We start from the raw sequence: 130589 nt of genomic DNA on the forward strand, positions 1-130589 counted from the left end.
TCTTACCTGAGAACATTGGAAACTTGGGGCAGGGGGCAGCTTTGAGAGCTGGGGGCATGGTGTCCATTAGCATATTCCATCACACTGGTGAAATACCTGCCAAGTACAATCTACTTTATGGAAAGTTGGACTAAGCAGTTGGAAAATAAAAAAAAAAAGACTTAAAGCTCAGCCACTTCTGATTCTAGAGAAGAATATCAATTAATATTCCTTAATTTAGGAGGTTTGGGCCACCTGGGGCCCCCAAAGAAAGCATGGTGCCATTCAAACACTTCCTATTTCTCTAGCAATGCTACTTGCCAAGTTTGGTGAAAAGCCATTATGTTGATTTCAGCAAGAAGATGAAAATATACAATTTAGGTTAGCATTTGGATTCCTTCCTCCCCCCCCCCCAAAAAAAAAAAAAAAAAAACCCGGCTCCAAGGGGGGGGGGGGGGGGCAGCCTTGGATCTGCAATGAACAAACTTGGAACTACAGTCATCAATGTACAAACTCTTGGTCTTAACTTTGCTTTATCACATCTGGTTCTACAGAAGATTTTTAATATTCCTTAATGTTGGGGGGGGGGATTGGGGCCCTAGGGACCCCCATGGGGAGCATGGTGCCCAGTTGAACAAATAGAGATCTTATCCCCCCTAGGGATGCTATCTGCCAAGTTTGGTAAAAATGGGTCTTGGGGTTCTCAAGAAGAAGATTAAAATGTAGAAAAGTTTATGCATGACGCACGCCAGACGAAGAGCGATTGCAATAGCTCACTTGAGCCTTCGTCTCAGGTGAGGTAAAAATCAAAAATCCAACTTTAAGTAAAGAATTGCTTTCTTTCATCATGATCATTTTAACATGACCCAATCTCAAAGAGAAACATAGCTTGAAAATGAATATCATATCAACAAATGACAGTTTTAATCACAAGGCAAGTGCCATAATGTGTCTCGCCCATTCGCGTACAAGAAATTGTACGCGAATGGGATATAACAGCTAAAAAAAGAGAGATAAAACATAAAAAGAGATATAAAAGGGTAAAAATTTATGGCAAAAAGGAAACGTGCCATAAAAACTTAACATTGGGCCCTTAGAGTTCGTTGACCCCTGCCTGTGACCTTTGACCTTGTGGTGACCATCCACTCCCCAGGGGACATCTACCATTCAAGTTTGGTCACAAATGGAGTTATGGATCAAAAGTTATGACCCATATTAGAAACGCGCCATAAAAACAACATTGGGCTCTAAAAGTTCGTTGACCCTTGCTTGTGACCATTGACCTTGTGGTGACCATCCACTCCCCAAGGGACATCTACCATCCAAGTTTGGTCACAAATGGAGTTATGGATCAAAAGTTATGACCCATAATAGAAACGCGCCATAAAAACTTAACATTGGGCTCTAAAAGTTCATTGACCCCTACCTGTGAGCTTTGACCTTGAGGTGACCCTCATATATGGAAAAATGTGAAACTTTGTATGACCCCTCATCCCTCGAAGTTTGATTGCAATTGAAGCCCAGAGTAAAGAGTTATTGAAGTTTTTGTAGCGTTACGGACAGACGACGGACGGACGGACGAACGGACGGACGACGGACGGACGGACGACGGACGGAGAGACGCCGCAGGCGATCCCATAGTCTCCCCTCACCTCCGTTGGGCTCGACAAAAACCAGGGATGATATTGATTTGTTGAAAAATCGGAAATCAAAATTTTCAGGTGATTTTGATACATGGAAAAAGCAAAAATGTGTATAGACTTAAGAAAAAAAAAACTGAAATCAGATTTAAATCTATATCATGCCTGCAAAACATATAGTTGAGACAAGGCTCATATCTACCAACAAACATTTTTACATGTAGTTTGTACCTGTATTCATTAATGTAATGACCCTTTAAACATTCAGAATCAGCCACAACTTATACAGCTTACTGTAGTGCTCCATTCTGTGCATCCGTGACAGAGTGTAAATTAGAAATTGAAGGCTTGATTAAACTCTGACTTTGGTATTTTGAAGGTCGATGCTTCCTCAGATTTTCCTCAGCCCAAGATGAGCTTGAAAGCACACAAGCTAGTAAACGGAGTCACGATAATCGAGACCTTTCATTACAGCACATGTATTTGACCTTTGACCTTCTGGCTGGAAATTTCCCAGAGAATCTCCATTAGGTAATGCATGTATCAATTTTTTAAACTAATAATGCAAGCATTGCATATACTAGTATATGAGGGAAATAGTAAAATTTTGAGGAGATGACCTTGACCTTTGACCCCCTGACTATTGACCCATGACCCCTAAATTCCCTAGATAATCCCTGCCAGTCAGTACATGTGTATGTACCAAGTTCCACGAAGATACATTGAATCATTTGCGAGAAAAGTGATATTGCAACATTTTCACCTAACCTTTGACCTTTTGACCTTTGACCTTATGACATGAAACTCTCTCTGGAGAATCTCTACGCAGTAGTACATGTCCACACCAAGTTTCAAGAAAATACCTTTGGGCATTGCATAAATATGGGGGAAATTGCAACATTTGTAGCATTTGACCTTGACCGTTTGACCTTTGACCTCTTGCCAATGTCACTAAAATCTACTCAACTAATTGTCCTATCATACATCATCCTTGGACCAAGTTTGGTGAAAGCTGCTTCATCCAGTTTTGAGTTATCACGTAAACAGATAAATTTTAGGATTTGACCTTGATCTTTGACCTTCGACCTCTGTCCGATTTCACTGAAAAACTTATCAAGTAATTGTCCCATTATACATCATCCTCCAACAAAGTTTGGTGAAATTTGCTCTATCCAGTCTTGAGTTATAGCGTAAACGGATACAATTTCATGATTTGACCTTGACCTTTGACCTTTAGCATATTTCACCCAAAATCTAATCAAATAATTGCCCCATCATACTTCATACTTGGACCAAGTTTGGTAAAATTCCAGTAAATATTACTCAAGTTATCGCGTAAACGAAAGCGGACGGACGGACGGACGTACAGACATACGGACGTACGGACAACCCGAAAACATAATGCCTCCGGCACCACTTCGTGGCGGAGGCATAAAAAAAAACCAAAAAACTGGAGACGAACTTTAGCAATAGACTGTTCTAATGAGAGTAAAAACCGATAGTTTGCCATGGGATTTCTTTCAATTATTGTTGAACGAATCCGCAGGCGAAAAAAAAAAATGTAAATGTTTGATGCCTTTCAAACTTAGCTGTTGCTCCGAAGTCAGATTCCATTATGTTTAACGTAGTAGATTTATCAACATGGTGTGTTGCTAAAGATTGGTAGATTCAGCCTCCGAAAATGACGTTGTTCCCTCGTTATACAACAACAGTAAGAAAACTTCACTAAAAAGTAATACGAATCATTCAGTTGAAATTACAAAAGGGGAGTAACAAAAATATACAGGCTCAAAATTCGTTAATATTTGTGTCAAACCAAGATTTTACCATTCTGATCGTTAAAAACATTTCATTAGATTTACAAACATATATTTTTTTTTTCGGGAGGGGGGGGGGGTTGACAGGAGTGTAGGAACATTTGGGGCTCGTGATTGACTTCCAGATTTTGAATTATAATGTATGTATTCAAAAACTGTTAACAAATTTTGATAATCTACGTGATTATACATATTGCACCATGTCAGTTTAAAGGTGAGAACTAATGCTACTCATTTTCATGGGAAGTCACTAAATTTGGCAGAGTTTGTACTATAGGGCCATTTACACTTGCTTGGAAAAGACCAATTGCTACGAAAACTTTGGCACTTTGATGATTACGTAGATGCAAATAGATAAACGCCAATATTACGGTGAGCTTACACTATACAGGGTGGCCCAAAAAATGGAACAGCAGGTTTAGGACTTTGCTGGGATAAACTGCGATAGTATTTTAGCTTGTTGGGTGGAGCATCCATTCTTCATTGAAAGAACACCAGAATCAATATGGTGGAGAACTCTTTATTTTATTAGCAGTTCAGTTTGAATAGTCATTTCCGGGGTTTGCTCGTGTAGCAAATTCAGAGCTCTGTCCTGCATTGATATATGAGATCGATTACAACACTTCTGCTGCATGAGAAGTAATCATGGAAAATGAAGTAAAGCTATTTTTTTCATCATTGATTAAAATTAGGCTCCATACAAATTACAAATTTCTCACAAAAAGGATATCCTTTGATACACGTGGGTCACAGAAAATAACATAAAATAACCATGTAAGAAAACCTGTTTACAGGCAGTTCGCTGTCACTATGTTAGTCTAAAGTTTTCATTGGATGGGGTAATTACCTCTCCCTCATTCGGGAGGGTGTGAAAGTTAGAATTAACATGGGTATTACGATCTGGCGTTGTGCATGAATTTTTTTATTTCGAAGACTTTGGAGTCATGCTAAATTTAATGTAGTAATAACACAGTGTAAGGAAGCCAACAGTTAAACAATTCAACTCCCGGGTGCATGACAAATATAAGTATACGCCTACTTTCTTTTCTGCATGAACCAACGCCATATTTATCATGCAAACACGCACACTGTCTATGAATGAGAATAAATTCTTTTTTTTTTTTGTGCTGCCTTGATAAAGATCGATTGTAATCATTCTGCTGCTTGTGAAGCTACAATTGAATCAACAGTTGTTTTTATCATTGATGAATAAGAGGCTCCCTAAATATGAATGACAATTCTCTCACAAAATGGATATCATTTATGGTATTAAAGCTATCTTAGAGATCATTCAAGAAAACAAAAAGTTGAAAACTGCGCACAAACGTGTGGAACTTCAATACACGTAAAACACAGAAAAATAACACACGGAAAGCATATGCACCTGTAGAAAACCATTTACAGGTAGTTTGGTTGTCATTGTTAGTCTTAATTCTTCCTCGGTTTCAACATCATTAAGTTCGGGCATTGGCCCCTCCATTACCATTCTGGAGGATGTAAAAGTTTTAATTAGTGCTGTTAACATCACTAGTAATGTCCGCAATTATTACATTTGTAGACTTTCAGTCATGCTTGAACAAAATTACTGAAGTGAAAAGGAAGCCTACAGTTAAATCCTTCAAACTCCCATATACACGACATTTTTACCTCTGCCATTTTTACCTCTGCCATTATTACCTCTGCCATTTTTACCTCTGCCATTTTTACCCCTGCCATTTTTACCTCTGCCATTTTTACCTCTGCCATTTTTACACCTGCCATTTTTATACCGAACCTGCTCCGCTGTATCATGATATGGCTATGCAACACTTAATGGCCAAAGAAAATGAGAAAATTATCTTGTTTGTTAACGAAGTTGCCAAGTGTGGAAGGATGCGATGCTCTGCGCCTCTTAAACAGACGCCTGTTGCTGGACTTTATTCCAGGCCGCATTAATTCCTGGTGATAAGTATGATACATGTTGGGGAATTGACTTTTCAGTAGAAACGAAGTTGCAAACGACAATATAAGACGTAAATTTCTGTGGATTGGCTAAAAAAAAAAAGGAATAAGGAAAAGTTAATGGCTGGAGAGCTCATGGCTTTCCCCTTTGCCGGCAGCTGGTGATCTACCCCCCCCCCCCCCTCCCCCCCCCCACACACACACACACTCTCTCTCTCTCTCTCCCCACACCTCATGCCTTTTCTTCCTGGCATCCTTCTCCCGTCAGTGGCCGTCTTTCCTCGAACCCTCGCTCCCTTCACCTTTTCTTGTTGTTCCGCTACTTCAGCCATATTTTCTTATCTTTGGCATGATCCACTTGTATTTGACTGCCATCATCATAATGTTTTTATGTAGATGAATTAGTACAATGACCTCTTGGTTATGTTACCATGTACAATGTATATAGACATGTAGGTTTGTCGTTTGGCACAGTAAACGTTATTTTGTTGGGTGATGTTAATACATAAAGTGTGTGTGTGTGTGTGTGTGTGTGTGTGTGTGTGTGTGTGTGTGTGTGTGTGTGTGTTGTGGGCGTGGCCTATTTTGGAGTACTGAACTCCACTATCTGATTGGCTAAGTGTCCAACCATTCAGGGCGAGAAGAAAATGAATGTCTTGCAATTTGTTATGATGTTGGACTATGGGTCTGGTTCTGGCTGTCGGGGATAGGGACATAAATTTTCCTCCCACCATGGAACGGTAGCTCCGCGTGTCGATGTCTGATCCTATTCTTCCTAACTCTAGCCTTTCTATTTCTTCCTTCAAGCACACTCGTATGCCACTCATTCTTTTACTGGGAACAATGTCTGATATAGTGATTTAATATTCAAGGTGATCTTGGGACATGCCCATATTATGCAATTCAATCTCACGAGTTCTCTCGAGTGTGTGGTGGTACTGTATGAGATATGTCCCGACAGTTGCATTTCGCACTTCATCTCTAAAAATGTACCAACAATTTTTCTTCCTTGGCTGTACATGTTTTTTTTTTCCCTCTCCTGTCTTTCTTACTATAGTCTCTCTAAAGTTGTCAGCCTTTGATAAATGCGTGTCTACATTGGTCATCACTTCATGATAATGTTATACTTTGTTCTTATTTTCACTGATGTATTATGCTGTATAGTCATGTTTAGTTACACTTGATAGGTACGTATTCCAGTAGCTGTGATTACTATGTTTTCATTTCTAAAAACGTTTGAATCAGTACCTGCTTATACTCATGATTCTGAGTTGATTTGTATTCTCAACATACCTTGAGTTTACCATAATGATGTCTTATTCTGTAGGATCGCTTACGATTTTTTTTTTTTTTTTTTGGACAGGATACTTTGACTAAAAGTATAGAGTGTATCCATGCATACAAGCATATATGAAGTTATAATGCAATTGCAATTACACTCCTGGTCACGTGAAATTACCCATAACTTGTGCTATGGAGTAGTTTGTTATGTTTTGATGTTCGATTGGATTTTGATTCCTATTGGGACACATGTTGATATATAGGTTTACATTTCGCATAGAGAATTTTAATGCGTAGTTTAGTCTGGGGATTTGCCCAGGGCCCTTCCAGTTTCCTTTCACCTATTTCTCACTGTCTCTCACTTTCCTCGATCCCCTCCTTTTTATGCCTCCGCCACGAAGTGGTGCCGGAGGCATTATGTTTTCGGGTTGTCCGTCCGTCCGTCCGTACGTACGTACGTCCGTCCGCTTTTGTTTACGCGATAACTTGAGTAATATTTACTGGAATTTTACCAAACTTGGTCCAAGTATGAAGTATGATGGGGCAATTATTTGATTAGATTTGGGGTGAAATCGGCTAAAGGTCAATGGTCAATGGTCGAGGTCAAATCATGAAATTGTATCCGTTTACGCGATAACTCAAGACTGGATGGAGCAAATTTCACCCAACTTTGTTGGAGGATGATGTATGATAGGACAATTACTTGTTTAGTTTTTCAGTGAAACCAGACAGAGGTCAAAGGTCAAAGATCAAGGTCAAATCCTAAAATTTATCTGTTTATGTGATAACTGAAAACTGGATGAAGCAGCTTCATCCAGTGAGCTTAATTAGCCTAGAGGGCTTGAACGTCCATTTGTATGGCAAGCACTTTGGCTTTTCTTTTGTATTTGCGTTCTACTCATGAATAGCATCTACCTCTCTACTAAAGCCTATAATCCAATTGTTACAATGTTTTAGCCTGCTTACAATGGGCCCTAATGACCGGCGTGTTGTAGTATGCCTTGACCAGCTTATGCAATCGTGGGCTGCTTTATCTCTTCTTGGCATCTTTTGGTAGATCTTGACCTGCTTGTAGTTCCAATGTTCTATTATGTCTTGACCTGTGTAGAGCCATTTTCCTGCTTTCTCCTGTTTTTACCAGTGTTACAGCCATCGTTCAGTGCTACTTCGTAGTCTTTCTCAAGTTTTCATGTTATATGCTGCGTCAAATAACTTGTGATATATTGGGTTGTTTTATATAATGGCCGCAGTTTAAGATGCATGCATTCACCAGTTATGCGGCTATATTATTTTGATGTATTGCTTATATGAGTCAGATAATTTCATTCATATATCATATCGACACTTCACGGAACGTGTGATTTTCAAGTTTGTATCACGCACATTATTTAAAGCATTGATTTGTGCAATTTTTATGTCAATTAAGTAGTTTCTTTGATATTTCTTTTCTTCTTTTTTTTTTTTTTTTTTTTTTTTTTTAAATCCACATTCGTCTTGAATTTGAACTGGCAAATATGGTAACACAATATCCTTGTGTCTTATGTAATCTTGCTGTCAAAGCAAATCAAAAAGGTCTTCTATGCACATCATGTGATCAATGGGTTCATATTTCTTGTAGTAATGTACCAATAAATTTGTACAATGATATATCTCATCAGTTTATTGGCTGGGAATGTCCGCGGTGTATTATGCAACATCTACCATTTTTTGATACAGACATTTGTAATGACAGCCAAATTGATCAATTATGTAGCCCCAAATTGTTAGACACCGATGTTCAAACCCCCCCCCCCCCTAAACCAAATCTGGTATATTCAAATTTTTCAGGCAAAGGCTTGAAGTTTGTTCAATTGAACGTTGTAAGTCTTGTCAAACATATTGATGAAATACGTTCAATTTTGTGCTGTAATGATATACACGTTTTTGCTTTAAATGAAACAAGACTTGATGAGTCAATATATGATCGTGAAATAGAAATTCCTCATTACAATATAGTTAGAAAAGATCGTAACAGATCTGGAGGTGGGGTATCATTTTACATCCATGAGAGTTTAGAATTCGAAATCATAGAAGACTCTCCTATGTCAGGACTGGAAGCAATTGTTTTGATTATTCGTCCTAAAAAGTCAAAACCTATTGTGATTGTCAACTGGTATCGGCCTCCAAACTCTAAAAGTGATCTTCTTGACCAATATGAACATTTTTTGGAATTTACAGAAAGTCTTGAGTGTCACCTCATTATCATGGGCGATATAAATCTTGACATTCAAAAGGAGGTTAGTGATTGTACTACTAAACGATATATACGGATAAATGATATATACTCTCTGAATTTTGTTAACACTACTGAATGCACCCGAATCACTCATGAATCTGCATCGCTTATCGATCATATGTTAACGAACAGTATTGAAATGATAAAGTCTTCTGGTGTTATACACAATGGTGTAAGCGACCACTCAATGAGCTACCTGTATGGAAAGCCCATCAGACTCAATCAGGCGTGAATTATATCACTTACAGAAAATCGAAAGGTGTTGACATTGAAATGTTCTTGTCTGATCTATCTCAGATGAATTGGATGGAGGTTGAGGAGGAGAATGACATCGATCAAGCTACTGCAAATTTCGAAAAGCTTTTGTTTCACGTTGTTAACAAGCATATGCCTCTTAAAACTAAGAGAGTGCGTGCAAATAAATCCCCATGGCTTAATGATTCGATTTTTGATCTTATGAAAAAAAGAGACTTAGCCAAAAGAAAAGCTATTAAGTCCCAAAACGAAACTGAATGGAAAATGTACCGTGTTCTGAAAAACAAAGTAACCTCCTTGATTAAAAAATCGAAAAGAAGCTATTATACTGAACACTTAACCAAGAAACAAAACGCCAGCAAGTCTTGGAAAATACTGGCTTCATTATTACCAAAGGAAGGTTCCAATTCCCAGCCTCCACCCAGTCAGTGCCAGAGCATGGCAAATCAGTTTAATCACCATTTCGCTAATGTTGCGACTGGACTGATCCCTGATTCATCTGAGAATGAGCCTGAAAATTGTAATTCAATTACTGATACCTGTGTCAATCATCCTTTCAAACTGTGTACTGTTAGTAAAGAAGATATTCTAAAAGAAATACAATTATTAAAAAATAAGAAATCTGTGGGTTTAGATGGTATATCTGTACATATTTTGAAAATTTCTCAGAATGAAATTGTTAAACCTATAACATTTTTGATTAATAAATCCATAACCCTTGGTATCGTTCCCAAGAAATGGAAGATTGGTAAAATTATTCCTGTACATAAAAAGGGTGACAGATCGATTCCAAATAATTACCGACCAATTTCTATATTGTCATGTTTATCCAAAATCCTTGAGAGAGTCATACAAAAACAGTTGATTAAGCATTTGAATCAGAATGATGTACTCACAATAGAACAATCGGGTTTTCGTCCTAATCATTCTACTTCCACAGCACTGATTAAGGACACGGATACGTGGTTAAAAGCCATGGATGAAGGAATGTATACAGGTGCCGTATTTGTCGATCTTCAAAAGGCTTTCGACCTGGTCAATGTAAAATGCCTTCTCAATAAAATGCGTAAAATAGGGATCAGTAGCACCTCGCTTAAATGGTTTGAAAGCTATCTCTCGGATCGGAGGATTGTTACTAGTATAGGAAATTGTTTTTCTGAAGAATTACCCATTGAGCTGGGGGTGCCTCAAGGATCTATCTTAGGTCCCTTGCTATTCATTATATTTATCAACGATTTACCTTCTGTATTCGACTTATGTAGCGTACATTTGTATGCGGACGACACAGTTTTATATGTTTCTCATAAAGACCCGCGTACAGTTCAATCAATTTTGCGATATGAGCTTCTGAAACTCGACAAGTGGATTTCCAAAAATAAACTTAAAATCAATTATGAAAAAACTGTGAGTATGCTCATTGGGAACCGTCATATGATTAAAAGGTATAATAGATTGGATCTTAGCATAAAAGGCCATGTGATAAATCAAGTACAGAGTGTGAAATATTTGGGCCTTTATATTGATGCTGAACTTAAATGGGATGTTCATATTGATCATTTGTGTCAAAAGGTTGGTCGCATGATTTCATTTCTTCGTCGTTTACGACAATTTATCAGTAGAAAATATTTAAATTTGATATATCGAACGGTTATTTTACCTCATCTAGATTATGCAGATGTTATATTTCAATCATCACGTGGGCAACTTCTTGATCAAATACAAAAACTTCAAAATAGAGCAGGAAGAATCATTTTAAAGATTAAGCCACAATCTCATTTTTCCGTATCATCCATGCATGAAATATTACAGTGGGAAATTTTGAAAACTCGTCAAATTCGTCACGTTCAAATTATGATGTTTAAAGTTTTGAAAAATTTAACACCCAGTTATTTGCAAGAAAATATATCATATGTTGAAAAACCCTATCATTTTCGATACAACAATCTTCCTTTACCAAAACCTCGAACAAATAGTTGTAAACGCACATTTTTTTATAGAGGTATAAAGTTGCATAATAGTCTTCCCATTTGTATTAGTAACTGCCCAACAATTGTAACATTTAAGCGATTATTGTTAAACAATTAGACTGAATAAGACTCAATGGTGTCTATTTTATGAACAATTCAAAGATTTTGTCATGTATGATGTTTGTATAATTAATGATTATTTTGATTTGTATATCGATTTTTAATTTGAATGAGAAGATAATATTGAATATCATTATTGTTATTACAAGACGATATTACCCCCTTTCCTCCCACTTTTTTTTTTCTATATATATTTTTTTTTCTTCTTCTTTTTCTTCTTCTTCTTCTTCTTCTGGTCCCCATGGAAGACCAGTGTCGCTGAATATGGGTTTTCCAGCCGTTTTTCCACTATCTCATCTATCACTTTGTCTTTGTTATTATTGTTTCGGTTCGCTGTTTGTAAACTCATACTCGTACCGTTTAATGATATTAATTTTCTCTTGTTTGTATAGTTTGTATAACATTGCATTTCTGTAAACTCTGTATATTTGTAAAGATATTTCATTTGTATGCTTTTTATGACGGGAAATAAAACCAAACCAAACCACCAAACTTGGTCCAAGGGTGATGTATGATGGGACAATTAGTTGAGTAGATTTTAGTGACATTGGCAAGAGGTCAAAGGTCAAAAGGTCATGGTCAAATACTACAAATGTTGCAATTTCCCCAATATCTATGCAATGCCCAAAGGTATTTTCTTGAAACTTGGTGTGGACATGTACTACTGCGTAAAGATTCTCCAGAGAGAGTTTCATGTCATAAGGTCAAAGGTCAAAACGTCAAAGGTTAGATGAAAATGTTGCAATATCACTTTTCTCGCAAATGGTTCAATGTATCTTCGTGGAACTTGGTACATATACGCATGTACTAACTAGCAGGGATTATCTAGGGAATTTAGGGGTCATGGGTCAATAGTCAGGGGTCAAAGGTCACGGTCAACTCCTCAAAATGTTACTATTTCCCTCATATACTAGTATATGCAATGCTTGCATTATTAGTTTCAAAACTTGATACATGCATTACCTAATGGAGATTCTCCGGGATATTTCGAGCCAGAAGGTCAAAGGTTTAAGGGTCAAAGGCCAGGTTTCAATGCCCCTCCCCCCCCCCCCCCCCCAAAAAAAAAAAAAATCTATTTTGTACCGTCATTTACACTCTTTCTTCATACCTTGGAAATTACCCAATGCATAAACTTACAAAAAGGGTCCGTCAGAATTCAAGTAAAAATTCTCAATTCCCCAAATATGTGTACCTGCACTCTTTATAGAAAATTATAACAAACCCACAAGACATTTCTGATAAACCTGTCATTTCAATATTTTGCCAGTTATGTGAAACTGTCATGGATCACACATTGTGAAGACATTGTACTATACGCCTATTGGGAGAATCATGCATTATGGCGGAGGCATCAGTCGCCATAGCGACATTTCTAGTTTTTTGTTTTTTTTTTCCTCTCTCCCCCTTCTTCTAATCGCTTGTCCTTCCCTTTCTCACTCATCAACTCTCTTTTGTCTACGGTGTAGTGGTCGGTCTACCAGCTTCATGTAGATGTACAAACGAGTATTTTGATTTGCAATCTTATTCATGTTAAGTTAACTTCATTTAAAATGACATTGCCTTATTTCCCAGGTGTATTGATGTGTATGCATATGTTTAGTGTAAATAGCATGATTGCATGGTATACACTGTAGTTGGTGAGTTTCAGCATTTACTAGATTATTTTTATTTTGTTAAACTGTCATGCAGCTGTTGGGTCTTATTACGTTGTTACAGCATAATTGCCCCTCTCTCCCTCCCCCCCCCCCCTCTCTCTCTCTCTTCCTTTTCCAATGTCTACCTTTCAGATTACTCTGTATTGAGGGCAATACACTTTTTCTGAGAGGGGAATAGTGTTGTGCCCAGAATTAGGCAGAAAGCCTACCCAAGACTTTAACATACTTGAGTAGGGCAACTTCTCACTCGACCTGTTAGGAGGTCCACTGACCCTGGCTGTCCCCTACCTAGATTAGTTTTATAGCACATTTATTCATGTAAAGCTCCCTGTCTGAGCCATGTGTCTGGCCTGGCTGACCATGTGGCAGTTACTGGCAAATTCATGCCAGGTAAGCAAGACAGGAAGAAATACATGAGAAAGAGATATAAACTAGGTTTGAGAGAGTCTGTGGAACAGTTCGCTCGGATAGAGTCTGTAAGCAGAGAAGTGCTGCATGAAGTTAATAAAGTAATTTCTTCCTAAACTGAGACATGTGTGGACATTCGCCTGATCATCTCGAGGTCTCTGACTAACCATGGACTAACCCGGGTTGTAACACGCCACAATATGCTATTATGGGGTAGAACCTTTCATTAAAGGCTTTGTTTACCATTGGGAGCAGTGATTTTATAAAAGTATTGTAATTATTATATGATGCATATGTGTAGGTCAGTTGCATCACCAAACATCCTACCATAGAAAAATTTTGGAATAAAGCCTAAAATAGTGTATAAGGAGGTATCACTATTTTTCTCAAACCGTTACTGTAGATGGCTTAGTATAGAATCAATTCTATTATAGCTATTGTTCACATTTTGTATATCATAAATACTTAACATTAATTATACAGATTAACATTTTGACATTGGTTGTTTCCATCCCTTACTCACATTTTAAAACTACCTTGAAGCAAAAAGCTGGGTTTTTGTTTCATCTGCAAGTGGTAAACTAGACTCGGAATTTGTCAAGACTGACAAATTAGGTGATCCGATATTTTTTTTTTAAATCAATGATTCGAGTCCTGATCGCAATAGGCATGACCATATAGGTTTCATCTGTGTTTAGAGACATTGGCCGTGTGATATTTGGGTTCTCATTTAGAAAAGAGAGTCAGGTCTGCCATCTTTGGTACCAAATTCGGTATACACTATAACGAAGATACAGAATGAAGTATATTTGACCATTGGCCCAACTTTGCACAGCCAAGATAGCATCTGAGCAAAAAGTGGTTATTTTGTGAAATGATTCTTGTAACATGGTCTTTGCGTGTGCAAAATATGGGAAAGATAGGACATGTATTCACCAAGATACAGGTTGAAACATTTATGACCTTTGACCCTAATTTACATACCCAAGATGGCGTCTGATTAAGTAGTTGTTATTTTATGAAATAATGTACGTGACATGAACTAAACGTGTGCAAAATATGGGGATGATAGGGGCTGTTTTTCTTGAGTTATTGCAAAGAAAGTTGCAGAAAGAAAGAAATATCTCAATACATCGATGATAAGTTTGATTTCAACCAAGTTTTTTGACGTGATCTCGGCGTCGTATGAAACGATGGAGCGAATAGCGACGATAGCCCAAAGTCTCAGCTACAACATATTAAAATCTGGGAGAAATTCACCGAAGATTAAATGAGCTAGTGCTAGATAAAGACCGTCATGTCAATTTTCATTTCCAGAAAAATTCCCTCCCTAGAGATAACACGTAAACTGGTTAAATTTGACAAGGTTACATTATATCCATTTCCACGAGGTGAAGACATCATCCGATTAAAACTTTGACAGAACAAAACTTAAGGAGTATTAAATTGGCTACAACATACTAAAATCTGGAAGAAATTCACTGAAGGGTAAGTGAGCTTGTCGTCGATAAAGACAATCATGTCAATTTTCACATCTAGAAAAATTCCCTCCCATAGAGATAACACGTCATAACGAAGATACAGGAAGAAGTACATATCACCTTTGACCCCACTTTGCACAGATAAGATGGCATCTGAGCAAAAAGTGGTTATTTTGTGAAATGATCCTTGTAACATGGTCTTTACGTGTGCAAAATATGGTAAAGATAGGACATGTATTCACCAAGATACCGGATAAAACATTTATGACCTTTGACCCTAATTTACATACCCAAGATGGAGTCTGATCAAGTAGTTGTTATTTTGTGAAATAATGTACGTGACGTGAACTAAACATGTGCAAAATATGGTGGTGATAGCGTATGTTTTTCTTGAGTTATTGCAAAGAAAGTTGCAGAAACAAAGACATATTTCAATACATCGAAATTAAGCTTTAATTTCAACCAAGTTTTTGGACGTGATGCCGACTCCGTATGAAAAAACGAAGGGCACATTATGATAGCCCAAAGTCTCAGCTACAATATACTAAAATATGGGAGAAATTCACCGAAGCATAAGTGAGCTAGTGCTCGATAAAGATAGTCATGTCAGTTTTCATTTCCAAAAAACTGCACTCCCATAGAGATAACACGTAAACTGGTCAAATTTGACAATGTTACTTTTAATCCCTTTTTACGAGGTGATGCCGTCATCCAATCAAAATGTTGTTATTATATGACTGAAAGACCATTTAATAAGCTACAACATATTGAAATTTGGATGAAAATCAACAAAGAATAAGTGAGATATGCTTGAGTGAACTTAAAATTCGATGACGTCATTTTGAAAATTTACTTTTTTTACTTTATTAAGAAATTTGATATCTTTTTATCATTTTTCCAGCATCGCCAACCCATGAAATGACATGTACAACTCATCAGCTTTCAGAATATGTAAAGAAAATGGGGGGTCACCGTCCATCCTGACGAGTAAAATCAGATTTAAAATTGGCGTTTTTTTTTTGCATTGTTGCACTGTATATCGCCATTGACGCGCGCGCGGAATTTCAACTTTGACGGGCCCGTGTGACGTCATATTGAGTCGGATTGACTTGAAACTTAGTAGAAATATTCCTTGACATTTCAGACATCCGATAAGTGTGAAAAAACTGGAAATTACAGTTGCATATTAGCTGTGCGTGCGTATATGTGCGCGCGCGTACGCGCCCGCCCAATTTTTTTGAATTTTTCAAAAAATGCTCCAATTGGTCTGAAACGTGTGCAAAAAAAAATTTGAGCTCGATTTGAGCATACAAATATTTCAACGCGCGCGTACGCGCACGTTTTAAGAGAAAATATGAACTTTGATTATATGAGTAGAATGCGCTTGACTTGAAATATATGTGACGTAAATTTCTTTGAAAATTTTCATTCCATTAAAGAGATATGATTGAGAATGTGTTTTCATATAATGACGTCATAGTGACATCACGGTCGACTAATCACTATGATTTTATTAGAAGGATCGTCTTTGGGACATGATACATGTATGGTATAATTTTGACATTGATAGGAAGATTACTCGCCGAGATTAGCGATACACAATTTTTGCGGAGAAAGAAGAAAAAGAAGAAGAACAAAGAATCAGTACAGATACAGAAGGTGATCCGAGAGGATACTCGGATCACCTAATAATGTCTAACCCATCAAGGACGGACTAATTTTGCTTCAACACGCATTTCCCATAGACATCTGCCCAGGTAAACTCGGGACTCGTCCTCAATGGGTTAAAAGGGAAAAGTTGCAATCGTGCTAACTGTAACAGCACCACCTTGTGTCCAATGATGGACTGAAACTATGTTGAAAGATTGACTGGTACACAATAAAGGTCTTGCTGAAAGTCTACAGCAGTACATGTTCATGTGCTGTGTCGTGATGCGAGTCCACACAAAGATATCGGTGTTAAAGTTATGTCAGCAAACCTAAGCACTTCATTATGCCTGAAAACCTTTCAATGTTTGATGAAATGCTAGTTTACTATATTACAGTTTAATCAAACAATACCTAATAAAGGTTCTTGCTATCCGATTGATTGACTGTTAGTCACATGACATGTGGTAAATACTGTATACCATTGCTGTTGGGTGTGCAAGTTTTGTCGACAAGTTTTGGATATTGCACTCTGACATCATCAATTATGTAAATCCATATCAGGTTTATAGCAACATCACAGTTTTGCACCATCGCAGTCCTCTGACATCACAATACACATACTTTTGCAGCACATACTCATTCACTTTTATATTTAATCCACGTAGCAACAATATTGCAACAGATTGCTTTTTTGTAAGACTGTGTTATAATGATATGATATGGACTGGCCATGAAGGGGATACAACATTTATTGCTTGAAGTAGAATCATATATTGCCCCTGCAAAAGACGAGGACAATACAATTCCAGTGTCCAGCTAGGCATGTAGTCTAGCCATGCTTATCTATCTCTACATATACATGTACTGTCTTGTAAACTGCACTGTTATGCATGAGTGTGTGTGACGTGAGACTGGACATGTTGTTAGCTGTGAATTTTATGCTCTCCTGGAAGCCTGAACGTGAAGGTGAGTGTGACATTTTGAGGGGGTTGCTCAGTTGGAGAGGGATGTCTTCGATGCGGGTGGCATGCAATGACTGGGCATGTAACGTTTCTATGTCTAAATGTACTGTAGCGCATGCACTGCCTTGTGTGTGATGCAAGCTCTATAGCATCACTCTATTATCAGGCATTAAGATTCATCTATATCTCTGTCTACATGGACTTTACTACTGCACTAGCCCCACTGTGTGTGATATGAGACATGGACACTGGATGATCGCAAGTTTGGTGCTAGCATGAAAAGTACATTAACTCTACTTGTCACTGACACGTTATAGAGTAATATTATTATAAAAGGTACTTTTAAGAAGAACTTAACTTTACTTGATGCTACATCGTTTCATATTGCAGGAGTTTCCAGTCAGAATATGCTCATCCATATCATGTAAAGACATACACACCATGTGAAAACATACACAGATAATGCATTTTGTACATATTTTTAAGCAATTCACAAGATAGTAGTACCGTAATATAATTAGTTCAATAATCAGTGAAACTGAAATTATCTTCCTGACATATGCATTAACGTAATAAAACCTTGAATCAAATTCTTTTCATCAGTATTACCATTTTATCCGTATCTAAGACAACAAAATGTGTCTTTCAGTTCAGTCCTTGGGGTGAGCAAAGATTATAAACATGAATAAGAACGCAATAGCAATTTCTGGACTCTCACTCTACAATGACTGTACTGTGGCACACATAAGGAATATCAATGCAAAAAGCTTTGTAGAGCAAAGATACTCAGTAGGAGGGATCCTGTGGCTTGCCATAGACAGTACTCATGACACTGATGAAGGCACAATGACTGCAGAGACACCTATGTGGTCTGACGCTGCCTGGTGTCCTCTCTTCCCATCATCCACCAGTGAGACGTCCTGAAGTTTGGTGTCGTCAGTCAACCGCACATAGATGTAATCAATCTGGAAAATGTAAGCACTCCCATCTGTACTTAACAGACCTTTTTTTTTTTCTTTTTTTTCTTTTTTTTTTTTACTATCAACACAACATACAATTTTACCTCATCAGCTGGACTGAGTTACGTTGTATAAAGATGCACTCGTATAAAGCTGACTAAACAAATGTACATACACTGTACATGAAAGTATGAATGCATACTACAGTAACATGTGTACATTGATTTACACATTTTTTTTTTTTTTTTTGTGTGTGTGTGTGTGTACCTAAATGCCAAAATTATAGAATAACAGAAATTGGTTTATTAATACAAGTTCTGAAATTTTACACTGTCACCTTGCACAATGGCCTAAGAACAATGATTGTCTTTTGTATGCCTATTAGCAACAGTTTGACAAGAGAGGAAACATGGAGGAAAGGGCAGGGATGTGATATATTTACTTTTCTTTTCTACTTCCTTTATGTTTTGAGCATAAAAATTTATTGCAGAGTGTCATGACAAAAAAGGTCATTGTTTCATGAAGTAAAATTGACTTTTTAATAAGTCAGAAATACTGAAAAAGGACACCATTTATACATTCTGTGAATATGTTATAAAATGGATAACTCTCGACTTGCAAGTAAGCATAGTAAGGCCTAAGCGAGCTCTTAATCATATTCATTTCTTTTGTGCATGGACTGCAGAAGATATTCAGTCCCTCATTTGCCTTTTTGAGAGACAGTGAGATTGTAGGCCTATACTGAACAAGTGAGCATTTTGATATCTCCCTGCAGTAAAGATGTGGTGAAAGCTAATCAGCTTCTCTTACTACTTGTTGCACTGGTCTGTGATATCATTGTTGTCATTATTGTTACATGACAAATATGCTGTCCCATCAAAAGGAGTCACAAATAAGATTTTCATGTGGTTTTTCCTCAGATGAGTAGTTAGTACAGTATATGAACTTTAATTTCATGTCCAATTAATCACACGAAATGTCCTACATCCAAACATATTTATTGATCAAAGAACTGTGATAATACACATCAGATTGCAGTTAGATAATACAAAGGTAGTAAGTTACATTACTTATTCATTTTACTCCTTTAATCTCAAAATACTGCAAACCAAATTATTATCCTGGCAAATTGCACCAACCAGACAAATTTCTTGATAGACCCTTTTGATGTATTGCAAGAAAATTCCAGACAGTAGCTAGGGAGAAGAGCTTATGAACTTGCTGCATGAAGCTTTGCCACTCACCCTGTGATAACCATATTGAACAAGCCCCCCTCCCCCCAAATGCCCTTTAAAATTTCACGCTCTTCTGGCAAATGTCGGGTCTTGAAATTGATACCTATTTCTTGGTACCTCCACTAAAAAATGGACCTTTCAGGCCATGGTGCTAGCAACCTGTGGCTCCTTTGTGTGATTAGTCAAATATACTTGAACATTAATTTATTTGTCTGTTGGGGCCCCAGGAGAGAAAAACAAAAATGTACTCATCACAAGCAAATCACACAGACTTGGAAAAGAGACTTACTCTCTTTCTGAGGTGCTTGTCTATGGCACTGAAGGTCAAACCAATGTCCCGGGGTTCATCCTCCCTGTATGTGTAAGGAGCATCAGGCCTGTGGGCCAACAAGAATACAGACATGATTGTCTACCATGCTCAACAATTGTGAAGACTGACAGACACAAGTCTATATCAGTATGAGTAGTGTTAAAATACTACAGCATTTCAGCTGTTGTGCACAGTCAACCCAGGAGGTCCAAATAACTCCTTGAGTCAGCCAGGGTGCTTCTGTTTCTCACTCCATTATGATAGCTACATTCAAACAGAAGTTATCAGTTTCGCATCGCTAATTTTATTTGCCAGCATTCACCATGCAAAAAAGAAAAAAAAACAAAACAAGAAGACAGTAATGTCACTATGGCAGATATGCCTCTGCCATATCGCATTATTCTCCCCATAAGTTAACAGTACACCATATATTGCCAATGTGAGACAACACTTTCACATGATTGGCAAAAAAATAATTACCTGGTAATTATATGACAATTTTCATGACAATACTTTGAGCCATTTTCAAAATATAGAAAACAGGTGAAATTTTAGCATATTCACTAGAACTTTGACTCCAAGGCCCAACACTCTCCCTTCATAATTACTGTGTGGCAATGCATGTACATGTATATACCAAGTTCAATTCCAGGTACAGTCCAACCTCTCCTATCCGGCCTCCCTTAAATCCGGATCTCTCTATTATCCCGATGCGATCTCACCGTAATTTTAATGCCTCTGCCCAAAGGGTGCCAAAGGCATTATGTTTTCGGGTTGTCCGTCTGTCCACACGCGGACGTCCGTCCCCATTTGATTACGCGATAACTTCAGTAATATTGAGTGGAATTTTACCAAATTTGGTCCAAGTATATATATAGAATGATGGGGCAATTACTTGGTTAGATTTTGGGTGAAATCCGCAAGAGGTCAAAAGTCATGGTCAAATCATGAAATTGTATCTGTTTATGTGAACTCAAGATTGGAATAAGCAAATTTCACCAAATTTTGTCCAAGGATGATGTATGATGGGGCAATTACTTGATTAGTTTTTGAGTAAAATCGGCCAGAGTTCAAAGGTCAAGGTCAAATCCTAGAATTTATCCATTTATGCAATAACTCAAGACTGGATGAAGCAAATTTCACCAAACTTGGTCTAAGGATGATGTATGATGGGGCAATCAAAGTAGTTTTTGACTGAAGTCGGCAAGAGGTAAAAGGTCAAAGGTCAAGGTCAAATGCTCAAAGTTTCACTCTTTCCCCCATATCTACGCAATGCCTGAAGATATAATTTTCTTGAAATTTAATGTATACATGTACTGCCAAATAAAGATTCTCCAGAGAGTTTCAGGTCATGAGGTCAAAGGTCAAAGGCCAGCTGAAAATTGTCACTTTTTTCTCTATCTCACAAATGGTTTAAGTATCTTCACAGAACTTAACGTATGCATGTACTGACTGGCAGTGATTATCTAGTGAATTTAGCGGTCATGGGTCAAAGGTGAGGGTCAATGGTCAAGGTCAACTCCTCAAAATTTCACATTTCCCTCATATTCATGCAATACTTGGATTTTTCTCAAAACTTAATATATACAATAACCTGTATTACCAAATGGAGATTCTCTGGGAAATTTCCTGCCAAAAGGTCAAAGGTCAAAAGTCAAAACTCAAATGAAAGTGCTATATTTCATTTTTTCCTCCGTATCTTGAAAGTGACTTCAGGTATCATGAAACTTAGTACAGTCAAACCTGCCTTAGTGGCCACCTGTCTATAACGGCCACTGAAAAATCCCCCCCGGGACAGAAGCCCTGTTTAAAGACCCTGTGTATATTAATATAGCGGCCACCTGTCTAACGCAGCCAGCGGCCACAAATTTAGTTTCCCACAGTAGATTGTAACCTGTCTATAGCGGCCACAGACCCGATGGAGCCGTAGCCAAGCCAGTAATTCAGTATGTTTTTTTTTTTGTCTCCCTTGGGTGGCCGCAATAGACAGGTTTGACTGATATATTTATGCGTGTTCTACCTGAAAGTGATTCTATTGGGCATGTTAGGGTCATAGGGTCAAAGACCAGGCTAAAATGCACAAATTTTTCTATTCAATACTGAAATTACACTTTTTCTTCATACCTTGAAAATTATGCGATGCATAAACTTATAAAAGGGTCAAAAGTCAAGTAAAAATCCTCAAATCCCCAAATACATGTAGGCCTACCTGCACTCTTAGACAATATAGCAAACCTAGTTCAAGGAAAGTGAACATTCAACACATTTGTGACAAAACTGTCATTTCAGTATTTTGCCAGTTATGTGAAACTGTCATCACACATTTTCAAGACATTGTACTATAGACCTACTAGAGGAACCATGCATTTTGGCAGAGGCATACCAGTAGCCACAGCGACATTTCTATTTCTTTATTCTAAATTTCAATCTAATAATTACGGGGAAAGGGGGATTCTAACCTAAAATTCCTGTACAAACTCATATGAATTACATATATACATGAATACATTCACATCACATTTCCATCAATACATAACATGCATTCAGACATTCACTACCCCCAAATCACAGCATGAACATGGACAGAAAACTTTTCATTAAATCGGGGCATGGTACAGGCAAACGTTCACTGAGCAGATCATCAGAAAATTCTGAATGCAGACAAGCTGACGAGGATGTGATACGTTCATGCAAAATTGATACATATTTACATGTATGTATAGCTACCATTGGGTAGGCAGCCACTTGTACTGAAGGTACAGTTTACCACTGGGAGCAGTGATTTTAAAAATGTTCGAGTTATCACATTTGATGCATATGTGTAGGTCAGTTGTAACCCAAAACATCCTACAATATAAAAATTTTGCAATAAAACCTAAAATATAAGGAGATATCACTACTTTTCTCATTAAACCATAAATGTAGATGGTTTAGTCTAGAAACACTTTTATTATAACTATTGTTTACATTTTGTATATTTAACAATACTTAACATTGACTATACTGATTCATATTTTTACATGGTTGTTTCTACCCCTAAATCACATTATAGAACAATTTTGAAGCACTTTAAGCTGGGTTTTTGTTTCATTTGCAAATGGTAAGTAATGCCTTTAAACATCAAGTCTCCCATATCCGGCCATCTCCATGAGCGCCAGTCCTGACATGACCAAATTGTCACGGTCAGACTGTACATACAATCTTTTTCGAAGTTTAAAGGGACTGGTGAGGAGTGTTTGGTTGTGCAAAACATGCAAAAGAGAAGGTGTTTTGGGTATAAAATGAAAGCTAGATATGTAAATTAACATATGTCAAAATATCTTGGAAATCAGAGTCTTCTCAAATGCTTTAAAAAGCGAAAAACAAAACATACTTTTCTGGAAAAAAATCCTTCGATACGATGGCGATACGTATTTGAATTGCGAAATACTGCTTGTTGACTGCGGACATCAAGCCAACTTACAGCGAACACAAGCCAACATGCCGACTGAGCTGTGGAACTACTAGTAGTTATATACGTAGCTAGCTACAGTATACGCAGCTAGCTAGCTCTACGGCTGGCTGTGCCTGTGGGCGCGGCGAACGCTGGCCGCACTTCACTTGCTATAACTCGCATCAAATACACAGTGCGCAGTGCTTCAGCTCGAGCTGCTGTACGATCTTCCTGGGCCTTGTATGCTGTAAGGACCTAGCTACTACGCGTTGTGTTTACATTTGATGAGAGCGCGAACCTAAAATCAAAGGACTCCTCTAATTCTGATTCATATGTCCTTCATGAGAGCTAGTTCTATCGTCGGAAGACTCGGTAGGCTACGTATCCTAAAAGCCATCAAACGCCATTACAAGATTCTTCATTGAGTTTACCGACAGCGGGATAGGTGAACGCGGTACAGTACTACGTAGCCCGACCAGACGCCGGGCTACTTAAGTATTATACAGCGACTGGGCTGTGTACGTAGAAACTTCTCCAGGTACATGTATACACAGCCCAATAGCTGCCGTGCTTTGCACGGCGTCTGGTCGGGCTAAGTAGAAAAAAAAAATCAACGAAATCTCAATTATTGATTACAACTACATGAATCACAAACGAGTTGTGTTATTACATGTACATGTAATTTAATACATACAAGTATCTTAAACTTTTCATGCACATTGTCAAGAAATGCAATCTTCATTGCAAACCCAAAGTTTTTTTTGTTTTTTGTTTTTTGTTTTTTGTTTTTGTTTTTTAAAAGATCTTCAAAGATTTGTAACACAAGTAGAGAAGTACCATACCATGTTATATCTAAACTTACATTGGATCTAACCAATAGTTCATTTTTATTACCGGTACAACTTGTCATATCATACTATAATTCGAGCAACCTTTGTCTGTTTGTCTGTTTGTCTGTTTGTTCTTCTACTCCTCCCAGGTCCTTGGTCCAATCTCCATCAAACTTAGTGGGTGGATGCAGGTTGACCACAAAATTGCCCTTGAGGGATTCATTTTTGGAAAGGTCAAGGTCACTGGGGTCAAAGGTCAAATAACTTCTAATCTTCGTCAGCTGCAATAATCAAACACCCGATAGAGGGTGCTATGTAGGCCTACTTATACGGGGATTCCCCAGAAATATAATCAGACACCCGATAGAGGGCGCTATGTAGTCCTACTCATCAGTGCCGTATATAAAGAGAGTCTGGCCAACTGCTAATTTGGACGCCATGTCGCTACCGTGCGTATTACGCGTTACAGGGTTAGCTTTTACACTCAGACGTAACAAAATAACCAAGCCAAATAAGGCGTAGTTAACAATGGGCACTGCGTATGAGCGCACTTCAGTAACGACATATCGCCTGTAGATCACGGGACCAGCTTTTGACCAATCACAGGCTTCAAAACACATAAGCCAAAATCCAAGTTGGCCAGACTCTCTTTATATACGGCACTGCTACTCATATGGGGATTCCCAGGTGTACGCCTACTTAATAGCTTCGAGCTCCAGCAAGTTTGGCCAAGATCGGACCAAGGAGTAGCGCAAAACAGTTATTTGACCTCCATTGACCCAGTGACCTTGACCATTTGTGGGGGAATCCCCATAGAGGATTTCTAGCACTCCACGGGTACATTGACTAGTTATTTCAAATGTGACTTAGTTGTAACATTTCTTGTGGATGATTTTCTTCACAACTGACGCATGCACTGAATAGGTTAGAAAGTTGGTCATTGGTATGGCTTAGGCCTACATATTATATGAATAGGGTTAACTGGAATTATTTCACAGATACACACAAAAATGTTGGGAATCAGATCACTTCCAGTCTTCTAGACTGAATTGAATAATGTGACACCTGTAGTAGTCTAATAACTGATTCCAACAATTTCTGAGGCTATCTTATATATTTTTTTTATTTTAGTAATACCGTATACAATGCAACCATGCATGATGCAATGTCTTGTTCATCTACAGGGAGAAAAGACACAAGAAATCATCTGTTCAAGTCAATTATTTCCACATAGGCCAACAACATTCACTCTTTCAGTTTTATCTAGAACCCTAATTGGGTTTCTATCATCAGAACACATTTTTTTCTCAGTGGTAAATTGATACTTATTAATTAGGCCTACACAGGTAATATCTGTTCACATCATTAACTATAACATGCCTTGTTCTGATATTTCAGTGAATAAAATTCTAACACATTACTTATGTAGGGCTTGGGTTTGCTTTAGCTCTCTAGCACTCATCACACTAAAAGCAGACTAGGGCAGCACACATGTGTTACTTGGAAGGAGTCCCCTGGCTAACTAACTTGTAGCCAGTTTATTCTTCACATTATTTGGCATGGGTTTACATGTAAATCTGGGCTGTAACATAAATATTCATATACAAAATCAACGTAACAAAACATGCAAATAAGGAAACAAAGGTTAAAACTAAATATTCATAATATGTAAATGATGTGTAGGCTGGGTGATTTGGGCATGTTTTAAATATTACAGGGACCAATGGGTGAGAAGTGAAGAAGCGGGAAAATGTCATGTGATATGTGGTGTGTCTGTGATAGGTGGGGTGCGTGGATGCATGTGGATGTGAATACTACTGTATGTGTGGGTTGGCGTATTTATGTGTAGAGGGGTGGTACCTGTTATAACAGAAGGGGGGATACACATATTAAATGGTTCAAATTAAATCTCTACACTTACGTTAATATATTACCATGCACAGGCCTACATACAAATTTCTTGTGTACATATAAATTGCATAATATTATGTACATGGGACCTACATTAAAAGTTGTGTGTACCAGGGTACATTGACCTTACATTTTCTTTTATCTTTGCATTTATACTTGCATTTGGTGTTGCACCATGAGCACAGGTTCTAATTGTAAATGTGCTGCATGTATTTAGAAACTGCTCTCACAGTAATGCGATATGATATACAATGTGGAGATAACAAATCTGTGCTGGCGACTTGCATGTAGGCCTATATCTTTTAAATATGAAATGTCATAATAGAAATAGTTGTATAGCAAAGATTGTCAATTTACACAAGTAAGGTAACCATTTGCAAAAAAAAAAAAAAAAAGGAAACTGCTCAGCATTCTGTCATTAGTCAATTTTGGCATCTACACATTACACTCCTATCATATTGAACAATTATAATAATACTATGACATGTAAATGAAAAAATTTGACAAATGCAACCATTTTCAAATAACTTGCACATTTGCAAGGAAAAAAAATATTGAAGTGAAAGTCCAAGAATCAATGTCACATAGTTAGAGACTTCAAGTACAAAGAACACTATACTATTTCAGTGTGGAGACCTTCCACATATTGCATTGTCAACACACATTCGGTTTAGGGTTTTAGCGTATACAATTACATCAGTAGAACATCATGTAGGTACCTACCAAAATGTATATTACTTTTATATCTATGTGAATGAAATCTGAACATCTAGTTTGAAGTACTTCCAACACATTTGTTTATCAAAATTCATACCTTTTTTTTTTCTTCTTCTCTTTTTTTTTTTTTTTTTTTTGGGGGGGGGCTATAAAATAAAGATGGAATGAATATTACAAGGGCACAAACTCCAGTTACCACAAAAATACTGTCCCCATAATAATGTAATGTGATAGAGTTATCACAAAATCATGTGCTGAAAAAGTGTCTTCCAAAATGCTGATGGACAATGCTACTGTGTAGGACCTGCTGTGCCACTTGAATGTAACACATGGCATGATATCAGTGATCACATAAATGATGAGGATAATAATCATTATGAAGATGATGATAGTAATAAAAACAACAGCAACAACAATAGTAATAATAGCAACAACAACAACAATAATAATAATAATAATAATAATAACAATTAGAGCAGTAATGAAATGTGTGAAAGGCCCTTTCAGTGATGTACACTGCTGTGCATGAGAGCCCTGCTTAAGTTCACTTTAAAACACTGATGCAATATTTCATCATAACAGAGTAATGTAGCTTTTCACCACTGAGACACCTGGGAAACACAGGTGGAAAAAAGACCAAATGACAAAAAAAAAAAAAGGCCAAAACACTTTGTGCCTGGATATTGCAGCCCTTTCAGTTTCCAGTAACAGTTTAACCCTAACTTACCTGGGAGGGGCATAATGGCCCCCCCCCCCCCTCGATGAATTCCGCGACCATTCCGGCGCGCAAAATTTTTTGACCGCGCCGTTTGCTGACTTTTCAATTACCTGGGGGGGCATAATGGCCCCCCCCCCCCCCTCGATGAATTCCGCGACCATTCCGGCGCGCAAAATTTTTTGACCGCGCCGTTCGCCGACTTTTCAATTTCAAGTCTCGCGCAACTTTTGAGACCAAATTTGTCGCGCCTGGGCATACCGTTCCGAAGCCACGCCCCTTCAAAAAACTTTTGTCAAACCCAAAATTGCTCAAAAACGTGATTTTGTGTACAAAGTCAATACAAACTGTGTTTTTTCAATTAATTAATATAAAGATTCATATTTTTAATTTTAATGGCTGAAATCAATTTAATCTTAGTATAATTACGCTTCAAAAAATGTGTGTGACAAATTCTACTGATAAAACAACAAAACAAAAGTTCAAAAAAACAAGGAAATACATAAACATATACATCTATAATTGATAAAACAATAAAAAACATAAGAAATTAATTTTGATACAGAAATTTTGTTTACGCACAAATGTTTGGAATGTCACTAGGAATATTTACACCAAAAATCAGCATTCCATATAAAGCTTTTATAAGCCAATTACAGACGAAAATGAGTTTGTTTGCATATAATTGCATAATTAATTGATATAAAGTAGAAAATGTAAATTTTTTGAAAATTTAACTTAACAGTCTTGTAGATTACATCCGGCTTTATGTTCATGCAAAATTTTGCGGCGGATCAACGGCCGAGATCTGAAGGGGGGCCATAATGCCCCCCCCCCCCCGGAATTCAAGCTCGCTAAATAGCCCAGGTAAGTTAGGGTTAAGGACATCCAGTTGAGGAGTTTACCGGATTTATATTCCCTACTTGCCACATGTGGCAAGAACAAATTTTCTAGGCAATCAATTCACTGTTTCATTCTGATTCACACATTTGAGTACTAACATGTTTGTTGTTACCTCACAGAAAAGACAGAAATAGAGAGTTCATATAAATGTAGTGTCAAATCAGTTATCATTGCCATCACATGAATGTACTCTATGATTGGAATTGACGTTATTCATGTTCTATGTGCATTTATCAGAATCCCCAACAATCCTGGTACAAAGGTGCAGCTTTTTCATTACTAAAATGTCTTTTGCTATTATACACAATGAAGGCATAAATTGACAGTAGGCCTACAGAAAGAGCTGGTGTCAGAGCTATCATCATTGTCATCACGTGGATGCACTCAACATAATTATGATATTGAAGTCATCCAAGTTCAGTTTTCAAACATTTGCCCGCCACAAAGAAGAACATGAGAGGGGATGTCACTGGCTTCATGGAGCTAAGTAGCTGGGAGGGCTGGTTCTAAATAATGAGAGGGGATGTCACTGGGTTCACTGAGCTTGGTGGCAGAGAGGACTGGTCTCCACTGGCGAGATGGATGTCACAGGTTTCACCGAGCTGCGTAGCCTAGAAGAGGCAGTCTTATTTGGCGAGAGGGGATGTCACTGGCTTCAACAACCTGGATATCTGGGATGGCACTTGGATGTGATGCTAGCTGTTCCACTGTAGTAGAGGCCAACAAGCACATTCTACTGATCTCTCATCTAATGACTGATTGTAGGCAATATAGTGACTACTACACATTTACAATGAAAAATAATTTTACTACTCATATAGACTCAATCAACTATTCAGTATTACACATAGTAAATATTCTCTTTAAAGACTATCATTCAAGCAATGACAAGTTTAGTACTGATGAAAGTAATTATGTTAGATGCTAAAAGTCCTATGAAAATAGCCCACTTTATTTATGATATTTACATAAAAATTCCCAAATATGCATGCCAAAGGGACATCTTCATCATCTAACCTGTTATCTTCTTACATCAGCCCAGGCTCTGATAAAATCAATATCTGTCAGCACTCTCACCAGGTTTTGATCCACTTCAATTTGACCCAAGTCCTTTCCTTGGAGTAGCATTTCCCTCTACAACTAATTGGAGAAGGCAACGGCATTCACGAACTTGTCCTTTTTCCACTTCACAGGGGCATCTGGACTGGAATTCATCTGTATATCAGACACAATGAAAGGTATTAACACTTACAATTACGATAGTCTCATTAGTTCTTCACCAATCTGTAACTTTAGTCACAGAACTTGCTATCCCATTTATTTCAGTGTAGAGTCTACCAGGTGGTTATATCTTGTAGTGCTCACATATATGCAACAGAGAAAACTCCATGAAATATGTTAGAAATAGACTGTCTACTGTAGAAGTAAAATAGCAGAAAGGAAAATAAGACCTACAGACCCTAGTCAAATTTTTTGATGAGTTGACACTGCACATGACGTCGGGATGACCTCAGCCTTTCATTGTGCATCTACAACGTAGACCCTATTTATTTATAGGTTGTGTATACAACCTCACATATGTCTTTAAATCCAGCCACATGCAGGGATTTGGGGGTCTGTAATTCCATAACAATGATATAGTAGGCCTATATGTGGCTGCAATGTACAAACTATGTAACTTGTAACCCTAAAAGTAGTGATCAAGACAAGCATAATCTTATTAACCACTACCACAGGGGTTAAAAAAAAAAATGTTATCAGTTATAACAGCAAGAATAATAACAGCGTCGTCTGAGAACACAGTTAAATCGAACGATTTATTTATGTTTTGTTTACTAAAAATCAACATTAATTTTTCATTGGGAGGGCTGGTCTCGACTGATGAGAGGGGACGTCACTGGTTTCATCAAGCTGGGTATAGCTGGGAAGGCTGGTCTCAATTGATGAGAGGGGATGTCACTGGCTTCATCAAGCTGGGTAGCTGGGAGGGCTGGTCTCAATTGACGAGAGGGGATGTCACTTGCTTTACCGAGCTGCCTAGTCAGGATGGTCCTTGAATGCGATGCTGGCTGTTGCCCTACAAAAGATACCCAAAATAATATCTGACAGACCTTTCTCAACAACTAGTGCCTACTGTGCTACAAAGCATACACCATTAACCACTACACTAGGGACTGAGTGAACTGCGCTACAATGCATACGCCACTAGCCACGTATGTATACGTACAATACACTTCAATCAACATTTTAATATTGCAATGCCATGTGTGCCTTACCATGCAAACATGTGAATTCACGTTTTTGGTCCGATCATATGATGACAACATATACACGGTTGACTCTCCACAAACTATTTGTGAAAACCGAGAGTGACCAGATGATCACTCTTCGCTGACACTTTCGGTGTCGTTTCTTAAAATTGGATTTCTCGCCTATGGCCGATTTGTAACAAACGTCAGTTCTGATGAGTGTCGTAACCTTTTGATTATGGGTCTCAAAATTTCGACATTTTGAGACCCATAATTTTACATGAAGGTAGAAATATAGAATAGGGCAACATAATCCAGAATAAGGTAAAATAGGAATTCGCATATTTACATGCAAAACGCTTCAGCGTGCCATTTCTTTAATGTGAACAGCGATTTATGTGCAATTGCCAAAAGCACATTTCAAAAAGGAGAAATTCTGAGCCAAATTTTGGATGTCATTATGAATAAGATTTTCCAGTTATCTAAAATTAGTAATAGAAACCCATATTGACAGAGAAAAAGGGCATAGGACTAGGAGTGGTAGAACATAGGTCTAGGATACCTACTATACCTCAATCGCATTCTGAATACACCTTTGTGAATCTACATCAACATATAGGCCCTAGCCTTTCTTCACATGTGAGTAAAATCTCAGGCAAATTGTGATATATCTTTTAGTTTAATAGAAAAATGTTAGGCTACAGTCTTAGGGTGTGGGTTTATAGGACACCTAACAAAACTGTACTAATCTAGGCCTACTAATAATAGCATAGTGTGTGTAGATCCTCTATTAGGCTCTAATTAGTCTCAGTGACATCTCTAGCTATCAGCAATGTTACACTAACAGTTACACTGTAACAGTAACGTTAGGCCCTACTCACGTCACTGAACTTAGGTGCCCTATAAACCCATACCCTAAGACTATAGCCTAACATTTTTCTATTAAACTATAAACCCATACCCTAAGACTATAGCCTAACATTTTTCTATTAAACTAAAAGATATAAAGAAGCTTCTTCTTTTTCTCTAGACGCCTTCCGGCTTGTCTTGAGTGGGAAGAAGAAATAGTTTTGTCTCCAGAGTACACAAATTTTTACTTACACGTTGTATATGCGCACTTGCACAAAAGCTACAATATCCTCTCACACACTCACACACATTTCACAGTGCGATAATCTTCAAAACTTGAAGCTGCACTCTACCTGGAAGAAGAAGAAGAAGAAGAGAACTGAATGAAGTCTTCCTAGTTTCACAAATTTATTACCGATCCAGCAGAAGTTACATCATTATCGCGCTGTCGTTCGGCCCCTTATTTCTTCTAGTGTCTTGAGGGGAATTGGGACTGACTTCATTTTATTTTTCTGTCGCCATCTCCATACTCTGTCACTGGTTTTCATGGTCTTCCTCTTCTTGGAGACAGATCTCTCGCTCTCCTCCTGCGGCTCTATTGTTGTGTGGATGGAGTGGTACGGTAAGTAGGCCTACGTAGCCAGCAGATAGTTCGAGCGGACATACCCGTGCTAGCTAGCTGCCGGGCGGATCCTGCGAAATGCACCGATAACGCTCGCTAGCCAGTGAACAGGCACCCACCCGGGTTTCGCGTTGTGATCGCGGCGATATCTTGTGCTTGTTTTTCGCCGAGGAGAAGGCAATACATCAACGCTGTGCCAAAATCGGACAAAAGAGGGAGGCAAAAACAACACTTGAACGGAGAGCCTCTAAGCTGACCCCCTGTTGATTTTGGCAAGCGTTACAGTAATGCTCTTCAACAAAATCATAGATATCTTCATAATGCCGTATTTTTCATTGATTCCTTTTCATTGCCTAGTCCTTTCATAGGCATTGGTCCTTGTATTTACCTGTTTCACTTCATGAAATAGCACTTTTACATTTTAGGTTCCAACACTCCTCACCAGTCCCTTTAAAGAAAATAGTGTAATTTTAGCATAAAATGGTGCCATTCTAGCATTTTCAATAGACTTTTTACCCTTGATCTTTGAGCTAATGACCCAAAACTTCCAAAGAGAATCAATGTCAGGCAATAAATGTATATGTACTAAGTTTCACGAAGATATTTTGAGCAATTTTCAAGATATGGATGAAAATAAAGAACAAGGGACTTTTTGCATTTTCACTTGACCTTTGACCTTTGATGAAATGGCCCTAAAGTTTTCCTAGGGAATCTCGATCTGGAAATACATTTATACACAATGTTTCGTAAAAATACATTCACGCATTACAGAGATATAGGAGGAAGAAGTGAAAATTTAGCATTTGATGTTGACCTATGAACTTGAGCACGTGTGCCCAAAATTTGACAGGCACAATTTTGTCCACTCATACATTCATACCAAGTTTTAGGTGGATACTTCTGACAGTTTATATGTTGGGTCATCCACAAAATTGATTATGAACTGAGGTACATATGGAAGGACAACCTGAAAACATAATAGCTCTGGCGACACTAGTTTGCGGTGAGGCATAAAAGAAGTCACTTAACTGCAAACAAAGCACTTTGAATTGCCCGACTGCTCATGTCTACACAATGACCAGGGGATGAGCCAGAACACCTAGGCATGCTGACCTAGTGCACAGGTTGCATTATGAGATTTTAAAAAATCAATGGTTTCTTCATGTGTAGTTCACACCAAGCCTGCCATGAAATTTACATGTGTTCCAAATGATAATCAAACTGGACCAATCTTCGCATTGCAATGCAAAATGTGAAAGTGAGCATTTTTTTCTTGACCACACATTAGTCTAGACTTTATGTCTTTCACATCGTGATGCAAAGATACAATTTCAAAACCCTTGATGAGTGTGAGTGTGAGCTCTATATCCGCCATAAGAGCATGGCCCTTCACTATGAAGCTCACTGATCTTGATCATGGACCAAAATCTGACCAGTAACAACGAAAATAGTTTCAATTTATTTCTATCCATTATTAAAGCCCAATGCCCACTGTGCGACCCCGGCCTGCGATCTGGCACGAGTTGATAGCAACCTCGAGGTTGCACCAAATCGCCGTGAGTTAGCGCGATCACACTGCAGACACGACCACTTCAATGCCCACTGAGCGACCTCTTGGCAATCTGATGGCGAATTCCCAGGGAAATGCCTTTTGTCCCATTTCTGTGCATGCGTGCATGGTCGAGGAATATGCAAATTGAGTGTTCTTTCGCATGCCAAACTTGTAGCATGTCTAAAGCCCAATGCCCACCCTGCCACCTGAGCCTGCGATCTGGCATGAGCTGGAGTGATATCCTACAAGATGCAGTGAGGTTGCACAGTGGGCGCCAAAAGGTCGCAACAGACCACAGCAGCTCACCGCCACAAAGGTGAGGTCACTTGAGGTTGCAAGGTTTTGGACAAAAATGTTGCGACCTGCAAACTATATAGGTTGCACCAGCTTGCAATCAGCTTGGACAGTGAGTGAAAAAAAAAAATGTTATTCCTTCTTTTAAGACATTACTTTCAGCTGCACTGTAATTCTGCTAATCCCCTCAGTTAAGCCACATATTCTAAATCAACAATGTATGAAGACACTATCTGTTCCATTAAGAGCCCCATTAGATGCCAAGAAAGAAGAGCTAATCATGCCTTGGTACAGGGACCAAGACTTGCTCTACAATGTGGAGGCAGTCGGGTACAATGGTAGGCCCAGAAAGGAGAAGTAGTGGGCCGAAAGGGTCTCCAAGCTGGACCTGTCTGGTAGGAAAGCTAAATATTGGTTGATCTGCAGTGCAGAAACCCTAAAAAAAAAACAAAAAAAAACAAAAAAAAACTCCAAAAGTTGATGTTATATGTTAAACAAACAAAAATAAAATCAAGCCAGCCTGAGCAATTCCTTGATGAAAAGCCTCATGGCTAAAGTACCGCACTCTCTCCTTGGACTCACGCCAAGTTTGGCATACAAAAGAATACGCAATTTGCATATACCTCGACTGTGCGGGCATGCGTGGAAATGGGACAAGAGGCATTTCCCAGAGAAGTCGCTGTGAGATCGCAAAGAGGTCGCACAGTGGGCACTGAGATTGCTATCAACTCGCGCCAGGTCGCAAATCAGGTTGAACAGTGGGTATTGGGCTTTACACCAAATATCATTTGCAATTGAACTTTCTGGATTTAATGGCCAGAGCATGACATATAAGCTCAATTTGTAGACTTTGTATCATTTTAGGCAATTAAGATGTTGCTTGATTTCTATCATTTTACCTAATATTATCAAGGGACATTCTTACCTAAGTTACAACTAGTGGAATTAATATAATTTTTAACGAAAGTACAGTCATCTCTGAGCTTTGACCTTTCACCTCTATCATGTTCGTACAAATACTTGTCAATTCAAGATACCCCATCAGTTAAAACTATGCAAATGTACATTGATTTGCACTGATTCATAATACCCTCAACATCACTTATACTGTATGTGGTTTCCATAATATTTCAGCTATTTTCTTCAGATTACTTGGGATACATTCACATAAATGAAAAAACAACTCACCGAGATTCTGTCAATGGCATCATCTGTCAATCATTGCTAAAGCACTTACGTGATTAACAAAGAACATAAGAATGCACTTTTCCCTAGACTAAGCACAACTTGGATGTTTCCACTTTATTACTAATATGATTAACAAAAGACACTGCATATTGTGCAACATTTGTGCAAGAATACAACCAATGCCTGAAGGTGAGGTTGCAGCCCAGCGACTGGAAAAGACTTTAGACTTATACTAGTACTCAGTCTTTACCTGGGTTCATCATAGAAGAATCGCCAAGCATCAACCAGGTTGTCTGTTCTGTGTCCATGCAGTTCAGTTTCTCCCCTCAAAAAGCTGCATAAAACATGGGGAAAATGAACATTATACCTCGGTACAAGAATTCTAGATCTATGGGTGACAAAAATTCCTCATTTGTGAAGCTATACCCAGACTTTAGGTTCCAAGCGATATCTTTGAAGAGATGACTATCAGTATATGACCAAAATTGTCCCAGGAAAATGCACACCACCTATTCTAAGTTTCTGGGACTTTCCAAGTGCCCAGTTCTCTCTCCTACTGGCCGATATTTTTCGCTAATTTGCTTTCATTGGGGTCTCTTTTTTTTTGGGGGGGGGGTGTCAAAATTATAGATGGTGTACTGTACACTGAATTTCTGAATTATGCATTTGAAAACACTTTAAAAGCAAAAGAATGCTCTGGTACAGGCAGAGCTGTTTATTTGCTTCTATGTATATAGCATCACACTGTTATTAAGCCTGGGCTCATGACACTAAGGCCATTCACACTAACAAGGTGATAACACTGTGGTATTTGGAATGGTATCTAATGTAAACACAAATACCTCATGAAATATTGTATTTCAGGTGGTAACTCAAACTTCATATGAATTACACAGGCGACATTTGAGTGTGAATCCTGTTCCAACATACCACCCTCTGCAATGCGGTCATGTATTTTTCATGTGACCTGACACACTTCCTGTCTTCTCCCTGCAGGATTTATGCACATGCACAGAGCTTACCTCTGAGAAGTGTACTCTTGGGCCAGAATGTCATAGTATTTTGTGAATGAGAACAGTGACAACAAATTACCACAGATGGTATTTAATAGAAAGATTAAATGAGAACCTACCTGTTGAAAATCAATGTTTACTTTATGAGTAAGGCGAAGAGGAGAAACTATGTATAGGCATTACTGCATATGAGAATATGTGAGATCCCGCCCACGTACACATATTCAGTCTTTAAAGTGACATTAAAGTGTCAATGGGATTCCGACACGAGATAAAGCCGAGAACTTACCACAATACACGTCTGAGTAAGGTACAATGTATTGGGTGGATGAACAAGTATAAACTGGTGATACTGGGTATGCAGCTTAAGAATTTATAGTAATTGGGATGAGAAATAAGAATGTTTTCAAAATTTCTATGAAATCATAATGAACGAGGATGATGACATCATACTTGCCAACTCCACCAATTGGGTGGTACACTACCGCTTTTTAGATATATTAGCCTGCTTCGATTTTTTAATTCTGATATACTGATTTGGTAGCAAACCTGCTATAAGATAAAATGAAAGCCACAATTCACCTTCCTTGTGCATTGATTATGTTCATGCACCAAATTGCATATTTTGGAGTTGAAAAACCAACAAATTCCACAACATGGCGGGGGACCCCCAGCCTCCCAGCTACCGATTTTTGTACTTTGATATACTGATTTTGTAGCAAACCTGCCATTAAAGTGAAAGTCACAATTCCCCTTTCTTGTGCATTGACTCTTATGTCTACGCACCAAATTGCATATTTACAGTCAGTCCGCAGCACCCGATAATTCGCTCGTATTTATTCAACTCGTCTGCAAGCCCGCTCTAGGCTTGCATACGTAATGAGCTCTGTAAGGGGATTTTGTCCTTGGGATTTTGGCAACAAAAATACACCTTATGTTCACAAATTTGGTATCAAATTCAAGGAAAATATGTAAACTATCGTCACATGTTACTCAAATTATTGTAAATGAAAAACATCATAGCGTAATTTGAGCTTGAAAAACTATGAAAAAAGTAATTTGTGCAGTACACGTTCAAGACGTCAAAAAAATATCAAATTCACCTTGCGTCTCAATGAAAATGCTTTATTTGGTCGTCCATCTCCTAATCTTTGTATCCATGTAAATATCTTGACAATTGGTTGCTTAATCCGGTCAGGAACCAGTAAAATATACATCGATGTCAGTGCTGATCAGCTTGAAACCGTGCAATCTCAAGAGTAAGCTCTCTCATTGGACAGCGCTTGCATTCAGTGCTTTCATTACGTCATTACGCTGCTACATAACGGTTTCATGCCACTTGCGGTTTCTTGGCAGCGTGTAGTTCAAGCGCTGAATGCAAGCACTGTCCAATGAGAGAGCTCTTTCGCACCACTGCACACTTTGTGTGGAGCATACTTCCGGCTTAGGAGTGAATTTTACAGACATTTCAAAACGGAAAAACTAGTATAAATCATGCTTGCGTCTCCTTGACTCTAATATATGATGAGTATCTAAGTTTCCTCTCTACGAAAAAGCCAAAATCAGAAACAACAGTTTCTTAATCCGGTCAGGAACCAAAAAAGAACTTTACAAGACAAAATCTTCCATGAAAAGCAGGTAAAATTTACGCAAATTCAACTGATTACATAGTCATGATAAGATCCGATGTTATACGCAAATTTAGTATCAAAATAAAGATCAAAGTCTGGAGAACAATTTACCGTGACTTGTAGCCATGACGAATGTATGTACAAGTCGCTACACTGTGAAAACCATAGCCCTATCAAAGTCTCGCAAAATCTCGCACGACAAGACACCTTTCGAACGCAAAGATCGTCAACGAGAGTGCTGAATAAATCTTGCCGGATCGGCTCATTAGCATACGTGCTGCGGACTGACTGTTTAGAAGTTGAAAAACCAAAAAACTCCACACCATGGTGGGGGGGGGGGGGTATTGGTTTCTCTTCTCTGCTCAAGGACCACAATGAATTCCACAAAACTATCTGTCTGTCTATCTGTCGATTTAGGTACTACATGATATGAAATTATGAAAACCATCTGGACTTCCCCTTTGATCCATAAGCGGTGACATCATTTTCCAAATACAGTAGACTCCCATTATAATGAAATCCTCTGGACCGGCAGTTTTCTTTCGTTATATCAAAATTTCGTTATAACCGTACAAATAAACAATAACAAAAGCACAAAGCGGACAACATTGCTGCCCGAATTTTTACTTCGTTGTAACCGGAATTTCGTTATACCCATGTTCGTTATAACGGGAGTACACTGATGTAGTAAAAGCCTATCATGGAGTGTCAAAAAGGTCAACATTCTGAAATGGTTTCAAATACATAATCACGTGAAGCTCTTTCAACCAACCACTAGAAGATTAATTTTTTATCCAAAATATAATACTGTCTAAGCATCATTCTTCTGCTTCTGTGCTATAACAAAAGAGCTACTATTACAATTTCCTCTTCTTGCTACTGTTCAAACATTTGATATACCCATGATCTGTTGTTGCCTAGGTAGGAATGTCAAAACAATATGCTGACTTGCTCCTCAACAGCTACAAGTAATAGAATACTGATACTTTCAGGTAGTCCCATAATATCTGTACCCTCTGGGTCCCGTTTCATAAAACTTGTTATCAGTAATAACTGCCACATTTCTATGACAAATTTGCTTTCAGCCAATCAGATGCAAGGATTTCAGTAGCATATAACAACTATCATAACTTGAAATTGATAGCAAGTTTTATTGAACGGGGCCCTAGTGATCTATTACAGTTACTGAGCACATTACAATCATCAGCAATCAACTGGGTCTCCATGCATATGTGCAACTTGGACATGAGGAAGCAATGAATGCCTAAAGCAAGCAACCATCAGACCAGCATCATATTAAGTCCCCTCTGAAGGACTAGGCAATGAGGATAAAGTGGAATGCAAGAGAGGTACAACAACTGCATAGCCAGGGTACTCAAACCAGGGAGGTGGAAGACTCTTTCTTCCACCTCCCTGCTCAAACCAAGTGCATGGCCTTTACCACTAGCTACAACAGCTCCATAACTGAAATACATAATTATCCCTCATCCAAGGAAAATAATACCCAGTATGCATGATGGCACATCAGTATGCTTATTGAACTATTTTAATATCTACAGCTGTACAGTACCTCATAGACTTTTCATGTGGCTCTGCATTGAAATCCCCCATGAGAAGTGCCAGACCTGAAAAGTGCTGCATGTAGCGCCAGATCTCCACAACACTCCTCTCCCTTGCCACTCTGCTCAGCGACAGGTGGCTCACAAACACATGTACCTGAGACAAAGATTAATGCAACACAACTTTTTGAAATTGGACAATGACCCATACCTGCCATGAAAGACGACCTACCCTGATCTTTGCCATCACGCAATTAACTGTGCAGGCAAAAAGCACATACATACACATGTGACTGAGGTTACAAGAATACAGTGGTTGTTATACAAAGATTTACATGTACAAAGGAACATGAAGTATTGCTGCCTTTGTGCTTGCATTCAATGTGAAAAGGAAACATCTGATATTCTCTAAAGGTGATGATTTGTAAATGTTGCTGGAAGTGAGTGCACAGCAGCCAAATACTGGCACAAATGCCATAACAACTCACTCATCCACATACTCCCATTGTTTGCTGAGAGTTCATCCATTGAGTGCCATATACTGCATACTTCATATATTTCTTGGTGTTTGGATTTCCACAAATTTTGTGAGTTGAATAATATTTGTGATATAAACAACAATTGCTTCCTGCTGCATAAATGTATACCTTAAACATACACTGCAAAACCAGAAACATTACTGGCATGAAACTTGCTAACTGGAGCCAATGACGTTTTCATGTATAATCATGAAACTTTCACTAATTGCTGAGCATGATGGTGTACAGCCCTGAACTGGGAATTCAATGCCTTGTGTTGACAAAAACTGTATGTGCACTTTACTTTCACCAATCTTGCTCGTCACAAAATTTGCAAAAGGTTTCATGAACGCAAACATTCTGGTTTTACAGTATGTGACCCATCACATTAGTTTCAAATGCAATTTTTGCATGAATTTAAAGGGATTATAATATCGTCGCTGGGTTGACAAGACCTTGTATCTGCAATTTTGGTGAAAATTACTTTTTTGAATTAACGGTCAAAATAATGGGATAAGTGATGTCCTGTCGATATCCAAAGTGTCTTACTTCAAAAATGAAGCCACCACAGCATGTCAAAGGAAAGGCTTTCCCATTCACTATAGTGCTTTGGCCGCCATGTTTTTTGGCTCTCCTGAACATTTGACATTTTGCAGATACGAGGTCTTGTCACCCCAGCGACGTTATATAGTTTTGGTTTAGACTTACAACAGTTGTAACTTCAGGTTTCAAACATATATATAAACAAGGTGATAGAGAATTGCTTCAATTACAAACTACTGACCTGTTGCACTAACTTTTGTGCTCTGTAAAACCCTTGAATGAATACTATAACATCAGCTATTCAATCACACATGGATACCTATGGTCTGTGGAATTGTTACCATAATGGCTTTATGAGAAAATGTGTTAAATAAAAAGTGTTTTAAAAAAATTATTACAAGGCATATTATGTTCAGAGGCTGTTGTTCAATTAAGTCAAGCGTTTTGCTTATTGATAACAGTCTCCGCCACCTGTACACTTAAAGGACAAGTCCACCTACATATTCATAAGGATTGAGAAAATGCAGCAATATTAGTAGAACACATCAGTGAAAGTTCGAGGAAAATTGGACAATCCGTTCAAAAGTTAGGAAAATTTTATGTATCTGTGCAGTCACTGCTGGAAGAGAAGACTACTACAGTGTATGATGTCACATGCGTACAACTATACAAGGAAAATAAAAAGAGAATTTCACGAAACTTTACTTTTTGAATAAAGTGCACATTTCTTCGACTTGCTACTGACATATGTTAAGGGTAATATTATTCCCCCTGCCTTCTGAAAGAGAGAAGTCGAGTGTTCTTTTGTTATGCGAGAAAAATGGAAATATGTTGAATTTTCTTTATTCTTTCTTTATATCGTTGTACTCATGTGACATCACAAGCTATAGTAGTCTTTTCATCCAGCCGTGACTGAGCAGAAACTTCAAAAATTCATAACTTTTGAACGGATTGTCCAATTTTGCTCAAAATCTCAATGATGTGTTCTCCTAATATTGCTGCATTCACTCAAGCCACATGTCTATGAAGGTGAACTTGTCCTTTAAAGATCTGTAATGATATTTAAGTAGTATTTCACACGATTATATATTTGTAATGCAAAATTTTGTTTATATTTTCATGACTTGTGAATAACATGTTCGATATTGTTATACTTATTTTCTGTTATGTAAAAGTGGAGAAATAAAACTTACTGAAACTGAAACTGAACTGTTACTCAACTAACCAATGTCCTCCACAATTGGTCTTGTACACTAGACAGACCTAAAATTCCCCGCATCGATGTAGTGTCCTGTGGTACATCAAGTCTTTGACTAAATGTCACATTGTGCCTTACTCAATTCCATAGAAAGGGTTACAGCATTCGTGGAAAGGTCTGGATATGGCTCAAATCCTTTATTGTTCTTCAAGACCAGCGGCTGATGTACCAGGGTGCATTCTCTTTTTGGACGAGAGCTTCGTCTTGGGTACCTCAGGCAAGCATGATTGGACCTTGTCTTTTTAACCTGTTTTAACAACGAGGTTCACTCCATCCAGTCTACCACAGTCCTCTTTTCTGATGATATCCTCATCTACAGAGTAATATGGTCATCACATAACCATGCTGTTACAATTAGACCTTGATAAACCTACAAATGGTGCACATCAAATCTAATGTCACTAAACACTACAAAGACCAAGGTTATGCACATTACCCAGAGATGGTACTGGATCAATACCCAGTCTGCACTCTCAATAACAATCCCCCCTACCAAAGTACATTTCCATTCTCCTATATTAAAGTAGACCCTGGAGTGATTATATCATCAGATCTTCAATGGAACCCGCACGTAGACACTGTTGTAGCTCCATGCCAATCCGCTACTGGGTTTCATTTGCTGCATCGCATGCAGGGACTCTATGCAGGTGACATTTTGTCTCTACTGGTACCTGTTATACTCCCAGTTCTGGAATATGGCATACCAGCATGGCATCCCTACACTGCAGCCCAGGACCATAAACTTGTACAAGTTCATCAGACTGCAACCACAGTCGAGATGTCCCGTGATGAGTGCCTCTGCATGCTGAGTTGCTCATCAATGCAGGCCAGATGGGATTATGCCTTTTGCGCTTGCACCATGAAATGCCTCTAAAGGAGTTGTTAAATGTGAAGCTAGTTTAATCAACACTGTAAAGATTAATATCTGGCACCCATACCTTCTTACATTCACTCACCTCCCATCAAGAGTCCAGGCAATCTTTTTGTCCCCCACCCATAAGTTTCCCAGACTTTGAAACAAATTACCTTGTACTTAGTAAGGGACTAGGCAGTCATTGTTTCTCTGTCATCTTTTCTGCAACAACTGAGAAATTAATTTATTTTAATCTCAGGTATTAATGGCCTGTATGAACCATTACAGTTTTTATATCCTAATTTTGTTAGAAAAAAATGCCCCAATGTATTGATTTCATGATTGAAGGTAAGACCATTTCTATATTTTGACTTTATCATAATGATTGACATATCAGTTTTGTCTGAGACCCACCCAGTTATTTTTTAATCTTTTAATTTTTGGTCTCTGGGTCTTGGGTCTTGGGTGAATGTAAAAAACTAAAACATCAGTACTTTTTTTTTTTCATATTTTTACAATGCCTGATGGTATTTTCATGAATTCCAGTCAACATGTTATATTTTGCCACATGACAATTCTTCAGAAGGCGTTTTCACATCAGCCCGATGTTTCGAAATAGCGCACTATTTTCTGACTTGGAAATTAACCCGATCACGAAAAAGCGTGCTATTTGATAATGTGAATACAAATTAGCGCGCTAATTTTACCGCTCTGATCGAGAAAATTTCTTGAGTCCAACTTGGGAAATTTCCAAAATAGCGGGATAATTTGCGAACTAGCGCGCTATTTGATGTGAAATCGCCTCAAGAAATTAGTGCGATGCATCTTATCATGCCTAGCGTGTGTGACCCGCTAAAGCGCGCGCTCTACTGGTATACCCAACACTGTTTGCGCATGCTCAGTTGTCGAATTAGCTCGAAAAAATTTTGGGCTAATTTTCTTTGAGCTGATGTGAATAGGAAATGAAATAGCGTGCTAATTTGCGATCGCGAAAAATATCTCGAGCTTGGATTTTCATCGGGCTGATGTGAAAACGCCTAATGAGACTTTTGGACCATAGGTCAAAAATGAAGTGACAGCTGTAAGTTTCAAATTTTCCTTTTCTTCATGTCTCAGAGATGGTTTGGGGTATGTAGAAGCATGGACCTACTACACATGGACATTCATTATTTCCTTAATTAATGCATGCCTCTGTCTATGTCAAAAGTGTCACAGAAGCATTTTAAACATTCTTCCCTGCTTTGATCGTATGAACTCCGCCGCCAACAAGCCGGGGCAAAACACAACGCAGCTTTTAAAAAAAATCAATAAACTAAATGCGCAGAAGATAACTGACTTAAATCAAGGAAAATGCATGTGCAGTTGTGGTATATATTGGCATATCACCGCTCAGACATTTTTATTAGCCAAATGCAGGTACTTTTGAAGAGATAGCGAAGTTTTTAGCTAATTGATCATGATTTGTTATCTCATTTTCCACCTTTTCCGCACATTTTTCCAGATTAAAAACAGATAGCAAGGGAAGAGGATATATCTGTCTTACTATCAGGCAAAGTGTATGTGAGCGCGAACGAGCGAATCGGTAATTTCCAATCCAATGAAACGAGATCAATCACGTTCTGAGGTTTGCTGCTTCTCATCACTGGCGTTTATTCAAAGACATTTCAGTCTGAAAAGGCGCATCAGCCAAAAAATACCAGAATTAGGGAAACAATTCTTTTGTCAGTGACGATGCATTATGCAATCATCATTTTTGAGACACCTGTATATACTCATTGAGATGCGCATAGTCTGGTGGCGGCGGATCTCGCACTTCAAAGTGGTAGGTTTCGTTGAAAGTCCATTCGTTAGTAGGTTCATGGTAGAAGGAATTTAGCACATATACATATGTGCTGCCTGACAGTGTTTTTTTTTTTTCTGGTTTTGTTTGTTTGTTTAAAGGGACTGTACAGTACTGGTTGAGGTGGGGATTCATGTTTTGAACATTCTAAAGTGAGATAATGAGAAACCTCTTATGAAATATGAAAGAGCATGTAATTTTAAGAAGGATTCAACGTTTATTTGATGAAAATTGGTTTTCAAATGGCTGAGATATCCCAAAAAGTGATAATAATAAAAGGCAACAGGCCACCACTTTATTAGGATCTCTTTGTTTCACCTTGTTTTTGGATATCTCAGCCATTTCAAAACCGATTTTCATCAAATAAACTTTTGATACCCCTTAGAATTGCATGCTCTTTGACATCTCATAGAGTGGTTTCTGAATATCTCAAAAAACGTTAAAAGCTAAATCCTCACCCTTTAATAGGTCTTTGAGTCATGGGGTTGGGGGTAGGATTTGGGTGCTAGGAGTGGTGTATACAGATAGTGATTACTTGTTAATCAAATGAAGCTGGCTGTCTTGCCTTGGCAGGATGTTTTGTAGATTTGTTAGGATGACAGTACAAGATGGTGGAGGAGTGCCAGTCGTCATAGTGATTTTTTTTCCAGCATGGAAACTTAGGAAAGCGCATCGGGAAAGCCTGACTTCTTGCACCCTTGTATTATGCTTGTTTTGTTTGTTTTTCTGTTGTTTGATCATTCACTTGTACTGTCTTGCAAATGGCAAAAAAATGATAGTGATAATGATAATAACAATAACAATGAAATATTTCTGAAATTATGTTTTTTAAAAGAAGCAATTATTTTACGCAATAGCAAAAATGATGACCGAGATACTTGAATAAGAGGAAAACTGAAGATTTCAATTCAATTACATTTGTGATTAATCAATGTGCAATATGCAATATTCTGATTGTTAGAAGTCGTTTCTCCACTGATCTTTGCTCAGAAACATATGCATAGCCAGTGTGGTTTTTGCCATGGAAACAAGACATGTTACTGTCATTGACCCTGCAATATAGGTAGAGCAGTTAATGATAAGCATACTAGTATTTCATTCATGTACTTGGGGTATCAAGCACAGTGCTACTCTCCACTGCGAACTTGCAATTCTGGTATTTCAGCAATGCATTGCTGCTAGGCCAAATTTCTATTCACACTCAGGTTCCTGTGCAGGTGAAGAAAGTCCTTTTGTTTTGTCAGCAGTAGATTAGTATACCTGGGAAGGATGTAACATCTGTAGCAGGTAGAATTTGTCACTTGAATCTTAGATCTCTGGGAGGAAAGACCACTGAGTGAGTGCTCATGTCTTGAGCAGCTGCAGCAGCTAGCCTGCTTTGGTTTTGGTAGCAACAGCTATGAAAGATGATAACTTCGGATAACAGCAGAAAGTTGAGACCCTGCATGTGTGATATTGGGCATGCAATTTTGTGGGCTTTCTTAGCTTACACCAGCAATGTCTGTACTGGACACAGGCTATTCCTGTTCAAAGCTTCCTGTCACCAGTTAAACTGTAAGTTGATTTTGATAATTTTGGCAGTAAAATATCAGACGTTTATCATGTATTAAAATTGTAAAGTTTTGCCACCAAAGAATTAAGCAAACCTTGTAACATTTTATATGCAGGGGCGGATCCAGGAATTCCGTGAAGGGGAGGCACCTTTACAAAATTAAAGGGGGGTGCACACCCCCCCCCCCCCATTTTTTCTTTTTATTTCTTTTGTTAACAAGAAATAAAGGGGGGAGGGTTGCACCCGGAGGCCCCCCTGGATCTGCCACTGATACGTGATACTTTATGTTACCAGTCACCTATCACTGTAAAGCAAAAATTGTTTGAAAAACGACCTGAATTGTGTATGGTACTTATTATAACCCATTAAACACATGTATAATGCAAAATTTATGGAAGTTTTATCACTGAAACTGGTTATCACTAGATGGTTGCAACTGTAGAAAAGTTGTATGACATATTGTTTCAAGGGAATTATGAGATATTATTCAAAACCTAGAGCAGAAAGAGCTTGTATTGATATTTCAAGGTTTTTACGGAGCATTATCAAATAAGATAAAGGCTCAGATGAAGTTCAAATTGTTGTAGATAATTACCTGAAAGAATAGGCCCTACAAGCTTTATTTGCCAGGATCCTTGAAATGATTAAAAAAAAAAAAAATCGTATGAGATGGAATTTCTGGGCTACTGTATCCTACATAGGGCCCCGTACAGGATAAGATGATTTGCTTTGGTGTTTGGGATATCTCTGTTCAGTAGGCAGTAATACTTCCATTGCAAAAGAATTTGTCAAGTCCATTTTCAGCTGATTAACAGTATATGGGTGGGGCACTTTGGGGCTACTGTCTGGGGCCCCGTAAAATAACTGGCTTTGGTGTTTTGGATATCTCTGATGGTTCGACTACCCGTGCAAAAGAAATTAGCTGTGACCCTTTTCAGCTGAATAAAATCAATGTGTGTTCAGTGTGTGTGTGTGTGGGGGGGGGGGGGGGGGACTTTGGGGCTGCTGTCTTGGGCCCCGTACAGGATAACGTAACTGGCTTTGGTGTATTGGATATCTCTGATGGGTACTACTTCATTTGCAAAAGAAATTAGTCGTGACCCTTTTCAGCTGAATAAAATCAATGTGTGTGTTTGTGGGGGGGGGGGGGGGGCACTTTGGGGCTACTGTCTGGGGCTCAGTACAATATACAAATATACCAGGCCTGAGAGGCTCTGGTTGAAACTATGCGCATGAGGTGACTTCAGTAGCACTATTTTCTGAGGGGCGCAGCCCCGAAGAAAATAGTGCTACTGAAGTCACCGAAGGCACATAGTTTCAACCGGTGCCTCGAAAAATTGGCCTGGTATATTTGTTTTATATCCCTCCCAATGAATTTAAGAGTATTCGACTGCTGGTATTCTGTAATTTACCTCTTTTTTAAGGGCATCTTGCTTTACTTTTCAAGAAGATTGACTAGTCATTCACGCTCGGGAAAGCAGCTCAGCAGGAGGGCAGGAGGGAATTATAAAAAGGAATATAAACCGCAGTGAGGAAGAAAGGATCATCAGAGCAAGGGAAAGAAGAAGAAAGGGGGAAAGGCATTTGGCTTTCTATAAAGATATAATTTGTTCTATTTTCCTCCATTTTGCCCCATGCAAATCAAATTTATGTTTGCTTTTAGCTATTTCTTCTTCAATCAACCTATATTTTTTACATATTTCACAAAATGTTGCCTTTGAGGACATAAACTTTGATACTTACAACTTAAAATAAATTGTTTACCTACTAATATTATGAAATTGTATGAAAAAACAAAATCGTTCCTCAGATGTATAACACCATATAACACCTTTTGACATGAAAACAATTGCAAGGAATCAATTTTCCTTTTTTCCTCTTTTAGCAATGATTCCCAGAATACTGACACCTTCCAGCAATCAAAAAACAAATGTTCTATTGTCTCCGGTTCACTTTTACAAAAGGAACATCTTGAGTCATCTTTTCTCCCTATTTGAACAAGCCACAAATTAACGGGGATCAAATTATTCAGTATCTTATATTGCGTTATTCTTTATTTTGTATCAATTGTCAAACTGGCAAGTAATATGAAAAGAGATTGAACATCTTCAAATCCAATGTCATACATACATATGTAACATCAAAACGATCAAAAACACTAGATTTTCCAGGGTTATTCAAATGCAGATACATATTATATAAATGCTTTGTTGTTACGTTATGTAATTCAAACCATCTACCCTTAATCCAAATTAAAGGAATAATACTCAGGGGTTTAATAAAGGGATGATAATCTTGACGAAGAAAAAAAAGCTTCCATTCACTTGGCATCTTCTTGAAACAATCAAGAAGAGTGAAATACTGAGTAAACTGTAAACCTTTACCCTTACAATCCTTCCAACGCAGAGGTCGGCCGTATTCATCTAACACATCAGTTACCTTCAAAAACCTTTCTCTACTATATGTGTATTAAACATAGACTTCCCATGAAACAAAATGTATTTATTAATTCCAGATTATTTGATTGGGTATGCTTAATTCTCTGTCCTGAAGAAGGGACCACGTTTCTAATACCTCTAAAAACCACCGTGAAACATGAATCTTAACTTTGAAACATCAAAGCTGCAGAAGAACGAAAATTCTCCTCCTACAGATGCTAACAAATTCAAACAAATGGATTTCCACCCTTTAGAACATGACCCAAATAACCTCTGCACCCATTTTATTTTTTGAGCTTGCATCATTGACTTTAAACAGCACATTTTCAAACCTCCCTCCTCATAATCTTTTACTAAAACATCGCGCCTTATTCTATCTGGGCCTCTCCAAATAAATTCATAAATAACTTTATTCATGTCATGTATAAAAGAATCTGGCACTGAAATTATACTTGCAATATAAACAACTGAGATAAAACATAAGTCTGAATAATCTGAATTTTCCCGTAAAAGGGATAGATCTCTAAATCTCCACCTATGTAGTTGTGATTTAATATTCATCAAAATTCTTTGTAATTGTGCCTTTTGGTCGTGAAAAGAATACGAAATATCTATTCCTAAAACAGTGAGAGCAGATACAAATTCTACATTCCTAAACTGTTGCACGTCCGTCTTAGGTGCAGTAGTAAATACCGATGGACCAATTCGCATCACTTTTGTCTTATCATAATTAATTGGTAAAGACGAACAGATAGCAAAATCATCTAAAATCTTTGCAAGATTAGGAAAACATTGATCATTTGTTAAAAAAACTGTGATATCATCAGCATACATAGAAAGTTTTATTTCCTCCTGTATACTTAACTTTATTCCCATAATTTCTGGACTAGATCTAATATGGAGTGCAAGTGTCTCTATGGCTAAAATGAACATATAAGGTGACAAAGGATCACCTTTATCACTTTCACCGTTTTCACTTTCGGGGGGGGGGGGGGGGGTACTCTGTGTAAGGTATATCTCCATAGTTTACGACACGCACTTTACCAACCACTGCAACAACCAACAAATGCAATCTACAATCAACGCCATTATATTAAGATTTGTTTTTCCTTTGGAGGACCGTCAGACTAGTGCCAAAACTCCCATTCTTTATATTTATTCTTCTTCCTCAAGTATCACTTTCTGCACATGGTTACAGCAAGTGGGTAAAACAAACAAACAAGCATGTCAATGTGGAGTTTTCCACGCTTGCGTCCACATAATATCATTATGGCTGTGCAAGGGAAATAAAACGCACATGGACCTTCCTTTCTGAATATTTTTCCCCCTATCACTGCAATTGTAACACGTTTTTGTTTTCTTTTTTTGAAAAAAAAAAATGGGGTTTGAGTGAACTGCATGAGATTCATGCATCCTAACAGGGTATCCCTGCATTGGTTCCTAACCAGATTTGGGGGTCTTACAATGATTTCTGTTGCAAGGAGGCGCTGCTGGCACAAAAGCGAGCACACAACCCCCCCCCCCCCCCCCCCCAATTTTACAATTGTTCTGCGTTAAGTAACCCTTCTTCTACAATTTGATCAAGTTTCATGAAAATGACATGGGTTTTGAATGTACAGCATGACATTCATGAACCCCACCTCGTAAATCAGGGCACCCACGAGAGGTTTATATCCAGATATTGGGGTCCCAGGATGATTTCTATATGAGGATGCCTGCCAGCAAAAAAACTAGCATATGAACCCAGATTTTTCATTGTTTTTCTGGAATTAGTAAGCCTTCTTCTACAATTTGGTCAAGTTTCGTGAAAATGACATGGGTTTTGAATGTACAGCATGAGGTTCATGAACCCACCCTGTCAGGGCATCCCTGTATAGGTTCCTGACCAGATTTTGGGGTCTTACGATATATGTCACATGGGGGCGCTGCTGGCACAAAAACGAGCACATGAACCCCCACTTTTTATTGTTTTTCTGGAAACAGTAAGCCTTCTTCTACAATTTGGTCAAGTTTCGTGAAAACGAAATGGGATTTGAATGTACAGCATAAGTTTATGAACCTTGTCCTTGTCACCCCTAACAGAAAACATCAACGTCAATCACTGACAAGGATTTGAGAGATTGTAAAACTTTAAAACATTTTCCTCATTTTAGGTACCTTTCTCTGCAATTCTTGCAAATTTGGAGAAAATAACATGGATTTTGAAAGAATTATGGGGATTTAAGTTTGTCATTGCAGATGTTGTTGCCAATCACGGTCTTGATCCTGTAACACTATCATTTTGGTACTGGACGGCAGATTGTCATATTCTTCAAAGTCCCGTAGAAGAAAAACAAGCACATGAACCTGTGGTTTTATTTACATATTTGGGCTTCGGATGGGTCAAAGTTACAGTATGGAAAATTTGAAGAAAATGACATGGACTTCACTTCAACTGAGGAACGTCCTTAAGAGTACATTATACATCTATTGTTGTGTGAAAACTATTTGCTTCAGAATGTTCTCATATTCAAGTAATGTGCAGTGCAATGTTTCCAGGTTAGCATGCCTGTACCATGGCCGGCGCAGCCGTGGGGGCCGTGGGGGCTCGGGCCCCCACATTTTTTGTGCACCATACAAAGGAATACACAAGGTGTCATCACTTTGGGCCCCCACACTTTTTTTAACCTGGAAGTACGTAAGTGGCACTAAAATAGAAATAGATAGAGATCTTGAAGTATGGCGGCGGTAAGGTTATGTTTTTTTTCTCTGAAGACCTTTTTTTTTGCTTGTCAGGTGAAAACACCCGGAAATGGAAGGGGAGGGAATGAGCTGAGGACCTTTTTTTTTTTTTTTTGCTTGTTAGCTCATGAAACCCGGAAGTGGGCCCCCACACTTTTGAAAACAGTGACAGTGACGGGGCGATCGTTAACGGGCTGTTAACAATCGCCCTGTCACTGTACAGGCATGCTAACCTGGAAACATTAAAGGGGCATTCCAGACGATTTTCATAATTTCACATCATGTGGTACATAAATTGACAACTCCATGGGTGGATTTGTGGAATTTATTGTGGTCCTTGTGCAGAGAAACAATACTTTGAAAAACCTAAAAGAAGAAATTTATAGGAAATAATATCATATTAATTGACTGTTTTCCATCATTTAATGTTATTTTGATTAATTTCTGACATAAATCATGCAATAAAGTTGTCTCTGCTTTGAATATAAGAACCTTTATTTTTACCAAATTTGAGCACTGGAAAAAGTTCGATGCGGCTATGAGAAGTGCCAAATCTGCGACGTCACCAAATGTGTATGCAACCCAGTGGGATTTAAGTATCTATAGGCAAACTGTGTGCACTTTTCAGGAAATTGGTGTGTAATTTGTTGTCAATCTAGAATAAATCGTCCGCCAAAACTATATATTCACGTCGTGAAATTGTTTGTTTGTTTGTGTTCAAAGTTTTAAAAGCACAAAACCTATCGTCAGCTCAAGATTCGCGATTGCCGTGATCAGGTGTACGCACAACAGTACCAGCAGAATCGGCAGTGAAGAGGTACGTATTCCTTTGCCGTGATTTCAGCTTGATTCTTCTTCAAAATGGCATGATGAAGGTTTGTTAGATAAATGTGACCTTCTTTTTCTCTTGTGTGTTGGTTTAAATTCTAATTTCTACCTCAACTTTAAAGCGGGAAACTGCAACATTTCCGTGCTGAGCAGCAGTCACGATACACGTGTTGCATGCAAGCATGCACTGCTGCTGCAGCGATCCCCATAGTATAACACGTAGGTTGCTTGTAAACAAGGGGGTCCTCGGCGCAGTTGACCAATCGTGAACACGTATTTCGATCACGTGTCTTGGTAAGCAACAGGGCTGTTTACGCGTCTGGGAGACGATTTGCATAAACTTACGCATGTTTCAGGCGAATTTATGAATGAAAGTGAGTAGCATGACATCATGCCATGACCATATTTGGAATAAGCAGAGGTAGAGCTTTCTGTAGGTTCCAAATGTGTAAGGGTTCAACGCAGAATATCTAAGACACGATCGCCAAAAGAACAGTCATTTTCGCCGTAAGCGAAGGCGATTTGGTCTTTGGACGTAAGATTTTGGCCAACTTTTGAGATTGACATCCCACTTTTTTCTTCGAAATTCCACATTTTGTAGGTTGTATTTCGAAATGTTGTTGATATCAATCAGGAACTAGAAAATTTCCCCTACAACGTGATACCAAAATGTCAATTTGGTCCCTGAGGTACGTCATTTTTTGACCTTTTTCGGGCTGTAGCGCGAAATCACATTTGCCGAGAAGTTTCGGGTTTTGCCAGGGCGGGTCTCATATAGCCGTACGGCAAATCAGCTCATACACATTTGGTGACGTCGCTCAAATCCGATGTTTCTTGTAGCGAACGGAGCTACGTGGTCATGAAAATTTTTCAATCTCAAAAACAGTTTGGGGGTAAAGTTACATCGTCTAAAAGATATCCAGTTTTGTTAACTAGCTTCTTAGCTTTCTGTAGATATCAAACTTGTCATATTTCCAGATTCTCTATAAATTTCTGCTTTAAACAAATTACACTGAACAATGGTGATGACATAGGAGCCTCACATATTTCAGAAATGTAGCAGTGTAATTCCCATTACAATACTGCTAGCTTGCAAGTTCACCTGTCTATAATCTATGCATGCCTTCTTCTTTTGTTCTGCTTCTTTGAGCCCCAACTCATTGCATTCTTATGGTGAGGCTGCCGTGTCATCATCCTTGTTCAATGTAATTTGTTATAAATTTTGCAAATATTCTTATTCTTCATCCTTATCATTATAAATCCTGAAACTCTGTACTCAGCATAACTAATTTATAGTTGCCCAAATGTAAAAATCTGACAATCATCCGGAAGTCTCCTTTAAACTGCACATTACTTGAATATGAGACCATTCTGAAGCAAATAATTTTCACACAATAGATATATAATGTACTCTTAAATGAATCCCACAAGGATTGGAACAATCATCCCCCTACATTCCCACTGATTCCCACTGATTATAGCCATCCCCTCTAAGTATATTTCTTGACAAACTGATATCACAGATTAGTGTCAGAACATGTCCATTCTGGTAATTTGGATTTTCATTTCATCAGTCTCTGTGCAATTTCTATTCACGCAGCCCATCTTTACCACTATGTACTGCTCAAATTTCACAAGGATGGTGAAAAGTACACCAATACTTTCTGCAACAGACAATAATCAAAAGAAATCTATGTAATGAACATGAATTTTTTTCCTGAAAATTACTTTCAACAAAGAAATAAAAAGCAACCTGAGATTTTATGAAAGTCATATTCTCCATATCTGTCATCACAAGGGAAACTCTCTGAATGCATGATTTTAATATGAAATGCTGCATGACAGATTCAGGACTTGATCATGAATTGACAGAAAATCAAACAGATTATGCACCACGTTCAACAGTGAATTTAACTCTAAAAAGATGGGGGGCCTAAAAGACCTCTTCTCCTCAACAAAGGAGAAAAATGAAAGTCCTGAATGGTATAAGAATGGGATCATTACTCACAATGCCAAGGAAAGAATGCTCAATCTCAGCATGAAGACAAATACGTTGATGACCACTGTCCTCTGGATCACTTTTGTTCCTGATCAAACAGAATTAAAATGATAACAAGAACTCAAACTTGTCACATTTTCAACTAGAAATGTCGCTACGGCGACTGGTATGCCTCCGCCATAATGTATGATTCTCCTACGGTAATAGGTCTATAGTACATGACCATTGTGGACAATGTATGTGTGATTACATTTTCACAAAATTGGAAAAATATTAACAAGACACGTTTGTCAGAAATGTGTTGAATGTTCACCTTCCTTGACCTAGGTTTAATTGGATGAATGAGAGAGTATGTATTTGGGGATTGTAGGACTTGAACTTGACTTTGACCCCTTCATAAGTTTATGAAGTGAGTAATTTTCAAGGTACAGAGAAAAAAATGCAATTTCTGTATTGAATAGTAAATTGTTGCCATTTTTATCTGGCTTTCACCCTTGACCCTAAAATTCAAAAGAAAATCATTGTCAGGCAGAACATGCATAAATATGTATCACGGTACTAAGTTTCTAGATAACTTGAGCCACTTCCAAGAGATGGAGAAAGAATTAAAGTTCAGCACTTTCACTTGATCTTTGACCTTTTGACCTTTGACCTTTTTGGCAAAAAACCCCAAAACAAAACAAAACTTCCCAGAGAATATCTATTGGGTTAAACATGCATAAACCAAGTTTAAAAATAAAATAATCCTGCAGGCATTGCACAAATATGAGGGAAATAGTAAGATTTTGAAGTGTTACCCTTGACCTTCAACCCATGAACCCAAATTCCCTAGATATTCACTGCCAGTCAGTACATGCATATATACTATGCTCCATGAAGATACCTTGGACCATTTCCCAGGGATATGGAGAAAAAAGGGAAATTTTAACATTTTACTTGACCTTTGACCTCATGACCCAAAACTTTCACCAAAGAATCTTAATTGAGTAATACATGTAAACATTAAGTTTCAAGAAAATATCTTCAGGCATTGCATAGACATGGGGGAAATTGTGAAATTTTGAGCATTTGACCTTGACCTTTTGACCTTTGACCTTCACACCCTAATGCACATACATGCCAAGTTTCATGAGGAGATGTCTAAAGGTTTTTTAGTTACGCTGTCCACAAAAATCATTACGGACGGACGGAAGGACGGACGGACAACCCGAAAACATAATGCCTCCGGCACCACTTCGTGGCGGAGGCATAAAAATCAGCAATGCACAGAACCTAGGTTACACTACTGGTTTTTAATTAGGCAATTTACAAATCAGTCTTCAATGCTTCAACTAACATTCACCATGAAAACAGCATTATCACTCCCATAGATGTCTCCCATAACTCAGGGATCTAACTTCTCTATAAAAGGAAACAAATAGAAGGCAATATAAAATTCTCAAAGAAACTACAAGCATAGATTAATTCAAAGAAAAGAGTGTCTTTCAAGATTCTGCTTAATTTTTTATTTCTCACTAAATAGGCCATACTGCATGTTCTTCCACTTCACATATCTTCAAATATTTAGTAATAGCATGTTTGCATGAGACAGGAAAATGAAATGTGATAAAGAAATGTTTTAAATAAAGACGAGCACTTTCCAAAGAAAATCAGAGAGATAATTATGTTGCATGTTTCGTTATCATAACCATGAACAAACTGGGCTGAAAACTTACCTAAGTTGTATCAAGTATCGTCATTTTACAGACAATATTCATAAGATTCTAAGAAGAGGGAATGGCTGAGAGAAAGTAATATTTCTCCAACAAGCCAAGAAGACTGCATGAGACCATTAAAGTAGGAACATGTAGAGCTTTTAGTGGTACCTGGATGAATTACAATGCTACACAAGAATAACTCAGCATATAGTGTCATAAAGCAGAAGATTCCTGGTGTAGTATAATTATTACAAACATCATTACACTTACCAATAGGCCCCACTGCCAAGAAATCATATTGACAGTATTCACTGTTGTTTTTAAAGTGTTTTTTTTTTACATTGTGTACAATCGTGCTCCCTTCATAATGGAAGTAGCTGTGCAGATAACCCAGAAGTGTTGCAGACAAACGAGCTATTTTCCCACCATAGTACATGTGCTTCAAGTAGTTTCAACAAAATTTAATATGCACACGGATTTGAATGAATGCTTGTAGGCATGTATGTTTGTGTATAAATAGTGGTATCATGTAGATTGGAAGGGAAAGAAAAAAACTCCCTACCTTTTTCCAAGTTGTGAAGGAACAATGCATGTCTCACTGCGTGGATGAGATCTGTCAATGAAAGTGGTCAAATCATCAGGCCAGCCTGCACGACTGCAGGTTCGTGTTTAGAGTTTCTTCTAACCTTTTGTGGTTCATAACCATGGCCACAATGTCGACAACTTGGTCCTTCCCATAAACGCTAAACCTTTATCCATTTTCTCTCTTCATATTCAAGACATGGTTTGTCGCTGTGAGCCATGTGTTGAATATGAACAGAGCAAAAATGGACTCTGAGGGTTGGCCTCCGTGAGAGTGACCAAAAGTTATTGAAAAGGTGGCCATGTTAAAGGTTATAAAAGGTTATATAAAATGTTAGGAGAAACACTAAACACAAATCTGCATTCATACAGGCTGGCCCATTTGGTGACTTTCAATGACAGATCTCATCCATGCAGTGAGACATGCATTGTTCCTTCACAATAACATGCAAACTTGGAAAAAGTGCAATTTGTTATTGTTGTCTTTAAAGTTCATGTGCTCAGTCAAGCATGTCATTTGTCAACATAATTAGATATCAATGGAAAGAGGAATAGTTTGCCTTTTCTCACAACCAACATTGTGTTCTCCATAGCTGATAATTATGAAATAGTAGCCTTCCAAAGTTGGATTACCTTTCTTTTTTTTTGATATGCACTGTATAGAAAACATACAAAACTAACAGTGTGAAATATTATATTTAACCTTACTGGAAAAAATGAGATTTTAAATGCTTCTTGAACAATAAATTGGATGGCATATTCACTAATGAGGAGCTAATGAATTCCAAAGTTTGGGAGCGATACATACAAAAAAGAACGATCTCCAGCCTCTTTGTGAGTGTTTGGAATGACTACAGAAATTCTCTTTGAAAATCGTAAATGGTACATTGATTTATGGACATTTTCATTGTTACTTTTTACTACATGTAGTTCCATTTTTATTAAAATAACAACTTCTATTACCGAGGCAAGAGGATAAAACCCTGGGAGAGGATGGGATGTTTAGAGAAGATGGCCAGGCCTTCCTCACTTCTTCCAAGATGTCCTTGCCAGTGGTTCACAGCAGGCTGGTAGATGTACTGCAGTAGACATTTTTTTTTTTTTTAAAGAAAAAAACTAGAAATGTCACTTTGGCGACTGGTATGCCTCCGCAATAATGCATGATTTTCCCAATAGGTCTAGATAGTACATGTGGACACTGTGTGATTACATTTTCACAAAATTGGCAAAATATTGGAATGACAAGTTTGTCACAAATGTGTTGAATGTTCACCTTCCTTGACGTAGGTTTAATTGGATGAATAGGAGAGCATGTATCTAGGGATTTAAGGACTTTAACTTGACTTTGAACCATTCATACATTTAGGCATTGAGTAATTTTCAAGGTACAGGTATGGAGAAAAAGTGCAATTTCTGAATTGAATAGTAAATTGTTACCATTTTCATCTGGCCCTTGACCCTAAAATTCATGAGATAATTACTTTCAGGTAGAACATGCATAATATGTACTAAGTTTCAAGCTAACTTGAGCCACTTCCGAGATATGGAGGAAAAAGTTAGTTCAGCACTTTCAATTGATCTTTGACCTTTTGACCTTTGAGGCAAAAAGAGAGAAAAAAAAACAACTTTCCAGAGAATTTCTATTAGGTTACACACGCATACACCAAGTGTAAAAAAAATAACCCTGCTGGCATTGCATAAATATGACGGTAATAGTAACATTTTGAAGTCTTGCACTTGACCTTTGACCCCTGACCTTTGATCCATGAACCCTACATTCTCTAGATAATCACTTCCAGTCAGTACATGTATATACTATGTTCCATGAAGATACCTTGAACAATTTTCCAAGGTACAGAGAAAAAAAAGAAGTTTTAATATTTCTACTTGACCTTTTGACCTTTGACCTCATGACCCAAACTTTCATCAGAGAATCTTAATTGGGTAATACATGTATACACTAAGTTCCAAGAAAATATCTTCAGGCATTCAATAGATATGGTGGAAATAGTGAAATTTTATGTATTTGACCCTGACCTTTTGACCTTTGACCTTTGACCTCATGACCCAAAATTTCAACAGAGAATCTTAATTGGGTAATACATGTATACCCTAAGTTTCAAGAAAATATCTTCAGGCATTCAATAGATATGGTAGAAATAGTGAAATTTTATGTATTTGACCCTGACCTTTTGACCTTTGACCTCATGACCCAAACTTTCACCAGAGAATCTTAATTGGGTAATACATGTATACACTAAGTTTCAAGAAAATATCTTAAGGCATTCAATAGATATGGTGGAAATAGTGAAATTTTATGTATTTGAACTTGACCTTTTGACCTTTGACCTTGAGCATGTGCAGCCAAGACAACTTCACCCCCTAATACACATACATGCCAAGTTTCTACCTCAACAGGTTTCGATAGTTACCTTGTCCACAAAATTCATTACGGACGGACGGAAGGACGGACGGACGGACGGACGGACGGACGGACGGACGGACAACCCGAAAACATAATGCCTCCGGCACCACTTCGTGGCGGAGGCATAAAAACCCAACCCAATATACTACATACGCCATATATTTAGTTATTCTATTTTTTTTCACAAATTGGGACTTCCTGACAAATTCGCCATCGTGGTGTACAGTACAACTGAAGGGAGAATTGTATGTGTGCATGTCACATTCATGCCGGGATCACAGCTCATATATTGTTGTGTTTTTAAATTAAAATTAAGTTAAAAATTAATGAACAGACAACCTGTAAACATACTTTGTGGCTGAGGCATATAGCTAGAAATGTCTGGTGTGCCTCCACCATAACGCACGACTCTCCAAAAAGGTCTAGAGTATGTCTTAACAATGTGAGACAACAGTTCACTTCATTGGAAAAAACTGAAATGACAGGTTTGTCACAAATGTGTTGAGTGTTTACTTTCTTTGAACTAGGCTTCATATGGAGGATGGCTAAATCATCTATAAAGAGAGCAAGTCCACCTGTACTCACAAATTTTGACCTTTGACCCTTGCCCTTTGACTCCATGGCCCACAATTCTTAAAGTAATCACTTACTGGCAGCATTTTTTACATATGGAAAAGTTGTGATACTTTAATATTTTCACTTGACCTTTGACCCCATGGATAAAATCTTTCACTGCAGAATCACTGTGCAGTAATGCATAGTGTACAACTGTATGTTTGATTAGGTGTATGCATTGAGTAATCTCCAAGGTATGGCACAAAAAGTGAAATTTCAGCATGAAACAGTTGAATTTTTGCATTTCAACCTGACCTTTGACCCTTGAGCCCATGTCCTCAAAATTCCCAAGAGAATCAGTGTCAGGCAGTACATGCATATGTACTAGGTTTTGTGAAGATACCTTGAGCCATTTCAGAGATATATATGGAGCAAAAAGAGACATTTTAGCATTTTTGCTTGACTTTTGACCTTTGATCCCATAGCAAAACCTTTCTCTAGAGAATCTTAATCAGGTAATACATGTATGCACTAAGTTTCAAGAAAATACCTTAAAGCATTGAATAGATATGTGGAAAATAGTGAAATTCTAAGAATTTGACTTTGACCTTTGACCTTGAACATGTGCACCTAAAAGGTGATTGGCACAACTTTGTCCACTCATACATACATGTGCCAAGTTTTACAGAATTAGGCTACCTCAAAAGGTTCCAAAGTTACTCCGTATATAGAATTGATTATGGACGGTAAGACAGACAACCCAAAAACATAATGCCCCTATCGACTCTTCATGGTAGAGGCACCAAAAAAAAAAAAAATAAATAAATTGTTGCAGCAGTAACATTATTTCAAAATTGGACATTACCTCTCAAAGCAATGCAAAATTGTTCTCCTTTTTATAAGTTATAAAAAGTAAAGTAAAAAGATAAAAATGAAATACATCAAGCAGACTTTGCATTGAATTACGCGATATTAATTGCAATATATTTTTATCATATCAAAATGGGTGTTATGGTAAACTAAAACCCCAACTATAAATGTGGATTGAGTGATAGCAGCAATATTACTAGAACACGTCAGTGCAAGTTTAAGGGAAATCTTATACAGCTGTAATCAATTTCAAAGTTACAAATATTTAAAGTTTTGGTGTGGCTACTATTATGCAGTTCATGACTTCATGACTAAATTGTGTTGATGTCAATGTTAAGAAAACTTTATGAAGAAGAATCAACATATATTCACTTTTCTAGCAAAATAATGGAGCACTTGAATTATCTCTCTCAGAGAGCAGGGCAATATAACCCTCCAACATATGTAACAAGTCAATGGAATTTGTACTTTTCATGAAAAATGAAATCGTGTGGAATTCTTTTTTTTTTTCATATTGTTGTCCATACATGATGTCGCTCATCTTATCCAGTGATGCTTGTGGTGAACCTTTATAGACGAGCGATGGGAAATGGGAGTGAAATACCACATATTTCTGAACATCTTCAAAGTACAATGATCTCAACTTTGCTCCAAGGCACAGATTTATGTGGTCAGGCAGCCATTGCACCCTCTATGCACATACGTGGTACGAGTCGGGAAGAAGTATCAGTATTTTACAGAGTGAGTAAAAAAACAACAACAAATAAAATAAAAATTCCCATCACTTTAAAGTTGTCTGGTTTGAAGTGTGAACATTTAATCACGGGTTTCATGATATGTCTTGGTAGAGTTCAGGGCCGGCGGAGCGTTTTCAAAAGTGAGGGGCCACTTCCGGGTTTGATGAGCTGCAAAGCGAAAAAAAAAAAAAGGGTCTTCAATTGGAAAACATAACCGTACCGCGCTCACATTTCAAGATCTCTATTTCTTCTTAGTGTCACTTACATACTTCTGGGTTTAAAAAAAGTGGGGGGCCTTAAAAAAAAAAGTGTATGTATGTATTCCTTTGTATGGTGCACAAAAAGTAGGGCCACCCCCCCCCCCATTTCCGCCGGCCATGGAGTTCTCCTCCCAGCATTTTTGTACCCTTTTTATTTGCATCTTTGCATGCATAACTGAATAACAGACAATCTTTTGAGGACTGCAAAATGAGAGATTAAAATTAATAGAATAAAGAGAAGAGGACTTCAAAAAGACCTTCAACTTGGGCAATTATTCGACTTAAGCAAGGTTGACTTAAGCGAGTTTAACTGTTACTCAATATTTCCCTCACATCAGACACCACAGCAAGGGTAAATTTGATGAGGATTTGATGTGCATAATTTCGATGTGTGTACATGCATTAGGGAAGTTACTGAACTTACCTGATAATTCATGAGATGCTCAGCTAACTGTGCTACCTGACATGGGCCTGGAAAATCACTGTATTCATGACTGTATCTTACTTCCTGCATACCAATGATGTCACTTCCTGAATCAGCCAGCAGCTGTGAGCATCATGCAAAGAATACCACGGCATAACATTTTCAAGTAAACTGCTACATATGATCCCTGGACATTTTTTGTCATGTATATCATTTAATATACTCATTGCCTCCTTGTCAATGACTAACATCAAATGAGAGAATATGATTCTACAGGCCATTGTTGCTACTTCTTCAGAACTGCTTACATTTGACCTCTGTTGGGCTTGTGCATAACTGACAACAGTTGTTAGGTCATTTTCTTCTTCAGCAAGTTCAATTATATAACTTGATGGCACAATAAATGCTGTCAGTACAAAATGACTAATAATTTCAGACATTCCACTTACTGCAAATCTAAATTCTATTATTGAATTCAACCACTTTGAGTATGTTTGCTATTTAACCCTTGTGTCCTCTGAGTGCTGATTGGCAAAGAAAAACAAATAGCATTGTATACACTGTCCAAAGTCACTGGTACAGACATGGTTAATAAATTGCAACTATTGTTTGTGCTGATGATGGTTCAGTTACTGAAATATTTGTCACATATCCTGTCTGCAGGAACTCACAGCACTAATACCTTAAGCCCTGGAATGGATTATTTGTGTGAAGTGAAAATTCACTCAATGTTAAAATTGATTAAGTATTTCTTAATAGAAAAGTAGCTCATAAGAGAGAACTTCCACTTAATTGAAGTAACATAAAGTTAAAGATTTTGGAAGCTTCACACCTCTTTCCAAAAAAGTAATATTGATCAGAGAAACACAACAGATGAGGTGATAATGCCATAACGGTAATCACAAATACTTCCAATCGACCTGTACTCATAACTTGGCATGAATAAAAGAAGTTACTGTATAGCCATATATTTAGCGAGTCTAAATTTTTGCGAATCTGGACTTCTCAACAATTTTGTGAGTGGTTAAATTCGTGATCGTGGAATACTGTACTGAACGGAGAAAATGTGTAAGTGCGCATCACATTCATATCGGGATCAGAGTCATTATTTTTGCTCATCTTTAATTTCGCGAATAGCACCTTACTTGCCAACTTCGTAAAAACAAAAACCTCGTGAAATATTCGGTGTATACAGTATGTATATATCCTCCTTATAAGTTTCTTTCATGACAGTACTGATGTGGTAATGATGACTTTGTAAAGGGGAGAACAAATACAGAATTATATTGTCATACATTAATTTGTATTTCTACATACAAAGAATTGTAAAGCAATGACATCATGATCTTGTTTGATATGCATAGTATATGAATGTGATTATTATCTCCAATTCACAAGTACGTTTCTCCTTTAATATACTAAAATATTTCATCCGTTTTGTTTATTCAACTCAGTGCTGTAAAAGTGGAAATTTTCGCGGTGTTGAAATTTTTGTGCATTTCACCCAACCAGACACAAGCATGAAAATAAAAGCACGCGAATATTTTTGCTTGCCATATGTTCCAATTGATGTCTTGATTCCGCAGAAAAACACGCAAAACTCTTCTTAACGTACCCAAAAATATCCACTTTTACAGTATACTCGTTTCTCTGGGCAAACTCGACACAGAGTAAGAAAGTTTCCCTCTACAAGATCTGTCTCGTAGTCTTTAACTCTCACTATTTTGTGCGATAAAAGTAACATTTTATATAACATGCAAATGCAATGGGTGATTTCAAGTTCGGTGCTATTGCCATTGCTATTGCTAGTGCTAGTGCTATCTCAGCACTAGCACCGGCGATAAATCCAAACTTGAAATCAGTTGGTGTCAGGAGGTTGACCTCAAAATTATGATGGATTTAAGGTAGTTGTTGCTGGGCCTGGTGTTAAATGTCATCTGCTGAACCGAGCTACACCATTTGTGTTGGCGATTTATGTGCTTTTTCCCCTATTGGCCAACACTAGCCCTAGCCCCTATGGATTAATATCATCTTTGTCATTTCATGTTTGTTGCTGGTGTTAGCGCTGCTGTGCGAGACCCACATTTATGTCCATAAGTGGACGCACATTGTACGTGCAAAGTCTATGCTAATGCATTGGTTGCCCACGTAACAGACACAAACACTCTACACATGGCTACATAAATCTGTGCCTGGGAGCAAAAATTCAGATTGTCGTATATTAAAAAAATGATAAAATTTGTGCCATATTAATCCATCTTCCTCATTATGTGTCTAAAACTAAGCAGTCATGACTACATCTTTTAATATTTGACTTTAACTATGCGCCATCACTTTTTCATTGCGCAATTCCCGCAGACTTTGCGGTGGTGTGTTGCTTTCACCTAGTGTTGGGATCAATAATCTTGATCCGTATCACTTCGTTAATCTGACTGTCAGTGTTGCAGCTCAGTTTAAGACAGTCATTTGGGAGCTAGCACAAGCACTAGCACTAGTTGACCAAAAGATCGGTTTGTAACTGGTCGTCAGGGAAATGTTCCGCGGAGACTGCGTCTGGCTTCACGGATCCCCTCCTTATACAGACCGAAGGCAATGATGCTGGCTCCTGTGGGGATGCGCTGCCAGCGGTCACGCACAGATCAAACGTTACGATAAACCAAATTTCAGACAGCTTTTTTACATTCAAACAAGTTTGACATGATATGACACATTATGCAGCAATACTTGGGGTAAATTTCTCACATTGTGCAATCGAAATACTCACACTGAGTCACAGTAACTACAGTAGGTTACTACGCAGAAATTTTATCAATATTGCAACATTGCCGTTCGCTAGCTGTAAGTCGCCATTTTGAATCTGTTAGCCAATCACATGCGAGGTACATGTTTTAATAAAAAACACACGTAGAAACTACCTCGCATGTGATTGGCTAATGGATTCATATGTTGAAGAGCTGTTACGACCGTATTAACGGGCAGGTAAATTTAGTTGCATCTTTAATCATGAAAATTCTACCAAAATGTTGGATATATGATTAATCTGGTGAGTGCAATGAATACTTGAAATGGTGATTTTGCTATACGGTACAAGTTTAAATTTGCCGATCTAGGGCTGTGAATTATTAGACACAATCGAGAAGGGTGAGGTACCTCACCCAATTCTCCATAGAGACAGTGGTTAAGAGCTTCCCCACAGCGATGTATACTACCAACTTCTGTCTGTCTACGGAGGAGAGCGATAACATTAAAACTAGAAATGTCGCTTTGGCGACTGGTATGCCTCCGCCATAATGCATGATTTTCCCAATAGGTCTAGATAGTACATGTGGACACTGTGTGATTACATTTTCACAAAATTGGCAAAATATTGGAATGACAAGTTTGTCACAAATGTGTTGAATGTTCACCTTCCTTGACATATGTTTAATTGGATGAATAGGAGAGCATGTATCTAGGGATTTAAGGACTTTAACTTGACTTTGACCCATTCATACATTTAGGCATTGAGTAATTTTCAAGGTACAGGTGTGGAGAAAAAGTGCAATTCCTGAATTGAATAGTAAATTGTTACCATTTTCATCTGGCCCTTGACCCTAAAATTCATAAGAAAATTACTTTCAGGTAGAACATGCATAATATGTACTAAGTTTCAAGGTAACTTGAGCCACTTCCGAGATATGGAGGAAAAAGTTAGTTCAGCACTTTCACTTGATCTTTGACCTTTTGACCTTTGAGGCAAAAAGAGAAAAAAAAAAACTTTCCAGAGAATTTCTATTAGGTTACACACGCATACACCAAGTGTAAAAAAATAACCCTGCTGGCATTGCATAAATATGAGGGTAATAGTAACATTTTGAAGTCTTGCACTTGACCTTTGGCCCCTGACCTTTGACCCCATGAACCCTACATTCTCTAGATAATCACTTCCAGTCAGTACATGTATATACTATGTTCCATGAAGATACCTTGAACAATTTTCCAATGTACGGAGAAAAAAAAAGAAGTTTTAATATTTTTACTTGACCTTTTGACCTTTGACCTTTGACCTCATGACCAAAACTGTCACCAGAGAATCTTAACTGGGTAATACATGTACACACTAAGTTTCAAGAAAATCTCTTCAGGCATTCAATAGATATGGTGGAAATAGTGAAATTTTATGTATTTGACCCTGACCTTTTGACCTTTGACCTTTGACCCATGACCCAAACTTTCACCAGAGAATCTTAATTAGGTAAAACATGTATACACTAAGTTTCAAGAAAATATCTTCAGGCATTCAATAGATATGGTGGAAATAGTGAAATTTTATGTGTTTGACCTTGACCTTTTGACCTTTGACCTTGAGCATGTGCACCCAAAAGTTGATAGGCACAACTTCACCCCCTAATACACATACATGCTAAGTTTCATTAGGATACCTCAACAGGTTTCGATAGTTACCTTGTCCACAAAATTCATTACGGACGGACGGAAGGACGGACGGACGGACGGACGGACAACACGAAAACATAATGCCTCCGGCACCACTTCGTGGCGGAGGCATAAAAATAAAAGACTCCTCCGGACAGACGATCTTTCTGTCTATAGCACTAGCACCGAACTTGAAATCACCTAATATGTCACCATGCTACCTGTTACCAGTATTTAAAGTAATGCCAAACATCTTGTTTCTTACCTTACCCATTTGATTCATTCTATGGGCATAGAACTTGTGCTCTCCTGGATACAAGCTATTAAAGTTCCAAATGTTATATGTCGTAATCTTTCCAAACATGAGATCTTTTTGAACAGTGCAAGTGGTGGCAATCCTGTCTTTCTGTAATCCATTCTTTGTCCACACATGGTGAGTTCTACCATTGCAGCTCTCTGACTGTGCACTGTTACTGAGTTGGCCACCTGATCCACTGTTCTCTACAGAACGGCTGATTTGTGCTGCCATGCCAACTGCATCTGGACTGCACTCTGATAGGTCACTGTCTGACCTGGCTGCAAGGTGCACAGGCCCTGAGCCACCACCTCTGACTATGTGGAAGTCATCAGCCCTAACTTTTGATGCACCCATCCTCTGCAATTTTCCCTGAGGAACAATATCTCTGATGGGACTGTAGAAATGATGGGAATACACAAACAGGCGTCTCTCTCTGTCTTTATTGACAACAAATTTGTGTATGATAGAGCTGTATTTAACCTCCCAAGTAAGTGTAAATGTGTAGATGATTCCAAGAACAGCCTGTCTGTGATAGAACAGTGGACCGTTCGATCCCTGTCGAATTTCTTCAAATATAAATGGGGTTCTTCCATCCTTGGTGAAATGCAATTTCTGGAAAACAATAACATGAAAGGATTGACAGTAATGTTAAAAGTGCTGATCCATTTCTATGAAGAGTAAGATAAATCTTGCTTTATTCTACAACAAAGTGTTATGTTACATATAACTTTATTCTACAACAAAGTGTTATGTTACATATAACTACAAGTTTTAACACGAAGCCTTACCCTGCTCAGCTACAGCTTGATAAGCTTTCCACATGCACAGCAGTCAGTTTACATGATAAATCATTCAGTTCTGGAGTATCTATCACATCCCTATTATCTCTAAACCAGAATAAAATGAGAAATATCCTTCGCCACACAACAGAGGCATAATCCCGGGGTCATTAAACTACAACTACTTGACAGACATATCAAGATCCAGTGTACAATGCCATATGAAATATCTCTGTCTATAATCAGTGTGTGCATGTTGGTTTATTCAAGCCAAATATCTTCTGCAATGCAATTTAAAGATGCAAGCTCAGTCTTCTTCTTCTGTAGAAGCAGGGTAGATTCACAGAAATTACATTTGATATTTGTTCTTTGGCATGGAAACAGTGACCAGCAAATGCTGTTCTGTAACATGCTACAATACCAGAAATGGGTGGAATATCGTTGCTTTTATGCTCTCTCCAACTGAAATTCTGCACTCTTGTAACACGTAGGTGTATGTGATATCAAGCCAGTCCTGCAGGGCCTTTTTCATAGTCCATTTCTTGGATCCATACAAGAGTATGCTTTCAACATGAGCTCTAAACTACAAATATCACTACAGCAACTGATATGCTTCAGAATCTGTAATATAAATTCCTCAAATAGGTCTCTAGTACAATATTGTACATCATGCCAGTTTCACACGATTGACAAGAAATTGAAATGATATGTTTTAAAATTTGATGGCACAACCCTAAAATGTGTTGATTATATAAACATTCCTTGAACTAACTTTTATTTGGATGACAAAATTGAATTGAGACCAATTACTTCGTAATTTGAACAATTAAGTCTCCTGATTACCGGTATAAACTTGCTGTGCATTGTCAAAGTACAATTTTTGTTGGTATTTGATCTCATGACCTTATCATGACAATTTTCACAGCTGAGAAGCCTTAGCTGATCAAACAGGTGCTACACCTCCAAAAGCTTGAGCAATTTCACAGATATGGTGGAATTGCAGTGCTATCCTTCACCTTTAACCCTCAACCCATGGCCTGCAACTTTCTCCATATAATCCGTATCTGGCAACAACACATGTTCATGGCAATACTTTGAGCCATTTTTAAAATACTGGGAAAATAGTGAAATGTTGGCAACTTCATGAAATCTTTGGAGGCTTCCGTGGCAGTAGAACATTGGGTGGTAGAAGACTTAACGGTGCACCACGTACTCTTTCCTGGGTATGTGTTTGGCCCTGAAAAGGGCCTACCTAGTCCCGACGTTTCAGCACGCATGTTACTCACCGTTCTACGGCTTGCGGAAACGTCGGGACTGGGTAGGCCCTATTCAGGGCCAAACACATACCCAAGAAAGAATACTTGGTGCACCGTTGGCAACTTTACTAGACCTTTAACCCTATGGCCCAAATCTTTCCCTCCAGAGTCATTGTGCATTAATGCATGCGATATATATCAAGATAAATCAAGTGTATACATTGAGTCATTGCCAATTACATGTAGGTACGGAGAAAATAGTTTAGCATTAACAAGTTCACCTTCATTAACATAAGGATTGAGAGAATGTAGCAATATTAGTAGAACACATCATTGAAAGTTTGAGGAAAATCAGACAATCCGTTCAAAAGTTATGAATTTTTGAAGTTTTTGTGCAGTCACCGCTGGATGAGAAGACTACTGCAGTGTATGATGTCACATACGTACAACAATATAAGGAAAATATAAAGAGAATTTCACAAAATTTTATCTTTTGAAAAAAGTACACATTCCCTTGACTCCTTACTGACATATGTTATGGGTAATATTATTCCCATTGCCTTTAGAAAGAGGCAAGTCAAGTGCTCTTTCATTATGCGAAAAAAGAGAAAATATGTTGAATTTTCTTTACATTTTCTTTATACTGTTGTACTCATATGACATCACGAGCCTTAGTAGTCTCCTCATCCAGCGGTTCCAACACAAAAGTTTGAAAAATTCATAACTTTTGCATCGATTGTCCAATTTTCCTCAAACTTTCATTGATGTGTTCTACTAATATTGCTGCATTCTCTTAATCCTTATGTTAATGAAGGTGAACTTGTCCTTTAAATACATGAAGTGTCAGTTTAGCATTTCAACCTAACCCTTACCCCATGGCCCGAAACTTCCAAAGAGGAGCATTGTCAGCCAATCAAATGTATAATATGTAGTGAGTTTCATGAAGAGACCTTGAGCCATTTCTGGGGTATGGAGATGATTATGTGACATTTCAGCATTTTTCACTTGACCTTTGATCCCATGGCACAAGATTTTCCAAATGACAAAAAAAAAAAAAAAAAAAATGTGTCAATGTAACAGGGTTTTGAAGGAGCACAAAGGGAATTTACATGCTTTTAACTATCATTACTGCATTAAATGAAAGAAACTGACACTTGGGATTCTGTTTCTGATGATAAACAGAATTTGATTTCAAGTTTGAATTCGGAGACCTAAGACCCATAATCAAACGGGAATGAAACCAAAACATACTTGTGGATTGAGTGAATGCAGCAATATTAGTAGAATATATATTAGTGCTACAAAATCTTCTTGCATAGTATAAATTACATATGTACATCAATTTTTTGTAACCCTGTTTAAAGGGCTACAACCAACCCCCCCCCCCCCAAAAAAAAAGAGAGCAACAACAAGAGACCCAAGGATCTTGCGCTCACCCGAGTTATTCATGCAGACTCTTACCTGAGAACATTACAAACTTGAGGGGGGGGGGGAGCAGCTTTGAGAAGTTGGGGCATGGTGTCCATAACTTGCATAATTCATTACACTCAGCCTGGTAAATATACCTGCCAAGTACACTGTACTTTGCTAATAGAAAGTTTGAATATAAATGCAGTTTGAAAAAGGGAAAAGGAGACTTAAAGCTCTATCACTTCTGATTCTAGAGAAGAATTGCTGTATTTGGAAGGTTTGGGCCCCGAGGGGAGCACAGTGTCCATTAGAACAAATTGAGATCCTATCCCCCTAGGAATGCTTCCTGCCAAGTTTGGTGAAAATCCATCATGCTGTTTTCAACATGTAAAATTTAGGCCCACATTTAACTGGATCCCCCCCCCCCCATGTTCCAAAGGGGGGGGGGGGGCTGGATCTGCAATGAACAAACTTGAAACTATAGTCATCAATGTACCAACACATACAATAGTGTAGTATTAACTTTGCATTATCAATTCTGGTTCTAGAGAAGATTTGTAAATATTCATTACTTTTGTTGTTGTTGTTGTTGTTGTTGTTGTCGGGTTCTTTTTTTTTTGGGGGGGGGGGCCCTTAGGAGCCCCAACAGGAGTATTGGTATCGAGTTGAACAAATTGAGATCTTAACCCCCTATGCATGCACTGCCAAGTTATGTGAAAATATATCAAGGGGTATTCATGAAAAAGATGAACATGTACAATTTAAGTCCCCATTTGGACCCCCCCCCCACCACTACCACCAATGACAAGAGGGAGGGGGCCTCCTTCCATCAAAAAAAAAAAAAAACCTAAATAATTAAACATATTTGTACATTTCTGTTTTCTGTTTGGTATCCTTGGGTACAAAAACTGCATCATTTACACAACAAGTTACACAACTATATGCAACATAAACATACAGAAGAACAACTTCATGATTTTAAAGTTGAGATAAGCCCCCAGCTCTTGGGGAGCATGGGATTTTAAAATAACAGAAGATAAGGCCAAAAAAAAAAATGGTTTGTTTGCCCTTCGCGACCGACCGAAAATCACGGAAATTTCGGGTCGGGTTTTTTATTATTATTTTTTTTTTTTGCCCTTTCAAGTTTATTTTTTCCACAAATTTCATCTTCTGCAAATTTGTGAATGGTTTTAAACCCAAAATTATCCATTTTAAGCTAAAGAAAGAATGAAAAAAAAAACAAGTCTAAAAATGTTTTACATTGTATCATCTCATCGACCCGTCGTAATCGTGTTCGGGCCGCACGGGGCCGCAGGCTACGTTTTATAGCATGCATTGCATGCTAGCTACCTTTTTGGCTCACGTGCATAGGTAGTGCGCTAGCTAGCTAGCTACCATATCACGTACCGGCTGCAGCACAGCGCAGCGCGACTGCCAAGATGGCTACTTTTGCAGCATCTGTTACCAGCTGTCATGGCACCAAAACTGTATGGAGTTCAGTTGCCAGCATCTCACTGGAAGGTACTTTTTTGGAGCTGTTTGCAAAATTTAACAAAGATGAACGTTATAAGTGTTTGTCAGTGAGTGTTTCTGCCTCGCCTACCGGGCCCTGGCAAGACGTAAATTTGAATGAATCCCTTGGAGTTTTGAGTGCATTAAACTTGCGCCACCAATCCTGTACAAAGTTGAACTAGAACTCGAAGTATTGCCAGAAGGATGAGTGTATTACAAGATGCCCTGCCAAAGTTACAAAATTACATGGGTAAAAAGGGTATTTAAAAAAAAAAAACGACCTACCGACCCTCTTGGGTTTTGACAATTAAGGGCAAACAAACAATTTTCTTTTTTTTGGCCTAAGAACACTCACTAACTTCTTGGGCTCAAGGACTTGCCATGGTGAAATCTGCCCATTTTCACTGACAGGAAATGAGCTGGGATGTCGCTTTCTGGCAAACTCTGCAGCAAACTAGCCGAAATGAGAAATGCAAAAGCTCATATGCTGGTATCTCACTTTGTTGTTAAAATGGTATAAACTCTGCAAAATTTATATGAAGCCCACATTGGTTATTGCTACAGAAATAGAAATCTTTTTACACAATTATGAGGGGCACACACACACAACTCCTGACAACAGTCAGACCGCAGCACCCGATAATTCACTCGTATTTATTCAACTCGTATGCAAGCCCGCTCTAGGCTTGCATATGTAATGAGCTGCGGAAGGGGATTTTGTCCTTTGGCTTTCGGCAACAAAAATACACCTTATATTCACAAATTTGGTAGCAAATTCACGGAAAATATGTAAACTATCGTCACATGTTACTCAAATTATTGTAAATGAAAAGTATCATACCGTAATTTGAGCTTGAAAAGTGATGAAAAAAGTAATTCGTGCAGTACACGTTCAAGACGTCATAAGAATACCGAATTCACTTTGCATCTCAATGAAAATGCATTATTTGGTAGTCTATCTCTTAATCTTTCTATACATGCAAACATCTTGACAATTTGTTGCTTAAACCGGTCAGGAACCAGTAAAATATGCATCGATGTCAGTGCTGATCAGCTTGAAACTGTGCAATCTCAAGAGTAAGCTCTCTCATTGGACAGCGCTTGCATTCAGCGCTTGCATTACGTCATTACGCTGCTACATAACGGTTTGATGCCACTTGCGGTTTCTTGGCACGCGTGTAGTTCAAGCCAAGTTCAAGTGCTGAATGCAAGCACTGTCCAATGAGAGAGCTCTTTCGCGCCACTGTAAACTTTGTGTGGAGCATGCTTCCGGCTTAGGAGTGAATTTTACAGACATTTCAAAACAGAAAAACTAGTATAAATCATGCTTGCATCTCCTTGACTCCAATATATGATGAGTATCTAAGTTTCCTCTCTACGAAAAAGCCAAAATCAGAAACAACAGTTTCTTAAACCGGTCAGGAACCAAAAACGAACTTTAGACGACAAAATCTTCCGTGAAAAGCGGGTAAAATTTACGCAAATTCAACTGATTATATCGTCATGATAAGATCCGATGTTATACGCAAATTTAGTATCAAAATAAAGATCAGAGTCTGCAGAACAATTTACCGTGACTTGTAGCCATGATGAATGTATGTACAAGTCGCTACACTGTGAAAACCATAGCCCTGTCAAACTCTAGCAAAATCTCGCACGAGGAGACACCTTTCGAACGCAAAGATCGTCAACGAGAGTGCTGAATAAATCTTGCCGGATCGGCTCATTAGCATACGTGCTGCGGTCTGACTGACAAAGAGTATGCCATGTACAACTGTACATGAAGCTCCTAAAAAAAAAAAGCTACCTACACTACTGCATGTGGGCAATAAATACCATACACAATATTCACTAGAGATACCAGGCTCCCATTTTTATAAGTTGATTTTCTTATGATACATATCGAAAAATAACCATTTTGATGAAGGCTATCTCCCCATGAATTGAAAAGCAAAGTTCTGGTACTACATGTACTAGGATTTTACAGAAATATTGAGTGATATACACACCTTGGTCACTTTTCCTCACAGAAATGTCAGAGAAGTGGGAACATGCAAAACATTTCAGTCATGTGTTTTGTAGTTGGTCTTTCAAAATCCTTTCTTCACAACAATTTACATCAACATTGCTCTTAATACTACATCTAAAACATTGTTTTAATCAAAATACAGTGCCTACAAATCATCAATTTAGAAGAAATAACAAAATATAAGTCAGAGGGATATTTTACCATACCTTTGCAACATCTAAAACATCTGTGTCATTGGCTGGTAATGACATGAAATTATCCAGAATTCCACCATAGAGTTCTTTTCCCAAGGTCATCCTTGGATCTGCAATATGTTCAATACAACACATATAAAAATGGGGAGTGTTTGGTTGTGCAAAACATGCGAAAGAGAAGGTGTTTTGGGTATAAAATGAAAGCTAGATATGTAAATTAACATATTCAAAATATCTTGGAAATCAGAGTCTTCTGATGCGAAAAAAGAAAAGAAAAACAAAACATACTTTTCTGGAAAAAAGATCCTTCGATACGATGGCGATATGTACTTGAATTGCGGAATACTGCTTGTTGACTGCAGACATCAAGCCAACTTACAGCGAAAACAAGCCAACATGCCGATTGAGCTGCGGAACTACTAGTAGTTTTATAGGTAGCTAGCTACAGTATACGCAGCTAGCTAGCTCTACGGCTGGCTGTGCCTATGGGCGCAGCGAGCGCTGGCCGCACTTAGCCACTTGCATCAAACACACAGTGCGCAGTGCTTCAGCTGGAGCTGCTGTACGATCTTCCTGGGCCTTGCATGCTGTAACTCATATGTACACATGTATAGGACCTACTACGCGTTGTGTTTACATTTGATGAGAGCGCGAACCTAAAATCAAAGGACTCCTCTGATTCTGATTCATATGTCCTTCATGAGAGCTAGTTTTATCGTCGGAAGACTCGGTAGGCTATGTATCCTAAAAGCCATCAAACGCCATTACAAGATTCTTCATTGAGAAGTACCGAAAGCGGGATAGGTTAACGCGGTACAGTACTATGTAGCCCGACCAGACGCCGGGCTATTTATACAGCGGCTGGGCTGTGTACGTAGAAACTTCTCCGGGTATCTGTATACACAGCCCCATACGTAGCTGCCGTGCTTTGCACGGCGTCTGGTCGGGCTGCGTAGAAAAAAAAAATTAACGAAATCTCAATTATTGATTACAACTACATGAATCACAAACGGGTTGTGTTATTACATGTACATGTAATACATATCTTAAACTTTTCATGCGCATTGTCAAGAAATGCAATTTTCATTGCAAACCCAAAGTTTTTTGTTTTTGTTTTTGTTTTTGTTTTGTTTTTTAGACCTCCAAAGATTTGTAACACAAGTAGAGATTATGAAGGACAATGTTATATCTAAACTTACATTGGATCGAACAAATAGTTCATTTTTATTACCGGTACAACTTGTCATATAATTTCAAATGTGACTTAGTTGTAACATTTATTGTGGATGATTTTCTTCACAACTGACGCATGCACTGAATAGGTTAGAAAGTTGGTCATTGGTATGGCTTAGGCCTACATATTATATGTATGAATAGGGTTAATTGGAATTATTTCACAGATACACACAAAAATGTTGGGAATCAGATCACTTCCAGTCTTCTAGACTGAATAATGTGACACCTGTAGTAGTCTAATAACTGATTCCAACAATTTCTGAGGCTATCTTATATATTTTCTTATTTTAGTAAAACCGTATACAATGCAACCATGCATGATGCAGATGTCGGAAAATGGAAAATTGACGAGATTAATTTTTTAGTTTGTGCAAATAAATTCGATGATATGGTAACCATTATGGATGATTAAGATGCTTGAAATCGAACACTTCCCTACAGCGCATAAACGGGATTAAAAAGGGGTTTGAATATCAGTTTAAATCATTCGTATTGCTGTTTTTGCCTCAAAAAGCCGGAGAATAGCTTTAATCGGGGTGTATTTCGTAGAAAACCGCTTGACTTGCGATGACATCATGTGGTCATCCGCGAGCAAGCAAGTAACTCTCCTGGAGAAAATTATAGAATAAAAACATCGGCTATGATAATTTTAGATATAAGTAGTTTCTGGTATTGTGATTCTCGAAAAGTATATTTATGTTTATTTCGCTTTGTGGAAAACCAAGATTATTTTAGAGTAAGAATAATAATTTGGAAGAAAAGAGTGATTGGGTCAGAAATCTTCCTCTGGTCAGCTCGGAGAGACCGCGTGAGTTTCATTCGCTCTAAGAACGGCCAGAGGAAGAGAACACGTTTTGCGTCGGAGGAAAAGTCAAAGTTTTGGACAATCATCCCGATTTTGGAGAAAATCGTAAGTAAATTTAACATTTCAATTTATAAATGGATAGAGGAACGTCCAATAACGAATTGTATCTCCGCACGTTGTTTTAGAGAATTTTCTTTAGGGAGAATTATGACGTTGTTAGGTGATAGTGGTCCACCGTGAAATAGTTGCGTTTTCGCTGGACATTAGTCTCGTAGATGATACCGCTTTCCTTCTTTGTGTAAATTCTACATACTGTATGGAAGACAGAAATTAATTAGAATGAAGTCGTTTTAAGTTGTCGACCGTATGCGTTGATATTGTGTTTGTAATGTCGCATTCCGAAGTAATAATGGTGTTAGAAAGTTTCCGTTAACGATGATGGGTGCTAGGAGTGAGCGACTACCATCTTGGTTACGACTCATGCTCTGTGTACTTTATCGAGTCGCTTCGGTCAATGGGAGAGGAAGAAAGAAGAGAAGGAGGGAGCGAGCGAGAGGAGAAGAGAGATGGAGGGAGAAAGGGAAAGAGAAATTTGCACCAGCCTTATCGGAGATGGTATGTCGAAGTAAGAAGAGAAAAAGTTAGGTCGCGTGGCAACGGTCACAAGAGTTGATTCATGTTTTATGTCCAGTTATCTACAAGGGATTTGCCTCGCTCAAGCGAGCGACCTTAGACAGGCAAAAGTACAGATTTTGGTCGGTATTTAGTCAACAAATCGTAGCTCGTTCATTTTGCCGATAAAAATGCCTCGGCGAGCCGTAGTTGAAGAGTTTTAGAGGAACAAAGAGAAACAAAGGACACTCTCCGTACAGTGAGGGGCACGTTTGTTTCGCTGCTTTGACGGCTTGTTCACATTTACATTTAATGTAGTAGTTATAATTTTGATGCATCGTATTGTATTGTAAGATGACTGATTTGTGTTATCGTTGTATATTGCAGCGGGTTTGTACGACGTATTCCGAAAAGCGGGAACTCGTAACACAACAGAGATTCCTGTGTTGGATTCAGGTATGAATAATGCAATAGATGTTTTGTGTTATGAAAAGGATTAAATTAGATTAAATTAAATAAGTTGTTTACGCAATTGAAGGGAGATGTGATTCCTCCTTGGAAACATTGATTAGTCATGCACGAGTTTTGGATTGGTTTAAATAGTACAATGCACCATCAACTAAAGATTGGGCAGCTCGCATGACGGGAAGATAGATTGTGCATGATTGTTGTTCAGATTAAAGAGAATATAATTATTTGATGTAAGTGATTTATAGTTACTAAAGGTGACAAGAACCCAAGGGGGGGATTTGGCAATGGTTAACGGTAACATCACCGTTAATGGCTGGTTTGATCGTATGATCATCCCTTGTATATATTATTATAATGCTTGTGCGTAGTATAATTATTATTCCGCTTGCACACCATAGGATTTTGGATCGCCAGTTGAGAAGCGTATGAGTTAGAAGATTATCGGTATATGAGATACAGGTAAATAGTCTATGTCATATATAGTAAGCTATAGTAGATTCATTTGCATAGTCAAGCGCTTTAAATATTTCATGCAACATTGATAGATGGTATCGGATCTTGACGTATCAGTTAATAAATACTTATTGTATCAATTTATTGGCTTTTTGACGCATGTTGAGACAAGAGAAATTAGTTGAAAGATTATCATTGTGATCAGCAATTTAGAATATGAAAACAATTTGTTGCATCGTGATGAACAGACACATGCCAAAGGTATAATTTGCAGATTTTGTTTGGTTTACGTATTTCGGACAATATAGAAAACGAGAGAATTTTATTTAGAACAAAAGCTAATCCACAGTTAGTTTCTGGTCAGGTAATTTCGAGTTTCGAAGTGAAGAAATGTGTTAGCTTGATTTATATCAACGTATGCTCGTTGTTATTGTATTAGTATCGTTCCGTATACAACTATGCTAGTAGCTGTATTGCGTGGTTCAGTATATTTATTGATTATCGTTTTGTTTTTTCTCTGCTTTGCAGGGGTTTTTCTTTTGGATTTTTTGTTTTGATTCTCTGAGTCATTTAGAAACATTAAAGGCCCGAGTTCCTTTAACTGAAGTCTCCCGACATCCTCATTGGTGTGAACCCCGTGGACCTCAACCGTCCATATACCCCGTGAAGTCGACCCACTTCACGACACAATGTCTTGTTCATCTAAAAGGAGAAAAGACACAAGAAATAATCTGTTCAAGTCAATCATTTCCACATAGGCCAACAACATTCACTCTTTCAGTTTTATCTAGAACCCTAATTGGGTTTCTATCATCAGAACACATTTTTTTCTCAGTGGTAAATTGATACTTCACAATTAGGCCTACACAGGTAATATCTGTTCACATCATTAACTAACATGTCTTGCTCTGATATTGCAGTGAATAAAAATCTAACATATTACTTATGGAGGGCTTGGGTTTGCTTAGCTCTTTAGCACTCATCACACTAAAAGCAGACTAGGGCAGCACACATGTGTTACTTGGAAGGAGTCCCCTGGCTAACTAACTTGTAGCCAGTTTATTCTTCACATAATTTGGCATGGGTTTACATGTAAATCTGGGCTGTAACATAAACATTCATATACAAAATCAACGTAACAAAACATACAAATAAGGAAAAAAGGTTAAAACTAAATATTCATAATATGTAAATGATGTGTAGGCTTGGGTGATTTGGGCATGTTTTCAATATTACAGGGACCAATGGGTGAGAAGTGAAAGAGCGGGAAAATGTCATGTGATATGTGGTGTGTCTGTGATAGGTGGGGTGCATGGATGCATGTGGATGTGAATACTACTGTATGTGTGGGTTGACGTATTTATGTGTAGAGGGGTGGTACCTGTTATAACAGAAGGGGGGATACACTTATAATAAATGGTTCAAATTAAATCCCTACACTTACGTTATACTACCATGCATAGGCCTACATACAAATTTCATGTGTACATATGTATGTACATGGGACCTACATTAACAGTTGTGTGTACCAGGGTACATTGACCTTACATTTTCTTTTATCTTTGCATGTATATTTGCCTTTTGTGTTGCATCATGAGCACAGGTTCTAATTGTAAATGTGCTACATGTATTTAGAAACTGCTCTCACAGTAATGTGATATGATATACAATGTAGAGATAACAAATCTGTGCTGGCGACTTGCATGTAGGCCTATATCTTTTAAATATGAAATGTCATAATAGAAATAGTTGTATAGCAAAGATTGTCAATTTACACAGGTAAGGTAACCATTTGCAAAAAAAAAAAAAAAAAAAAAAAAGGAAACTGCTCAGCATTATGTCATTAGTCAATTTTGGCATCTACACATTACACTCCTATCATATTGAACAATTACTATAATACTATGACATGTAAGTGAAAAAATTTAACAAATGCAACCATTTTCAAATAACTTGCACATTTGCAAGGAAAAAAAATATTGAAGTGAAAGTCCAAGAATCAATGTCACATAGTTAATGACTTCAAGTACAAAGAACACTATACTATTTCAGTGTGGAGACCTTCTACATATTGCATTGTCAACACACATTCGGTTTAGGGTTTTAGCGTATACAATTATATCAGTAGAACATCATGTAGGTACCTACCAAAATGTATATTACTTTTATATCTATGTGAATGAAATCTGAACATCTAGTTTGAAGTACTTCCAACACATTTGTTTATCAAAATTCATTTTTTTTTTTTTTTTTGGGGGGGGGGGTTTAAAATATAGATGAAATGAATATTACAAGGGCACAAACTCCAGTTACCACAAAAGTATTGTCCTCATAATAATGTAATGTGATAGAGTTATCACAAAATCATGTGCTGAAAAAGTGTCTTCCAAAATGCTGATGGACATGCTACTGTGTAGGACCTGCTGTGCCACTGGAATGTAACACATGGCATGATATCAGTGATCACATAAATGATGAGGATAATAATCATTATGAAGATGATGATAGTAATAAAAACAACAGCAACAACAATAGTAATAACAATAGCAACAACAACAATAATAATAATAATAATAACAATTAGAGCAGTAATGAAATGTGTGAAAGGCCCTTTCAGTGATGTACACTGCTGTGCATGAGAGCCCTGCTTAAGTTCACTTTAAAACACTGATGCAATATTTTATCATAACGGAGTAATGCAGCTTTTCACCACTGAGACACCTAGGAAACACAGGGGGAAAAAAGACCAAATGAAAAAAAAAAGGCCAAAACACTTTGTGCCTGGATATTGCAGCCCTTTCAGTTTCCAGTAACAGTTTAACCCTAAAAGGGCCGGGGGGGGGGGGGGGGGGGGGGGCGGAATCCGCCCTCCCCTCGACGTTTCGCGCTATAATTCTGTAACGCGAGAAGGCCACATCGCAAGGCTTCTTGACTTTCTTCGTTCAAGTCTTGCGCAACTTTTGAGACCAAATTTGCAACGTCCGCGCATACTTTTGCAAAGCCACACCCATTTTTGTAACAGAATGTCGCCCCAAAACGGGCACAATTTTGTGATTTTGTGTACATTTCCTATGGAAAACAGTGCTCTGTCATGAAAGTCATAAAAACCTGATTATTTTTACAATTAATCACTTTCATTGATTAATTCTGTGCTAATTATGGTAGAAAAGTGGTCAGTGACAATTTCCACTGAAAAAACAAAGAAAAAACAAAAGCTGAAAAATTAGGAAATACATAAGAAATTCTGAAAACAATAAAATACATAAGAATTGAAATGAGTTTTGGAAGTTTTTGTGATGTACAATTGTTGAATATGCTAAAACAGATTTACAGATCAAAAATTAGACTCTCAATGCTTTTGATTAGGCTAAAATATCATCTTGAGCTTAATTTGCATAATTAATTAATTAAAATTTGAAATTGATTGTTTCAAAAAATCTTATGACACAATCTTGTAGATTATGACGCGGGTCTCACGCATGCAAAATTTCATCGCGATCACACCACCGATGGCCGAGATCTCGGGGGGGGGGAATCCATCCATCCCCCCCCCCCAAAAAAAAAAAAGCCAAAAAAGCCCGGCCCCTTTAGGGTTAAGCACATCCAGTTGAGGAATTTACAGGATTTATATTCCCTACTTGCCACATGTGGCAAGAACAAATTTTCTAGGCAATCAATTCACTGTTTCATTCTGATTCACACATTTGAGTACTAACATGTTTGTTGTTACCTCACAGAAAAGACAGAAATAGAGAGTTCAGGGCCCCGTTTTATCAAAAGATAAATTTAACATTAAGTCAAGATAACCTATGATTAACCTCTCATACTAACTCTAAGTCCACTTAATCTATGATTAACTTCCAAATCCACTTGAAGTCCGTTTTATCAAGACACCCAGAGTTGAAATCAACTCAACTTCCTCCCAAATCAATTATAAGTTTTCTCAACCGCTCCAAATCCATGATAACTTTACAGTTGATAAAATATCAACTCTAACTAGAGACAGTTAGGTAGACTCCATTGTAAGGCAATTTACAGAAGAAAGATGACTGTCACACTTTCCTAGTCTATCTGGGGTCTTGTCACAAATGTTTGTTAACTGCTTACTTTCTCTAACATTTAGTTGCATTTCTTTCATGTAATTATGGTCTTTTCCTTGCATGAAATTCACGATCGGCACGCATTGCTTACGCAACTGCTGCACGCAAACACCCTAGACAGCAGTCTCAATCCCAGCCTGCGCGCCTCGGCCCGCCAATCAAGCCATCGCCAGCAAGGGCAATTTAAAGTACGGGTAACCGAGTAAATGGAACCGCGTCTGTGTGCAATGCATATCTTGCCACAGAACCCATATATGCGAGGAAACCAGTGATTTCTGACGTGCGTAGGCCTACGTAGAGCTAGTTTGTCAATAGATACTAATTAAGAGTTCAGTAGGCCTATGAGTACGACAGTAACTTAAGATCTAACCAGTGAATAGGCCTAACTAACGTTTAAAGGCCTAAGACGTAGGTAACGTTACACAGCGAGTCGTTTGTACTTACCGTATTCACTGCATGACTAGCTGCGTCTACTAGGTCTAGAATTTCGACATGTAGACTCGCGATCTGCGCAGTAGAGATAAAAACAAGCTACTGTAGTCATCACACTCTCACAAGTTTCCATAATCCTACACGTAAACACACAAGCCTTGAAACAATGCACAGGCCTCCACGACCTTCACCTTGGACAGTCAGTTACTGTACGTTTTTTGTATCCATGTCAATGAATACTGCGACTGAGATCTTACGAAGTGCAGTGTGCGGGATCTTCACAGTACGCGCGTACGTACACAGATTTTCGTTGAGCTTGAGATGTGCTAGATCTATTGACCTACTTTTCGTCAATACAATGCAAAACAACTGCATATTTTGCGGTTCTGTTGCAAACATCCATACTGCTACTAGAGTAATTCAGCGGTTGTAGCGCTAATCATACTGCGGCGCACCAGCAGACTACGCTTCCGTGGCTTTATTATGTGATTTTGTTGTTTGTTTTGCTTTATGTTTTGCATTGTTTTTAAGCAGACAGTACCGGAAACCAGCCTCGTCCTGTGTTTTTTGTTTTGACTAAATCAATAATTAAGTCATGATGATGAGCTATAACTATAATCGACTATCAAGTCTCTTCGTAAAACGGAAACTTACAGTTGATTTAAAGTTATAGCGGACTTCAAGTTGGATAAAGTTAGCGTTGATTTCAAAATCAACGCTAACTTTATCTTGATAAAACGGGGCCCGGAGATATAAATGTAGTGTCAAATCAGTTATCATTGCCATCACATGAATGTAGTGTATGATTGGAATTGACGTTATTCATGTTCTATGTGCATTTATCAGAATCCCCAACAATCCTGGTACAAAGGTGCAGCTTTTTCATTACTAAAATGTCTTTTGCTATTATACACAATGAAGGCATAAATTGACAGTAGGCCTACAGAAAGAGCTGGTGTCAGAGCTATTATCATTGTCATCACATGGATGCACTCAACATAATTATGATATTGAAGTCATCCAAGTTCAGTTTTCAAACATTTGCCTGCCACAAAGAAGAACATGAGAGGGGATGTCACTGGCTTCATGGAGCTAAGTAGCTGGGAGGACTGGTTCTGAATGATGAGAGGGGATGTCACTGGGTTCACTGAGCTTGGTGGCTGAGAGGGCTGGTCTCCACTGGCGAGATGGATGTCACAGGTTTCACCGAGCTGCGTAGCCTAGAAGAGGCAGTCTTATTTGGCGAGACAGGATGTCACTGGCTTCAACAACCTGGATATCTGGGATGGCACTTGGATGTGATGCTAGCTGTTCCACTGTAATAGAGGCCAACAAGCACATTCTACTGATCTCTCATCTAATGACTGATTGTAGGCAATATAGTGACTACTACACATTCACAATGAAAAATAATTTTACTACTCATATAGACTCAATTAACTATTCAGTATTACACATAGTAAATATTCTCTTTAAAGACTATCATTCAAGCAATGACAAGTTTAGTACTGATGAAAGTAATTATGTTAGATGCTAAAAGTCCAATGAAAATAGCCCACTTTATTTATGATATTTACATAAAAATTCCCAAATATGCATGCCAAAGGGACATCTTCATCATCTAACCTGTTATCTTCTTACATCTGCCCAGGCTCTGATAAAATCAATATCTGTCAGCACTCTCACCAGGTTTTGATCCACTTTAATTTGACCCAAGTCCTTTCCTTGGAGTAGCATTTCCCTCCACAACTAATTGGAGAAGGCAACGGCATTCACAAACTTGTTCTTTTTCCACTTCACAGGGGCATCTGGACTGGAATTCATCTGTATCAGACACAATGAAAGGTAATAACACTTACGATTAGGATAGTCCCATTAGTTCTTCACCAATCTGTAACTTTAGTCACAGAACTTGCTATCCCATTTATTTCAGTGTAGTCTACCAGGTGGTTATATCTTGTAGTGCTCACATATATGCAACAGAGAAAACTCCATGAAATATGTTAGAAATAGACTGTCTACTGCAGAAGTAAAGTAGCAGAAAGGAAAATAAGACCTACAGACCCCAGTCAAATTTTTGATGAGTTGACACTGCACATGACGTCGGGATGACCTCAGCCTTTCATTGTGCATCTACAACGTAGACCCTATTTATTTATTTATAGGTTGTGTATACAACCTCACAAATGTCTTTAAATCCAGCCACATGCAGGGATTTGGGGGTCTGTAATTCCATAACAATCATATATTAGGCCTATATGTGGCTGCAACGTACAAACTATGTAACTTGTAACCCTAGAAGTAATGATCAAGACAAGCATAATCTTATTAACCACTACCACAGGGGTTCAAAAAATTTTTTTATCAGTTATTACAGCAAGAATAATAACAGCGTCGTATGAGAACACAAAGTTAAATTGAACAATTTATTTATGTTTTGTTAACTAAAAATCAACATTAATTTTCATTTGCAGATTCAAAACAGTTGTTGGATCTAGGTTATTAAAAAAGATATAGTACCATGCAGGTAATTAAAGTTAGTTTGTACAAACCTTTTGTACCAGTGCAAGGGCTGGTCTCAATGGTCAAGAGGGGATGTCACTGGCTTCATCAAGCTGGGTAGGTGGGAGGGCTGGTCTCGACTCATGAGAGGGGACATCACTGGTTTCATCAAGCTGGGTATAGCTGGGAGGGCTGGTCTCAATTGATGAGAGGGGATGTCACTGGCTTCATCAAGCTGGGTAGCTGGGAGGGCTGGTCTCAACTGACGAGAGGGGATGTCACTGGCTTCACAGAGCTGCCTAGTCAGGATGGTCTTGAATGCGATGCTGGCTGTTGCCCTACAAAAGATACCCACAATAATATCTGACAGACCTTTCTCAACAACTAGCGCCTATTGTGCTACAAAGCATACACCATTAACAACTACACTAGGGACTGAGTGAACTGCGCTACAATGCATACGCCATTAGCCACGTATGTATACGTACAATACACTTCAATCAACATTTTAATATTGCAATGCCATGTGTGCCAGCCTTACCAAACATGTGAATTCACATTTTTGGTCCGATCATAGTTATGATGACAACATATACACGGTTGACTCTCCACATACTATTTGTGAAAACCGAGAGTGACCAGATGATCACTCTTCGCTGACACTTTCGGTGTCGTTTCGTAAAATTGGATTTCTTGCCTATGGCCAATTTGTAACAAACGTCAGTTCTGATGAGTATCGTAACTTTATTTCGACATTCTGAGACCCATAATTTTACATGAAGGCAGAATAGGGCAACATAATCCAGAATATGGTAACATAGGAATTCGCGTATTTACATGCAAAACACTTCAGCATGCCATTTCTTTAATGTGAACAGCGATTTATGTGCAATTGCCAAATGCACATTTCAAAAAGGAGAAATTCTGAGCCAAATTGGGGATGTCATTATGCATAAAATTTTCCAGTTATCTAATGTTGGCAGAGAAAAAGGGCCTAGGACTAGGAGTGGTAGAACATAGGGCTAGGATACCTACCATACCTCAATCGCATTCTGAATACACCTTTGTGAATCTACATCAACATATAGCCTTTCTTCACATGTGAGTAAAATCTCATGCAATCTGTGATCTTTTAGTTTAATAGAAAATGGTCTAGTTTTAGGGTGTGGGTTTATAGGACACCTAACATTCACAAAACTGTACTAATCTAGGCCTACCTAATAGTGTGTGTAGATCCTCTATTAGGCTCTAATTAGTCTAAGTGACATCTCTATCAGCGATGTTACACTAACAGTTACACTGTAACAGTAACGTTAGGTCCTACTCACGTCACTGAACTGAATGAAGTCTTCTGAGTTTCACAAATTTATTACCGATCCAGCAGAAGTCACATCGCGCTGTCGTTCGGCCCCTTTTTTCTTCTAGTGTCTTGAGGGGAATTGGGACTGACTTCATTTTATTTTTCTTTCGCCATCTCCATACTCTGTCACTGGTTTTCATGGTCTTCCTCTTCTTGGAGACAGATCTCTCGCTCTCCTCCTGCGGCTCTATTGTTGTGTGGATGGAGTGGTACGGTAAGTAGGCCCACGTAGCCAGCAGAGTTCGAGCGGACCCGTGCTAGCTAGCTGCCGGGCGGATCCCGCGAAATGCACCGATAACGCTCGCTAGCCAGTGAACAGGCACCCGGGTTTCGCGTCGTGATCACGGCGATATCTTGGGCTTGCTTTTCGCCGAGGAGAAGGCAATACATCAACGCTGTGCCAAAATTGGACAAAAGAGGGAGGCAAAAACAACACTTGAACGGAGAGCCTCTAAGCCGACCCCCTGTTGATTTTGGCAAGCGTTACAGTAACGCTCTTCAACAAAATCATAGATATCTTCATAATGCCGCATTTTTCATCGATTCCTTTTCATTGCCTAGTCCTTTCATAGGCATTGGTCCTTGTATTTGCCTGTTTCACTTCATGAAATAGCACTTTTGCATTTTAGGTTCCAACACTCCTCACCAGTCCCTTTAATACAATACTTTTAGTGCAAATGTCATATATATATCATGTATTTTTTTCCCTTCAGTTCTGACAATGTCAGTGGAAAAACTAAGCTTTCACAAGGTTTCACAAGTTTCACAAGGCCTGGAAGCTTAATAATGATATGTGTCATGCAAACAAGTCAGTACACAAATCACTTGCATGGGCAGTTTCTTGTACAATACCACTGCATGATACACAATCGTCTTGTGGACAAGGGTACAGTATACGGTATCAGCTGTTCTTCTCACGCAATGGATTTTATGAACTCTTTAACTTCCATGAGCGGCACATACAAATGATACTGCATACATTGTATAGTTTCCTATGCTAGAGATACATATGTATGATCAAATTACCAGTAATAAACAAAATCCTATTCTGCCATCAATTTCACAAAGATATAAGGGCCCCTAGAGAGCAGCGAGGCATGAGATTTTACAGCCATGAGCGTCACTAAAGGAAGCAAGACAATTGAAGGGAACCCCCGTCTCCTTCGGTTGTATTAGCCTTAATCATGCCATCTGGTGCATAAATGTAATATTTTGACTTATTCTGATGAAAAAAATAGAAATGTCGCTATGGCGACTGGTATGCTTCCGCCATAATGCATGGTTCCCCAAATAGATCGAAAGCACAATGTCTTCACAATGTGTGACGACAGTTTCACATAACTGGCAAATTATCACAAGGCAAGTGCCATAATGTGTCTCGCTCATTCGCATACAAGAAATTGTACGAGAAAAAAAAGAGATACAACAGATAAAAAGAGATATAAAAGGGTAAAAATTCATGGCAAAAAAGAAACGTGCCATAAAAACTTAACATTGGGCCCTTAAAGTTCGTTGACCCCTGCCTGTGACCTTTGACCTTGTGGTGACCATCCACTCCCCAAGGGACATCTACCATCCAAGTTTGGTCACAAACGGACCTATGGATCAAAAGTTATGACCCATAATAGAAACGCGCCATAAAAATTTAACATTGGGCTCGAAAAGTTCGTTGACCCATGCTTGTGACCATTGACCTTGTGGTGACCATCCACTCCCAAGGGACATGTACCATCCAAGTTTAGTCACAAATGGAGTTATGGATCAAAAGTTATGACCCATAATAGAAACGCGCCATAAAAACTTAACATTGGGCTCTAAAAGTTTGTTGACCCCAGCTTGTGACCTTTGACCTTGTGGTGATCATCCACTCCCCAAGGGACAACTACCAGCCAAGTTAAGTCACAAACGGACCTATGGATCGAAAGTTATGACCCATAATAGAAACACGCCATAAAAACTTAAAAGAAAACTGTACTGACATTTTCTAATTGTCTGATAATTCTAATCTACATTTTTTGATGCCTACTACTGGAAAGAGAGGATTGTAAAACCCAGGATAAGCCTGTAATGATTTTTTGAAAAAAATGAAAACGAGCAAGCCATGGAACGATCCATACAATTTGGCCTACGTCACAGGTGCTCTTGGTGCACAACTCCGACATTAGCAAGACGAACTACATAATGCCAATTTACTGATGAAATCTCACACGAAGTACTGCAAAAGCTGTTATTTAGTATAATTGCAATATGGAGCTATAATAAATATGTTAAACAATATCTATTAATCTTTAAAAGCAATCTCTTCAACAGCTTTTTATTTAGATAAAACTTGTGGGGAAATTCCAGATATGCAAAATGAAATTGGCATCGTTATCCGAACGTGCTGCCCATAGAAGACTGTGTGTAAGTAACGTTTACGCATTGATGATCATATGATCGAGCGATGGTTCGCCAGTTTAAACTAACGTAGATGAGGGCTGAGTGAATCTAAATCCAAATGTAGATAGACTCTCTTCAACGGCACGCACGGTTTACACTTAGTGAGATGAAAACGGTACCCAGTACACATAGACTCTGAAATACTAGAACTAGGACTAGGACTACTGAGCAGTCAAGGAGCAGGTTCTACGTGGCAGTCCAAGTTTTGATGAGTAGGCCCTACACTCACCGTCGACATTGCAGCTGTAGGCCCTATGTGCACAGCGCTAATAAGGCACAGCGTAACGTTACATACCCCTGCTGCCAGAACTTGAAGAAAGTCCAGACGAAAGTCCAGACTCCAGATCTAACGTTAGATCTGGACCCTTGTCCTGCAGGCACTGTTGTTCCTGTGCTGGATTTTTCAGGTAAGGTATCTGCTTTATGGATTTCCAATGTTTTGTAGTCGAGATAAATCTCATAGTGGTGTTATTTACACCAAGGACTAATGTTAGATCTAACAGTTTGTTTCAGTAGGCCTACGTACTAGGACCCACATCTCGGAAGAGTGGCGTGACCACGTAGATTCTAACACAGTGTCGCCGCTTCGCGATCCCAGCGCTGGTGTAGGTGCTAGCGTACTTCCGTATCCATGTAGATATCTCAAAATTCACCTTGCCAAATGGCACCAAACTCACAGGAAATACTTTATGATTCATATCCAACAGCTCACGTTAATTGGAAACAAATCACATGTTGGGAAGCGTAAGTGTAGATGTCGACTTTCCTGTCGGCGTCGCTAAAAATAATCTGCTCTACGACTAACACGAGTGATTGCGGCCAGGCCCTACCTACCTGCTGCGCACGCACAGACTGAAGTTAGCCATTTAATATCATGAGACAAATCTTTCAAGTAATCGGGGGCAATAAATAAATGTACAAATTATTTGTGGAAGGTTGAATGAAATATGTAGTTCCTATATCACACAAGTCGCAAAAATCATTACACTTTTGAGTTTAGTTCTCGAGTTAATTTCCCGTTCGCACAGTACTAGTCGGCTAACTTCAGTTCTAGATTGTGCATCTTGCATTCGCCAAGATCTCTCGCGAAGAGTGAGTTTTTTTTGAGTGACGACTTGAAAGTCGACGTCAATATTGATATTTCTCGATTACTGATTTCGTTCAAATATAAGAGAATACTTTGAAATATGCTATGAAGTATATCCTGTAATTTTGGTGCGATTTGGTTTAGTGAAATTTGAGATATCTACATGGATAGAACAGTACACAAGCGCCGCCTGCTAGCTAAATTAGGCCTAAGCGTCGTCTGCTACTCGATACGAATTAACGCACGCGTATGCGAGCACTTGTAATCAGCAATAGTGAGAGCACCTGTGACATCATAACATCCGGGCTCGTCAGCTCATTAGCATAATTCTCACCTAAAAAGTTCCATTTTTAACATTAAATTACGGACTTAATCGTTATGAAATTTTGATTCTGTTTGCACCGCTGGGTCTTTTAGAATTAAAAGAACAACATATAAAAAAATAAAAAACCGGTAAAATGCCCTTTTAACATTGGGCCCTAAAGTTCATTGACCCCTGCCTGTGAGCTTTGACCTTGAGGTGACATTCATATATGGTAAAATGTGAAACTTTGTATGACCCCTCTTCCCTCGAAGTTTGATTGCAATTGAAGCCCAGAGTAAAGAGTTACTGAAGTTTTTGCAGCGTTACGGACAGACGACGGACGGACGGACGACGGACGGACAAACGCCGCAGGCGATCCCTAAAGGGGGGTATCTCACTGAGCGGCGAACGTAGCGAATTTGGGATTTCGCCAGGGTTCATAAAGGGTTGCAAAAGGTTCGTTAACAGTCGCAAGAAAGTTCGCAAATGGTTTATATTGTCGCAAACAGTTTTTCTTGTCGCAAAGAAATTTTGAACATGTTCAAAATTTCTTTGCGAACCTTTGCGAATTTGTATTTTCGCTAACAGTTGCAAACATTCGCAAAACACTTGTAAGAATTCGCAAACGGTCGAAATACGGTGTCGCAAACATTTTTATTTGATTCGCCACTGCTAGCGAACAACCATATGGTTCCTATATAAAAGCTTCTGAAACAGACAAGGTTCCACTCCAAGAAAGTTCTTGAAGCTCTTGACATCTCCATCATGTAATTGCTGCAAGTCTGTCCTCTGCAACAACCACTCTCTGACCCAAACAGTCTTTCTTTTCTTCTTCCTTCCTTGTTTTTCTTTATTTTATTTCTCTTATGCTGCACAATAGCTGTAGCAGCAGCCTGACAAAGCAGCTCTTCAAGGATAGCAACAAATTGAGCCTCTTCTTGGCAGAAATTTATTTCCATATACTGGAAATCCATCTTGAACGGTTGTCACAAGAGATCTGAATTCAGTGGAAGGTTTTACGTTCGTTTTATGGGTCTGACTATGTTTAATCGCCTGGTACTTTTCTAGGTCCAAGAACATTCGCAAAATTGTCGCAAAGGATTTGCAAAACTGTCGCTAACATTTGCAAAATTGTCGCTAACATTTGCTAACATTCGCTAATAGTCGCCACCTGTGTTTCGCAAACACTTTCGCAAACATTCGCTGAAGTGTTGCTAATTGTCGCTAAAAGTCGCTAACTGTCGCTAATGGCAGAAGCGAACTTTGATTTTTCGCAAACATTCGTCAGAAAAGTTGGCAAATCTCAAATTCACTACGTTCGCAAACGTTCGCCGCTCAGTGAGATACCAGCTTTAGTCTCCCCTCACCTCCGGTGGGCTCGACAAAAATGACAGGTTTGTCACAAATGCACCGAGTGTTCACTTTCCTTGAACTAGGTTTATTTGGATGAATGGCTATCTGTCGATAAAGAGTGCAGGTATTTGGGGATTTTAGGATTTGTACCCAACTTTTGACCGTTTTATAAGCTTAAAGAAGAAGTGAAATTTAGCACTTTCACTTAACCTTTGACCTTTTGGCAAGAAACTTCCAAGAGAATCTGTATTGGGTAATACATGCATACACTAAGTTTCAAGAAAAAATCCTGCAGGCAATGCATAGATAAGAGAGAAATAATGACATTTTGATGAATTGATCTTGACCTTTGACCCATGACCTCTAAATTCCCTACATGATTACTGCAAGTCAGTACATGCATATATACTAAGTTCCTTGAAAATACCTTGAAATATTTGTGGAGATATGGAGGAAAAAGTGAAATTTTAATATTTTCACTTCACCTTTGACCCTTGACCTTTGACCTCAAGACCCAAAGCTCTCTCTGGGGAATCTTCATTTGGTAGTTCATGTATACACCAAGTTTCAAGAAAATACCTGGTACCTCCAGGCATTGCATAGATATAGGGAAAATAGTGAAATTTTGAGCATATATGACCTTGACCTTTTGACCTTGAGCATGTGAGCCCAAAAGTTGATAGGCACAACTTTGCCCACTCATACACATACATGCCAAGTTTCATTAGGATACCTCTAACAATTTTTAGATACGCTGTCCACAAAATTGATTGCGGATGGAAGGACAACCCGAAAACATAATACCTCCGGCGACACTTCGTTGCGGAGGCATTAAAAAAAACAGAAAACACGCTTGGCAAGTTGGGCATGGTTGCTGGGTTGGGCAGGGCATCAAAAGTTGCAACAATCTCCGCAAGTGGGGGGGGGGTGGGGTGGTGAACAACGGCGTAAATCCATACTGAGGAGTGGGGGGGATGATCGGCGATAGTCACCATCACCACGATTACAAGCCCATAACCGAACCGGCGCAGCCTTGAGGGGGACGGGGGGTGAGAGAAGCTTGGTAACCCCCCCCCCCCCACACACACACCCACACACACACACACACACACACACACTTTACAGGGATCGGATGTCTCACTCTTTTGCATGAAATATAAAGTGGGAGGAGAGTGATATATTTCTGACAAACTGTTACAAGCGAGCTTGAAAATTGTGACATTTTACAGTCCCAAAACTGCAGTTTGTGACTGTATTTTGTCCGCTTTGGAAATTAAGGGGGGGGGGAGGGCACCGGGTGAAACTGCTGGCAATTACTACTGACAGCAACATCAAGAGAATGGCATAACAATTAAATGCGAGCGAGCGAAGCGAGCGAGCTTGAAAATTTTGACATTTTACAGTAAAAAAAACTGCCGTTTTGGGCTGTATTTTTTCGCTTTGGAAATTAAGGGGGGCGCACAGGGCGCAACTGCTGGCAGTTCGTACTGGCAGCAACATCAGGAGAATGGCATAACGCTTAAATGCGAGCGAGCGAAGCGAGTGAGCTTGAAAATTTTGACATTTTGCAGTCCCAAAACTGCCGTTTGTAGCTTTAATTTTAGCTTTGGAAATTAAGGGGGAGCACCGGGCGAAAACTGGTGGCAATTACTGGCAGCAACATCATGAGAATGGCATAATGATTAAATGCGAGTGTGCGAAGCGAGCGAGCTTGAAAATTTTGACATCTTACAGTCCCCAAAACTGCCATTTGTAGCTATATTTTTCGCTTTGGAAATTAAAGGGGACGCACCGGGCACAACTGCTGTCAATCACTGGCAGCAACATCAGGAGAATGCCATAGCGATTAAATGCGAGCGAGCGGAGCAAGCGAGCCTTAAATTTTTGACATTTTGCAATCCCAGACAATGTCGTTTGTAGCTGCATTTTTTCGCTTTGGAAATTAAGGGGAGGCACACCGGGCGAAAACTGCTGGCAATTACTGGCAGCAACATCAGGAGAATGGCATAATGATTGAGCGAGTGAGCGGAGCGAGCGAGCTTCAAAATTTTTGACTTATTACAGTCCCAAAACTGCCGTTTGTAGCTTTATTTTTAGCTTTGGAAATTAAGGGGGGGGGCACCGGGTGAAACTGCTGGCAATTACTGACAGCAACATCAAGAGAATGGCATAACAATAAAATGCGAGCGAGCGAAGCGAGCGAGCTTGAAAATTTTGGCATTTTACAGTAAAAAGACTGCCGTTTTGGGCTGTATTTTTTCGCTTTGGAAATTAAGGGGGCGCACAGGGCGCAACTGCTGGCAGTTCGTACTGGCAGCAACATCAGGAGAATGGCATAACGATTAAATGCGAGCGAGCGAAGCGAGTGAGCTTGAAAATTTTGACATTTTACAGTCCCCCAAACTGTCGTTTGTGGCTGTATTTTGTCGCTTTGGAAATTAAGGGGGAGCACCGGGCGAAAACTGCTGGCAATTACTGGCAGCAAAATCAGGAGAATGGCATAATGATTAAATGCGAGCGAGCGAAGCGAGCGAGCTTCAAAATTTTGACTTATTACAGTCCCAAAACTGCCGTTTGTAGCTATATTTTTCGCTTTGGAAATTAAGGGGGGGGGGGAGCACCGGGCGAAAACTGCTGGCAATAACTGGCAGCAACATCAGGAGAATGGCATAATGATTAAATGCGAGCGAGCGAAGCGAGCGAGCTTCAGAATTTTGACTTATTACAGTCCCAAAACTGCCGTTTGTAGCTATATTTTTCGCTTTGGAAATTAAGGGGGGGGGGGAGCACCGGGCGAAAACTGCTGGCAATAACTGGCAGCAACATCAGGAGAATGGCATAATGATTAAATGCGAGTGAGTGAAGCAAGCTTCAAAATTTTGACATCTTACAGTCCCAAAACTGCCGTTTGTAGCTATGTTTTTCGCTGTGGAGATTAAGGGGGGAGCACCGGGCGAAAACTGCTGGCAATTACTGGCAGCAACATCATGAGAATGGCATAATGATTAAATGCGAGTGTGCGAAGCGAGTGAACTTGAAAAGTTTGACATCTTAAAGTCCCCAAAACTGCCATTTGTAGCTATATTTGGAAATTAAAGGGGACGCACCGGGCACAACTGCTGTCAATCACTGGCAGCAACATCAGGAGAATGCCATAGCGATTAAATGCGAGCGAGCGGAGCAAGCGAGCCTTAAAATTTTGACATTTTGGAATCCCAGAAAATGTCGTTTGTAGCTGTATTTTTTCGCTTTGGAAATTAAGGGGAGGCACACCGGGCGAAAACTGCTGGCAATTACTGGCAGCAACATCAGGAGAATGGCATAATGATTAAATCCGAGCGAGCGGAGCGAGCGAGCTTCAAAATTTCGACTTATTACAGTCCCAAAACTGCCGTTTGTAGCTTTATTTTTAGCTTTGGAAATTAAGGGGGAGCACCGGGCGAAAACTGCTGGCAATTTATGGCAGCAACATCATGAAAATGGCATAATGATTAAATGCGAGTGTGTGAAGCGAGCGAGCTTGAAAAATTTTGACATCTTACATAGTCCCCCAAACTGCCATTTGTAGCTATATTTTTTGCTTTGGAGATTAGGGGGGGGGGGCGCACCGGGCGCAACTGCTGTCAATCACTGGTAGCAACATCAGGGGAATGGCTTAGCGCTTAAATGCGAGCGAGCGGAGCGAGAGAGCTTTAAAATTGTGACATTTTACACCCCAAAAACTGCCGTTTTTAGCTATATTTTTGCGATTTGGTTTGTCCCACTTTTAAGGGGGAACTATCCCCCCCCCCCCCCCCATCGACGCCTCTGCATATGAGGGAGCTTTTGTTAAGTGAAAGATATGCTGCACACTCTTTGACAAATTAGGGAAATATACGTCAATGTCAACAGTGTACTTATCGAAAGGGATCCAGTATAGCGGAGCTTTTGCATGTTTATGATTGCAATTCAACGATTTGGTGCATAGTTCTGGCGGTATTTGGACAATAATTCCATTAAGAAAGTTCGAAATTTGTCCTCATCTCGGAAATTGCTTGGGGGATAAATGATTTGCCTGCCTAAACACTTTCGTAGGGGCGGGGCAAATGCCCTTTGCCCCCCCCCCCCCCGAGATATTTTCGACGCCCCTGATCTTCCCTGGGTATACCCATAGATGTATCTTGACTGAATTATCAGTCACTGTCGTTCCTCATGAATGATTCAGGAAATGTAGGGGGTTCAATTATGGCAATATAGTTTTGTTATTGTTTGTTTGTTTGTTTTCGTACATATTTTGCAGATGGTCCCAAGTTACTCTCGTCTTAGCATGTTTACATGTAGGCCTACACTATTTGACGTTGTCAACGTCTGAGCCATACCTTACAGTGTATGTCCATGTCCGCGAGCGAGCGAAGCGAGCGAGCGCTTGAGAAAATTATGCATTCGATTTCCTACAAGATAGAATACTGTTCAGCTCTGTTACCTGTCTCAAGGCCGGCGTACAAACGTCATGCAATATGCCAAAATTGATACAATCACATTTCTGCTTCCTCCATTTTTTTTTTCTTCAAAATTCAGGAGGGGATGATTGTACAGGCCATCCCCCCCTCCTCCATTTCAGGGGGGGATATATCCCCCCCATCCCCCCCCCCCCCCGGATTTACGCCCATGGTGGTGAAACACCACATCTCCTTGGTTGCCTTCCCACACAGAATGTGCTGTGCTGAGGTCAGTGTCAAGACTGTGAAATGACTCCTCACAAACACTAATCCCAATGGCAGCATAGACTTGAAAGAATTTCAACATGCCATGCTTCAATATTGCAACACCCCTGACCACAACATATGATTATCTCTGATGTGCATTTTTGGCCACCCTCAACAGAACTTTATCCCGATCCACCTAGGCAAGTATAATCCACATACGACATGACAAGAAACCTTGCTTTCCTGGGAAGAGGCTCACCGCCACAGGCATGCTGTAGAACGCTTATCCGCACACACCTATTTTCTCCCCCCCACTGGTCGTCGGTGACTGTGTTCACATCCAGAATCAAACTGGCCCCAACCTCTCAAGATGGAACAAGACTAGAGTCATCATCGAAGTGCATCACTTTGACCTGTATGTTATCTGTGTCATTGCGCTCCGGCACCGTCATCCTGCAGAACAGGAAATTCCCATGCAAATACCAGCTCGTCGTGCCCTTTGCACCCCTCACCATGACACCGTGCCCATGAGCCTGTCCACATTCCCCATCAACCCATCTCACGCATGGGCTCGATGCTCCCACTCCACCCCAATGGGTCAACACCCCCCTTTGCAGAGACCTCCTCGAGCATCAGCAGCCCCAACACCCGCTGCTACAGCAACTACTGGCCTGGCTGCCTCCCCCGCGCTCTTTGTGGCCTCCTTCCGCACAACCACCCAGGACTTAAGGACCTTACTGACCCTACCCCAGGATATCCTTAGCTCCACTCTCCACCTCCCAGCCTCCCCACCCTATTGTTCTGCACGGATTGGGGGGGGGGGGGGGTATTGAGAACTGGCTAAAGTGTATGTTCCTTGTATATAGGCCTACACCATGTTTACTGCATGTATGTTATCACCTCCTTCCTTGCTATGTTATCTCAACTCACAAATGCTGTAGTCATTGTTTAATTACCTGTTGGCAATATCAGTTTTACTCATCTATGCGGGAAGGGCTCCACATCTTATATGTACACATACATGCTATCCTGACACTTTTAACTCTGCTTTCATCACTGTGTACCTTCTGTGTAAAATTTCATTGTGGAATACTGCGACAAATAAGTCCAAGGTTAGAAACAAGACAATGTGATAGTTTAAGTAAGTTAAATATCTGCAAGCACTTTAGGTGGATATCGTAACACAATCCCCATGTTGCTGGCAATTGAGACACCCCCATGCCAAAGAAACAGTGTCATTAAAGCAGGAAAAACTTAATTGATGAAACCTTCTTGATCATCTCCCCTGCCATAGGTAAGCAGATAGTCTTTAGAAGCAACTTTTCATAATTGACTCGTATTCAAAGAAATATTCCACAGACAGTAACACAGTGGGAGTGTAGGCCATCATGTCCAGAAGACAGAAAAATTCACCTGTCGAGAAAATTTTTTTGATTTAAATGAAAAAAAAAAAAAAATATGGCACTCCTCTCAAGGGATTCCATGAAGCTTGATGACAAGATACAGACCGATCTTTTGGTCAACAAGTAGAGTAGCTGTCTACTGGTACTGCATTCTAGGCAGTCTAGACAGTTTCTCCAATTAAGTGCAACACACACACACACACAAAGTGATGTCTGCCTGAGAAAGAAAAGAGACAGACAGAGGGCGAGAGAGAGAGGGAAAAAAAATGATCTTAACTACCTGGTTCTGAAGTAATTCCCAGGCAATCCTATTCTTAGATTAGGAATCTTGATTATTTTAGGCTTCTAAATCTAACTTGATTCAGCACAGCCATTGAATATTCCGTATGTACCTCCACTTAAATTGAAAAAAAAAAAGAAAGTACCGTAAGTGATATAGGTGGTATCAAAGTAATATAAACATAACATGGCTTTGGGGTTTTATAGGGTTAGAGTTTAGAGTTAGGTTTAGGTTAGGGGTAACACCGGCGCGGGACGCTGTAACTAGTATGGTACGTGTTGGGGTCACTGGTATGGTTAGGTTAGGGGCCGTGCTGAAGTTAGAAGCCTGAAATAATTTAGACCCCTCAAACCCAGGACTGCTAATTCCCAATCCCGATGAAGATATATAGAACTCTGTAGGACCATAGAATCCAGTCTGTTGCCATCCGCAGGCCTGATCATGACTGTCCGTCAGAACCATATCGGATACCGGATGTGTCACATCGTCCATCCCACCAGCGGGTGATGAGCCGAGGAAGGAACAGACCTGTGTATACTCGTGCCCCAGAAGTGTCTGCGGGGGACACTCATAACCCCGGGGCGCTCTGTGGAGCAAGGAAATGTGCAAACGCCGGGAAATGTGCAGATGTCTTGCCGTGAAATGTGCCAACACTAGGAAATGTGCAAATCATTTACAATGTACAGAGTCATGTACTTCACCGATATTTACCTTGATTTACCTTGAGGTTGGGCATAAAGTATACTGGACTTATTTGCCCCTCTGCATCCTCTTGAGTCTTGCTGCAAATGTTATTTGATATTGTGTATAAAGATGGTAGCTTAACTCTAGCATCAAAACTGCGGATGAACCTTCATCATTTATATTTTCTTGATAAAATCCTTGACAGATTGTCACCAAACTTGGCAGGAAGCACCATTATGGTGCTAGGATCTCAATTTGATTGAATTACCCCCCCCCCCCCCTTCCCACTTTTTTTTTTTTTTTGGGGGGGGGGGGGGGAGCAGCACCCCAACGTCTTGAAATGTGGCAGGTAGCATCCCTAGGTTAATAGAATGTCTTTTGTGTGTGTGTTCAAGGGGCAACATAACCTCATCAGCGACCCAAACCCGTACCGAGTCGGGTTACTTTACAGCGTTGCTGGTTACAGCGCCCCGCGCTGGGGTTAGGGCAACAAGTGCAGGGGGGGGGGGGGGGAGGCTGCAGCTGCAGGGGGAGGGGCAAAGGCCTCAATATTTGGGATTAATTGTAAAAGAAAAAAAAATCTATGGGAACCGGCCAGGCAGGGCCCCATTTCATAAAAGTTAGGATATGGCAACTCTTGATGGAATGACAACTTACAATAGTAACAGCCAATCAGGAAGCTGGATTCTTGTCCTATTACTATCTATGACAATTGTCATTCCAGCAAGAGTTGCTATCATACCAACTTTTTATGAAATGGGGTCCAGAACTGCAGGTTGCAGGGACGCGCCGCTGCATGCAATCTGCGGGACTGTACAGTACTGGTTGAGGTGGGGATTCAGGTTTATAACATTCCCAAGTGAGATAAGGAGAAACCTATTATAGGCCCCTATGAAGTATGAAATATGAAAGAGCATGTAATTTTAAGAAGTATTCAACGTTTATTTGATGAAAAATGGTTTTCAAATGGCTGAGGGATCCAAAAAAGTGATAATAATAAAAGGCGACAGGCCACGCCTTTTATTAGAATCTCTTTGTTTCACCTTGTTTTTGGATATCTGATCTCGGCCATTTCAAAGTTGACAAAACCTATTTTCATCGCAACTGATTGACAAATTGCCCTAGTTTCTACATCATTTGAACTTTTGATACCCCTTGGAATTGCATGCTCTTTGACATCTCATAGAACTTAAGTTTCTAGAGCTGGTTTCTGAATATATCTTACAAAACATTAAAAGCTAACAGGTTAAATCCTCACCTCAACCAGAACTGTACACACCCTTCCACTAGCCAGGGCCCAGGGGGGTGTTTCACAAAGCTGTTCTTGAGTTGAGTTGAGTTGAGTTTATTAACAACATACATGTGAATAAAATAACATGATAACATGAAATTCCATAAGGCAAGATACAATAACATGAAAAATTTTTATGAGAATACAATGATTTTGTACAAGGTTCTTACAGCTATGCAAGCATATATCTTACATACTTATATTTATCTTACATCAGAATACATGTGGTATAATAGATTTAGTTTCGTTGTGATACATTTATCACTGAAAAGGCAGCGTATGAATAAGTATGTAATGTAGAAATACGCATAGACAAAGGTTCTGAAAAAAAAAATAGAAAAACAGAAGATAATGTTGTTAAAGGGGGAACCAAAAGTTAGCACAAGTGCTAGTCGAGAATGGTTCTCCCATTATAGCTACATGTATATTTAAGCTGCTTATTGCAAGGTCTACTCTTTCAAAGTAAGTGTACTATAAAAGTACATTAAACTAAACACTGAATATTCTTTTCTTCACTAAACTTCATTTAACAAGTGCTCTTTTAGGTTTCTTCGAAATGAAGATCTTGTTCTTTCCTCCTGAATATTTTTGGGCAAACTATTCCAAAACTTTGACCCGACAAAAGATATAGAAAATGTACCATGTGTCGTTTTACATTTCGGGAGTATAAGCATGGAATGATCTTTGCCTCTAGTCCTGTATGCATGATTCATTAGCTCATAATATTGCATTACAGAATGTGGTAAATGTCCCTTGTGTAGATCATATACAAAGGTTGACACTGCACTGCAAGCTTATGGCAACACAGGTCAAAAACATGATCTAGACCCTAACACTTCACTTCTAGACTGGTTCTTAAAGTTAAGGACTTAAGTGATCAGTTCTTGTGTGCTATACTTATCAGAATCTCAATAATTCAGAACAAGAATTGATCACCAGTCGCACTAAAGTCCTTCTTAACTTTAAGAACAGCTTTGTGAAACACTTTAAGAACAGCTTTGTGAAACACTGGTGCAGTGGTAGGCCTACATCATTGTGTATCAGCCTACGTAATAACGTTACACAGCCCTGTCGCTGTTACACAAAGTTAAGTGTGCTAGCGCACGGCGCCGGCGTCTGCTGAGTGAGTAGGGCTGGGTAGTAGTATCAACCTAAACTGCGACCAGCCCACTTGCTTGCACAAGAAGGAGCGTCCCGGGGTAGAGTTGGTGTCAATTCAACCTACCTTTCATTTGGTGAATTGCACTGACGAAGCTGCAGAAATTCAACAACAATAATAATGGGCTCTGCTGCCTCGTACGCGTCCATTCCGCCATCGTCTTTTACGTAGTAGTAGTACGCGACATGGCCGGACTATTATTATCAACGGCTTAGCTGCACATAGCGTGCTGTGCATGAACAGTCGAAGCGAAGAGACTTTTCTTCTCACCAGGCAACTTCTCACACCATTGTACCAACGCGCTAGCAGCCGCCGGGGTAGCTATTTTTTTTTCCCGTAACCCTATTGTGGCACTTGAGCAAAGACTATCAGTGTATTATACTAGTGTACTATCAGTGTACTCAGTGTACTATCAGTGTACCTCCTATAAGGAGGCTATTTTGTCCCTCAAGATAGGGAGAGAAATTTTAACGACAAAGGATGATTATAAATATTTAGGAGTGATTTTCTATAAGAGGTTAAATCGGAGAGCCCATATACAAGACGTGGCATCCAGATGCAAACGTAAAATCAATATACTAAAGAGTTTAACTCGTGTGAATTGGATTAGAGGCTCCAATGATTTAGATTACGCCTGTGAAGCATATGATTCAGCTTCATCGTATGTAAAAAACATTCTCAATTCAGTACAATACCAACCTCTCAAAATCTGTCTAGGAGCCAGTATAGGCACCTCTCTGACAACCCTGCAAGTAGAATCAGGTGAATTACCACTAGATCTGCGTAGGCAGATGTTGACTGCTCAATTCCGTAGGCACATTGACACTGTTCCAAACCATCCCTTAATACGGGATATCAAAAAGTGCTGGCAATTTGATTTTTACGAAAGTGAAAATCCTCACACCCCTTTCGGTGAAAGAATCATGAAAAGTGAAGACATATTATTTTCCCAATGTATGGAAAAAGTACAACCTTTTCATCAACCGTTTTGGCACTGGCAGATGCCAGCAGTGTCCATGGAGTTAAGTTCAGACATGATGTTATCAAAGTGTGATCATGTTATACATCAGCAGCAAATGGCTCTTGAATGGATAAACAGGAAATGGCAACATTATGTTCATGTATTCACCGATGGCTCAAAGTGCCCCAAAACTTGCAAAGTGTCCGCTGCTTTTTATGTTCCTTATTGGAAGTATGCACAAGCAAAACGCATACAAGACTTTACGTCTGTGTACAGAGCTGAACTGATTGATATTAATGTCTTTGATCTGGTTAGAACAAGTCTCGAATTTGTATGTTGGAGTGGTTATTTTTTGTGATTCATTAAATGTTTTACAGGCTATAAATTCAAATAAGCCGGAGAGTTTTGTAAGTGAAATTATTATAAGATGTATACGGAATTGAAATATAAAGGAATAGATATAAATTTTGAATGGATACCCAGCCATTGTGGCATTAATGGAAACAAAGTCGCGGACAAAGAGGCAAAAGCTGCTTTTTTTTTTTTTGTTTCAAACAATATTTTATTTCGATTCCATCATCCATCGTTGATTACAATTCAACATTTAGTTGTGTTGCTTGCTGCGTGACATTTCAAACGTATATCAAAATATTACAAAATAATTCTTAGGACTGTCATTGTGTCAATTTCTGATTATTCTACTATACAATACACAGCAATTGCTTCACAAAATAGTCATCCCCGCAATAATCAAAGATCAATTTTTGATAATGCCTAATGGGTCAGCAATACCATTATGTATGTACAATACACATTACAAAATATATCCATTGACTGTGTCCTGTATACTCATCACAGCAGTAATTATTAGGTAATGAAATCAAATATTGCTGAGGGGTCAAACAAAAGGTGCTTTGTGTCGAAATGTTATCGATATTGAAAATGGTTTGAATATGGCAGAATGTAAATATATACTTAGAGAGCATTTTGTGGAAAAATGGCAAAAACGATGGGAAAAAGCAGAATCTCCACTGAAGTTGATACAAAAAACAGTTAAGAAAACTTTTCAATGTTCCCTAAGCAACTGGAAGGAACAGTCTATTATGCATAAATTGAGAATGGGAAATATTTCTTTGAATTATGATTTGTTTAGATTGAACATCCATGAAAATGGAATGTGTCCGAACTGTCCACATATTTTTGAAACAGTCACTCATTTTTTATGTGAATGTCCAAAGTATATGATAGAAAGAAGTATGTTATTAGCAGAAATAGATACCACTGACGTGCGTCATATTTTGCTGTTGGTAGGAACTACTAACTCAAAGCATATGCGTGCTTTTGTTCAGTATGTCCAGAGGACAAAAAGATTTACTCAAACACATAATTTTACTAGATAAGTATATGTTTTGATTTAATTATTTTGCACATTGCACACAGCCCAGATGTTTGCTTTATATCTTAGCGTTGTTTTGTTTTTCTAATTTCATGTACATTTGTGATAAAACTCGCGTTAAATACTCCCGATTAATCACGAGCACCGATCGAGCCCCTCTCGTGTATTGGAGTGGCCTAGGCAGGTGGACAGCCAATCACGGCCCCTCCTTGCCGAGAAGTCTGCTCAAGGTACCGAGTAGCCTTTAAACAAGGCGACTCGCTCTGCGTGCCCCCGTATAGCGCGTTTACCCCACAAACCTGTTGGCCGGCGAGCGGAGCGAGCCGCCTTTATCCACTCGTTCAGGGATGTGTACTTTTGTCGTTGTTGTTGCTTTATATTCTTTGACAAATTTGCGTACAAATTTGACGCAGAAAATACACACGGCACCAAGGCAAGCCTCGTTAATATATTATGATTGGTTAACTATTCTTATTCTACTTAATATTAACGAGTGTGTGTGTGTGCGCGCGCGCGTGTGTGTGTGCGTGTGTGTGTGTATGTTGTGTGTGTGTGCGTGTTTCCACTTCGCCATCGGCATCGCGTTCTACTTTGCACTACTGGTATTCTTGTGGTTTTGTTCGCCGTCTGTTGACACTTTTCCTTTGTCTCGCAAGATTTGCGTTGTTAATGATAATAATAAATATCATTTATAAAGCGCTTATTACAATGTTTCTAAGCGCTGAGCGTCTCGATGAAAACATTAGAGAAGAGAAATTCAGTCATGGAGTACAAATTGTTGTTAAGATGCAAACTCGAAGTTTTCGTCAATATCTTGGAAAAGTAAATTAGAAATCTAAGCTTGGAATGAATTATTATGATATAAGTATTATTTATATAGGCCTATATAGGCGTACAACTGCAGCAATTGCTACTGTTAACATTGATAATGTTTATTAAGCCACGCAGAATCAGATTCGAAGTGGGCATTAGGTCTAATTGGGTAACATGAATGCACTACTTAGTACGGTCTGCTATGTCGAAATATTGGATCCCGTGAGATTTTTGTGCCAAAATTGCTTTTTTTAGCTAACTTGGTCAATTTGGGGGTGCTGAATCCAAAAAACTTTGGTTCCATTTTTTTCGACCACGTCTTCAGCCGCCATTTTGAATGTCAAAATGGCCGCCATAGCAAACTGTATTTTGACCCAGATCTCATAATGTGCGCATCATGGAAGGTTCAAATTTGATGCAAAAGCATGTTTATAATGACATTGTGATACACCATTTTCTGATATTGTAGATTGTTTTGATACAATTTGAGGGCTGCCATCTTGAAATTCAAAATGGCCGCCATAGCTAAATGCACTTTTACCTGTATCTCAGGTTGTAAGCATTATGGAAAGTATAAATTTGGGCCAAAAAGCATGCTTCTGATGTCAGATATGCTAATATATACATATTTGTTTTAAATGATGGATAATTTTGGTTGGCGGCCATCTTGAAATTCAAAATGGCCACCATAGCAAATGTAATTGGGCCTATATCTCATATTGTATGCATTGTGTAAGGTTCTAACTTTGGCAGAGAGCATGCGTTTGCTATCATACTTTCTGAAACATCTTTATCTGAAATGATGGTCCATTTTGATATCATAGGTGGCCATCTTGAAATTCAAAATGGCCGCCATACCAGAATGTATATTTCGACCCGTATTTCATGCTGTAAACAATACAGAAAGTTCACATTTCGGGCATAAACCGGGCTCATGATGTTGAACATTCAGATGTACTTTGATCCCCTCCCTAAAATTGCAGATCATTTTTGAGGTTGCCATTTTATCATTCAAAATGGCTGCTTTTCAGCTAATATCTGTGGTCGACAAGCAACTTTTAGGCATATCAATGTTTATGGTGGTGTACATTGTACATTATTTTACAAACACAGACACACACACATAATCATATACATTCTGTAATAATGGATTATTCGCATTGGCTGCCACTCATGAAATTCAAGATGATTTCGACCCATATTTGGTACTGTAAGATCTTTACCCTGCAAACTCAAGCATGCTGGAGCACTTTCATGTAGGACCTATGTGTAAGTCAATCACTTCAATAAATAGTGTTATCATTGCATAGGAGGGACTGCTTCCTGTAGGTACACTGCCATGTTGAAACGCAAAATGGCTGCCATGGGAAACATTCCTTTAAGAGCATTGCATTTGGGTAAAACTTGTGAATGGGAAATCATGTGATTCTGGTGTCAAAGCAAATGACTTTCAAAAGTGCCTCAATAACTGTGTCTGGGTGACTAAATGCCCCCATTTAGACGATTTGGTTGTAGAACTTAAATACACAATATTAGCCGTGTACTAGAAAATTTATTGGAAATTTACTTTAGTTAATGTCTTCTAGGCTCATTCCCTGCATGTGTTCTTAAAGTCACAGCACTTGTATATATAGGGCTGTACACAGGGGAGAATTGGTTCTAAATTCTTCCAGAAACAATGACTTTTGCATTTCTTGTCATTATTATGAACATGATAATGAATTATGTGGTTACCGTTGGTGTAGGAAGCTCAAAGCATTTAACTGCACAGTTTATGTATATCCGCTGGAAATAACTACAATGTACCATATTAAATTCCCCTGTATAGTAGAGGCACAAATTAGGTTTTGAAGGTTTACAAGGTTTGTTCTCTGGATGTGTTGTATCAAGACTCTACGAAAGCAAAGCGGGAGATTGTCCAGGTTGAAGTCATCCACTCCCAACTTCTGGAAGGCATGGACTGTGTCATTGGATATTCTGCATGATTCAAGGCTTAGAGAATTCTTGATCCATCTGCTCTTTGAGACATCCTCAAATTTTCAACTTCATCCTGTGCCATGAAAGGCATGACCAAGCAGACCTTTGTTTTTCGCAACAATTTGCAGAACATAATCTCTCAACATTGTCAATTGTACTTAATCATCTCCCCTTTTCCAGTGATGGAGCAGGAAACATGCGATGCAGTAAAGCAAAGATCCATTAGGAGAATGAAAATGTCAGTGTCTATACTAATAATCATCAATATCTCTGAAATTCCCTGTTGCTCTTGAAGTAGCATTTAATACATGCAACGGAATGAGGATATCTGCTTCCTCATTGCGACGGGTGACAGCTCCCATGGCATCTTTGATGAACCTTTTGTTTCTTTTTTCCCCCGTTCTGTGTCAGATGGAATTGACTGATCAGTATTTCAACTTTCAGGCTGATTATTTGGCTCAGTTTTGTGGGTTTCTAAGGCATGGGTATGAAAAATGAACCTTTGTTAGTCAGAATGAGGAGAAGGCCATAAATTGTGAGATGAAGAGTGATTGTGGAATTACTTGATAGAACAGTAGAACTTACAACTTCCGATAATTGTATCCTCCAGTAATGACTGGATAATGACAGGTCTATCAGACTGTTAGTGTACCGGTAGAAGTGTTATAAGTGTTAGAAGTGTTATAGTGTTCTTAAGCTTAGTGACTTTTGATCCAATCTTACATCGTGTACTTCAATTGCAAGAGCTGAATGACTGGCCTTTCTCATATTATCCCAGACAGATTTTTTTTAATTCTTTCAGATACAAATTCTTAGTAAAGAACATGAAAACATCCATTTTCATCTCTTTCTAGAATATCCTCCTTGAATGTTTCCGATACCTGATTGCCAAACACCACGTTCATCAGTTTCAGTGCAGTGATAATTTTTGAGATTACCCTCGTGTGATGGAGTTCTTCTAAATTGTTGAGGAATTCTTATGCATCCAAAGTGCCACAGAACTGAGCTATTATTGCTCCTTGGTAGTTTTAGAGTCATTGGCGGTACAGCAGTAAGCATCTTGGAAGTCTTGATAATTGAGGATGACCCACACAAGGGCAATCAGGAAAAACCTACTCATTGGCATTCCTTATTCAGTCTGTGTTATTCCAGAAATACATCCAGCAATTATGAGCTCCCTGATGAGTTGTTTTATTTTGTGGTCAACAAACAAGCTTGTGAATGGGATGCCTGGTAGGGTGACCATGGCATTTCTTGACATTGCGAGACTTTTCCGTGTTTGTCTTCATTCTCTCAAGGCAGCATCAAGTTTTTGAAGATCACCTTTAATTGTATCAATGCTTACTTTTGTACAAATATTCAATAACTGGGATTGAATGTAACTATTGACGAGGTTCCAAAAAACCAAATAATGTTTTGCCTGAGAGGTAAAAACAAATCACGTGTAAGCGAATCACATACCCGCTTAGCGCTATTATGGGACGTGGGATGTAACGCTTACATGCTTGCCCACACTTATGGGAAATGGTATGGGACCCCTCCCATCCCCCCCCCCCACACACACAGTTTTTGCCCCTCAGGATGGCTTGATGACATCATTAGAACCTCGTCCTTACAGTCTGAATTTATGGCGGCCATTTTGAATTAAGAGATGGCTGTCGTTCTGCGTGACCTGAACGTGAATTCGGTCTAACTAAGACAATTTTGGCAAATTTATCTATAGGGCGCTTACCACAGTATCATATGTTTTTCTATGGCCACCATCTTGAATTTCAAGATGGTGGCCTATCTAATGATCGACAATAGGAAACAGCTGTATTGGAACGTTGGACACCACTAGCATGTCTTATTACTGAGAATTTGATGCTCCTACAATAATTGCAACATGAGATATGGGTAAAAACGCTATGGCGGCCATTTTGAATTTCAAGATGGCAGCCCAGAAATTGTATCAAAACAAGCCACAATAACAGAAAAAGATATACCAGAGTGTCTGACATCACAACCATGCACTTTGCACCAAATTTGAAGCTTCTATAATACTCACTTAATGAGATATGGATAAAATCACAGTTTACTATGGCGGCCATTTTGAAATTCAAAATGGCGGCTGAAGACGTGGTCAGAAAAAATGGAACCAAACTTTTTTGGATTCAGCACCCCCAAATTGACAAAGTTAGCCAAAAAAATCAATTTTGGCACAAAAATCTCACGGGATTACATAGTAGCCTCTACTAACTTGGTTAATTTGGGTTTATACTTCTCCAACCTCACGATGATTGTGCTTTAAAAAAAAAAATGATTCAGAAAGGCGTAGTCGGCTCCTTTTTAGTTCAGGTTCATTATGCATGTAGATCAAGATATATGATTAAATTCTCATGCACTAACATCCAAGATGAAGATGGGGGAGGGAAGAGAAGCTGGGGGAGAGCAATCATCGATTTCGATCGATAAAATCTCTATATTAATACATTAATTCAATCAGCTTTATAAAGGCATTTTGAAACAGCATTTATAAAGCATTAAACAGCAACTCATTTTCATTTCAAATTCTGATATCACGTACGGTTTGAATAGCAATATAGATAATATAGGTCTATATTTTTTGATGTTCACTTTATCATTGCCAACCCTATACTCCTCATCAAGTGCCTCGTTACCTCTACCAAAACGACCATCAGTGAAGGAAACCCAAACCCAGAGAGAAATGTGGATTGAGTAAAAGCAGCAACATTAGTAAAACACATCAGTGACAGTCAAAGGAAAATCGCACATTGTAAAAGATGCAAAAGTTATGCATTTTTAACGTTTTGATGTTGCATATGGTACAACTGGATAAGGGGATACTTGAGTTCATGATATCATGTGTGGACAACAACATAAAGAAAATATAAAGAAAATCATAAAACATGTTTTCACTTTTCTTGCGTAATGAAAGAACATTTGACTATAAAAACCGCTTTCAGAGAGTAGGGGGAATGATTACTGCCTTTAACATAACTTATGTCAGTATCAATTAAGTTGATGGAATGTGTAATTTTCATGAAAAATGATTTCTTTGTGGAATTCTCTTCATGTTTTCTTTACATTGTTGTCCACACATGACGTCATGGACTCTAGTAGTCTCCTTATCCAGTGATTACAACACCCAAACTATGAAAATGAATAATTTTTGCATCGATTGTCGGATTTTCCTCAAACTTTCACTAACGTTGCTGCGTTCACTCAATCCATATTGCTCTTTTGGGTTTTGGTTTCCTTTAATATCAAGCAATTATCACTACCATCATTGCTTCAATTAGATTATAAAACTGAGGGATTGATCACAGAAAAGAGTTCTGTGGGATCGACCATAAACATCATTACTATCATTTCACAACTGGATATCATCTTATCATCATCATCATCACCATGATTGCTGCTCGTATTACCATCGTATACATATTACCACAAGCAATCTATCCTCCACCATATTGCACTATCAATACTTTTTTTTTTCATGTCACCAATCCATCAACAACTTTACGAAATTTCTTGCATATTTTCAGCTTCATCATTATCATCAGTCTAAATAAGCATTGCGACTATCAATATATTCCTACTCGATCCCTCCCTTCAATGCCCACATGGCCTAGCACCCTTATTGTAAGTCGATTCAATGAAATGATGAAGATAATGATTGAATATTAAAACACTGATTTGTTTGTTTGTTTGTTTGTAAGAACACTAGCCGCATTCACACGTGTTAGCTGGTTACCGAGCGCACTCCAAAACTCGAGTTCTTGTTATACTCGTAACTTTTCATGAAACTTCATGATTGATATATTATTATAGAAACAATCACCTGGCATTAACTGGTATCAGATTCCCAGGTGGGTTCATGAGTTTATGAGTAATACACATTTGTGGAAGCGACTTGAAACGATCGTTTTATAATGTGTTGTTATTCGGCACAAATTAATTCAATTCATTCTAATGGTGAAGGATAACCAAAAGAAAATCAATCTACCCGATATTAGCCAACTTTAAGGTCTTTTCATTAAGTTGGAACATCAAGGATCTGTTCAGAGTCACAGACGCTACTTACGCGTTTTTATGATATGCATTTATAGGAAACTGATATACGTTTAAACGATGATAGCCATCATATTATGGTGTCCTATATAGCTCCATACAAAGCCTGGACAAAAGTACGGAATCTATCAGTAATGTTGCAATGTGTGTGTGTGTGTGTGTGTGTGTGTGTGTTTTCTTTGCACCGAAAACTCGAGGGCGGGCGCCTGAAAGTGCAATGATTGCACCTTCCATGCATTTTGAGTGTGTATCTTTGTGTGTATGTGCGAGTGCGTGCAATGTGTGTTGTGTGTTTGTGTCTTTATGTGTTTGTGTGGTGTGGTATATAGTTAGGTGTGCAGTATATCGTTACTTGCAAAGTTTCGTGTATGCTAACGTAAAAAACGTAATCAAGAGTTATTCTGAAAGAAAATGAAAGCGAGGTCACAGCTGGTCGTTGTTCACGTCTGAAAAAGTAAACATTCTGGTCATAATCATAAAAGTGTCAGAAATAAGTGTGCACTCTATTGTTAAAAGATGTTTGTTATTCAAACTTCAGCGTGTTTTATGAACACATATTTACATATTTCAAGATTGAGCCTGCTGTGACCTATAGTTTAGTAACCATGTCATAAAGCATCACAAATTTTTCCCCTTAAACGTGATACAACAGTTCTAGCAACTATATATGAATAGGTGGTAGACGTAGTATTAAGGCTTAGGACATTTGCAGGAGTAGGGTAAGTTAGATTTTTATCATGATTGTACCTTGAGGTGCTCACAAGCGCTTTATTAGATCTTAAACTGAAATACTGATAAACCAACTGGCCACGACTTCAAAATGACGTCAAAATCACGTCCATTTCCCTTGTTCTTGAAGAAAAGGCGTCTTTCAGATGTATTCCTTGTTTTCTTTTCCAATATACGTTAAAAAGTCATGAATTGACGTGTAAACGACGTACTCGTGACGTTCTGACGTACATCTTGTCTTAGAATTGTGATTTACACGTCATTAAGACGACTCTTATAATAAATGACCACCAATGACGTCTTTTGGACAACTTCCATTTGAGCAAAAATACATATTGACGTCAGTTTGAAACGTTTATATGACGTCCAGTATCTTTGTTTATTTTCGTCTAAAAGATTTTTTTGACGTCAGTCTCGTCTTTAAATTAGTAATTTACACGTCTTTATGACATCTTTGTATAACAACCCAAAGGTCAGAAAGACGTCACAAATATGTCGTCTTTTAGACGTCATCCATTTGAGCAGAAATACGACTTTCTGGCGCATCCTAATGCATCCAGGCTGTAGAAATCAACAACTTTTGCTGATCTGAGATACAACGTCAAACGTTGAAATAGATGAATTTACAGGTCTGTGTTTGAAACCTAAAGTAAGGGGAAGTCCAAACTAAAGATAACTTCTTTAAAAAAACAAACAAACAAACAAACCTTGGCAAATAAGAAAATATTATTTGTTAAAGATTAGGAAAACTTTCTTAAGAAAGGTATCATTCTAATTTTCAACAAATTATAATCGATCAAGAAAATCAGGCAATCTATGACGTTTCCAGCGACTTCCTATACAAGAGAATAGAAAAGAAAGTACATGTATGCAAAATTTCATATTCTAACGTAAAGGCATCATTTACCTTTTGCATATGAAACAAAAACCCAGCATTGGTGCTTCAAAATAGTTCTTAAATGTGCGTTAGGGATAGAAACAACCAATGTAAATATTTCAACCATTATCATCGATGTTATGTAAACACTAAACAAAAAGTAAGTTCCCCCTAAAACAAACCTCTGTAATTTATGAATCAGGAACCTTTGAGGAAATCTGAATACATGATTATGTAGCTGCATTTCTCGGCTACCTTTCATGTGAAAGTCAGTGGATATCACTTGGTCACGCTTGAGTGAGCATGACTTAAAGTCAAAATGGTCACTTTTTGAAGTTCACAAGCCCAATTTTGCAACTTTGATTTGGTGATATCGAAGCAAGTTTTAATTTTCCAGGATAAAAAGGCATGCAACGTATAATTCATGTGCTCCTTATCGTACCATGTGACTTGTGCACAAAATTTCACGGTTGAGTGAACACGGGGTGAAAATTGCCGAAATGGCCGATTTGACATGTTTCTCGTGGTAATTTCTGTCAATAGAGATTGAATTCGTATGTTGAACAGTTTTTACACACGTAATTTCACGGATGAAAGAGCACATTAAAAACAAAGAAAAATAGCAATTTGAATTGTGCAGTAAGAATTGCGATAATTTTGCGCAATATAGGCCTATATGTTTTATACAAATCATACCATGCGTAGCGTATTACTTGACATAAGAATTCTTCATGAATATCTCAGAAAAGGCTTTCTGATTAGTAACTTCAAGCCAATCCATATCTGCCTTACGCACACACTGTCTTGTGCTGCTGAATCACCTTCTTTTTTAAACACACACACACACACACACGCACACACACACACACACGCACACACACATACACACACACGCGCACACACACACACACACACACACACACACACACAAACCCGTTATGTTTGAAGGGCGTGCCATTCACATTCGAATCTGATTCTGTGTTAGCAGACGACCATGCCACTGGTATAATTGTGTACATACTGTGTAGCAGTACAGTATGCATAACGAAGTCCAAGCGCATGCGTACAAAACCAGCCAGTACACTGAGAGTCTTTGCTCAAGTGACACAATTGGCAATTTCGACCACTCGACGGAAAAAAAAAATCGCTACCGGGACAGAGGGGACCAGACTGTGGGAGTGGAAGAGAGGTGTTCATCATTCAAAGGTGGTGCTTTATTCAATCGAGAATCAATTCTATAATGTATATGTAAAGAGGTGTCATAAATATTTTTCGGTGCAACACAAGGATGAGTTCGCACTGGATTCAGTAGAGAGTCAATTCTTTAATAGAGATATTATACCATCGGCATATTTCTGTGAAACACTGAGAAGAATTGGTGCTCAAATCAGCCGAGAATTCATTCCATAATTTAAAAAAAAAAATGTATATAATAATGGTTAATGAATTTGACGTGCATTACTGTAAGGATTGAAACTTAACTCTGTTCATCAAATTGTCAAAGTGATAAAAAGTAATAATTTGGCATATTCACTTCATAGCAATATTTTGATTCTTTCCATAATATATGAAATTATTGTACTTGTCCACCAGAACGTTATTCATTTCAGTACGTACTTGCAAATAAAACTCACACACACAAAAGACAAACAAATCATAAACAGAGAATATGTCCAGTTTATACAGCGATTTAATATCTTCCAAGATGCATCCATATGCTTTCACAGTCATTAAGACAGTCGTATAAGTGTTATCCAATCTGAATTCCCTTCTTAGTTCTGTTTTGTGTTATTCTTTCATGTACAGATGTAAGTATTCAGTTCCGGAAGGCCATGAAAGTTTTGATAGACATCCACTGACCATTATCAGATCAACTTAGTACTTGAGTTTGATTGCAAATTCACATTTGTATTTACAGTTTTGAAGACAAAACTGCACATGTTAATTTGACCATGGAGCTGCTACATACGAACTTTCACTTACTAATGACAAGCATTTGACGCATATCCTGTTTTGCAATTCACACTATCGACCAAGCAGAAAATAAGATGGTAAACCTAAAGATATGCACTAGTTCTAATGTGCATTGGATACTATTATAGCTGTGAGTACCTTTCAGATCGTAACTTGCCATGGCGCCAAAGCATTCCATCCCCCAAAGTATTCAATATTGGACCATGTGGAGCCGGGGAAAGTACAAATACCGGGAAATGTGCAAACGCCGGGAAATGTGCAAATCTCTAAATTTCATCAACGAAAAGTGTGCAAACGTGACGCCGGGAAAATGTGCAAATGTTAGATTTTGCCGGGAAATGTACAAAAGCCGCCGGGAAATGTGCAAACCATTAATTTCTACCTATATTATTTTGATTTGATTTGATTTGATTTTATTGGTTCCTGCATTATACCATTGCTCATGCAGATAATATATATACATATATCATATACATTGATGCTGTCATACAAAATTATATACATAAACATTACTTGTTAACAAAGTAAGCTTCTTCATTACCTTTAGAATATACAGCAATTCAGTTTCTTCATTGTCTTTACAATGTACAACAGAACATATATCAGCGATGCAAAGAATAACGCAGAAGGGCTGCATGCAGCCCTCGTACATAAATACATAACATACAGGAAAATAGGAGGAAGGGATGACTTGCATAGAGATATGATAGAAGAAAGCAGAGAGGAGAGGTCTTTTTATTTATTTGTTTATTTATTTATTTATTTATTTATTTATTTATTTATCTATTTATATGTTTTATTTTCACAGGGTGGCTCCGTCAGTGGGTTAAACACTGTTGTTCTTGGAGGCCCTGCATGAACACATACATACAAATAAACACATAATAATTGCACAATACCAACATCAAGTTTGCAGTATCAAATCTGTATATAACTTGACATACTATATACTAATATAATTATGTTAAACTCAAAATATAACAAATTATTTAACGAATTACATCCTCCTATCCTTAAATTGCCCCTACCTAAAAAAAAAGAAAGAAAAAAGAACTATACTTGGGCACAGTAAAGTGCCCTCCAAAATTGGATGAGGCATGCCTTAACCCTATAAAGCCCAAGCTATTTTGACCCCTTCCAGCCCCCCCCCCCCCCCGTATAACTTCTTTATTATATGATGTATCACCGTCATGTTTGGCACATGGGTGGAGCAACTCCTACTACACAATGTCATGACGAAACATTTGAAATTTCTCAAGGTCACCTATTGAGGGCGCTATTTACCAAAATATAAAGAAATACATAGGAAATAGACTAAAATCATATTTTTTCTTTATATTTCTTTATGTTATATGTTTTTATTTCATATCAATCATTTTCATATTTGCCACAAAGGAAAAGCAAGTCAACCTTCATTACTAGTTATGGTTGAAATATCTTAAGGTCATCATGTGAGGGCGCTGTTCATTACACTATAAAGAAATATATGAAACCTATGATGTATTTCTTGGGATAGGCACAAATATTGGTATCACATCTAATATTTCCATAATATTGAAATTTTGAGTTTGTAGATTGATAATAATCTACGATCAACAAATGATGTAACAGGCAAAGCTTGTGTGATAATGTCACAAAATAAAAGGGTAGTCTTCGGAAAATGCTGTATTTTCAACTATTTCTATTATATCTATTGTTTGATGCCTACGTCATATGAAAATAAAGGAAATAATAAGAAAACTATTTCAGGGTAATTCAGGCCCACAATTACTTCACATTTTGGTCCTTCAGCAAATTACAGCTAAGAAAACCCTAATTTCATCCATTATTATATTGTTGATTGAAATTTGAACAGAAAAACATGCAAACTCTGACGAACATGGTTGTCAATTTACGGTTGCCATGGCAACCAGCAATATCAGACATAGCAAATTATATATCAAAATGTTCGCAATAAGATTTTAGGAAAAGTCACGAAATTTTGTTGAAATCGGGTAAAGGGTATAGGAGTGGCAAACGCAAATTTGGTAGGGGGCACAATGTGCCCCCCCCCCCCCTTGGGCTTTATAGGGTTAAGTTTATTGGTAGGCTGTTCCATTCGAGCGCTCCGGTGTATGAAAAAGACTGTTTCCCAGCATTAGTTCGAGCTCTAGTTATTATTAGCCCGTCAGAGACTGCTGATCTAGTCTGGTAGTTGTGCGTATTACTAGCTTTCTGAAACAAGAGTGACAGGTACTCTGGTGCATCCCCATTTAGTGCCCTATAAACCAGTTTGCACCTTTGAAGCTTCCACCTATCCTCTATCGTGGTCTGTCCGCTTTCGCTAATACACAAAGTTAGATCACCTGAATCACTTAATAGTAAAGCATGGCAAAGTATTTTCTCACTGAGGTACAGGTGAACTTTGACAGGTCATGTTCGGTTACATAACATTACGCAATAAATTCAGAACGGCGGTATTGCCACGAGGGAATTTCATATACAATACGTCAATTCAATTCAATAGTTTATTTATTTCCATCAGGAAATTAAAAGAAAAAGGGAACATGATTCAAAGCGGTACAAGTTTTCGATTTGTCTTTCATTCGTCTGATAAAAGCATTTTTTTTTTCCAAATGGAATATAAAGTATATGCACGAATGATGTCATTAAAAAAGGAACAATGCACTTTGTCATGGCAACATGAATACAAAACAATACAATACAATATGAATACAAAACAATTACAATGACATAAGATCACTGATATCCAAAGAGCAGGATTGTCTTTACAGCTTTCTTAAAAGAGTACATAGACTTTAGAGTTCGAATTTCAGAAGGAAGAGATTTCCAAATATTGGGTCGAGTGTGTTTGATAGATTTCAGAGCCATCACCGTTTAGGATTTTGTAAATGAAATTTAACAGATTGCCTAGTGGGGTAAGAATGTATGTCCTTGTTTAACTGAAATAATGAGAAAAAAGAAGATGGCAACTGACCGTTATACAAACGAAACATGAAAAGTGAATTTTGCAACAACAAAAAAAAATTGATATCAAGTGATAATCTATTGCTCTTAAACCATGTAGATAATTTCGGCAATTCAGTATTAAAAAATTATTCTTAAGAGCGACTGAAAATCAGAATTGGAACAAAGTACATTGGTGTCATCGGCGAACAGACTTATATTGCAGTAACTTAGATGAATTTGTAATACCATTTATATAGACTATAGAAATAGTAGCGGTCCCAATATGGATCCTTGTAGGACGCCACGATGTATGGGTAAAACTTCAGTTTACCGATTCATAGTACACGTACTGCTGTCTATTTGATAAGTAATCTTCAAACTATTCCAGTGGAATGCCACGAACTCCATAACAATGTAATTTGCGTAAAAGGATAGTGTGGTCAAGAGTGTCAATGCCTTGCTTAGGTCCATGAAAAAAAAAAACCAATGACATGTTTTTATTCAGCTAAGGCAGTCGACACTCTGTCGTACATGGGCTAGTGCCATTTTGTGGTCTTGGTTCAGTATATCATTTTGTAACAGAAAAATCACACAGTATGTTATAAACAACCCTTTTTATGATTTTAGAAAGACTAGGTAGATTAGAGATAGGACGGTAATTCGAGATAAGTCATCTTTTTTGTATATTGGAATAACTTTTGCAATTTTACATGTGTTCGGAAATATACCAGTTGACAACGACACATTACAAAATATGTACTAAAGGTGTCAATATACTCCCAACAATTTGTTTTAAAAGAGACGTGCTCACTAACGGTCTTCATCATGACCACATGTATGACTTGATTTTAGAGAATGCACAATATCAAGGATCTCACTAAGATCTGTTGGTTTGAAAAATGATGAATTATCGTTTGACGTGCATAAACACTGCGAGAAATCTGTCTGTGTATGATCAATCTTAGAAGCTTGACTAGGACCTACATTAACAAAGTACTCATTAAAACAGCGTGCTACATCTTCAGGACTACTATGATACTAATACACATGGACCATTTTACGGCAGTCTTTCTTTGATGTAATGATCGTCTGTTGCGACACGGATTGTCGCCCCTACACGGATTGTCGCCTCCTGCTCGGGGCGACAATCCGTGACGGGCGCTGGCGGCACGGATTGTCGCCCCCTACACGGATTGTCGCCTGGCGACAATCCGTGACGCTTGTGCAGTTCCCAGTTTTTGACCTCGAAGGCGACAATCCGTGTTGGCAAAAAAAAATTGTTGCGACACGGATTGTCGCCCCGTCACAGATTGTCGCCCCGGGCTCGGGCTTTGGTGGGATGGGTATGACTGGTAAGTTATGCGTATGTGTGTGTGTGTGTGTGGGTGTGTGTGTGTGCGTGTGTGTGTGTGTGTGTGTGTGTGTATTGTGAGCTGCACGATATGTGATGTGTATTGTTTGTTGTGTGTGTGTGTGTGTGTGTGTGTAAATGTGTGTATGTGTGTGTGTTTGGAGTATAATAATACAATGGATTATGTAGAAACTGTGCATGTGTGGTGGTCATAGTGGTAGCGGTTTGTTTGTCTGTGTGTATACGTGTGCCTGTATGCTTACGTGTGTATGTGGCATATAGTGGCGCTACTGTGGCCCGCAATAGAAACGCCTTCAGAGTGTATGAGCACGTGTTTAAAAAATTCACACCAGCGTTGATCTAAAAATAGTATGGGTGTGTGAACCAATATCAGCGGTGAGGCAGGCTAGGCGAGAGAGAGACCGAGAGAAAATTCATACGAGGGAGGTACCCTCCCCAAATGTTATTTGTCTTTGTTCATTTTTCACTGCAGTCATTTTCTTCCATCAGTCTTATAAGCTAGAACGTTCACACCACTATCATTTGTCCAAGAATAGGTTTGGCATGCTTTATGCATGAGCGAATAATTTCCACACGCCGTTAAAAATTTGTCAATCGTTAGTTGATTTTAGCACAAACGAACTGCCATTGCACACCGCTAATACATACGTAATACAAACAAACACCAACAAACACTGAAACAAATCCTCATAATGCAAATAAACCAACTCAACACTTTTTTCCTTGATATTCATTGATTTCATTCAAATCATTCATAAATCGACTCATTCTGGGTGTAACATGAAAAAAAAGTTACAAATGGCAATTCGAAACAGAAACAAATCCATTTGTCAATTTATACCACAAAATAAATCTCACTTCAACATAGATAACTCGATTATAGACCAACCCTACTAACAATTTCTTCACGAGAAAGTTTTGACATGTAGGGCCCTACCAAACCTATATTCCTTGAATACATTGGTTTGGATCATGTAACACCTTCTTACTTTAATACAAGGGCATATACATAAAAAACACACAAATACATTACACGAATCTAGAATGAAATCAGTCATAAAAAAACCCGACCACCCCCTCCCCTCCCCATCCGAAACAAATCTAGGGCCTACATCTATCCTAACTATTAAATCCTACCAACATCTGTCATACCATTTATAACTATCCTTCTTCAAATCCAATCCCCAACCCACCAACCCCTGATTAAACAAAACCTAAATCATCCCACACCCACATTCACCAACCCAAATACATACACACACACACACACACACACACACACACACACACACACGAAGGTTCCGTTATTCCGAAGTTTCGTTTTTTCCGAGGCTTCATTTATCCGAAACACACAATTCCCTATACCTAGAGGTTCGTTGATCCAAAAATGAAATTCGGAATAACGAACCTTCGGAATAATGAGCCTTCGGACGAATGAGCCTTCGGACGAATGAGCCTTCAGAGTAACAAACTTTTGCAATAACGAAATGTAACCCCCTTCCCACATACCGACGCACACCCGAACCGATACCACATTCCTTCCTGATGAAACGATTTCCCAACGTTGATAAATAAGACATAATGGACCGTATGCAGAAAAGCAGCATCTGCCCGCACGCAAGCTCCACTCCGAATTCATAATTATACAAATCTGCCAAACAAGCTAAAAAACACATACGCAAAAAAACCTGACATAATAAACACATTCTTCCATCACACACACACACACACACACACACACAAACGGACACTAAATTATCATGTGCACGCGCACATACACACTTCCTTGAAACCTCACCATGCATGACTTTTTACATGGCATGTTTGCATGGATGTAGCCATGTAAGTTATGTGTTAGTATTTCAATGATTATGTCCAGAACGATATTACCCAGCAAAATGTGCTTCGAGGGCGGGCGACAATCCGTGTAGGGGGCGACAATCCGTGCCGCCAACGCCCGTCACGGATTGTCGCCCCGAGCAGGAGGCGACAATCCGTGTAGGGGCGACAATCCGTGTCGCAACAATCGTCACAGGCAACTGAAAATGTGAACCTTAATGAGTACATTCAGGTGTCTTGACAATAACGATTGTGTAATCATGTATCGTCACTAACAAAAGAATCGTTTCCCTCTTTTCAGTCTTGTTTCGCTAATGTGCCTTTTTCAGACGGAAATGTCTTTGAATAAATACAGATGAGGAGCAGCAAACCTGAGATCATTACAAATGTTGTGTCAAAAGATGGGCAATTGTTGATTCGCACATTTTCGCACACGCATAAGACCTTGCCTAATGGCAAGATATATCTGTTCTCTACCATTACCGTCCCTTTTTGCTCTGGAATATGCTGGAGAAAAGTGAAATATTGAGATCACAAATGACAATCATTCTGCTAAAATGTAGCTTTCTTTTAAAAAGTGCCTGCTTCTCCCAAGCGAAATTGTTTGAGGTAAGATTTCCTAACATACACCACAACTGCACATTCACTTTACTTGATTTTTGTGAGTTATTTTCTTCTGCGCATAATAGTTTTAGATTTCTCGAATCTCCGTCTTGTTCTTCTCCCGGCTTGCTGGCGGTGACGATCATGGGATCAAATCAGCGAAGCATGCTAAATAATTATGTCCTTGTGGCGCTTTTGAGATGTACGGGTGCATGAATTAATTAACGACACGATGAATGTCCATGTGTATTAGGTCCATTGGATTACAAAGCGTTTGTCCGTTATTCGTAATTTGAAATGTTGACACCTTCTTTTGCTTAGCAATGACCTCATTAATAACCTTTCAAGTGGTTGACATATTTCCAGTAGCATTTTTAAAAGCTTCCGTATAATACATTCTGCGGTAAAGTCTGATAATCTGTGTAAGTTTATTTCAGTATAATTTATATCGATTAACATTATCATTATTAGGATACCGTAAACTATATTTTTAACATTTCTTTTCTTAATGGAGTGAAAAATTCCCTTCGTTATCCACGGATTGTTGATTTTGTTTTTCTTTTCAATTGTGGGGATATGTTTGTCAAAATAAGAAAGAAATACATTCCAGGTATCATAAGCAATGTTACAATACATCATCCCATGTTTCCGTGATTAAATCGTCGTTGAGTAATGATATATTTTCTAATGTGAATTTCCGCTTCTTCTTACGTTCTTTTTGCTTAACATAGGAATACTCTGTGTCGCCACAAAATGAAGAATATAGGTAAATGATCAGAAATATCACTATACAAAAGACCAGATTTCAAATATTCTGTGTCAATATTAGTAAAAAGATATATTATCGATCAACGTTGATGAGTTGACCGTAATTCTCGAAGGCTTACCAATTGTAATATTACAAAAATTTGCTTGCAAAATATTGCAAAGTTTATTTCTAAAGATGTGTTCTTCTTTCAAGAGATCAATGTTAAAATCACCCATGATATATACATCTTTGTTTTCTTGATTAATCAGCTCTAATAAAACATTAGAATTATCCAAAAATGAGTTAATATATGAGGGGGTCTGTATATTACACAAAGTATTATAATTATATATTTTTTCTATCATACATATTAATTTCAACACATGTGGAATCAAATTCATTTCCACTGTAATATATCAAATCGGGCCTAACTTTTTACAATAACGTATGTGATAGGAACAGGGCAACTCCGCCTCCTCGTCAGAATATCCATCAATGTTATATAAAAGGGGAGATATGTTATAAAGCCATGTTTCTGTGACACCAATAGCGGAAAATTTCATATTTATCGTAGACAATAATAATTGCATATTTTCATAATTTCTTAACAGACTGCGGGCATTGACATGTAATGCAATGAAAGAATTATTAATAAATTCTGAATTGAACTCGTCTGGCCAATAATCACGGCATTGGACATTTTTATGTATACATGAAGTAAATTCACCCATAATTCAAATAAGGACAACATATTATGTATAGAGGGAAGAGAAACTCTCATTGAAAGCTGCGCATGAACCATCAGCGACCATCTTTACCATCTGTCTTAGAGACCACCTGTTTTTGTTTTTGTGTTTTCTTTTTTTACATTTCAGCATTTTCTTGTAAACCCGAAAACGGTTTTTCACCAGATTAATTTGTCAGATAGCATCTTAATGGTGATATGATCGTAATTTGTTAGAATGAGCCACCTCCCTCCCTTCGGCGGGGGGGGGGGGGGGAGGGGTTGAAAAAGATAGAGCTAAATTAGTGCTATGAAAATATTAATGACTAAAATTTTATGTTTGAGTACGGCGGATCCAGGGGTGTCCAGATAGGGGTCACGAGGGTGAGGGCAAGGAGGGGAATTTTCCATATTTTAAGCATCTTCTTGAAAAATCACAACGGATTTTCACCAAATTTGGCAGATTCATGGGCGTAAATCCCGGGGGGGGGGATGGGGGGGATATATCCCCCCTGAAATGGAGGAGGGGGGGGATGGCCTGTACAATCATCCCCCCCCCCCTGAATTTTGAGGAAAAAAATGGAGGAAGCAGAAATGTGATTGTAACAATTTTGACATAATTATTGCATGACGTTTGTACGCCGACCTTCAGACAGGTAACATAGCTGAACAGTATTCTATCTTGTAGGAAAATGTATACATAATTTTTTCAAGCGCTCGCTCGCTTCGCTCGCTCGCGAAGAAAGTAACATCGACCTACAGTCACTGGTCACTGTAAGGTATGGCTCAGACCAGTGGCGTATCTAGGGAAAACGGCGCCCGGGGCAAGCGCGAACATTGCGCCCCTAATTTCTGAAAAAGACTAGTGTTCAACCCCAACCCCATCCCGGTAGAGACTTTAAGCAAAGTCCACATGATATGCTTTTCAAGCCCTTAAAAGGGGTCTTTTGAGGGCGATTTAAATGTAATGAATTTTGATAAATTTTGGCGAGCGAGCGCAGCGAGCGAGCCGAAAATTTGTGTATTTCAGCTGACAAAACATGGAATTCTTGTCATTTTTTGCTTATCAAATCGTACAATTCTAATCAAGATAGTGACGGCCTTATAGATAACGATTTATCTATACCAACAAACTGAGTACAAGTGTACTTTAAAAAATATTCTAAACCAGAGGGGCATTTCATGAAGCATTTTGTCCGACAACTTGTCGCACAAAATTTGCTTTCAGCCAATCAGAAGTAAGGATTTCAGTAGCTTTTAACAGTTTGTCAGACGAAATATCTGACAAATTGCTTCATGAAATGCCCCCCCCCCCACATGTACGCGCGAGTGAGCCGAAATTTGTATATTTCCGCGTCATCATCACGTTTTGTTCTTATCTCCTTTTTAATTTTGATAAATTTTGGCGAGGGAGAGCAGCGAGCGAGCTGAAAATTTTTGTATTTCAGCTTACAAAACATGGAACTCTTGTCATTTTTTGCTTATCAAATCTTACAATTCTAATCAAGATACAATGTATAGTGACGGCCTTATAGATAACTATTTTTACCAACAAACTGAAGACTTGAAAAAATACTCTGAATTAGTACGAGCGAGTGAGCCGAAATTTGTATATTTCCGCATCATCATCACGTTTTGTTCTTATCTCCTTTTTATTTTGATAAATTTTGGCGAGCGAGCGCAGCGAGCGAGCCGAAAATTTTTGTATTTCAACTTCAAAACATGGAACTCTTGTCATTTTTTGCTTATCAAATCTTACAATTCTAATCAAGACACAATGTATAGTGACGGCCTTATAGATAACTATTTATTTTACCAACAAACTAAGGAATTGAAGAAATACTCTAAATTAGTACGAGCGAGTGGGGCGAAATTTGTATATTTCCGCGTCATTATCATCACGTTTTGTTCTTATCTCCTTTTTGTTTTGATAAATTTTGGCTCGCAAGCGCAGCGAGCGAGCCGAAAATTGTTGTATTTTAGCTTACAAAACATGGAACTCTTGTCATTTTTTGCTTATCAAATCTTACAATTCTAATCAAGATATAGTGACGGCCTTATAGATAACGATTTTTACCAACAAACTGAGGGCTTGAAGAAATACTCTGAATTAATACGAGCGAGTGAGCCGAAATTTGTATATTTCCACGTCATCATTACGTTTTGTTCTTATCTTGTTTGATTTTTTGGCGCCCCCCCCCCCCCCCCGTATGTTCGGAACCGTTGGCGCCTTCTTTTGATCAATTGGCGATCGCTTCAGAACGAAAGAAATTGCAGCCGCTGCTCAGTGAAACATGTCTGCTAAATATAAAATGACATGTGTGAACACAATAGACATTGTCATTTCGTCGGCTTCATCATCAAATTTTGTTCTTACCTTCTTCCATATAAAATTTAGAGAGCGAGCGCAGCGAGCGAGCCGAAAATTGTATTTCAGCTTACATAGAATTCTTGTGTGAACATATAAACATTGTCATTTTGTCCAAGTCATCGTTATGTTTTGTTTTTATCTTTTTTTGATTTGGTTTTCTGCCCCCCCCCCACCATTCTTCCTCCCCCCCCCCCCCCCTTCCGGTGAGTTTCTTCTTCTTCTTCTTCTTCTTTCTCTTCTTTTTTCTTTTTTTTTCTTTCTTTTTTCTTCGTTTTTTTCTTTTTTTTTTCTTCTTCTTCGTTTTTTTTGCGCCCCAAGGAGTGGCGCCCGGGGCACGTGCCCCCTTGCCCCCCCCTAGATACGCCACTGGCTCAGACGTTGACAACGTCAAATAGTATAGGCCTACATGTAAACATGCTATGACGCGAGTAACTGGGGACCTTCTGCAAAATATGTACGAAAACAAACAAACAAACAAACAAACAATAACAAAACTATATCGTCATAATTGAACCCCCTCCATTTCCTGAATCATTCCTGAGAAACGACAGTGACTGATTACTCAGTCAGGATACATCTATGGGCATTCCCAGGGAAGATCAGGGGCGTCAAATCTATCTCGGGGGGGGGGGCAAAGGGGCACTTGCCCCGCCCCTTTGGAAGTGTTTAGGCAGACAAATCATTTATCCCCCAAGCAATTCCCGAGATGAGGACAAATCTCGACTTTCTTAATGGAAAATTGTCCAAATATCCCCAGAACTATGCACCAGATCATTGTATTGCAATCATAAGCATGCAAAGCTCCGCTATACAGGATCCCTTTCGATAAACTTTGTACACTTTTGACATTGACGTATATATGCCTAATTCATCAAAGAGTGTACAGCAGATCTTTCACTTAACAAAAGCCCCTCATATGCAGAGGCGTCGATCGGGGGGGGGGGATGGTTCTCCATAAAAGTGGACAAACAAAAGCGAAAAATATAGCTACAAATGGCAGTTTTGGAGTGTAAAATATCAAAATTTTAAGCTCGCTCGCTCCGTTCGCTCGCATTCAACCATAATGCCATTCTCCTGATGTTGCTGCCAGTGACTGACAGCAGTTTTCGGCCGGTGCGCCCCCTCAATTTCCAAAGTGAAAAATATAGCTACGAACGGCAGTTTTGGGACTGTAAAATGTGAAAATTTTGAAGCTCGCTCGCATTCAATCATTATGCCATTCTCTTGATGTTGCTGCCAGTGATTGACAGCAGTGCGCCCGGTGCGCCCCCCCCCTTATTTCCAAAGCGAAAAATATAGCTACGAACGGTAGTTTTGGGACTGTAAATGTGAAAATTTTGAAGCTCGCTCGCTTCGCTCGCTCGCATTTAATCATTATGCCATTCTTCCTGATGTTGCTGCCAGTAATTGCCAGCAGTTTTCGTCCGGTGCGCTCCCCTTTATTTCCAAAGTGAAATAATACAGCCACAAACGGCAGTCTTTGGACTGTAAAATGTCAAAATTTTCAAGCTCGCTCGCTCCGCTCGCTCGCATTTAACCGCTATGCCATTCTCCTGATGTTGCTGCCAGTGATTGCCAGCAGTTGCGCCCGGTGCGGCTCCCCTTAATTTTCAAAGCGAAAAAGTATAGCTACAAACGGCAGTTTTAGACTCTAAATGTCAGAAATTTCAAGCTCGCTCGCTCCGCTCGCTCGCATTTAATCGTTATGCCATTCTCCTGATGTTGCTGCCAGTGATTGACAGCAGTTGCGCCCGGTGCGATCCCCCTTAATTTCCAAAGCGAAAATATAACTACGAACGGTAGTTTTTGGACTGTAAAATGTGAAAATTTTGAAGCTCCAGCAGTTTTCGTCCGGTGCGCTCCCCTTTATTTCCAAAGTGAAATAATACAGCCACAAACGGCAGTCTTTGACTGTAAAATGTCAAAATTTTCAAGCTCGCTCGCTCCGCTCGCTCGCATTTAATCGTTATGCCATTCTCCTGATGTTGCTGCCAGTGATTGACAGCAGTTGCGCCCGGTGCGGCTCCCTTAATTTCCAAAGCGAAAAATATAACTACGAACGGTAGTTTTTGGACTGTAAAATGTGAAAATTTTGAAGCTCGCTCGCTTCGCTCGCTCGCATTTAATCATTCTGCCATTCTCCTGATGCTGTTGCCAGTAATTGCCAGCAGTTTTCGCCCGGTGTGCCCCCTTTATTTCCAAGCGAAAAAATACAGTCACAAAGGACAGTTTGGGGGACTGTAAAATATCGAAATTTTCAAGCTCACTCGCTTCGCTCGCTCGCATTTATTCGTTATGCTATTCTCTGATGTTGCTGCCAGTAATTGCCGGCAATTTTGCCCGGTGTGTCTCCCTTAATTTCCAAAGCGAAAAAATACAGCCACAAACGGCAGTCTTTGGACTGTAAAATGTCAAAACTTTCAAGCTCGCTCGCTCCGCTCGCTCGCATTTGACCGCTATGCCATTCTCCTGATGTTGCTGCCAGTGATTGACAGCAGTTGCCCCGGCGCGGCCCCCTTAATTCCAAAGCGAAAAAGTATAGCGACAAACGGCAGTTTTTAGACTGTAGAAATGTCAAAATTTTCAAGCTCGCTCGCATTTAATCGCTATCAAATAGCGGCCATTCTCCTGATGTTGCTGCCAGTGATTGACAGCAGTTGCACCCGTGTGCCCCCCTTAATTTCCAAAGCGAAAATATAGCTACAAACGGCAGTTTTTGGACTGTAAAATGTCAAAATTTTAAATGCAAAAAGATTTATACCCCCCCCCCCGTTTGCCTCGCTCCCTCACATAACCGCTCCTCCGATAGGTCAAATCCTGTCTACGCCGGTGATAGGCCCCATTATTTAGTAGGCCTTCACAGTGATGTCGCACAGGCGGAGCAAGAGCTGAAATACCACGATTTAGTCTTTCAATAATATATTGTGAATATTTTATTTTCTTATTTTTCTTTTAAGAAAAGAAAATAAAATTTTCACCAAAAGTGTGCACCAGATCGCTGAATTTCAGGTCTGAAAATACAAAATCTTCCTCGTGTGGGAGAGGGATACCCCCCCCCCCTACACACCCTCCCCCCGTTCGGTCGCTCCGCTCCCTCTCACAGATATTTAGAAAAAAACAAAAAAAAAGTCTTCATACTTTTAAGGTCTGATTCTCCGCCGAAAGTCATCTGACAAGCAAAAAAAAAAAGCAACAAGAACAAAAAGTCTTCATATTTTTGCTGCCACTTTCCTCCCACTTTATATTTCATGCAAAAGAGTGGGACATCCGGTCCCTGTAAAGTGTGTGTGTGTGGGGGGGGGGGGGGGGCACCAGCTTCTTCCCCCCCCCCCCCCCCCGGGTCCGGTTATGGGCTTGTAATCGTGGTGATGGTGACCATCCCCCCACTCCTCAGTACGGATTTACGCCGTTGGGCAGATTGCATCTTTATGCTGATATGATCTTGTAATGAATACGCAGTTGTACAAAGTGGGTGTGGCCTGTTCGGCCCACAAAAAAAAAAAGAAAAAAAAAAGATTGCTTAAGACTTGGACAATGCAGTGTGAGGCGAGGGAAGAATAAAATTTTCGTTACATTAAGTTTGATATCATAGGTGGTGGTGATTTGTTTTGGTCGTCAGAATGTGTGAAATATTGTTGCCCCACCAGGATTTCCCTCCCTTCCGTAATGATTTTAATAATTCAAGCCCCCTCCCCCCGCCCGCCGCCGAAGGGTGGTCCCCACCCTCAGCGTCCCTAACTCTAGGATTTTTTTAAAATCTTCTTCCGTCAAACGGAAAAAGCTAAGTTAGTGCTATGAAGACATTAATGAATGAAATTTCATGTTTGATTATGGCGGATCCAGAGGTGTCCTGGAAGGGGGGGGGGTGAGGGCAAGGAAGGGAATTTTGCACATTTCAGCATCTTCTGAAAAATCACGACAGATTTTCATCAAACCTGGCAGATTGCATTTTTATGATGATATGATATTAATTTGTTAAAATGAGCCGCCCCAAACCACACACACATGCACACCGCCGAAGGGGTGCTGGTTGAAGCCCTCAGAGTCCATAACTTTAGAATTTGTATCTTCTTCTGTCGAACCGAAAATGATAGAGCTAAGTTAGTGCTCTGAAGACATTAATGACTGAAATTTCACGTTTGATTGTGGCGGATCGAGCGATGTCCTTATCGAAGAGGGAGGGAGTGGATGAGTGAGGGGAGGAGGGGGATTCTCCACATTTCCTGCGTCTTCTTGAGAAATGTTTGACGGATTTTCACCAAGCGTGATGGGAGGTAGCATCTCTATACGGTAATAGAATCCCACTTTGTTTGAAGGGGCAACAAGCCCTTATTTTGTTCCCCTTCCCCAAAGCGGGGGCTAAGACGATGGTATAGCCCCCGCGTATAAGCAGACGTGAAATTTTATTAAAGCAAGCCTACCTTCTAAAGATGTGATAAATTCTATTACTCTTGAATGTACAGAAAATTTACTCTAAATATGTATTCCTTTTGTCATGTGTATAGGGTTTTCAAGAAATACGTGAATTTCTGAATTTCCACGCGAACGATCCCATCCCCTCGTCTCGGCCCATTTCAAGCGGCTGGGGATGGGGTGGGGGGGGGGAGCTCCACCTCCTCCCACCTTAGAGGTTGAGGCTGTGCTCATTTAAACAAATTGAGGTCATATCACCCGATAAATACGCTACGTGCCTAGCTTGGCGAATATGTACTTTATTATAGCTTCAAGAAGAAGCTGAATGTGAAAATTTCGCCTCCCCCGCCCTTAAAATTACATTCATTAACTAACTTACAGCACTCGACAGATCTAAGATGATTACCAAAAAAAAAAACAAACAAACAAACAAACAAACAAACAAATAGATAAAAAAAAACAGAGGTTAGCGACTGGGAGACCTCAACTACCCCCGTCCTCAATCTTCGGCAGTGGGGGCTCATTTAACAAATAAGATCATGATTATCACCATAAAGATCATCTGCCCTGCAATTTTGGTGAAAATATGTCACAGCTTTTTCAAGAAAGTGCGCAGAAAGTGTGGAAAATCCCCCTCCTCCCCGTCACACCCCCTATCAGGGCACGCCTGGATCCGTTCATAATCAAACCTGAAATTTCAGTAAATAGTGTCTTCATAACATTAACCGTAGTTCTATCTTTTTCGGTTTGACAGGAGAAGATTAAAATTCCAGAGTTTAGGGATCTGAACATTCAACTGCCCTCCCCCCCCCCCCTTTTTTTTTTTTTTTTTTTTTTTGGTGGTGGTGGGGGCTCATTTTAACAAATAAAGATCATATCACCGTAAAGATACTGTCTGCGAAGTTTGATGAAAATAAGTCTTGAGATTTATCAAGAAGATGTACTAAAAAGTGGTAAATCCACCTCCTCTCCGTCCCCCCCCCCCCCCCCCTGCGTAATCAAACATGAAATTTCAAACTCTTCAAAGGACTACAATGTAACTAAGCTCTTTCTTTGTCGGTTCGACAGAAGAAAATCCAAGTTTAGGACAGAAAGAGTTAGAGGCTTTAACTCCCCCCACGTTCAGGCGTTTGCACATTTTCTACATCTTCTAGAAATATATTTTACCGATTTCCACCAAATTTGGCAGATGGCATCCTTATGCGTGAGCCTTTCAGGATCCACTAATAATCTGTAGTGATAACCCCTCCCCATCGGGATGGGGGGAGTAGTCACTGAAACCAATTTAGATGTTATCACCCTATAGAATGCTACCTGCAAAGTTCTTGAGAAGAATAAATAAAATAAATCAAATCAAATCAAATCAAGATGGTGAGAATGTGAAAATTCCGCTGCTCCCCCCCCCCCCTTGGCATCCCCTCATCAGCCATGACAAACTTGACACTGCGTCATAACTGTACTAATTACTGAAACAGCACAGTGTATTGCAGTGTACTTCTACCACTTCACCACTCTTTTTTTTAGTTTGACAGAAGAAGATAAAGATATTGTAGAGTTTAGGGACTCTGAGGCTTCAACGTCGGTGGGGGGGGGGGCTCATTTAAACAAATTAAGATCATATTACCATCAACATGCTTTCTGCCAAGTTTGGTAAAAAGCCGTCATAGATTGTTCAAGACGATGCTGGAGATGTGAAAATCCCCATCTCCCTCCCCAACCCCCCCCCCCCCCCACCCCGATCAGGGCACCCCCTGATCCGCCAAAATCAAGCATGAAATTTCAGTCATTAATGTCTTCATAGCATTAAATTTACCTGTATTTTTTTTTTCGGTTCGACAGAAGAGATAAAAAAAAAAAATCCACAGTGAGGGAATGTGAGATTCAACTCCCCTAACCCCTCCCCCTTTGGCGGTGTGTTTGTGTGTGTGTAGGGGGGGGGTACCATTTAAGAAAATTAAGATCATATTTCCATAAAGATGTTATCTGCTAAATTTGGTGAAAGTCCGTTGTGGGGTTGGGTTTACAAGAAAATTGAAACGGTAAAGGTTCATGAGCAGTTTTGTTAGGCATCGAGTTCATCTACATACCGTCGGTACGTAATACCGTTGAAGTACACGATTTTTACATTTTCTGGCAACGTTTTTACATTTCCCGGAGAGACGTTGATACATTTCCTTGCAGTTGATGCAATTTTCGAGATTCGTTTGTTTGTTGTTTGTTTTTTGTTTGTTTGTTTTTTACAAAATTCTTCTTATATTCTATAACTAAATAAGATAAGAGTTAGGTTTGTGTTATAGACATTGATGATAGTACAAGTGTAGTTAAAGTTTAATGGCCGATCCAGGGATGCTGCACGGGGGCAATGTGGGGGGAGTTGAAACCTCGGAGTTCCTGAACTAGTATGAAGACATTGATGACTGAAATTGGGTGTTTGATTATGGCGGATCGAGGGTGGGTGGTGAGGAGGAGGAGGGAGATTTTCCAAATTTTCTCCATCTTCTTGAAATATCTATGATTTTCTCCATCTTCTTGAAATATCTATGACGAATTTTCACCAAACGTGGCAGATAGCATCTTTACGGTGATACGATATTTGTTAAAATGAGCCATTCACCCCCTGCTGCATATTGACGTCTCCCAGTCGCTAAACTCTGAATTTTTCTTTTTTAATCTTCTCAGATCTGTCGAACTGAAAAAAAAAAAAGCTAAGTCAGTGTTGTG

General features: G+C 38.8%; 1 protein-coding gene across 2 annotated transcripts; it reads right to left on the bottom strand.

Moving 5' to 3' along the window:
• Window positions 1-15807: 15807 nt before the first annotated feature.
• LOC140241547 (uncharacterized) lies at window positions 15808-100233 on the bottom strand. 2 transcript variants are annotated; one of them, XM_072321282.1, is made up of 11 exons: window positions 100115-100233; window positions 73405-73502; window positions 71525-71623; window positions 66180-66824; window positions 61502-61624; window positions 57194-57309; window positions 53961-54039; window positions 39413-39558; window positions 35449-35532; window positions 19915-20002; window positions 15808-18396 (listed from the first exon to the last, which is right to left on the bottom strand). In XM_072321282.1, the coding sequence occupies exons 1-11, from the start codon at window positions 100203-100205 to the stop codon at window positions 18256-18258; spliced, it is 1710 nt and encodes a 569-aa protein (XP_072177383.1). In that variant the 5' UTR covers window positions 100206-100233; the 3' UTR covers window positions 15808-18255. The 2 variants fall into 2 exon arrangements, with proteins under 2 accessions (XP_072177383.1, XP_072177384.1); XM_072321283.1 differs by lacking the exon at window positions 71525-71623.
• Between the last annotated feature and the right edge of the window lie 30356 nt (window positions 100234-130589).

The sequence above is a fragment of the Diadema setosum genome, chromosome 18 (genome assembly GCF_964275005.1).
Source record: "Diadema setosum chromosome 18, eeDiaSeto1, whole genome shotgun sequence".
Lineage (NCBI taxonomy): Eukaryota > Metazoa > Echinodermata > Echinoidea > Diadematoida > Diadematidae > Diadema > Diadema setosum.

Excerpts from the sequence above, each read along its gene's own strand:
- LOC140241547 (XM_072321282.1), bottom strand. The coding sequence starts at position 100,205 with ATGGCGGAATGGACGCGTACGAGGCAGCAGAGCCCATTATTATTGTTG. Across the intron at positions 66,825-71,524 it reads TCCTTGAGCCCAAGAAGTTA|AAATTGCATTTCACCAAGGA; the intron begins GTGAGTGTTCTT and ends ATTGTTTTCCAG. Across the intron at positions 57,310-61,501 it reads AGCATCTCATGAATTATCAG|TACATCTACCAGCCTGCTGT; the intron begins GTAAGTTCAGTA and ends TGTCTACTGCAG.